Here is a 119033-nt window from a genome sequence, read left to right on the forward strand (position 1 = left end):
GTTAAAATAGCATTAATAATAGCAGAATGGGGTTGCAGCAGCCTTCCATTCCCAGGCTACCAAGAAACTCAAATATATAATTCATAGCAGTTTTGGGATCGTTTTAAAACACTTTAATTTGTGTTGAGCAATTTACAGAAAACTGGGTAAGACTCCAAGAAAGATAGGCTTTCCTGATTGTTCTTTGATTGCTTTTATGATTTTTTCTATGTTTGAACAGCAGCACACAGCAGCACACAGCAGCACACAGGCTGTTGGTGGTCCTGGGGACACCTGGCTGGAGCACAGTGAGGGGACACAGGACAGGGTGCCAGCATGGGCTGAAAAGCATTGCCCTGCATGGGCACCCTGCTCCTCCACCTGCTTTCCCTGCAGGTGGCTCTGCCTGGAGACAGCAAAGGCTGAGCACTGGATGAAGGGCAGAGCCCAGGCTCCTGTTTCACCAAACACAAATGCTTATCACTGCCAAACCTGCTAGATGTCCCTCTCCCTGGATAAGTGCCCATGAAGCTGGGACAAGCAGGAGAGGAGCTCTGGAGCTGGGCTTAGAAAAGCAAGCTTTGATCCTTGCCAAGGTCTCAGACATGTGGTACCATGTACATTCCTGTGAAAGACTGCATTTCTCAGTGCTTCCTTTGTCCCTCAGTGCCTCCTGTGGGGATGTTCATAGGGTTGTGAGTGCCTGCTCAGCCCCACTTTCAGCTGATGCCTCTCCCCCTACTTTGGCTGAGCTGAGCAGGTCCCTACTGAACTGCAGAGGAACTAATTATTGGCTTAGATGATTTTTAACTTACACACTCCATTGAAGTAGAACAGCTTCCACAGGAAGGCTTGTGCTTGTCTGTGCATGAGGATGACTGCTGGAGGCAAGGGTATTTTTGGAGGAAGGAGGTACATTGGCCAAAGCCCCCCAGCCCAGGAGGAGCTTTTCCCACCAAGGAGGAAGCCTTCCACTTGCTGGGCAAGGATTTAATTGCATGGTTTCAAGACATGCATAGCTGTGAGGATCATTCCAGCTCTGTGTCTGGCATTCCCTGTGAGAATCTCCCTGACCAAGTCCTTCAAACACATAGGTGGCAGAATCTCTTTTCTGTGTCCTATCCAGTTACTGGCTTCCCAAGCACACTGTTTCTTTCCAAAGCATGTGGCTTTCATGGGAAAACAGAGGGGGTTATTGGGAGCAATTGGAGAGGCAGCTTTTGATGGTTGGAGCTCTAGAGATTGCTCCTGTGGTTGTAAAGTTCCCTCAAGCTGGATGGCGACACATACCTAAGGGTGTCAGCCAGCCCCACTCCTGGCCCTTTAAGCCCTGGTCTGAAATGCAACACTTTAGAAATATGATGGTTTAGACAACTTTAGTCAGTGAGTCAATTCCGGATTATCAGCCCACAGAGGGAGGATACTGACTATCCCTCAGAAATTAGCAACCAGCAAGCTCTTTCCTTTGATGAATGTTATTTTAAAGAGTCAGTTCACTTCTTTTCTCCAAGAACACTTCCCATTAATCACTGCACAGGGACATTGTGACCTCCTCCTCCAATGGCTTTATGCCCAGGATGACTAATTCAGCACCATCAGAAAACAAGAAAGAGGGAGAGGAGCTGGAGAAGATGTGGTCCCACCAAAGATGTGGGGAAATAGGTGCCACTATGAGAAAGTGACTTCAAGGGATGGGATAGATGGGAAGCAATATGCAAGTGCTCACAACACTTTCAGACCTAAAAGTATTAGAAAACAGCTAAGCTTTTGCCTCCTTCAGAAAAAAAATTAAAAATAAAAAAAGAAAAAGAGGAAGAAGAAAAAAAAAAAAAAAAAAGAAGAAAAAAAAAGGAAGGAAAAAGAAGGGAAAAAAAAAAAAAAAAAAGAGTGGGAAAGGTCCTGTGCTCCTGTGCCAAGATATGAGCAGTTTAGAGCCTGGGCTGAGCAGGCTCCTGTTGCCTCATCTGACAGATCTCCCTGGCTGCCACAGACCCTCCCAATTTCCAGTGAGCTGTGCTTATTGCTATGACCACTGCTGTCTCACCAGTACCTAACCCCTGCAGTGCTGCAGCGAGTGCCTCAGTTCAGTGCCTCTGCTGCTCTCCAGCAGCTGTGATTTATCCAGAATGAGCAGCAGTTAAACAGATCATGACAGCAGATAAAGCTGCTGAGGAACAAGTTCCTTCGTATGCCTTGGACTTCACATCTCAGTCTCTAGAAACTGAGAGAATCTGTGATTATTCTTAACATAAAGTTAGCGATACCAGAGAAGAGCCTCGGGGTATGACTGAGTGGGGGGAAATGACCAGAAGCATCAATTCAGTGAATATTTAATTTGCAAGGCCCCATGAAAGGGTGGTAGCTACAAGCCTGATCAACTCAGAGCTGATTGCAACTTGCTCCAAGAGACTTTAAAATCATAGGGCTTAGAATCAAGTAGTAGAAGGTTGTAGGAACCCTCCCATTGAACTTCCAGACCTAGCAAAACCCCACCATTAGTTTTACAATTCTTTCTTTCCACTGTATCCATATTTCATACTCCAGACCTTTCTGTGGCTTACACTGTATTACCAAGCGCTCCCTGACGGATTAAGAGGAGACTCACTCACACTCTTACAGGTTGTCAGGCATTAGTGAAGGTATTAAAACCAAGCTTGAATGTCTTAAAACTACTAAAGCACCATTGTGGTACATCCAACACCTTTAACGTTGTCCAGGCTATGGGAGGAGGATGAAGCAGGCCCCAGCCAGGGTGCTCAGGCAGCCCCAGGGGAAGCAGCTTGCCAGGGGACAGCAGGAACATGGTCTGGTCAGTACCAGGCACAGGGAAGGGTATTTCTTCAGGAACTCATCAGCTTAATGAGGAAATCTTTAAACCAAGGTCAGTGGGGTTGGTGATGTGAGCCTGCAGGTGGGTTCAAGCCATGGAGCCCTGGGCAGCAGCCTGAGCACACACAGTTGGAATGGAAACAAGAAAGAAAACACTGGCTCATTTTTGTTCCTCTGCTTTGATGTCCCTGTCCCAGTGACAGAAATGCAGCAGCCAGCCCAGTGCCAGCAATAGCAGATTTCCATACAAAAACATGCAAACAGAAGGTTGTCTGCAATAGGGAAATATTGCAAAAGGACTACTTCTTCATTTGCTACCAGAAACTATTTTTCACCCAAGATTTTTCCAATTTCAGATTGATAGTGCTAGCTTGTATTTTAAGCTAAAACATTTTTATTTTCCAATGGCAAATGGCAAACCCTTTTGCTGGCTGGATCTCCTGTGAAACTGCCCTTTTCCATAAAACACTTTGTGTGTCTTGTGTGACTGACAGCTGTCATACTGGCATCACAGACTCTCTTCTTTTATCCCTGTAATCTTCTTCCTTGTGTCTGAATTATCTCAGGGACTTTGGGAAACTGCTTAAAAGCTTCCAGTAGAGGAGCAGGACCCCTGGAATCCCTTCCTTCACCCCAAGCAGTAGTTTTAGATCATGATCATCTCTAGCAGACAATGATAAAATAACAGTTACCTGAAGGGAACAGGTTCTCCTTTTCAACCAGTGCTTCTGGGGGCTTTTCTCTGTTGTGTGTTTGCTTGGGTTTCAGGCAGGTGAACAATTCATGAAAAAATTATAATTAGAATCTTTCTTTATCCAGAGGCAGAAGTTTATGTCTTTCACTTAATATTTCTAGAAATAGAAGGAACAGCTGCTAAAGAAAACTGTCATTTTCAGAAAAAGAGAGGAACTCTTAATTTCAAATTTGAAGTGATTTATGCTTTCTTTAAGTACACCTGCCAAGTTCTAGCTTTCCTTTCTTTTCAGCTTCATTTAAAAAGGTTGTCATACAAGGAACAAAAAACAGAGCTCTTTGAATTCCGAGTGCCAGATTTTTGAAGTCTCCAGCAGTTTAGGGTGAAAATTGCCAAGGAAAAGAGGGCAAAAATGTTTTAACAGACAGACAGACATTTATCATCACAGGAAAAAATGAGGTAAATTATCTAAAGTTCATCGAAAATACCCAGATCACCAAGAAAATTGAGCTGACATTTATACACACACACTAATTACTAGGGACATGAGCACATCAGAGGAGTTCCTTAGGCTGAAAATATCACAAACAGCATTTCCTGGGTACCTGGCTTTGGGTGCTGCTGCCCAATAGATCCACTAAAGAAAAGCTGTGTTTCAGCATAAGGGTGACTGAGAGCACAGCCAGGACTGAAACAGCAAAGGTGAAAACAGGCTGAAAATAATTCCAAAGAAATAGCAAATAATCTGGGGCAAGACTGAAGGGACATTCTGCTCAAAAGAAGCACGACAAATTGACAATTGAAACAAAATTATCAGGTTGCCTTCCAGCCCCAGCAGCAGGCCCTGGGATGGCAGCCAGCTCTCCTCAGCTGGGAGCAAAACACCAAAGCACATCCCTAATCCCAGGAAGAGGCCCACAGAACATAGCTAAGACTGGTTCTTGAGGACATGGGGAAAGGCAAATGGTCCTTGAATTTCACTTAGCCAGTTGTACCTGGACTCACACTTTGCAGTGTCTGTAGGAAGCAACACAGTCAATAAACAACCTTTAGTTCATGGCCATGGGTACTCAGGGCACGATGCTCCACAGGATTAGGTTAAAACTGACTCAGACTGAGTGACACCTGCTGGTCTGTCTGGGTCCTCAGATGCCTGATCCCACCAGGCTGACCTGTGTGAGGCTCTGGGGCATCTCCAGAAAACCTGTGCTTGGCTGTAGTACCACTGGGTTTGTGAACTCAGTTACACAGCCAAGGAAAGGTTTTATTGCTTCACTGAAAGCCATGGAAACAAGTAATGATTTATAGTGGTTTATTGGTGGTTTGATTCTGCTACCTCAGAAGACTCAGGAGAAGAGTGAACAAAAGACAGGATGCTGACTCATGAGCAGATATGGAGAAGAAAGATGACACTGTTCAAACCAGCCTTCAGTGCAGTGATGATATTCTGGGAGACATTAATGACTGGGAGAAGTATCTGTAGGATTCATCTGTTTAACTTTCCCAGGGCAAGTGTTTTCCAGCTGTGGGCTTTCATGTATTTTAGGTGCAATATTATTACTCACAAATCATTGTCTGGAAAGGAGAGACATTATGTCAGAGGATGAAAACTGACACCCCCAACATTTGGTTCAGCTTCACCGGAAATCTGTCACCTCTCTGGTCTTTTTTGGAAGAGTCTGAAGATTTAAGTTCAGTGTATCAGAGGTATTTGGCTACTCTGCCCTGGCTGACCACTGCAAGCCGTCAAGACCTATTTTTAGACACATGAATAACGAAGGATTTTGGAGTGGATCCTGAAATGTCCTGAGCCTCAACAGGAATGTGGCAGTGGCACTCAAAAGGGTTTGTTTGCAAGTGTTTGATTTGTTCATTTGCTCAGAACTCTCCATCCCAGCATGTGCTGTGAGTCACATCTCCTCTGCCCACAGCCTTCCCGTGGAAGTGGTTCCAACTGGGGGGGGGTATGTGCTTACTTGGGGCTCAGCCAGGGTCCAGGCAGTTCCACCTTCTACTGCTGTTTGTGTGGCTGTGAGTGCCACAGCCCTGGCACAGTCCCCCCGCAGCCCCCCAGCCCCCTGCCAGGCCAGCAGCTCGGGTCTGTCAGGGATGTGTTGGGGACAAAACTGCTGCCCTTCCTTGGCCGCTCTGTGCTGCCGCTCTCGGGAGCCCACGGCTCGGGGCAGTGACTGGAGCTTGAGCTCAGGCTGCCTTGTCTCGTTTGTTTGACTGTTCTGTCAACTGAGACACCAAACTCCTTGGCCATTGCTGTATCCAAGGCTCAAGGGGTCCCTGCAAAGGCACCAGCACAGCTCCAGAACTCCAGCATAGGCACGAGCAGTGTCACTGTGGCACATCCCAAAGGAGCAGGGTGCAGTGTCACTGTGGCACATCCCAGATGAGAAGGATGCAGTGTCACTGTGGCACATCCCAAAGGAGCAGGGTGCAGTGTCACTGTGGCACATCCCAAAGGAGCAGGGTGCAGTGTCACTGTGGCACATCCCAGATGAGAAGGATACAGTGTCACTGTGGCACATCCCAGATGAGAAGGATGCAGTGTCACTGTGGCACATCCCAGATGAGAAGGGTGCCTGGTTTATCGGCACCTGGGGTCTCTGGAATAGCAGTGAACCCCCGGGGACAGGCGGGCACATGTACATACTTTTTATCACAAGTCACATTCTTCTCTCCTGTAACAGATGAAGCTCAGATTGGTACCCAAGTCTGTACGGTGTTCCTCAAACCCTGAATTACATTTTGATACGATTTTTCGAACTCTTTGAGAAACCCCCGTTCACTCGGAGCACGCCAGCACTGCTCTGCAGTCAGTGAGGGCTGGGTGCGACAGCCTCACCCACTGCTACCGCCGGGGTGAGCGGCTGGGGACGAGCCCAGCGGCCCACCCCGGGTCCCGGGGACCCTCGCCGGGCCTCCCCGCCCCGGGCCCGGGGGCCCCCCCGGGGCCTCCCCGCCCCGGTCCCGGCAGTCCCGCAGCCTTTTCCCCCTCAGGGCCCTCAGGGCGCCGCGTCCAGGCAGTGCAGGAACCGCGGGCCGCCAGGGGGCGCTGCGGGGCCGTGCGTCCTCCCTCACGGCCGGGCGGTGCCACAGCGCCCCCTGGCGGCTTCCGCCGTTCCCGATCTCCCGGTGCCCTCTCTCGGTTCTCGCCGCCGTTCCCGTTTCCCCCGTGCCCTCTCCCGGCTCTCTCCTCCTTTCCCACTCCCCGGTGCCCTCTCCCGGGTCACTTTCTCCATTTAACTAGGCTGTTGTGGCGCTTCCCGGTGGCCCTCGGTCGGCACCGGTCATTAGACATGGGCAGCTCAGCTCTGGGCTCCCCGGGACCACTCGTGCCGGTGAGACCCGTGTGTATTTTCCTGCTTTTTGAACTCAAAGCTTCCTCGGCACAGGAGCAGCCGAGCGGGCTGGAATCGGCAGGGTGAAACCCGCAGGACACAGCCCGGTTACGGCGTGTTTGTGTGGGCAGGGGTGGGGGCACTTTCTCCTGTGAGAAGTCGGTTCCACACCTCACATTCTGGAACATAGCAAAGCAAACCTCCAGGAGTAATGAACCACTGGAGACATCAATCCCTGCATTTCACAGACAGGCAGAGGTGAAACAGCTGAGCCAGCACAGGTGTATAAAGTACCTGTATAAAGCCCTGTTGGCAATGCAGATCTTTTATAGAATCACAAGACCTTCAGCAATGACAGGACCTGAGTCTGATACATTCCAGCTGAAAAACACTCTGCTCTTCCAGGCCTTTGGATTTACAGTGGGTGAGAGATGGGATAGGACACAGCCTGTGTCATGTGCCACCCTCTGGGTCCTCAGCCTTCCCAAAATCCGCCAGCAGCTTGGTCCCCTCCAGGCTCCATCCTGCTCCTGCAGTGCCCCTGTGCTTGAAGCCTCTCTCCCATCTCCTCGTGGCAGTCATTCACCCCCATCCCCTTGCCCACACACATCCTGGGGGGGACACTTCACACCAGGTCTCTGTGTGGTGAATGTCAATACAAACCCCATTTACTCTTGTCTGCATAGTAACAGAGGAATATTAAAAATGAAAACAAAATCAGGGTTATTTAAGGGTCAGCACAGATATCACAGATGAAGATTTTCTGCTGAGAAAGCTGAGTTTTGTCCTTCTATGGAAAAAAGAGTGGCTTCTCATTTTGATGTGTAGGAAACCAGGCCCATTCTTCTTTACATGAGGTACTGGTCTCTGTGCAAACAATAGCACTGTGTGAGTTAACACTTCTCTTGTATGGAAAAATTATCAAGAAGAAGCAATTCCTGTACCTGAGTCAAGGATCAAAATTTTTAAAAATGGCCAAAGTCCACAGTAGAGTAATGTGTCAGACCAAGTAACTTGGTTTTACCAGCTTAATAGTTATTCAGTTAGCTAATAATTACTTCACTGGCAGGCTTAACTCCTGCCCAATGAGCACTGGACTCTTTAACAACAGCAACAATCCCAAACTGAGTATCACTTCAGGTGACCCCTCTAGTGTGTTCAACACTGTGTGTTGGGGAGCAGAGCACCCTATGAGCAAACCCTCAGGTGTCTTCTTACCACAGTTAAATCCAAAGCAAGAGGAGCCCTCCATGGAGGGATGTCTTTCCCATTCCTCTGACTCACACATTCCTATTCCTACATCTCCCCATTTTTCAAATTAAAGCCATTTGGTCTGGATTTGGAGGGTACTACAGTGCTTTGGGCAATGTTGAAGTGAGCCCAGTTAACAGCTTCCATTTTAATCACTCAGAAGTGACTCAAAAAAACTGTGAGCTCTCTGTGGAACTGCACTACGCTCATCAGGGCTGGTTAAATGATTCACAGCTGCAGGTTCATTATTCTGCTTGGAAAGTTTCTTCAAAAGGAGAGATAAGAAACAGCTCTTCAGAGAGGGCAATAAAATATTCTCTTTTGGTAAAGGCACCTGATTTTAACACTTTGAATGCTAAAGGGTAATTTTAATGTAGCTCTATATTTGGCATATTGCTAGTTTTCAGTAGATGTGTAGCTGGAAATTGATGTAACATCTTTGGTGAAGTTGCCTGTGCCCTTGCTGCCCTACTTGCAGCATTGCCCAATGAGCCTGGGTCTGGCACAGTCGTAGTGTACATGTTGTTACTGAACAGCCCCTCCCAAACAAATCTGACTTTGATGACCACTTTTCTCGTGTGGCAGAGCTGTAGCAAACTTGCTGTGCACAGTTCCTGCCCTGTTTGTTTGCAGTCAGGTGAGGGACAGCACAAGTTCCCCAGCAAGAGGAAGGGAGCTAGGGCATGGCTGCTCATCCCAGCAGGAGCACCAGGAGAAACGCACAAGGAATTGATCAGGCTGTGCTTTCCTTCATGGAAGCGTTTATTGGAGAATAACAATTAAATTCAAAGAGACCTCTAAGTATCCCATGCTCCTGCCTGGACCAAGGTGCCAGGCAAACAGTGCTGCTGGGACCAGCCATTGACTGCACAAGCTGCAGGGAAGCACATGACAATGAAACAGCATTTGCAGTCAGGGCACATCCATGGCTGACTCCCCACCTGGGTAACCACAGCACTTCTTTGTGCAAAGGGCTTTTCATGCTGAAAGAAGTCAAAGCACATGGAGACAAAAGCTTTGGTCATGAAGCAGTCTATGCTTTCTTGCTAATCCTCTTGTAAGAGGGAATATCATCTCCTTTTCATAACTCCAAAGTTACACAAAACCCAGAGGAGAGAGAGGGTACTGAACCAGTATTTTATTTGACTGTTAGCCCCCAAAGAACATTGGTGGATCAAATCTTACTAAATTACAACCACACGGATATTTTAACAGAGAGCATATTAAAGCAAGAGCATCCAGTGAGAGGTTGTGTGTAATCAGGAGGAAGTTTGCCAGACTTTTACAAAAACAATCACCTCAAAGAAACAATGTTTGTTAAGGCAGGTCAACATTGCCAGACTGCAGGCCCCTACTGAGGAAAGCGCTGCTGCACAAGGATCAGCATGGGATGTGCTATGAGGAAACAATGTCAGCTTTTCATCTGGGAGCAAACTGTCCCTTGGAGAGAGGTTGCCAGGTGAGGGATGTCTGCCTGCTGCCATGGTCAGACGGGCAGCCTGTGGGTTTGACCTTGGTCTGCACCATCCGTCCATTCACACGAGGCTGAAGGATGCTGAGCAAAAACAGACTGATTCATTTAGCCCAGAGTAAGGAGTTTGACAGTTCTCTGGGAGTGAGTTGGGAAATACATGCAAATGGTGTTATTTAATCTCATTGATTTTTTCAATGTAAAGAGAAGAGCATTTGAATGAGAATAAGTTTTATTAAGTTACAGTAACAATGTTTGTTTGCATTTGTGATTGGTTTGTTTTTTTAAGAAGAGACATCTTGTTTATAGAAACCTCCAGACAGTAATAGTAGGGAAATGCCATTTTCAGTGTCATGGATTCCCAGTTTTCCGGACAGTAAAACAGCCAGCTTAGGAGTAATGTCTGGTTTATGCTGTAATTTACTTGTAACACAGAATTAAAGGTTTTGGTACTGCCTCTGTGGTGCCAGCTCCAGGGAGGACTCCACTCCAGTGGAACCAAATTGAAGGCTCACCTGGTCAGAGTTGATACCTGAGCCTTGAGTATTTGCTCTCTGAAGAGATGTTTCTAATTCCATTTCCTCCCCATAGCATATCCTCTGCAGAGTATTTCCTGCAGATGTGAAGGAAAAGAGATCACTGTGCCTCAAATGGGAGCACAGACCTGAAGCCTTGGTACTGTCAATGCCACTGGGATTTGCAGTGTCCCAAGACATGCCAGGCCCCTGCCCCTGTCCATGCCCCAAATGCTGTTGTCCTCCTTCTTCCCACAATAACTTAGGAAAAAGCAAGATTAGTGTTGCTCTTACTCTTTCTTCCCCCTCACAGTTTCTTTTTGAAGTACAAGTACATTCTCAGGTCACATATTTTTGTACTCATCAAAGCATCTTGATTTCCAGATTTAAGCAGCCTTTCACACAGGTCTGCAGCTGTGACAGGCTGCCAGTCTGGGTGGAAATGCTCAGCTATAGAGGTGTAATTTAGAGTATTTTGCACAGGAAGACTGAAGCTAAGTTCCTTTTCACTGTCTTTTGAAGCTCAACCCTTTACCATCACAAAGGCTGAGCTGGTTCAGAATGGGCATAAAGAAACTGGTTATCCTTCTGAGAAAGAGGAAAACAAAACTTTGGTGGATTTTCATAGCCATAGGCTGAAGTTGGCCATGTGCTCGCACTGGGTATCTCTCACTGGTGACCCAAACCCAGCTCTGAAATGTGGTGGCTGCCTCTGCTGTGAGCCCCCAGAGCAGCAGCTGCTGGTGCCAGCTGCCAGGCACACACATCCCAGGAGTCCAGCTATCTCTTGAATTCCAGAGGCACCGTTTGGACCAGGAGCAGCGCTGCTGGTGCACCCTGCCACCAGAGATGTAGCTGGAACACAAGGATCTGTGCTTGAGGCAAACACTGTGGCACATTGTCAGGTGTTCAGTTTAACTGAGCAGGGAATACATGACTGTTTACATGTTACAGGTTAAACTTCTTCCATCTCCTGCCTTTTGGGTTGAAAACCTGCATGACTGGTTTGTTCCATTGTGATGGAACCAACACAATGCTGGTTCCATCTCAGACAAAGGCAGAACCCCCAGTTCCATAGTTGTTGAAAGGTTGCTGCTGCCCACAGGACAACTACAGGACAGGGAGACAGGCTGACCCAGTGGGGAAGGACTGCCAGGCTGGCAGGGAAGCCACAAAGAACACAGTTCTTGAGGACTGGTAAAAAATAATATTATCGAAAGTGACAATAATTTAGATTTTATGCCAAAGAAATCTCACTTCACAAAGTTAAAGCCCTAACAGCTTTACATCAAGCCACAGTGGGCAGCTGGTGTGTGTATAACCAGTGTAGCTTCCCCATGTGTGCTTAGAAGATGAAAGGCTTCATGTGCTGTTAAATAATTCTTTTCATTTTTGCTGACTGTTCCAATGAAAAAAATCACTTAAAACCCCTCATTCTGGAGCCCACAAGTGGGCAATTCATCCATAGAGAATTTTGATACCTGAGAGAACAAGGTCCTGAATGACCCAGTCAAAGGCAGAAGTTTTCATGCTGTGGGCAGAAGGTTGACTTGATGGTCTCCAGAGGCTTTTCCAAACCCGTTTTCCCCATGGTTTTGCAATCCCTATGTGATGCTTCCCATCTGTCAGATGAAGGCTTCAGCTTTCTGCCACAATTGGCTGCACGCTGGATATGTCTGTCCTTGCAGAGTTCCTCTGGGAGGGTGTCTGTGCCTTCTGGCATGTGCTGCTTCTTCTGCACGGGCAGTTCTCAGCCTTGGCATGCTGGAACAGTGGGGAGATGGGCTGCAGAGCGTGGCCCTGAGCCGTGCTCCTGCGCTGGCACACGCACAGCAGGGACCGGAGCTCCGCGCGGAAGCTCTCGTTCAGCCAGCAGTAGATGAAGGGGTTGTAGCAGGTGCTGCTCATGGCAAACCAGTGGAAAGCGAAGTACAGAGCGTTGCTGCTGTGGATGGCCCTGCAGGAGATCAGCACCACATAGCAGTTCAGGGGAAACCAGCAGACGGCAAACACAACCACCACCACCATCAGCATCTTCAGCGTCATCTTCTTCTTCCGCTGATGGGCATAGTATTGCTCCATGGTGAGGTCCCCAATGGCGTTCCTCAGCCAGAGCTTTTTGGCCACTATGGTGTATGTGATGGAGATCACAAGCAAGGGCAGAACATACAAGAGAACAAATGTAGTCAGGTCCAAATACTTCCAGAAAAGATCAGCAGGAGGAGGGAAGCTGGGGAGGCAGACCATTCGGATGGTTCTGTTTCTGAAGATCAAAGAGAAAGAGCTCTCAATTCCACTGCCAGCTGCACACAACTGAGGACAAACACCTCAGACATTCAGAAAAGTTTCAGTACAGGTACAGGTAGCAGAACTCATTTGGTGTCACGGGCAGGTGCCACTTTGAATGGAAAATCTTACTCTAGGTTTGACCTTTGGCTCCAATGAAGGTTTTCTCAAACACATCCCCAGGAAAATAAAGAAATCATCCATACTGACATCTGTGTCCTCTGCTGACGAAGAGTCCCTCTCCCCTCTGCCTGCCCCAAATGATATGGTTGAACCTCTGAGCCCAAAACAACTAATGAACCAGCCTGGAAGCAATTCCATTGATTGGCATTGTCCCTGTGTGACAGACACAGCACCTATGTGAATGGAACAAAAATTTCTCTGTTTCACCACCCTTTCTGCTCTAACAACATGGATGGAAGGGTGTGGCCTTGGCTTCTCTGGGGCTTTGCAAATGTCATACAACAAAAAATATGTAAATGTCTTACCCAATATAAAACCTTGTCAGAGTCTGATAAATGGCGTGAGGCAGCGAGAAGCAGCTGGCCATAACCCAGATGATGATGATGCAAATCCCTCCTTTCACCATGGACATGCGTGGCTTGAGAGGGTGCATGATCACCTGCAGAGAACAACGACTCCTGAGGACTTACAGTGTCTCGGTCACTCTTTGAGCCCCATGTTGCATGTGACATGCAGCATCAGCTCCACATGTCTTCAGTGTTAAAAGGCAAAGACTTGCTTTACAGGACTTCAGGGAGCACAAGGGCTGGGAAATGCACGGGTTTGTGCACATATTGGGTGTTTCTGCTGGCCTAGAGCCTGAGCAGAGAAACACACTCTGTGTGACACATCAGCAAGACTTCAGAGACCACAGTGGTGAGATCTCTGTTGAGCTATACACACTGTGGAGGATTACCCTAGGCAATTAAACAATAATTAAAAATAGACCTATTGTCTCATCCAGATGATCACTTGGCTGATGAAGTCTTTGGTATTTTATGCATGTTTTTTCTAGTCCCATTGTAAATATCTACTTAATCAAGTTAACTCCCCCGGAGTATCTGTCTGCCGTGGTACTTCTCAGTATTAGCAATATTTTTAGAAGCAAGTGCTGGTTTCTCTTTTGTCTGGGACAGACCTTCACTTGTCTTTGTCTCCTGGGGCCATACTAGTTCATTCCAGCTCTGAGGAACCCACTCTACTCAATTTAAAGGCATGCATTGTTTGGCCTTAATTAAACAAACACTTCTTGATATCTAGCCGTGCTTTGCAATCAACCCAGAATCTACTGATTAAAACGCATCACTGTCAAAGTGCTTTGATTTCAGGAGCTGTAATATTGCACATGAAGTGGGCAGACTGTAAAACCCTTTGTGGTAAAAAGAACAGAAGTGGCTGATCTATGCTCCGGCAGCCCCTGTGATTCTCTGACACCAGATGGAGCCAGTTCTTGTTCTCAATTTCATCCAGCCACATTTATCATGTGAAGTTGCTTTTCCGTAGCAACTGTTTCAGTGACTCCAGCACTGGAAGAAATTCAGTCTGCCTGAGAGCTCACTTTGCTGGATCTGGCCACTCAGCACTCATCAGCTAAAGAACAAATTATAAACTCTCTCAAAGAAACCCTTCAGTCTGTACTCATTGCTTGACCTGAAAGGTTTTCCTAGTTGGTAAGTATCAGGGCTGGAGGAGAAGGAGAGAATTTCTTACCTTGAACTGGAAGAGTTAACATAGTTCTTACTGTTTCCAGCCCTAGGCAAGGACGGGGGCAAATGTCAGAACAAACAGACTCTCATAAATTGTGGAGAGAATGTGTGGGCTGGCTGATGTTTGAATTCAGCACTAATCCTCACCCTACTGGCAGAGCTGTGCTCTGAGACAGGGCTGAGGAGGGCAGGGAGCCCACGAGCCCAATGGCCCAGGCAGACCAGGGTTGGACAGGCTGTCTGGCACTGATCTCCTGAGGATTTCAGTATCTCCAAGGACAGAGACTCCCACTAACCACATCCTCTCTGGACAGCCTGTTACAGTATTTCATCACCCTCACTAAAAAACATGTGTGTTTTGTCACTGCCATGAAAGCTGGAGTTCTCCCCTCTGTTCCCTGAGTCTCTAGACAGTGCAGGTTCCAGGTACTGGAATTTGAGGAGGAAAAAACTATGTATTTAGCACATTACTTTCTAGCAAACATAGGGGTGGTGTCTTCAACATACCTGGTGCCGGTCCAGTGCAATGGCAGCAAGGGTCAGCACAGACACGTGGACAGAGCAGTACTGAACAAACCGGCTGATGTGACACATCAGCTTTCCAAAAACCCAGGTGCTGCTCACAAACCTCACCTGAAGAACAAACAACATCAGATTAAGAGGAGCAGTACCTGAAGAGAAGCAAATTGGCAAAAGGTGCACAGTATGGAACAAATGCTTTAATACAGCTTTCTGAGGCTTTGGAGGTGCTTTATCCTCAGTTTTTCCTTGAGAAACAGTGACTGTGGAGGTCACTGTTTCTCAGACCAAGAGAGGTCACAAACTGAGGTGAGATTTACTGCACTGTGCAAACCAATGGCTTGAGCAGTGTTCTGTGTATGTTGTGTACATTTGTACATTTACCATGGCCCTTCTGGAATACATAAAGAAATCTTAGCTCTGCTCCTCAACGTGGCTCTGCAGGGGACACCAGGTGCCTCCCAGAAAACATTATTTCTTTGGACATGTGGATGCTGAAAGCTGCATTGTCTCCAAACTTTGGAATTCCACAGAATTCCAAAATTCTGTGGAATCCGTCACCTGTTCCCAGAGAGGTGTAACTGATGATGGGTTCTCTGCAGAGAAGAATGTGCCAAATTGCCTCATTCACTTATTATTCCTGACTGTGTAATATTAAGTACAAATTAATGTCACTCATTTTTCTGCAGATGAAGCTAATTTGAAGTAAAGTATATTTACTACAAAGCATCTGTCCACAGAAAATTAGTCAAGACTAGCTAATCTGTTTTCAATTAATCTAATTAATTTCCCTGTAGGGGCGACTCTTGCAGTGCTGACTTTCACTGAACTGGAGCAGTGTGTTGGATCTCTGGAGCTGGTGTAAAACTTGTTCCTGAGAGAGCAGATAGAAATTTAATTACACATGCCTTGTGTGTGGCTGTTGGTGTGTGAACACACAAGAGGGCACCAGGCTCTCCCTGAACAAATTATGGATGCAAATCCCACCAGAGCAAGGCAAGGAAATCCCACCAAAGAAACAGTGTCAGTTTAGGAAAGGGTGAATTCAAATAGCTAATTCAAGACCTGCTTTTGGAAGGCAGAAGAGCACTCTGGGCAGGGATGAAGCAGGAGGATTTGAACAGGAATGCTAGGTCAAATCCAGGAGCAGAGTCCTGATTATATGGCATTTATAGTCTGTGACAGTAGGGCAAGAGATTGATCTTTAATTTTTCCCACCTCATACAGTTAATGTTCTTTTGTATAACATATATATTTTAGTCACTGAAAATGAGAAAGGACTTTTAGTCCCAGGAAGCACCGTCTGTAGTGGCCGAGGGAGGGACATGCCACTGACACTGTTCAGTGCAGCCTGAGCACTTCCCTGAGATGTTGCACAGGGACTGACCTGGTTCATGTTGTTTCCATAGGAAACCAGCCCTTAGCTGTATTATCTCGTGTCAAACTTGTCCCCACTTCCTTCCCCATCTACAGGCAGAAAGGGGTCCCAGGTCTGCACCTTGCCCAGAGAGATGGAAAGCTGCAGCAGAGTGAACGCTGCAATGGGCTGCGAGGTGAGGGCATGAGCCCCCAGCTCCGCTTGCTCAGGGGGTGTTTGAGATAGGGGCCATGACTGCACCCTCTGCAGAAGGCAAAAGGGGAAGGGGGGAAAAAGTTAACTCTGGATACCAGCCTGACCCCAGCCCATTCCATCCTAGTGCACACAGCTGACAGCACACACAGACACCAGCAGGCACGGCAGGACACGGCTCACCAGTGTGAAGGGGGTGTTCAGGGTGGTGATCATCACGTCAGCAATGGCCAGATTTACAATGAAGAGGTTGGTGGCAGAGTGCATCCTCTTGTTCTTGATGACCACGTGGCACACCAGGATGTTGCCGAAGAGAGAGATGCAGATGATCACAGAGTAGGCGACAATCAGCAGCGCCTTCACTGTCCGGCTCTGGGACTCACCCTCATACTTGGCTCCGCTATCAAAGTCCCCCAGGTCCTCCAGGTTCAAGTCACTGTGGAAGAAGGACTGGTTAGGGAAGCCGTACAGTGCAGAGAAGAAGTTGGTCGCGTTGTGGTTCTCCGCTCTCCAGAAGGGCTTGGGCATGTACTGCAAGGGGAACCAGGTGTGCTGTCTCATGGCTGGGGCAGCGGAGCCCTGGTCCAGCCACAAGCTCATCAGCGCCTTCTGCCAGCTCAGTTGCTAAAGACAGTGGTTGCAGGAGGGAACACACACATTTGCATTTTAAAAATCTGCCCCATGGCTGCAAACTAGAGAAAAGAGTTGATAAATGGGTCCTTCTGCCTGTGCTGGGGACACGTCAGCTTCACCTCAGAGGATCCCTGTCGGCTGTCCTTGTTAAGTCCCATATGTCCCCCACAGAGAAGTTGATTCAGAGGCTGAAATATCAGAGATCCCCAAATACTTTCTCTCTGCACCAAGGAAGAAATCTTAGTGAATATTTCCTTTTTGGGCACTGTTCTTCTTTGATCTGCAACTTATCCTTGGAAATCTGCTTGACTGGTTCTCCACACAGTCCTTAGTCCATCAGGTTTCTGTTTCCCAAGAGTTTTCGGAGCTTGGCAGAAACAAAAAAGCAAGGGCTGCCTTTCTGCCTTTCACTTTGCTTTTCCCCCTCCAAGTATCTCTGGCTACTCAGTGAAGCAGCTTTGCTCAGCAGCAGAGTGGTCCCTGTGTTCCCTGTGATATACACAGCTGCCAGATGACACACTGCACAGGAAGGAGCCAATGGCAGATCTCTTCCCAGTTTTCCTGAGGTGTATCACAACCCACACGTCGGCAACAGCACAGCCTGACGTGCAGATCCAGAGAGCAGCAAAACACAGATGAAGGGTGATGTGCTATGATCTCTGTCTGCTCTGCTCTTCTCTGGACACCCAGCACAGCAGCTGCATGGGGGTGAAACATCCTCCCTGCTTTGTGGCATCTCTCATTCTCTTCATCCCAGAGTTTTAGCAGAGAACATCTGAGGGCCTTGTTCTTGGTCCCAGCCCCTTCCTGCTCACATGTGGTGCAGAGGATAGAGTGAAGAGTGAAATGCAATCTGACAATGAGAGCAGCAGCCCAGCATGCACAGGGGGCACCCAGGATAGCCGGCTGTACTCCACATCCTGGCTGGGCTGGGGTGTGCACTCAGCCCTGGGGTGTTCAGGCATCTGATGGCATCTCTGCAGCAGCCTGGCAAAGGCTGCAGGAACACACAGGGCTCCATCCCTGGGCTCCTTTGCCCTGTTCCCTGCCATTTCCCTGCAGTGCACCAGGAGGGTGAGGGGGCAGACCAGCACTGGCATGCAGGAAGCCAACAGCAGTGAGATGTCCTGGGCGCCAGAGGTGGGTGACTCTCATCCCATATTCCTGCAGAACAGATTTATTCTATTGCAGGTACAAACACTTCAGCAATCACATGCTGGTTTGCTGCAGTTATTCACTTGTAAACATTATGAGCTGCTCGAAGCAGGCTTTGGGATTCATAATGCGTTGGTGCTGGCTCCTCTCAGTCAGAAAGACAAAGCAAGGCAGAAATGTACTTTGCCAACTCATCCAGGTGAACTGTGCCACCCTTTGTTTCTGTACAAGATTTTTGGCTTTCACATGTTGACACTATTTGAGACACAAATTTTTTGGAAATTTTCTTTTTTGTGAGATTATTTAGCATTTTCCTTGTTAGTGCTCTTTTGAAAGGAAATGTCAGATTGCTGAAATGTCAGTTGAGATTCATATCCACTTTCTGAACAGATCTAATGTGATCTAACATAATCCCATCAACAGAACAATGCTGATGAGGGCCAGAGAAATCAGAGCTATACTATAAAAATTCAGATCCTTGGGAATGTTAAAACATCACATTTCAAGCATTTTCACAGGTCATTGCCATGGTTCATCACCTCTGCTCATGGAGGCCAAGGGGGCTGCTGGGAACAAGTCCCTGAGCTTGGTGGGTTCATGGAATCTTTTCCTTTACTTCAGGGACTTTTTCCTTCCTGACAGAGAGAAGTGAGAGAATTCAGCAGTCACGCTCATTGTACAGCATGTAAAAGCATTCAGGGTCGAGGCTGCTTGCACTTGCAACTGAATTTGAGCTAATATTAAGGAAATGAGCTCTAAAGACATGATTCATCTCCATTACTGGACAGAATTTAATGATGAGGCAGATCATAATAGCAATGGAGATTTTCTCCCCAGGCTGTTACTATAAGCTCAGTGGGTACATGCATTCAAATACTTGGCCCTGTCTGCTCCCACAAAGGTGTACAGAAAATACTGTCATGACTGGAGTATTGAGCTCAAAAACTGAATAAAATTGTCCCCACAGGTCCCTGCAGATTGTTATATTTCATATTTATGAGGTATGTAAAGACTTCACAAGAGGGCAGACAAGAAATCCTGCAAACTCGAGACCACTGTGTTAAAACTTTTCCTAATGCAGATATTCCCATCATGCTCCAACTGTGCATTTTTTGGCTTCTTGGTCTTCTCCATCCATCCTTCCCCAAGCTCCATTCCTGATGCTGAGTGCAGGCTTCCCACATAATCAGCAAAGGAGGTGAGAGCTACTGGAGACAAAGTGCTACTCTGCTTTGGGTCTGTACAGAGTTGATGTCCCGAGCACTCACCAAGAAAGCGTCCAGCCTCTGAGAGAATCCCCTCTCCTACCAGCTGGGAGCTGTGCCACACGAAGCAGGGAGCACATGGATCCTGGCAAAGCCTAAACCAAGGCCTGCTGGTGCAATAATGAGATTTCTGGACTGAAAAATAAAGTGTCTCTGCTCTGCCATTCAGACCTGAAAGCAGTTGGAAGCAGTCAGGAAGTTTGAGTGCCTGAGCCTCATCCAAAGGGAGAAAATTTGACAGCTGAAATTGTCAAGTCCAAACAAGGAAAATTGAATTCAATGTGTCTGTTGCACCATGCAGCTTCTTGCAAGATTTCTCCGCCCTAGAGAATTTCATAGTTTATCCTTTTCTATGTTAAATACAAGTTTGTTAAATAACAGAAACAAGAATAACTATATACCAGCCCCTGAGATTTTATTTCACTCAAAATGTATGTTAGAAGTGAGTCTGGACAATACTCATAAATCATGAATCTCAGCTCTGACTTCTTTCATATTTGCTTTAGTGCACTTAGGACACTGTACTCCTCTTCATTTGCAATGACTAGTCCTGCTTTTGTGACTCAGAAAACATGGGATGAACAGGCACAGGCATTTTGCAGGATATTTCATGGACTTGATCATTAGATTTAATAAATAAACCACATTCGGTAATAACAGAGTGAATACCCCAGTAATACATTAAATAAAGCAGTTCTGTAATTCAGACAGGTGCTAACCATTCAGAACCACACTATGCACGATGCCTTTCTGTGCAAGTGAGCCAAGGTCTGGCTCCTGGGGAGGGAAAAATCCTCTCAGCCCACAGCAACACAAGGGTCACCTCTGTGTTCCACCATCCCACTCACATCATTCACTGCATGCTCCCTCTTGATATATGAGAGCCACTGCAGCTATAATTCAGCTTTTACAAAGCTTTTTCACATTTTCACTTCCTGAGGGCAGAATTTTAGGCAAAATCATAACATTTACCACTCTCAATATGGTAAATTTACCAGTCTCAATGGCTTTTGTTTTTTCCCTGAGAAAAATCCCTCTTTGTGGGGAAAAATTTGGAAGGAAAGTGCTGGGCACAAATTGTCTCTGCCAGTTACTCAATTACATCCCCTTGAAAGAGTATTTGAGCTTTTATTCTTAGAGCTTTCTTGGAGGCAGTGTAATTGGATTCTCATGCTTCAGACAGACGGAAGGAACAAACAATGCAGGACATGTGTGGGATACCAGGGTGCTGATGCTTGACTTAGGAGCTGGAAATTACTACTTCAAATACGCTAGAGCAGCCTTTCTGCAGTGAAGCCTGACATCTAAATTCTTCACAGTGAACTGGAACATTGGGGAGGAGCTGCCTGGCCTTGGATCCAGCTGCTGTGTTGTAATGGACCACATCCTCTCCTAGAGAGCAGCCTGGGTGAGCTGATTGTCCCTCACCTGGTGAGGAAGAACTCCCCAGAGCCTGAGGAAGAGTCAGCTCCAGGCCATTGCCTTTATGAAGCTCGATACAATGTACCTGACAAGTTTACCGTGACTTCTCTACTGTACCTGCAATTATTTATAATCCCATGTGCCAGAGACACAGCAGGGACCAGCTGTGGCACACACAGCAAAGCACTTGAAGAGGGTAGAGGCATGTTGTTCTCAGCTGAAAGGACAAAGTTATGGTCTAAAATTTCAGGTTATTCCCTATGACTGCCAAATGGCTGTAAATTAAGGCCAAGGGAGTCTCTAATGGCTCAGGACATGGAATTTGACATGCACTAATCCAGAAGATTTGCTCTTGGCAAAGGAGGCTCAGCAGATACGGAGGAGACAGGACATACAGGGAGTTGGCATGGCAACTCACTCATGTCCCTCAGGAGATGGAATGAGCACTGCCAGGTTCCAGCAATATCGGGAGTTTTTCACTTTCTAGAGGTTTCAATACCAGGAGAAAAAGCCAGATGGGTTTTTCCAGAGCCAGGTGACATTGGCAAAGGGAGGCGAGTTGCTCTGGAAGCCTCTGTCAAGCCCTTTTTCCTTTGTTTGAAGGGTACGCCTCTGAAAGGATGGAGTAGACTAAAAATTACTTTGAAGTTTCACAAAATTACCAAAAAAATCCCCAGTCTGACTTTACTAGCAGCTACAAATGTTCAGACAGGAATCAAGAGCCAGGGTCCTTGAATAAGTGATGCAGAAGATAAAATATGATTTGAAAAGAAACATTTCTGAAGACAGGGATGCCATGAGCCCTGAACACACAGTTCCAAAACCCACCCATGAACAGCAGATTTCTTTTTCAGAGAATGACTGAAGAATGGGTGGTGTTCTGCAGGTTGTATTCTGAAAATGCTGTTTTTTCACTGAAAATCTGAACGAAAGTCAGGACATAAATGTCATCCCCAACAATCTGAAGTTTTAGCTACCATCCATTTTACCCCCTTCAATTAAAAAAAAAAATAAAAATACCATGTTATACTTCAGAAGCAAATACTTCCTTAAAATAACAAAATTTCCAACTTTAGTCTCTCAACCCAGAGTTCAGCTGCTGAGTTTGGGGTCTTGATACAGAGCTGAGGAAGCAAATGCCTTTAGGGGACGTGGCCCTGCACAGGGGTCCCTCAGGGAGGAGAGTGGTGGTAGAACAGTGGTGATGACAGTGAGAAGCAGAAAATGGCCTCATCTCAGGTGTGGGGAGGTCTGGAAGCATCTCAGCCAAGAGATCACTCCTCACCCCCACCTGCCAGCACTCATCTACCCCACAGTGCCCTTCACATCCTTGCCAGTCTGGGCATCTCCCACTGGGATTCTTTTGCCCTTAAAGCATTCACAGCCTTTTTCTGTGCCTCTTACTCATTCTTGGATTTTCTTTTTTCTTTTTAATTTCTTCAAATATTTCAGGGGCTAAGTTTTGGAAATACTGATGACGATTCCAGCTTGGGTTAGTTTGCATTCCTAGTATGAAAAACATTTCTTGCATTCATTCCCTTCTCTCTTTTCAACTACCCTTTATCTGACTGCTCCAGGGAAAGCAGTATTAGCCACTGCTTTGTTTTCTCTCCTTACAGCCCCAGCTGCACTCACTATAATTCCTGGCTTGCAAGAGGAAAAAGAAAAATTTACATTTGCTTTTTCCTTTAGATGCCACATTTCCAGATGATCTGTGAATGCCCACATCTCTTTTCAACATCCAAAATTTCAGGGACAGAGGCACCACACACCCCGAAGGCAAGCCTCTCTCTGGCACACCAACACATGGGCGCCCCTCCTGAGAGCCCTCCTGACTCTCTGGGCTCCAAAAGGCTCCTTGGCAAGCTGCAAGAGTGATGTCAGTGCTCAGAAGTGAGTTCCAAACAAGGGCTGTAGCTGGAGGAAAGCTTGGCAGGATGTGTGCAGCAGGGGCACAGCTGGTATTAAGGGGGTTTTGAACATTTTCCAGCTCTCAGCACTTCTTCACAGAGATGGAAACCAACTGCAGAACTTAAAGTAAAATGCACAGCTTCACTGCTGTCCTGATGGAAGGGTGATGGCCCTACCAGCTCATTCCTCTCACTGACCCATTTCTGAGCACAGACCAACTGCAGCTCCATCAGGAGCACAAAACCAGACATTATTATGCTACAATCAGCTGAAACCTCCCAAAATTGTGCTGTTACATAAAATTACACAGCTGCTACCCTCTCTCCATAGCATCCCAGCCTTTCTTCTCTTCAAACTGGGGAAAGCCAGGTGGGTGGTATCAGCAGTCAGTTCAGGGAAACAGAGAGCCTTTGGAAGAGCAAAAATCAGAGCCCAAACTGCTGCTCCTTGGGTTTGGCTTTGGGTAATGTAGCAGGAGGTGGTCTCAGAGCAGTTCTTCACAGCTGAGAGCAGAAGCTGGGGACAGTCCCAAGCTCCCTCTGTGGCACCAGGTGGTTCCATAGCCCCTACCAGGCAGCTCCATTCCGAAATGAGTAGGCTGCCCTGGGGCTGCTGCTCCAGCACAGTGCAGGTGGCAGCAGCTTGGTCTGGAGGGACTGCATGTGACACTTGGACTTGAAAGAAAGCTGGGTAGAAAGCTGAATGTGTGTCCAGGAAGAGATGGTTATTTGAGCTAAAGGTAAAGAGATATTAGAAAAACCACAAAATCCTTTGGAAATATCCTTTTACCTTTTCAGTCTCAGGCTTCTGGTCTCAGTGTGTCTCCTGCTGTAGAGGTCTGATGCTGGCCAGGATACAGGGCTGTGGCATTATCCCCTGCCCTGGCACAGGTCCCTCCATGGGGGAACTGCATTCTTTACAAAGTACCACCAGGAATTTGAAGGTATGGGGGATTACAGGGTGTGTTTATAAAAATTACTGTGTAGAAGTATTTTCAAGACAGAAGAGTGAACAATCAGGTCAAACCCTGCTCTCTTCCCACCACCTGCCCAGGGCAGCCAGGGGAGCTTGGGACACCACAGCCTGAACTCCCCACTCAGCACCTGGACATCTGGGAGCTGTGGCCACCAGGATACTTCCAAGGAATGGGGTGCACTGACCCCTCCTGCAGCCCAGCCTGAGCACATGGCCAGCACCTGTCCTCCCTGCTGCTGCCCCCAGCATCAACCCCAGCACTGCTCTGCTGACCTTCAGGTCAGCACCAGGCACCTCTGCAGTCCCAACACCAGCACCCCATCAGTCTCAAAATTTCCCCAGTAAATCACTTTCTTCTTCAAAACCTTTCCTGAAACTTTTTAAACTCAAAGTTACTGTATTTTAAAGTTCTTGTCCATACTGTAAATTGCCAATGATCAGCAGAGTAGAAATTATTTGGTCTTGTTTTCTCCCCAGCACACAACATTCTACATTCCAGAAACACAAACACATTCCAAAACAGTTACTTGGCAGTGCAAGTGTAATGAGACAGCCTTTGTTCTTCTTTATTTCTCTGCAACATGAATGACAAGAGTGAGTGTGGGGGAAAAAAAAGTCAACCTCACCCAGCTAAAATAAGCAAGGGACAAGAACATCTTCATGTGTTCCCTGTTAAGCAGAAGGAACACAGCTCAGCCAGACCCATTGGCAAGTGCTGAACCATTCACTGTCCTGGAAGTAACAAAAAAGGAAAAAAGTGTTCTGAACGTCAGATAAAGCCATTCCAAAGGACTGAATCACTGAGAATAATGGAAGCTCCTTGGTGCAGGAAAGTATGTGCTAGGGAAAGAAAAAGTGTCTGAGTCAAATTACCCTAAAGGCTTTGCTTGATGAAGCAGCCTGATGAGATCCCACCTGCTTCCAGAACACATTTTTTAAGGTAATGTCATTAATACTGGTGAATCTCAAGGAGGAACAATGCCACCAGGGCTGCAGTCATCATCATAACAGTTTTCCTTCGAAGACTACCATTGTATCTGGGCTCTCAGGTTGGAAGAAATGCCTGAAAGGAGGTAACTGAAAAAGAGAAAGAAATAAAGTTTGAGACTGTATTACCTCTTTTCTAACAGTCAGAATTTGAAAAGAAATACAGAAGTCAATGAAAAGTTTTTTGTGAGAGAGACTACACAGACTACAAATTCCTACATTTTTTTATTTTCTGCTGCTGTTTACTTAAATTAAGGACCTTCTCCTTAGGCTGGACAGGCTCAAGCATTAATCAAACACAGGCAGCTTCTCTGAGGGCTTACATCTCCTCTGGTCACCAATAGATCACGGCTGCAATTGCATCTGTCCTGAAATCAGTTGTGGGGGAAGAGGGGAAGATGCAATTTGGGAGCCAAATAATCTAATTTAGAAATGTTTCTCTCCAATCACTTCTTAGTGATTTGGTTTGGGTGATTACCCATCACCCTGGAATGGGTACACTGCGTACCAAGGGAGAAATAGAGGAGAAAAAAAAATAAGGGAGGGGAAAAAAACCCCTGACACCCTAGCAACTCCAAAGGTGCTAACCAAGGACTGCCCAAAAACACAGAGGAATGCACCTAATTTTATAAAAGTAGCTTAGAAGTTTACATGGCTATTCCTGTCTTTAGCTCTAATCCTGATCCCTTCAAAATGAATGGTATTCTTATTGTTTGTGTTTTCCTAAAATTTCCCAGAACTTAGCCCCGTGACAGTTCAAAAATAATAAGCTGTTTGGGAACAGGTTGTCTCCTTTCAACACCTCTAACACTGGCCAAAAAAGGTTTTATGTGCTTGTGTACCTGATTTGCACATAAATCTCACCTCCAGAAGGTATTATGAAATTTTAATTATAGTCCATCTGAAGCAAAGTGGTCCTGGATTATATCCAAACTTCTCCCATGCTGAGCAAAGGATTTCATGCCTGGCAGTTTTACAAACCTCTTCTGCTGCCAACTTAACAGGATAATACTCAAAAAACTTGAGAGCCCTGAGTGGAAGTGGCTATTAGTTATGAAGGTCCAATTATCAACAACAGCACCTGAATTGCTGAACCTCCGACCCAGCACAGCACATCTCCATAACCAAATATCGTCTCTTTCTGAATCACTGGAATATTTGCATGAGTCAAACTGAAGCAAAACAACCAGCCCTGCACACAAAGGATGGCTTTCTGTCCCCTGATCCATAGTGCTGCTTTGACCCATGCTGGGCAGGTCCTGGAACCAGTGCTGAGCAGCTGGAGCTGCTGGAGGATGAGGCAGTTGTAAGCATAAGCAGACAGCCAAATTTGCAAGGACACTGGAAATGTCCCCATCTGTGTGAAACAAAAATAAAAGAAACTACTTCTGCATAAGCATTTGGTTTAGGATTTTTTGTTTGTTGTAGCGTCCTTTTGCCTCAGAAAAGCAGGCAAAAGCAGCCCTGAATCTCTGGCCACCACCTTGCTCCATCTGTTACCGATCAGCATCTTGGACAATGACTTTTTTCCTGTTTTCTGTGAGGCCAGATTCCCAGAGCTTACACGCAGGACACAGAAGGTGTGCTAATGTCTGTGCTAAATGCCCTGACAGCAATGAAAACATCTCAGGCATTGGTGAGGAGCATCAGAACAAACATAGCTGTTTTGGGAGGGCATTGGCAAGGTCTGGGGGTGGTGACCCAGGACTGGAATCCACAGCGCTGGCCTGGAGCAACCGGCCACAAGCCCCGGATAAACAGAGCAGGTTGGTGCTGCCAGGGCAGCAGTCACACACACAAACTGCAACTCACATTTCTGACTGAGGCTCCTTCAGGACCCTCCTTCCTTGCAAAGCTCTGCAGACTTTCCCTCAATCAATCCTCACATTGCCTCTCTGCGCTCTCCTCCACAGAGCCGGCTGATCACATTTGCCACGGCCAATATCACTGTGACACACACCCAGGAGCCAGCAAGGGGCTCACTCAGCAGGAACAGAACAAATTACTTGTCTTCACAGAGGTTTGGTATCGAAATGTCAAATGGAACAGGTAAACAACCTGGTGAAAAAATACTTTTTTATCACACAAAAAACCCCCAGAACCTCAGAGAAGTCCAGCTGAGCTCTATCATGTGTGGGACTGTGCCCTGCAGTCAGGAATTTGTTGTGCTAGGTATGAATCCAGTTAAGGTTTGTTGCCCTTCCAGTCCACACTGTGACATTTATTTGCCATCACCTCGAGACAAGATATCCAGGGATTCACTCACACTCCTCCATTTGGTTTAGTAATTTATGTATCTTTAGCGTACAGAAAGCTGGGTCATGACTGTCAGCTGGCAGGCCAGGGACAGACCCAGAAAGGTGCAGGACATATTCAGAATGTGCTTTATGACTTCCTGCCCTGTTCCATCAAAATCATCATCTGCTCTCTGATTCCAGACTCTTGGTTACAGGACGTACCTGTACAGGTCCAGGTACAAACAGGCACAAGATCCGGATGTGGCATTGCCATGGCAACACACTTGTAAAACGAATTGGCTGCTTTTCTGAGATTCACCATTTAGAGAGAAGCAGCAGTAAAGCTGGATGTTGCAGACAAGTCAAAGAACTGTTCAGTGGAGTGTGTAGAGCAGGAGACCCTGGGAGAGGTGGTCAGTGGGACAAATCCTGGTGTGTAGGCAGGGATGGAGCCCATAAAGCAGCCGCTGTCATGAAGCACTGCTGGGGCAGTGAGGTTATAGAAGGGCAGATAAATAAAGAAGCACAAAGCAGTCTAAGGAAAAGGATTCACAGGAAAGCCCCAACAGAGTGTGACTGTGTAGCTAAAGAGCTGTCAGAGGTCACAGATCAAGTGTAGGAGCCACATGGCTCAGGACACAAGAATTTGATGATATTGATTGAATATCATCAGGGCAAAGTCTGAGGAGGTGTTTGGTTTGATTGGGCAATATTTGGGCAAACTGGAATGAGAATAATTTTAAATCTTGGTTCCACTTCACTTGACTATTCAAAATACCCCAGATTAGGATATAGTTTGTGTTTCAGCAATACTGATATCCTGGGTAAGAATGAAATTGCTGTCTGAAATATGGGGTGAAATACCAACATCACCTATTGCTATTTAAATTCTTAGAAAATTAAGAGCAGCAGCAATTTATTCCCAGAGCCTTGTATAACCTTTTGAGTTGCCAGCTGCTTCCTTACAGACCCTGAGGTCACAGCATGTAGGCATCAACCATTATCCTAAATTACGCCCCTGGGCATTTCAAGCACTGTGTTACTGTGGCTCAGCTTGATGATTCCAGAGCCTTCCCCACAGCCTCTCCACCTGTAAATCAGTCTTCAGGCTCTCAACATGACTGAAGATGATGACTTACCCTGACAGTGATTATCTGAGTTTCTCAAAGCATTAAAAGCTGTGGCCTAGTCTCTCATCCTGTATCACTGCAAAAAGTAATTTGATGCTCTGCTCTTCGGGCTCTCAACATGACTGAAAACGATGACTTATCTTGACAGTGATTATCTGAGTTTCTCAAAGCATTAAAATCTGTGGTCTAGTCTCCCATCCTGTGTCACTGCAGACAGTAATTTAATGCTCTGCTGAACGATCAGGCTTTTGGTAATTTGCTGGCTAATGAAACAGTGCTATCAGTTTTATCAAATCTTTGTAGAGCTTCACCCAAGGGAAATCACGTAACTCAGCCACAGCACCAGCAATCGATTTCCCAGAAGGGTCCTCATAAAGCAACTGTGAAACCTGGTAATTTTACACCTAAAATTTGCAGTTCTGCCATAAGGTTGAGGATTCCACTCACTGAGGACCAGAACAGAACCCATGAAGATCCATTTCCAAGCTGTGCATCTGGAACATTAACAAAGGCATAAAAGCCATAACACCCAGGGGTGGTTCCTCACCCACTAGGCTCCTCAGAGTGTCAATTAGCAATGCCAAGGAATCCTGACCAGTTCTTCCAGGCTAACTCATGAAACACCCTCAAGCTAAAAATCTCTAAAGGCTGTAGAGAGAAAACCATGAGCCACAATCCATTCTGACACAAGACTTGCAGCCAGAACTTCAGAGGGAGTAAGGATGGGCAGGGAGGTGGAGGAAGGAGCCCACAAGGAAAGGGCAGCTTGGACTGGTGGCAGCTTCACTTAAGGACAATCTTTGGTCCTTCCCAGGCAGCTGCCTTGGGTCTGTGCCAATGATGGGAGAAAGGGACAAACTCAAACTTCAGTTACTGTAGGCTCTAGTCCCAGCCTAAAATGTTGATATACATTTTTTTTCATAGTTTCAGTCATACCTTGTGAAAATCAAATCAATCATTCTGGTCACATCAAAACAGCTTTGTGAACTGAAAGGATAATTTCCATTTTCCATTGTGAAGACTTTTCGAAAGAAAGGGGGTAGTTTTGAAACAAATTTCCCTCAGATATTCAGAAAGTAGAGCTGGAATGCCTGTTTCAGCTTTATTGAAGCAAAATCTTTCAGTCATGAAATGTGCATTGTCTTTTTTTTGTGAAACAAGAGATTACAACTTTAAGGCATGACATGCCTTCAGCAGTGGCAAATGGTTTTAACTGCTCAGCTTTGCACAGAGCTACATGTTTAAGTGTGTGGCCAGACCTTGGTGCAGGACAGGAGCCAGGCACTGCTCCAGGGCTGGCAGTGGGCAACAGGGCCCCTCCCTTGTGGTTGCACAGCCCTTGGAATAAGGTATTATCCACTGGTCTGGTGCAAAAATGTGCTTGTATCCATGAACATCTGTACACAGGTTTATAGCAGGACTATCTTGAACATCTGGACCATGGAACAGATAAATCAAACAGCAGCTCTTCCCAAGAAAAGATATTTCTTTTGCACTGATAAAATGAAGCAGAAAGGAAGTTTCTGGGGTCACATGCCAGCTGTAACCTACTGAGCTGTATATTCACAGAATATTGATGAAAGGAGGCTGAAGATTGTTTCAGCTCAATGCAGCACTAACAAGTTCTTCTGGCCCTGCTGGAGCACTGCAGGGCTCACCAGCCCACCAGCCACCTCCTCACACCCATGCTGCTCTCACTCCGTGCGTTTTTTTGATGTTTAACAAACTGAGAGTCTGCAAATTGGACTGGTCACAATGCTCATGCTCAGCCTCGTACAAGATTTGACATCAGTTTTGATAAGCCCATCCAAATCTGGCTGTACATCCCTCGCCCCACTGACTCCAAAGTGCAATGACCTGGAAGTTTTCAAAAGGACTGGCAGGAAACACCAAACCTGGAGGGACTGGTGCCCACACCAGTGGCCTCTCCCATATTTTATGTTTTGCTTAAGACCTTCCTGCATTTGGCAGTGACATGGGGAATAGAACTGTCTCACTGCCGACCCCATTCCCTCACACAGCCACTGCCATCCCAGCACAGCCTCCAGCAGCAGGAGCCCACGGGCAGGCAGGGACACACTCTGCTCACTACCATCCTCAGCTTTGCTTTGTGCCTGTTTGCTTCTCACAAAGCAGGTCAGACTGACCCAAAGAAGATGTCTGCTCTTCACTTGCCTCTAAAGAGGAAAGCTTTCCTTGGAAGATAAAAACCCTAAATATGAAAAATAAGGATCCAGTAGGAAGGTCCTACAGGCAGGATTTTCTGTCAGTTCCTTACAGTGACAGATTGCAAAGCTTCCTATATTGACATACACAAAGTAAGACATAATTTCTTTGTTATACTTGATAACACTGAGTAAGAGAGTATTTCTCTCTCCTGTGCCTACCAGACATGCACAGCACACACTGAACTGTCTCTTACACAGCAAGTTCTTAGCCCACACCTTCTCCCAACAGGCTAAACTCCTTTACTGTTTCCTTGTGTCTCTTCAGGGACAGGTTATTGTTTCATCTTGCCCATCCTTCCCACAGTTAAAGAATGCAGAATGAAGCCTGTTTTCTCAAGACCACCAAAGGACATTTGGTTTATAAAGCACCTGGTGAGCAACAGATTTACTTTCCCCAAAATAAGAGCAAATTAACAAACAAATTGATTTCCCAGACAGGCTATCTTTGATTTTTAACACTATAAATGTTAATTTCAGCAACAGCTGTTTGATCAGTCACATGCCCAGTCCTGCTCTTCTCACATCCCAGAACAGTCTGTGACTGAATTCATTGATTGTTTCCAAGACAAGTGCTGCAGCAGGTCTGGTACCTCATGTGTATACACTGCCTTATTTGTACATCCCATATCCCAGATGCCATAGATTAATAAATCAGATTCAGCTTTCTCTTCTGCTCAGATCCATCCTCTGATTTTTACCTTGCAGATCCCCTTGTTCTGGCAGCTGTTGTGCCTGAATTCCTCTCCCCAGGCAGTCTATAAGCACGTAACTCCAGACTTGCTATCACTCCTATAGTTTGCCATGCCAACAAAATTGCAAACATCCTGCATGGCCAGTCTGCATCACCAAGCAATTTACTTCAAAATTAGAGGTTGCACAACTATTGAAAGCCCAGCAAACCCTTTCACTGACAATTAACAGTGTCAGTTGTTTTATGGAGTGCCACAGGTTAATGCCACACTAATTTTTGTGTTTAGAGAAAAAAGGACAAAGACAGTTTTTTTATTTCCACATGCACAACCAAAAAGCTTTTGCCTCACACATCTCCCATGCAGCTGGAGTGGGAGTCAGCAGGAGGATGAGCCACACGTCCATGGCTGAGGGCAGGGCTGCCTGCCCATCACTGAGCAGGGTGACAGCACAGGAATCCCACCCCAGCCCTGCTGCAAACAGCCAGCTGCTGCAGTGTAACAAGCAACCCTCTGTTGCTGTCACCTGAGATAGCCTGGAAGGCTTCAAAGAGGTGAGTGATCATCTGGGTCAACTTTTAAAAATGTCATCACAGCTAATGAGGGTCTAGGAAGGACAGTGTCCAAACTGCAGACAGAAAGCACTACCTAAAGTGACTACAACAAGCAGCAGTAACTGCTTCTTACATTTATCCCATACAAAAGCTGAAACACCCATTCTTCCACGGCAGTAAAGCTGTTCTGAACTCATACTGGCAGCGTGGGTTAAAGTGTGGTGGGTTTATGGTGGAGGTTTATTGGACTAGCTCAGCTGGTCAGAGCATGGTGCTAATAATGCCAGGGGTGAGGCTTCAATCCCTGTATGGGCCATTCACCCAAGAACCGGACTCTCTGAGCTTGTAGGTCACTTCCAACTTAGAATATTCTATGATTCTGTTATCTCTCCTCCTCACATTTACACTGGCTGGGAGAGCTGAGTCCTGCTTAGATGCAGTTGTGAATTTGCTGATAAACTGTGCTTTGTCAGTTTGCTACAATTTTTCTAGAAGGTTCTAGAAAAATTATCTGTTTCTGTTTTGTCCAAAGCTTTCCCTTGAGTTTTCCCAGTTTGAGAAGGAATTGGTGCTCACAGGACACAACCCTTGCACCACAGGCTTCTCCAGAGCCTGCCCCCAGTGCTCCTCACAACCCCTGCTGGAGAGGAGACCTCTGCCACTGATGCTCCACTTGGCCCAAAAAAAACCCTACATTGGAAGGATTTTGGCAGCCTGCTGTTTATGGAATGTGTGAAATTTAGCTCCTAGCCCTCTGCTGTCCTGCTTGGGGCCAGCACCTAAAGCCCAATCTGGAACCAGGCTGCAGAGCTACAGGAAGGGCAATTTCCCTGTTCTGCTTCCCTGAAACAAGGGAATATATTTAAACTCACTCTTTAGTCTAAATGCAGGCCCAAAACATTTTTGATCTATTTTTTAACAAGTCAAGGGGGAAAAAATAAATACTTCTTTCTTCATTCTTATTTCTCATACCATAGCCTCTAAAATTCCCTACAACTGATGGGTTTGGAAACCTCTGGTTTGCATTAGCAACTGAAGCAGGCTTGAATCTGAGCAAGGATCATCCATATTCAGAGTATTCAACAGCCCTCCTGCCCCTCGCCAGGCTTAATGAAGTATAATGAAAGAAAAATAATGAGCTTTGTCCTCGCTGCCAAAGGAAAAGGCAGCTAGAAATATGCAGGGGCTTGATATGAATTGAACATGATTAAGTATGTGATAACCACTGTTCTGAAGAAAATGGTGCTGTTATACCTAAGGAGCCCGTAGCAGTCTCTTGTAATTAGAGCCACTTAGCTCCTTTAATTGCCTCTGAAAGCCACCCAGAACAAATCGCTTTTATGCTTTTTCCATTTTTAAACCAGGCACAGAAATATGGAAGCACTAACCTGCATCCATTTGAGTAATGGGGATTCAGGGGAGGGAGCTGGACACAGGGAAGGGCTCGGTACTTGACCCACAGGGCAATGGGACTTGTGGGATGTGTGGGCACACACAGGATGATGGTGTGGTGCTGTGTGTGGGCACAGCCGATGATGGAAGACAGCTACCACAGCTACAGAACTCTGGTCCCACCACCCAGCCCCAGTTTTGCCCCCAGCAAAGAACAAAAGGATGTGTCACAGCAAGGCTGACAGTGAGGCACAGCTCATCATGGTCCTGGATGGGGTTCATACAGTGGTATCCAGTGCCCTGAATTTGTGTCTGCCCACTTACTCATTAAAAACAGCAATCCAACTCTAACTTAACAATCTTTTTTCTGTATTCTTCATTGATTCACAAAACTGAAAATTATATCTTCCTCTCCTTCAAATTAATTACTTTAATAGTTCACAGTTTCTTGGCAAACAAGTCCCAACTCACTTCTGGCAATGGAGCAAGACTGGAATCTGGCCTAAGCTATTCTGCTAGGAAAGACCAATTGGAGCTGTTCTGGAGATAAGAAAATGTCCCCTCTCTTCCTTGGGGAGGAAGAGTATTCCAGAAGGACCTTTTTTAATCATTACTTGTCTTCAGTCAGTTCAAAGGGTCCTTGGATCTCTCCTGGATTTTCTTTACAGAGGGCTCAGGAGAATATATGAAGAGGTCAGGGCTCCAGCTTTCCCTCCTCAGTGCACAATTGAAATGATGCCCCAAAATCTTTGCTGTGGAAAGGATCCAGCCCCTGCTCCAAGCACACAGCCCAATGTTTGTACATGGCTTTCAGAGACCAGAATTCTTTTGAGACATGAGTTTGAAGCTGTCATCCAGGATGGATCTCCGATTGCGTCGTAACCTCCTCTGCCTCTCGAGATGGATGACTGCTCCCAGGAGGACACCAGCAGCCAGGAGCAGCAGGACTCCTACAACAGCCAGAGAGATGACTGTGGCCTCTATCTGCTCTTGGGTCACCTTAGATCCAAAAAGCATCAGCCTCTGGGACTCATCCTCATCCTCAAGCGGCAACCCTGAGAGACAAACAGAGAGGTATCTTCAACAAGAGCCAACAATATCAGAATTGAAAGGTTGCAAGAAATGTGACGAAGTTGCATTAAGGAAAACCTGATGCAAAGTAGTAGAATCACCATCCCTGGAAACATTCAAAAGATGTGTAGATATGGAGCTTAGAGACAAATTTCAGTGGTAGACATGACAGTGCTGAGTTAATGTTGGACTCAATGACGTCAGAGGTCTTTTCCAATCTTAATGATTCAATGATTCAAAGGAGACCCCAGTGCCATCAAGTGTCAGACCCTCATCCCTGAGCCCACACAGATTTGAGATGGAAGGGTCCTTCCCTAACCTGCTCCACCCCAGAACCTGTCAGTGTCTCACAGGTGTCCATCCCAATCAGCCACTGCTGTCCCCAGCCCAGAGATGAGAACATGTCCAGGCTGGGGCTGCTGCGAGTTCCCCCAGTGCATGCTCCCTGTGCTCATGGCTGCTGTCCTGCACACCACTGAATGTACTCACTCAGCCATGCCCATGGTGAGCCACCAAGATCCTGAGCTTGCCTGTGTCTCCACAGAGGCAGCAGCCACCTCTTCAGAAAAGGGGCTGTCTGCTCAGGCAAGGTTTCAGTCTGCTTGGCCAAGGTATCTGCCTGGTGAGCACACACAAGCTGATATCTGTGGTTGCTATAAAACCAGATTATTTAATATTGCCACTACTGCTCTCACTTATTTCCTACTCCTCTTCTGGTTTGTCCATTTTGAGTGAGGAAAATGTTGGGGAGAAAATTACTAAAATAACAGTGGAGAAAGCCTGCTGAGTTGTAGGTAGGTGGCTGCATTTGTAGCTGGCCTGAACTGGCTCTAAAATCAGCTCAGCTGAATTTCCTCACGGCAGCTGAAAAATGGAGTTGTGAAGAGAGATGAAAAACCAGAAAAATAAACCACCAGTACACTACTCACTACCACAAAAAATTTCAAAGGGATCATACTCCCCTCCTCCCTGTGCTGGTCACAACCAAATGGCTTCTCACATCTGTTCTTTACAACGCCCAAAAAACTCCAGGCACGTGCTTGGGCTCTTTTCTCGGGGGAATATCAGAGCAGAAGGCAGATGTGCTTGTTTACATGCTGACTCCATCCCTTCAGCTTGTAGAGATGATTGTGAAACTTCCCTAAACACAAGGTCATTGACAGTCCAAAGAGGGAGGACAACCCATCCCAGGCACCCTGCTCCAAATCTCTGCCAGTACCTAAGCCCATACTCTGAATCTGAATCCATACATAGCAGGCACAACAGGGTGTGAGGTCACTAACCTTTTCCACCTCAGCCAAACAAGCCTAACCAGCCCAACTTCCTTATTCCTATCCCCAGAGGACAGACTGGTGCCCTCCCAGTTATCTCCTGAAGCAGGGCCTCGCACCGAGGCACTGCCAGGCTGGCAGAGTGGAAGCTGTGGGTGCTGTGTGTGTTCCTCCCTCCAAACCTCTGTGCTGCTCAGGGATCTGCCCTCCGCCCTTCCCACAGACAGGGTTTGGCAGTGCTGTACACACCCTACCTGGGGTGGCAGTCAAGTCTTCCAGCTCTGACTCTGAAAGGAAACAAAAAGGAGGGTGAGAAGGTGTTGGGCTGAGCAGGCAAAGACCAGAACAGGGCACATCTGGCAAGGATCAGATCCAAAGGCAGCATGGTTTTCAGGACTAGCAGGCTGTCCTTTGTCCTGTCCATGTTTTCCCTCTCTACATGAGACAAGAGAATTTTTTAATCACCTACTTCAGAGGCAGTCCCAGTTCCAGTGCACAACCCTTTCCAGCCTTCAAAAGGAAAGTGCTGAGGGAGAAACAGAGATGGCCCTGACAGTGGGCAGGTGCTGGTCACTCACAGCTGAAACACTGGGCATTCACTATTTTGGAAATACATCTAAAACCACATCACCATGTGGCCTCCACTGCAGGCAAACCCAGTACTGAGAGTCACTCACCCCTGAGCACTGCCCAGCTCTCAGTAAGAGCAATTACTGGCTGAGAGTTGAACACGGCAATTCAGACACAAGGTAAAAATCAAGCTCAGAATAACATAGGCAATGTAAACTCCAGAAAACAATTTGTTTTTAACTCCAGCTCCTGGTATTACCATATTTAAAGGGAGCATAATAATTTAATAACACTTAAGTATATTATCTGCTCCATTAACTGTTTTTTTATAGTATGTAAGAGAGTTGAGATACAAACACTCAATTTCACAGCAATGGCAGGAAGTGCTGCTGGATGTTTTACAGTGACAGCTCCCTACCTCCTCTAGGCAGGACAGTGAAGAGGATCTCCATCCCAGCATGGATATGGTCAGACACGTGGCAGTGAAGCAGCCATGTCCCAGGGTTCCCAACCAGCATCTCCACCATTTCAAAGGTCCCAGGGAACAGATCCACAACATCTGCTCTGTAGCTTTTGCCATTCTGTCAGAAAAGGGAGGCCATTAGCTCCAGTGCCCAGTGCATCTTCTCAGAAAAAAAATTCTGCCAGTGCTGCTGGGGACCACTTCAGCTTTTTAATGATCAAAAAACCCCAAAGCTTTCAAAAAGCAGCTCCAGGACTGCAGCTTGTAAAGAAAACAATCTGACAATGCCTAACCCTAACAAGGATTAAGCTGGACATCTCAGCACAACGGAGGCTCAGAGAGTCAGACTGGGATGTGTAAAACCACATCCTTTTCCTAGCTGGGAGAAGCTTCAGAATCATTAAAAGACATTCAAATACAGAGTCAAGTAAAAGTGCTGATATCAGTGGTCAGTATCTGCTTTACCATCAGCAGATGTTCTTACCTTGTATATGAAAGTCTCAGCATGAAAATGGACTGTGTGGACATCAACCTCGTGACCCATTCCCAGCAGGTACCAGTCCACCCTCTCTCCCTGGTACATGGTCAGCCCAGGCAAGGTGGCATAGAGCCTGCCATTGATTGCTGTGCAGGAATAACACAGAGGGGAAAAGGCTGTTAGTGAAATCAAATTGGTGCTGCACTTCCTCAGAGGAAGGCAGAAAATTGAAGGCTACAAAGCTCATACAAAACCCAGTGTATCAGGAGTTAGTGTCCCCCACAGGATGGTCCCCCCAGCTCAGCTATTTATCCATTCTTGCACTCAAGGCCATGCTGTAGCTCAGCTCAAATAAATCTCAAAAACTACCTTTGCTGAAAGCCTGCAGTCAGCCATCAGAAGTGGTTGCTTCTAGAAGTCAAAATGCATAAAAATGGCATTTTCAGCCCAGGGATGGAGAAACGTATATACCTACATACATATAAATGTCTGAGCAATTTCCTTGATGGACATTGAAAAGGGCTAATTCCTGCCAGTGGGCAGCCCTCTGGTGCTGTGCCTCAGGCTGGCCACACACATCTCATTCCAACCACCTTTAAAATCCCTGCATGGCAGGACTTTACCTCTCAAGTAGCACAGCTGGAAGAAATCCCGCTGTGACTGCACATGCAGATGACAACAGAGGGAATAAGTTGGAAAGAGGCAGGATCTGAGGGCAGAGCACCAGGTTTTACTCCCAGGTATGCCCTGGGTACTTTGTGTACCCTAACACAAGTATCCAACTTCAGCATGCTGGTTCTGCTAGCTGCAATATTGGGTTAACAATCACATCTTCATGGAGGTGTATTTGGAGAGGGTTTACCTCTCCCATACAAAACCAGTAGTAATGAGAGTACACAAAATGCAGCACCTCAGTATTCTTATCCCCACAACTGCCAAGGGACCTGTTTTGCTGAGGGTATCTTAGATATAATATGGAGAGAGACTAACATAAATAACACACTAATTTAAACAAATGTGTTCATCCTTCTATGGTGGAAATAACCTAAAACAGCTAAAACTGAGCCACATCTTGCAGCCACATAGCTCTAAAAATTAATTTGATGTCTAATATATTCTGATGGTCCCTGAGACAAACAGAATTAAATTTGTCTGACAAGTTAATTTCATGCTTAATTTCATTTCCTTTTCTGAGTCACTCAGACACATTAGAGATTAACCTCTCTGGCCAGGATGTTGCTATTCCTCCTTACAGGAACAGCCACAATGATCAGCCTTCACTGCAGATCAAAGATTTGTGCTGTAGGTGTGCTGTAATATTGAGGACAGTTTAATTCTGTTTGTGCCACTGATAATGGTAAAGGATGAGGACATTCACCACAAGTCAGACCTCCCTACCTAGAGAGGTTGCAGAATCAACACCAACATTACCGTGCATTTTGTTGCTTTCCACAAATGTCTCATCCAGCAGGTTGATCTCCTTGTGATTTCCCTTACTGAAACGTTCCACATTCTCCTCCAAGTACCAGGACTGATTTTCATCAAAAACCAGGAAGAGCAGAGCAAACTCCCTCTTTACATCCTTCCTGGTCCCACTGGACTGCAGGGCCCCTCTGCGGCACACCTTCAGGGGCCCGATCAGCCCACTGTACATATCCTAATCGGAAGGAAGGAGAGCTCTGAGGCAAGGACCTTCTCACCCTCTCATGCACAGTTCTTTGCCTTTCAGCAATCATTTTCTATTCCAACATCACCCCACTTAAAACATCCAGTGCTGCCACACAAGTATTCTTGTTGGAGAGCATCAGCCACTGAAGCACAGGAACAGGAACTGTACGTGCTCTTATAAATGCAAATCCAAAAGTCATAAATATGGATGGTATCAAAGTATTTTCCACTCAGTGACTGCAAAAACATCTGCAACTTGAGATAAAAAGGCCATTATTTCTGGGTTGAATGCAATGGTTTATTGCAGGATCCTCCAGGTTGCTGCCCTGTGAAATCGGTGCTATGACACTTCTAGCAATGGTCAAATCTGCCTGCTTTATTCATGAGGTTTATTTTGGAAAATTTCTGCCCTTACTGGCTCTCACCAGTAGAAATCATGACCATCATGGGAGATGTTCTCATAGCCTAGAAATAAGTGGAGGAAGGTTAGTAGCAAGGAGAGACAGTGGAATTGTTTCATGAAGGCTTGTTAGGCAAGAACAAGGACAGACATCAGGACAAATTCAGATGATTTCCTTGCCAAGGAGAAGACTGGACATGTTACAAGGTGATTCTTCCACCTCTTGGCTGGGCCAATCTCTAAATTGTACCCAACACACATTGTTTTCTAAAGAGAGTAAAAAAATTGGTCTAATTAAGTTTTTCTGGTTATTTTACCTTTACTGGGTCCACAGCAGAGTAGTAGACCCAAGGAACACAGGCTGAATCATTTGGCCCTGGACCAGATCTCTCGGGAACTTCCCATCGGTATGTCACAATGTCACCTGAGGGACAGAACAGCACCATACACCAGCTGACACACCCACTCACTAGGCAGCAAAACCAAATGGAAAAAGAAAATCATGTCTCCAAAGCCCAAATTCAATTCTGCATTTGCCAGATACTGCATCTGCCTTCCCCAAACACAAAGCAGGATGGAAGCTCCCCTCTCAGAGCAAGAGAGGGGTCACAGGATGTAAACACTGTCTGGTACCAGAACAATGCAGGTTTATCTGCAGCTTTTGAGACTGGACCTGACAATGGAAATGACGATGGAAGCTCATTCACATGAAGCTTAGGATAATCTTTCTTCTCTTTGAAGTGAATTTGTGATGCTGATTCAAACCAGGGTTTAAAATTACCCTTTTTTATTTTAGCAGCCCATTTCACAAAGACAGAAACTGGTTAACAGCCTGACTGTGGCTTTCACAGTCTGGGCGAGCTGGAGGGGACCAAAAATTAAATACACTGGCATCTGAATCATGAGACAAAGTGGCCATTTCAGTCAGATCCCAGCAAGCAATTGTGTGTTTCTCCTATTTCACACTATTGTGCTCATGCATCCCAAAGAAGAGGCTCCCCCATCTCAGGACCAGCTGAGCTGTCACCTGACATCACCCTCCCCTTCCCACAGAGGGACCACACTCAGGGATAAGGCTGCACACAGAAGAATGTCCTACACATATCCTAGATGGCTGCCATCCCCACACAAATGGTATACACTAAAACTCTGCTGGACCTGAAAGACCAGTTACTGCTCAGTTCCAGCACTCTACTGTAACGAAAACAGGACATCTGAGGCTGCTTAAGGAAACCAGTCTGGCTCTGGGATGAAATCAGCTGCATGAGCTCACACAGGAATGCTGCTAGAGACAGGGACCTACCAGGGTTTGCCACTTCAGGATGTCCAGTCTGCTGCTCCAGCACCCCATGTGCATGGATAGAGTAGGGTCGTGAGGCGTTGTTCTTGAACACGATGTTGAGAATATCACCCACTTCCGCCCACAGAAGAGGGCCTTGAGACAGGAAGAGTGTACTCTGAGACCAGAAAAATCCACCAGCACATCTCCTGGGATATTCCCACCCCTCTCTCAACATCTTCTCCCCAGAAATATTACTCTATAATATTTATGATTTTCCCCTTCCTCGTCACTACCTCCCAAAAAAAGAACTGGATGTCAGTCCCAATCCAAGTCTTAGGAAACTGGTCTGATTTTCACAATGAGGACAATGAAGGTGGTTACACATCTTAACTGGGCCCAGCACAGCTAAGGCTTGATTTCTGAGTACTGTTGTGCTAAATGTCACATGTTGATCACCCCTTGCTATTGGTTTCAAAAAATGTGGTAATATTCAACTGAGCCTGACAGTGCCACAAATCAGAGCTGCAGCCTATTTTGAGTGGCAGATGCTGCCTCAGCATGGCTGCCCTGACACCACTTACAGTCTTGGGATCATAACACAGAGTTCTGTCTCCACAGACCTCCACTAGTCAGTGCAAAATGCTCCTCCACTTCCCAAGTCTGCCTGCATTTGCCCCAGCAGCATTTCTCACAGCTACAGATTCTCCCCTCTATTTCTCAGACCCCTCTCTAGAAGTCAGTGACTGTTTCTGTCCCACAGCCAGAGAAATGCAGCTGTGAAACATGCTTTGCCCAAGCCATGACAGAACACAGGTGCAAATGCAAGTGAAAAAGCCCAGACTTTCCTACAAGCTGTGTACAGGACTCTTCTAACTGCTGTCTCTAAGGTGGCAGATGTGAGTAGGAGACAGTCCAAGTTTCTCTGCGCTTACATACACAGCAGATGCCTAAATATCCAGTGAGCCTTCAGCTTACAACTATGAGCCACTGCAGCTTCAGAGCCCCAGTCCCACTGCTGTGTGAGAGGAAGGTGAACCCTCTGCTCACATTCTTACCCAGTATCCCTAGGTGTTCATCACCACTTATCCTGGTCTTTGGGGTTTGGAAAGTGCCGTCCGTGTATTCTCTGTAAACTGCTTTCTTGTACCTGGAGCCAAGCAGTCCATTCTCGTTGCTCAGAAACACATCAGCATAGCTGAGAAATGCAGAACGAGTGCTGAGTTAACCAAAACCTCATGGGGAACAAACAACTGGGGTTCACAAGTTGAAGGGGCTTCCCAGAGCCAGCTTGGGCTGCAATGATGTGGAGCGCTGCACCCCTATCAGCAGCACCACCAGTATATGCACCAGGTCACAGGGTGGCCAAGACACCAAACAGGCTCCACCAGGGTCTGCTGGGACACTGCCAAAGGCTTCCCCAGAAGGTGGGCTGTACCTCTGTGCAGAGTGGTTGTGTCGTTCCCGCTCCCAGCTGCGGTCAGGTGCGTAGTCCCACACCACCTCCTCCGCCGCGATGTAGAACGTCCGCACTCCCGTGTAGCGATGGGCAGAGGCAGTGCCCGGCTTTCCACACTTGGAAACAACGTACTGTTGCCTCATCCCAGACTGGTAGTGATTGCTTGTCTGGCAGTAGATCTCAAAAGTCCCTGAGGGAGGCAGGATGAACAAGGAGATGAGCTGCTTTTGAAGATTCCAGGAAACAGCTCCTTCCCCAACCGACCGGGTGTCAGTGTGTGCTTGGTGTATCTCTGTGGTGCTTAGGGAGCTTGGTTAGCACAGGCCATGGTTAAAAGGAGTCAGTGGAGAAATCAAGCAGGAATGGTACAACAAAGTCCTACACATAAATCATCTCAGGAAGCTTTCTTACACAATAAGCACCTGTAGCACAGCTCACCCTGTAAGAGTTCCTACCATGCTAGAGAATCTGCCACAGGAGCAAATCCCACAAAGGGGCACTCTTCCATCTGCCCTGTCAGCTGTGCAGGCACTCACCACTGTTATCAGGCTGCATGAAAGCAGTGGCAAACGTGTGGGGGAACAGATTGGCTGAGTCTCTCCGCATTCCGTTCATCTGCATGGTGTTTCCCTGAAACACAGCTCCGTGGACATCCGCTTCGCTGCCCAAGCCCAGGAGGTGCCAGGACACTTTGTCTCCTTCACACACGTCCAGCCCAGGCAAGTTACCAAACATAAGTCCATTGATGGCTGGAAAGGAGAAAGCAATTAACTCTGTTCAGGTAGGTGTCAGCCAGAAGATTTTGAGTATACAGCTTGTAGGACAGGCCTGCCAGTCAGAAAAAGGGTAACTTGTTTGTAATTCACCCCTGAATACACTGAGAGCATGCTTCTCCAGACAGCTGTGCTGCTTGTCCATGTCTCACCTGGTGCCTCCAGCCTGGCTTGATTCCAGGCCAACACCACACAGCCCTTCCAGCCCCCAGCTCAGCCTTTTAGGTGAACATCAGCCCATGCTTTGCAGGTTCATCCCTGCTGTCATAGAGCAGCAGCCAACCATACCATGCATCCTGTTGGATTCCTCAAAGCCATCATCCTTTTTCACAGATGTCTCTTCCATCCTCAAGTAGTATTTTATGTTGGCATTTAAATACCAGCTGAGGTTCTCGTCAAACACGTTGAACAGAAGATAAAATTCTTTGTCGATCCCTTTCTATAATTACAATGATGGCTGTTAACTTTTAAAATGTGACAATTAACTATTCTTAGAGTTAAAACTGTTTTGCTTGGCGCTTGTACTTCCTTTTATTTTAAAACATGGCTTATTGAAGGACAAGACTCTGTCCCTTTACTCATGCTGAACATTCCTCTTATTTCACAAAAGGCACCACTTGTGCATTTTCCATGATATTTCACATGAATAAAATTAACAAAACTCAGACAAGGCCAAGAAGTCAGTGCCCCCTTCCTCCCTCACACCTAAGGTGTCTGTCCAAACAAGACCCAAGACCAGAGCCCAGACACAAGGCAGGATGATGACCACACCATGCCCTCCTGCCTCCTATCACAGGCCTGGATTGGGGATTTTTTAATTACCCTAAATCCTTGACAGTGTTAATTCTCCTAAGAAATGCAGTCCAAAGCATGGTGTTTTCCCACTGAAAGAACATTGTGATGGTGTCCATACACTCCCACTGGTGCCACTTTCCCCAACAGCACACAGGCAGCCAGCCTGCTGAGAAGGTGACCAATTCCCAGGCTGCAGCACATGGAGCAGAGTGGCCATGCACCTTCCACAATTTAGCATTCATTAAAGGTTTGCCTGAGATTGTGGAGCCAGAATTGCCACCCCAGGTGATTCTTCCCTGTCTTACAATTACAAAGGTCTGTCTCTGTTGCTTATACCCTTCCAATACCTGCCCATGTTTATCATTATCACAATTCCTTCACCTTGAGGGCTGCATGTATTCACAATCCTCTCTGCTCAGCAGATCCACATTTTCACCCTTGGTAGCATGTTCATTTCTTCTGCACTCCTAGTTTAGTCTCACGGTGCCCCCACTGGATGTGAGCTCCCCCAGGAAGGCTCTGGGGTCTGGTACCTCCCCAGGGATATCAATTTACTGTCTTCCCTAGATTTACTGCAAGGAATAGACTACTCCTGTGTGAAATTCCAAGAGGAAGTTCTGTCTGCCCTTCAGGTTTCACCTCTCCATCAAAAGCCTAAGACTGACATGGATTTTCACATGCCTTTTTGTAGCCAGCTCTGCTTGGAAATTAACTTGTCTGGCAGAATAAATGAGGCTCACCCAAACCTCAAAGCATAGTATCACCCAAGCAGAACACCTGTAAGTAAAAATGTCTTTTCAGTGTTTCTGGGGCTGCAAGGACTATTCCACATGCCTCTGTGAAAGCAGCCTGCTACACAAGCCTCAGGACAAGTTACCTATAAGGTAACTGTTCCAAGGTACAGTTGTTCAGCCAAGTTTGTTTGCGAATTAAAACCAGAGCTCAGGAACTCTTTTGAGGGCAGCTCTTGAGAGCCCAGAACACTACTGGCCCTTCCCAGGAAAGACCTGGACACCAGCTGTACCAGCATTAACTTGGCCAATAACAAGGCTTTGATTTGATTCTCCTGGACTGACATTACTGCACATTTGTTTTTAATATGCTCCCTAATGTTTTGCTGATGCTTCCTTTCTCTATATGAAAGCAAAAACCTGGTAGGAACGAGGCAGGAAAACCCTTTTACCTGCTTGTTGTTGTCATCCAAAGTGCCCGACTTGCAGATGAGCAGAGGCCCCACTAAGCCTGAGCTGGAGTCTTTGACAGGATTGGCAGCCGAGCTGTACATCCAGGTGAGGCAGGGAGGGTCGCTGGACGTGGGCCCCACGTGCCTTGGCACAGTCCAGCGGTACGTGAAGTTGTGCAGTGGCACCACAGAAACCCCACTCTGGGACAGGCCTTTAAAACAGGGATTACAGGGTTACTCCTGAGTCCCTGCACAAACTTGGTTACACCTTCTCACCAGCTACTTTCAGAGCAGGCTTTGCTTCATTGTTGTCAACCAAACACCCAGCACCTCTGAAGGGTGACAGGGCTGTACTCAAGAAAAAGGATCCACCAACCATCATGGTACCACATCCCTTCCGATGCCTTCCCATAGGACACTCCATGTGGATGGATGCTGAAGGGCCAGGAGGCTTTGTTAAAAAATGTCACCAGGATGGTGTCTCCAACTTCAGCTTTGATCACTGGACCTAGAATACAGCAAAGAGAGTACGTCAACAACAGAGCACTTCCCCAGGCCATCAAGCAAACCAAAGCAGACAGGGCACATTCCTCCAAGCTGTAGGGCCAAAGATGAGAGGCAGCAGATAGCCTGGCCTTGTTGCTGCTGAAGGGAGCTCAAGGGGAGCAGGAGCTGGCAAGGATGTCTGAAAACAGTTTGGGTCCACAGGAAAACTCAGAACTCAGAGAGGCATCATGCCTTCACACACACAGGGAAGTGACACAACAGCCAGATGTGCTGGAATGCCCTCAGGATAGGCCCATGTCTCTCCTCCACCTATGTAATGTCCCCTCAGCTACCCAGAACATGTGCCTCAGAGGTGTGAGATGCTCCAAGCCCACAAGCCAGCAAGCCAGAGAGGAGCTATGAGCCTTTACCATGCTGTCCCCAAGCATTCACTCAGGAGAGAAAGCTCTCTGTGAGAACAGAGGTTTGCAGCATGCCTTGAATCAGTTCAGTCAAAACCACATAACCAGGAGCTATTGCTGTGACCTGTTTAGCTCTAGTCACACATACTACACTGTGTCCCTTACTGCTGGAACACCTTCAGAATGACCCCTGAAGTGATTCTATCCATTCAACCACCCATTCACCTTGGCCTGTTCCCTTTGCTCTCAGATGTGACTGGTGTGAAGCACCTCTTATGCCCCTCTCTGCCCTTCAAAATGATCAGGGAGGTACAGCCACCTGGCACTCCCAGCATCAGCATCCTTCTCACAGACACTGACAGAGGATTTGTGTTCCTGGATGATTCTTACCAAGTATTCCAAGGTGTTTATCTTCTTCTGATTGCTGCTTTTCCTCACGGAAGCTCTCATCAGTATATTCCACATACTTTGCCTTCCAATAGACACCCCCAATTCGGTAGAGGCTACGTTTGAAATACTCCTCAGCAGGACTAAATGCAAAAAGCAAATGTCAGGTCATGTGATAGAAAAATCATCCCTGTTCTCCTCCTCCAGCTGGCAAGGCCATCAGCATTTCCAAATCAAGCAGTATTTCAGACAAGAAGAGCACCTCTAGTTTGGAACAAGCACAGCTTTGACTCTGCAAAGCTTTTTTTCCCTTACAGACTCACACCTGTGTGTTCAGGGAGCACTTGTAGCACACAGCCCTCTCCCAGGTGAACCTGCCAGGTGTGATCAGCATCACTACACAAGATGTGTGAAGGAATGAACAAAACTGCAGTGCAGTCAGTGAGAAAGCAGTGCTAGAACTCTGACCTCTGCAGAAGCTGGAGACAGCCCCAGTCACAACTAAAATAAACAGCTGTAAAGGTATTTATTTCCTCCACTACCACCCTCACCAAATATAAGTAACAAGCCTTGCAGGAGAGGCAGTGCAGTTACAAGGGCAGCTGACAGGTCTAAGGTCTGCAAGGCTTGCTGAATGGCATTGGGTAAATAATTAACCACTCTATATTTTCTCTTCTCCATCTGAATAAGGTGTATCCTCTCCAACAGGTTACCAGGGAAGGGAAGTGATCTCTGTGGAAGGAGAAGAATCTCTCTTTCAGTTAGCCAAAGACTGAATGGAAAGTCTCTCAACTGCTATCCCAGTCACCTGACCATGGGATGGAGGGCTGCCATCCAAGTCCTTGTATCTGATTTCCTAGAAATTGCTTCCTGCAGCAACACCAGCCTGAGGCCCATCTGCAGGCCAGCTCTGCCACCCTGTGTCTGCTGCACCAGGGGCTTTTTGAATCATTTTTCAAATAGATCAATCTGTTCCTAGGTTAGGCACAGCAAGCAGAAATGAAGCCCAGAGACAAATGTGGCAGCTCACATTGTACATCTGCTGGGACTTTCTGCTGCATGTGGGTACAGCTGTGCCACACAGCACTCACCTGGGAAAGCCCCAAGGTACCTGTACTGCTCTTGGTGCAGTCCAGTTACAGCAGCCTCCCTTTCTAGATGGGGTGATTTGCCTTCCCAGGAAATGTACCCCACCTGTGCAGCAGGCATGGATTTTGAAAAAAAAAGAAATTCCACATTTTCCTGAGCAGCCTTGCTGACACAGGCCAGACTCCCCAAACACTGCCCAAGCCCAGCAACCTCTCACTTACCTGCCTGTGTCACTGAGCTGCTTCCCACTGATCCGGTCGAACCCCGCGGGTCCGTAGTCCCACTGCACCTCCTTGGCAGCTATGTAGTACTTCCGAACTCTCCCACCCAGGCTGGGCGCCGCAGCTTGCCGAGAACAGGGCCGGACTTCATAGAGTGCCCCCATCCCAGCTGTCCAAGACATGAAGGTGGAGATTCACTTAGCCCCTCCAGCCAGAAGAATGGGCAGTCTCACCTTCTCTCTGCTGTCCCAAATGGATATCCTCCCACAGATGGGAGAATGCAAGTGACCAAAGCAAGGAGTTTTGTGAGCAGAACTTCCAGCCTTAGATATTGGATGCTATGGAATTATGGACAGAGAGTGACTAGAGTGTTCTGCTGTCCTCAGGTCTATCATGCAGGTGCCTCTTAAGGCACTGCCTCATCTCAGCTTTCAGCTATACCAAGCATCACACCATGGTACAAGTAAGCCCCACCAAAGCTGCCCTGCACATTAGTTACCAGCCCACTCCAATTTTTACATGACAAGGCATCACCCACTCATCTGAGGACATTTTTCATGTCCAAGGCACTGTTCCCAACCACACTGTACATCACGTACATCAAAAACAGAGGACACAGAGTCCAGTACATATTCCACCCTCTGCCTTACCTTGTATGTGATCATTGACCTGGCAGCTCAACAGCCATCTCCCAGGGTTCCTGGGGATCATATCTGCTGTAACAAAAGTGGCTGGGAAGAGGCTGGCCACATCTGTCCTGTGGCCCCGGATTTTGAGTGTCTCTCCATGGAAGTAGGCTGTGTGAACATCAATTTCATTGCCCATCCCGAAGAGGTACCATGAAACAGAATCCCCAGCGCACATCTTCAGCTCAGGGAGGTTGCCAAACACATAACCATTAATAGCTGCAAAACCAAGCAAGCCAAAATTAGAGAGCAGGAAAGGGGCCTTCAGAGCTCCTGTCAGCAGGTGACAGCACAGACACGATAGGAGGATGGAACTAACAGAACTCCTCTTCCTCCTCTTCTGCTTTGGAGAGCCCAGCTCCACAGCTCGTTCCTAAAACAAAGGTTATAAAAGCTCACCCAAGCCAAAGATAAAACCTAAACAATGTTTCCATTTTCTGGAGTCATTGCCCTGTCTGAGATATTATTTGCTAAGCACATGATCTCAGAGCAGATCCTGGAGCACTGACACTCCTGAGTGTCTTGGCAGACACAGTGGTCTCACAGAGGTGACACTGACCATGCATTTTGTTGCTCTCCTGAAATTCCTCATCTTCTTTGTCTACAGAGCCAGGATCTGTGCAGAATGATGCAATGTTCTCATCCAAGTACCAGCTTAGGTTCTCATCTACCACACTGAACATCAGAAAGAAATCAACATCAACATCCCCGCGTCTCTGAGAGCTGCCAGTCAGAATTCCTGAGGTGAGAGGAATGAATGAAAAAAATCACTCATGCAGAAAATCATACATCAGGCAAGAGATCAGAACCACACTAGCAGAGTAAGTCTTGTCACATGAGCTGTAGACAGATGCTTTCCCACCATCCTCACAGCTCACCACAGAGTGGCGAGCTCACACTTTTCCAATATATCCCTGCCAATACAGATCTCTCTCCCAAGCATCTCTGCCACTGCAGGCCTCAACTACAACACCTTCAGTCTTCTCACCCCTGCTGAAACCAGCCAGTCACCATGTTTTTCATACACAAACTACATCTTGGACAAGAATCTTACTTTTAACAGGGATTCAAGCAGCTCTCTTGGATCAAGAGGCCTAAGAGCTCACTTGTCCAACCACTAAGGGATAATGGCAATGCAATGACCAGAATCCAGCTAGAACCCAGGTACTGTCCTCTATAACCAAGCTGTGTTTCCCCCTGAAGCTGGGAGCTGCACACCAGAGTATCTTCACATCCTATCCTTGTTCATGTCACCACAAGACCTTTACATTATGGAGCTGCAGGCCTCAGCTGCTTTCTCTTGGTGTTTTTACCTGTTTTGCACGTAAGTAAAGGCCCAATTAATCCAGATGCAATGTCCCTTGGTGCATCAATATGAGAGTGGTAGATCCAGGTCAAGCAGTTTGGGTCATCATCAGTTGGACTGTGATCTTCAGGGACAGTCCAAGTATAGGTGTAATTCCTTCCTGGGAAAACAGCATCATCCTTCTTCTGATCCTGGGGGGACATATCAGGATACAGGGATCCTAGAACAATTGAGCAATCATAACATCCATTCAAGAAGAGCCAAGATGCCCACACATGTAACCTTAAACTGAACTGAGACTCACCATCCCAAGGCTGTAATAGTGTTTAATCATCACTTCCTCAAAGAGGCACTGAGGCACAGAGCCACTGTAAGGCAACTTGCCCAGTAAACAGGACAGCACAGAGTCAGCAGGATTACTTCCATTCTGCCTAGTGCTGCTTTGCCTTCCATTCTGCACTGTGCCCCCACAAACAGTCTTTCTACAATCTCTAGAACTGATCAGTGTTTTGGAGGTTCTAAAATCAAGAAACCTGGACCCAAGTCAGGACTCCAGCCCCACGACCCATGCCCCAACACCTAGTGTCTTCACCAAACACACAAAGGCAGTTGCTTTCCAGCTGGGGCTTTATGGACAGTTCTCCTCCATGCATACTCCTAAATTACCAGTGAGAAAAATCTGTCTCCGTGGCAGTAGCTCATTTACCTTCAGAGTCCTTTTTGTAGAAAACACCATGAGGATGGATTGTATACGGTCGAGTAGCAAAATTTTTTAGGTGCACTTGAATGGTATCCCCCACTTCTGCTCGGATGACAGGCCCGAGGAAGCCCAGCCAGACAGGTTTGGGGATCTCAGTGGTGTACGTGGAGTCCGTGTATTGCTTATAGACAGATTTCTTGTACGTACTTCCCACCCTGTCTTTCCCAGACTGCAGGAATGCTGAGGCCTGGCTGTTGAGTTCAAAAGGAAAGGCACTATGAGTCATCATTATACACAACAGCTGGTCAATACTGCAGCAGAGTGATGGTGACACTCCACTTTCCAGGGTGCAGCCAAAAACTTTGGCACTAGATGGGATGCTCTAAGCCAGCCACACATGGCCACGACCTCAACCCCAGCTCTTCACCAACAGACAAAAAGTAAACCTTGGCCTGTGCCCTGCAAACAAGAAATGGGAAGAACAATGCTTCCCAGACAATCCCATGTGGGTGTCACTGGGAGAACCCCTCTCATGCTTCCTTCAGCCTTCACTGGGCTCTTCAAAACTCACTTCAGTTCCTTTGTAGCATTTCTAGCTAAATTACAAGACAGGTAAAGTGGAGTCCTGAGCTCTCTGGCCAAAATTTGAAGTCTGAAAGACGATCTTCTACTTAACAGTTTCCAAATTCCTTCCAGAGTGGCAGACGAGTCAGGCAGGAACATAGTCAGCATATAACCAGCTTCCAGAGTTAAAACCTCATACAGGTACTAAAGTTTAACTCATGAGCATATTTGCTCTTTATGGGTAATTCTTAATAGATAAGAGATGAATCACAGTCCAGGTATTAGTGGAACCAGCCTAAATGAGAGCCAAGGTCACTCCCCTCACTTCTCCCATTGGATTGATCACCCACAGCAACAGAGCAGCCCTGGAAGGGAGGGAAACTACTGCACATCTCAGAGAATGAACAGTGGAGACACAAATATTAAGCACTGTCCTCATCATTCAAAAACAGGCAGGGCTTGGCTCTGGCTATCCAATCCAGAGTTCAGCCCTTTGCCAAGGCATCCCTGCAGCCATTATCAGCAAAGCTTTCAAGATAATTCACACTTTGTTTTACAGATGTGCCTCTTTTCCCCCACACAGTCCACTTCTTCCCAACAAAAAAAAAAATCCTTGAAATTATTTGCCATCTCTATCAATCATATCAACATGTCATCCCTTCCTAATTGCCAGCAGTTTCATTTCTGTAATCATTGCACAAATAGGTCCCATTAACTAACTGTTTGCAGTGACAACAGTTTTTAAATTGCTTTTAAGTTCCATTGTCCTGAATTTCATTCCCTTCTCTTCATGTATTATAAGAGAAACCAAACAAAATCCACTACATTCATTATCACTTTAGGAGTCTCTATTAACCCTGAATTTTGGGTGTTTCCTGTGAACTTATTTACATCTACACAGCATCTTCACAGAACAGACTGCAACTGACTTCTTTCCAGAGAAAAAACTGACAGACCTTGATGTTTCTGCACTCCCTTCCTGCTCCCGCTGTGCTGCTTCTGAAGGAGCTATCTGAACCTGAGTGTTAGCTATTATGGAGAGCAGATTAAAAAATACCAGCTATTTGCCACAGAAAATGAGGGCAAGGAAAAAAAGCACAAATGCCTTTAAAATGCTATGGAAACCTTTTAAAAAACAAAACAAACCACACACACAAAAAAACACTGACCAAAGGCTTGAGGTTTTGAAAGCTAAACCCAAAACACTGTTTGTGTAGTAACTCAAACCAATTATTGCAGTTTCCAGATTTACTGTTGCAAGAAAAACAAAACTGTTTTTCAAACAGCCCCTAAAATCCCATGCAGGAAGTCCCATTAAGTCTAAGGCTTGAAATTCCACTGAAACAAAAACAAGCTGGCTCTGTGAAGTCATTTATATAAAGATGAAAAGTCAACATGCTTCAGGATAAACAGGCTGATCACCAGCTGGAACTAAGCAAAATGAAACTCCAGGGTAGAGTATTGCAAAATCTGGGCAATTTTAGAACTATCTGTTCTGTATCTGCTCTATTTTCTGTTCCATGTTTGTTCTCTGTACACTTCTCTCTAGTGTATGGGCTCTGGACTCTCCAGACTAACCATCCCTTTTCCCACTGACACGGGTTTTACCACAGGAGCATAAAACAAGTTAAACATTAAGCTCATAAAGATCACAATCTACAGGAGTGTGTCTCTTGCTTGCTCAGATGCCCAAAAATACTTTCATTAAATTACACATCAAATGACAGCTTAAAGCCAGCCCCAGACTAAATTCTGCTAGAAGCCAACGTACCGGTTTTGTGCGATACTCTGGTTAGCGAGCACGTTCCTCCCCGTTGGAGCATAGTTCCAGTTCACCTCATGGATCCCCAGGTAATAGACTCGGGTGACACCGCCAGCAAACGTGGGTGACAGCACAGGGATGCAGAGCAGCAACCACCAGACTGATCCCATCGCAGCCTACAGGGAAGGCGTTTTTGGAAGCTACACCTATTTGGGAAACACAAAAAGAATGAAACAGAATATGACCATTTAGTTTGAAGGTGCTGGACATTTTGAGAGAGTATGAAGAAATCAGGTGTAAGTACTATGGGGATCATTACTCAAATATTAAAGAAGGAAATCACTCTGTAACCAAATTGACACATGAGGTGTATGGAGAGCATGCTTTGGTAAATGAGTCCCCAGTACCAAATGTGCAGCTCTCATAATAGTTTAATTAACTCGTTTTTCACTACTGCTCACATTCCAAATCATCTTACAGGGCCACATACAAAGCTCAAGGAAATAGTTCTGAGCAAGTATCTGTATATTGTAGACTGTCACCAAGATCCCTCTATTCTAAGTCACCTGAGAAAGTACAGTTTAGTCGCTATGAAGTAATTTTAAATTTTAACTTTTCTAAAGATGGCTCTTAGGAAGCAGCTATCTGTAATCCAGGAGTACATCTCAAATAGGCTACACAAGGTTTTTCCTTTCCTTCCTTTCCTTTTTCTTTTCCTTTCCTTTCCAGAGAAAAAAATCATTTTTTCCCCATGATTTTGATCAATAAGTAGCTTACTCATAAAACTTCCAGTTGACACCAAGCTTGTTAGCAATAAGCATTAGAAATAATCTCTTATGAGAGTTGGAAAAAAGTTGGGGAAACTGTCTAAAATCAAATACAGTTGTGTGAATACAGGCTCAAAGAACTGCCTGTGTGAAGGAGAAGCTGATGCAATATGGGGCAGTAGAATTACACCAAAAGATAAGGAAGGATTAAACTGCATTTAAAAATCACATGAAAATGACTACAAAAGTTCTCACACAATAAGACCCTTAACAAAGCTGGATGTAGCCAACAAACAAACCTCACCTAACCAAGATGCTGAGATACAGCTCTTGAGACATGTAACAGCAACTCAGAATAGCAGAGAGAAACAGAAAGCAAGAGAATGAGAAATGTGACCTAGCAAGAAAACTCAGAAGAATCAGTTCTCCTTTTCATACAGAAAAGGATGGTGACACAGCACTGGGGCAAAGTTTTTCATAGACTGTCATTATTTATTCTTACTATCTTTGTAACAGCAACATGAATGTATAAGGTTTGCCCACAGCAAAACTGGATATTCTGTAAGCTTTCAGTCAGCACAGCGTCACACAGAGCTGCTTTGAAACCTCTTCTAACATCTGATACCCAACAGACATGATTCAACCCCAGCATATGGCAATGGACTAAACATCTTCCAAAGCTTCTCTTCTTGATTTCCAAACATGCTGTGCTATTCTCAGAAGCTAATGATAACCAAGTATTGCTGTTTCCAATTAGTCATTAAATTGGACAAAGTTTCGAGACACCTTCTTTCCCTCCTTTCTCAGAAAGAAGCTGTGGGGATCTCTAAATCTGAGATCAACACAGTATAGCTCTGCTCCAGTGGCTCCAGCAGCCAGTCCCCTTCAGAAGCTCCTGGTCACACAGCTGATAAAAACTCAGATACAGAACAGCCCCTACAAAGCAGCTTCAGCAGTGTGGGAACAACAGCAGCACGCTGGCTCATGCCCACCCCTACACACCGCTCAGTTGCAGACTTATTCCCTGCTGCTGTTCACAGGGAGGTAAAATACCCTTCTTGATTCCCTCTGTGCCAACGCCGACTCAAAGGAAGGAGTTTGGAAAGCCATGCCTGCGCCGTTTTACACAGCAGACCAGCAAAAGGCAGTGCTGACAGCAACGTGGAAAGAAACAGCAGCACCCGTCCTCAGCCTGAAAGCTGCCACCCTGCCAACACACACCCCGAGGGAAGGGCAGCGGGATGCTCCTGACTCAGCCCAAGCTGCGGCCTTCGTGTCAGCTCAGGGCAAAGTTCGCAGGAGCTTCCTGAGCACAGGGCGGCCTCCTCAAGGCCCGGGAGCGCCGGCAGCCGGGGCAGGCTGGTCTTTGTGTGCTCTCATCTCCGTGATGTGCAGGCAGTACCACAGCACAGGAGAACAGCGGCTCTCAAGGCTGGGAGTGAAAACTGCCCTTGGAGACAATCCCGCCGTGGCAGAGCCGCTGCTCACCGCTCCGAGCCCCCGCACGGCGCCCGGCAGGGCAGGGCAGTCACACACAGCCACTCCGTGCTGGGCTCTGCCACTGAAGAGTCAAGGACAAGTCCTTGGGACAGCCTTCCCAAGGCTTTCCAAGAGTCCCACCTGGACTCTGCTTGGAGTTGACCACAACATCGCACACACCTCTGGGGTAATTCTAGGGAACAGCAAGAAATATCCCTGAAGGGAGATGTAGCAGATGACACAAAGTCTCTGTGCTCACACCCTTGACAGCAACTAATCACCATTTAGTTACTCGATTAGTGCAAGGTGAAAGTAGCTAAATTCCTATCAAAGGTTTTTTTTACATTTTTTCTTTCATATTAATATTTGCCTTGATTAAGGAAAAGTAAAAAAAGAAAAAAGAAAGAAAACCACAACCAACCCAAGTTTTATATTACATCCATCCCTGAACCTTGTACTTTACAACAGAATCCTCCCCCTCGACTGTCCTTTACCGGGTCCCCGACAGCACAGGAATCACGAATGAACGAAAATCAGATTTCAGGCGGGTTGGTGGGATCCAACTCCCATTTGATCCAGGCGGACGATGCATGGATATTCCCCGACACCCAACTACAGGGAAACCACAGCCCGAGAGCGAGGGGAAAGCACAGAAGGACGGCAGAAGGACGGACGGCTCATCCCTTACGTGCGGAGCGGGAGGCGGCACGGCGGGGCTGCAGAGCGGGACGCGGGAGCGCCGGCGGGGACCGGCCCGGGAGGGACAAAGGGACGCTTCCTCCGCGGGCTGACCGAGCCCGAGCCCAGCCCGGCCCCGCAGCGCCGACCGCGCCCGCTCCCGCCCACAGGGCGGGCCAGGCTGCTCCGCCCCGCACCTGCGGGAGCGCCTCGGCCCCGCCGCGCCTCAGCCGAGCCGCGCCTCGGAGCCCGATCCATGCCGTGCACCTGCCCGCCCCGCCCCGCCCCGGGCTCGGTGCGGGGAGCCTCAGGAAGGCGGGCGGGGGCAGAGCTGCGGTAGGGAGCCAGCGGCACCCACCTGTTGGGCGGGACCGGCGGCGGCACCGGGAGAGCGCTCCCCAAGGACCGACCGGGGCGGCGGCCGCGGTCCCTTTAAATGCGTGCGGTGACGTCACGCGGCCGCGCGCTCCCCCGGGAGCACAACAAGAGTCACGCTCGCGGCCGCCGGGGCGAGGGGCGGGGTCTGGCGGCTCCCGCCAATCAGCGGCCGCCCCGCGCGCCGGCCCCGCCCCTCGCTGCGTCGCGCGGCCCCGCGCGGCCCGTCCCCGCTCGCGCGGCGCGTCGCGGTCCGAGGATGCGGGAGGCGCCCGCGCTGCCCCGCGGCCCCGCCGCCCCCGCCGCGCCCGCGCCCGCCTCCGCGCCCGTTCCCGGCTTCCTCGCCAAGCTCTGGGCCTTGCTGGAGGATCCGGACAGCGACGACGTCATCTGCTGGAGCAGGGTGAGGTGGCCGCCCGGGCCCGGCCCGGGGAGGCCCGCGCGAAGGACTCGAGGGTGGTGGGGACGCCGGGCCGGGGCTGCGGAGCTCTGCGGGCGGGCGGTGGCGGAGGGTCCCCGGCTGCCCGGAGCGTGCCGAGCCCGCCTCCTCGCCCCGCTTGCGGGGGTGCTGGCGGACCGGCGTGCGCGGGGCCGTGCCCGGGCCCTCCCCCGTTGCCCGGGCCCTCCCCGCGTGCGGCCCGCGGCGGCGGTGCTGGCGCAGCGGGACATCCCTGGGGGACAGTCCCGAATCCCCGGGCTGCAGCTCAGAGCGGTGAAAGGACGCTGTCAGGAGCCATTAACTGTCCATTTTCCTTCCGGAGCGGAGACAGATGTGCCCCGCGGGCACAGAGCACGGACACACCGACCAGACACCCCAGACACGCACGGTGTTTGTTTTTGTTCCCTGTAATTTTTAAATCCGTAGGATTTTTCTCCACTTTTTTCCAGCCGTTTGCCCTTTACAAAGAGAAAGATTAAAAGAAACACAATGTTTTTGTTTTCTTCATGAACAACATAAAAGTGATGCAAAAAGCTCTTCCTGTTTCCAGGAAGTTTGATCCTGAGCATGTGATAAATCCAGCACTACTGGTGTCACCCTGGTCACCACTGGGTTGTGTTGTCTGAACTTTCGGTAACTCAGCAACATTCCGTGGTTATTTTTAGTTATGACATAGCATGTACAATGGAAGAATCTTGTCAGGAGCTGGGCAGGCTGATGAAGGGAGATGAAATCTCTCTAGTGGCATGAATTCCATTGGGCTTGTGCAATGCTAATGCTTCCTGGGGACAAATGGAACAGGTTTTTTAGAACAGTTTTGCTTTGGATTAAGGTGGGTGTGTCAGGGCCTTAAGAAAATTGCCTGTTCAATAGAAGTGTTTTGTGTAATTGTGTCCTTGAATTCAAACGTTTTAGTCCAGTCCCAAGTACTCAGAAGTGTTCCCACAGACAGTTGACTTAGCAAAGTCTTTTGCCTTTCTCTGCTGTCAGAACAGTCTCTGCTGATTTATGATCTTCACTTAAGAGCAACACCTTAGAAAAGCTGTACTTGTTCACTAACTGTTACTTCTGCTTATTTCCTAGAATGGCGAGAATTTCTGCATTCTGGATGAGCAGAGGTTTGCCAAGGAGCTGCTCCCCAAGTACTTCAAACACAACAATATCTCCAGCTTCATACGGCAGCTCAACATGTGTAAGCATCAGTAGTTCCTACACACTCTGTCTGCCAAGTTCATAGCTACTTGGCTTTGTTTGGATTTCTTTAAACAAGCAAACGGGACTTGGCAAGTTTTTCATCTCTAGAAACCTGAGCCCTGGCCTTAAGTTTGCTTTGCAAAAGAAAAGACTGATGGTAGAGCCTGGTTTAGTGTTTGGTTATTGTGTTTTAGCTACAGGTTCTTTTGAGTAACAGCTGTAGGAATATGTGCTGGTGACTAAAGGTAGTGTGAGGTTCCCTGAGGTTGGTCTTGCAGCAAACGTGTGTACCCAGGGGAGTAGAGGCTGTGTGTACACCCTTACACCTAGAATGTGAAAAAAAATTTGCCTGGATTTTGGAGCCACCACTGCTCTTGCCTGCTTTGCAGGCAGTCTGGTGTTGGAACCAGATCAGTCCTGCTGATGGGCCAAGCTGGACTACATTTCTCATTTTCTTTATATTTTATTATGTTTTCTCTTCTCAACCAGTGAGCATCACTTGGCAGTGTTAGGTAGCACATGTACAGCATGGCCAGACAGAGGGGTGCAGTGAGGGTGGCTCAGGGGAACAGTGCAGCATGCAGGGCTGCAGGAACCATCAGGAATAACTGCGGAAGCTTCTGGGGCCAGTGAAGAGACAACAACCCAGGAGGTGCTGCCTTAGTTAGAATTTCAGACTGTTGGCAAAGAGCTCTCTGTCCTTGCACAGTAGGTTTGCCTGATCTCTCCAGCTGATGCCTATATAGGTTTTGTAACCTACAGCACATCTGTTTAGTCTCTGGACAGAAGGTGGATGCTCCTATTTGTGTCATGTGCTTGTGTTTGTAAGATCCATCACTTGAATGACAGCGGATAATCCAAAAAAACAAATGTCTCTTTCCTTGTAGCCAGGATAAATGAAAAAAAAGCAAATGCTCCTATGTAGATATACAATGTAGTGGCAGTCTCCTTTTCCTGCTGGATATATCCTGGCTTTCTAATAATAGTTGGAGTGCATTAATTGTGTTAAAACCTTGACTGAGGAGAGACGTGGATTGGCCTGTCAGTTGAATCATGCATCTAGCCTGTGGTGTTTGAGCAGTGATGGAAATAGAACTGGCAATATCTTACTTTGTGCAGGCAGTCTAGTATGAAGAAGGTGCTCTGCTGCAGGTGTTTGCATAGGCAGGCAAGGAACTAACTTCTCTGCCTTGCTTTATTTTATAGACCATGGTGGTACATGAAAGCATTTGTTTTGATGTGTAGTTGTCTTGACATGTTGATAAAAGGGAAAGTGTACCATTCCTCTGCATCCACTGGGACATGATTCTATTCAAGATGTCATAATAAATCTCATTTCTAACTAACTGTTGGGAAGATTTGTATGTGGCTGTGATGGTTTGGCCATGGCTGTCTTGCCCACAGACACACACTGGCCTCTGGTGTGCAGCCTGCCAAGGGCAGCCAGTGGTACTGTGGACATATTCTCTAGCTGTGAAGATCAGAGCAATGAAATCACTGAGCACCAACAAAAGCTACCTTGGCTGTTTTTCATAGTTTCTGCTCCCAGTAACTGGAGTGCAGTGGATATTTTGGACTTCTCTTAAGCTGTATGTATTCCAAGTCAGCTTTCAACTGGAAGAAATGCCTTTGTTGATTTCCTCTCCACAGATGGTTTCAGGAAGGTGATTGCTCTGGAGAATGGTATCATTACAGCAGAGAAAAGCTCAGTCATTGAGTTCCAGCACCCTTTCTTCAAGCAAGGCAAGGCACATTTACTGGAGAACATCAAGCGCAAGGTATAGTCTAAGCACATACTTAATTCACTTAGTTACAAAAAGTGGCTTATCAGGAGCACATATGGGTGTTTCAAACACAGCCAGCAAATACCGTGGGAACCAAGGAAACTCCCTCATGATGACAGGCCAGTGCCTGGCTGGGCCTCCTTGTGCCAGTGCTTAGGCAAAACCTGCTCAGCTCTTGGTTGTGAACTGGGGTAGGACCATGTTCTACATCATCATCAAACCACAGCCCTTCTCCACAGAGTTATATCCCTGATTGCAGCTTAGCATGGTCTGCAGTTCTGTCAGCATCTCCAACTGCAAGAAAGGCACAAAGTGAAAAAGCAAAAGAAAATACATTCCTGTTTGGCACTCATTAAAAATTAGCAAACTCATCAGTAACCTGTTCATTTGGATGAGTTTGCGTAAATTATATTGCTCCTCCAAAAATGTGTTGCCACTAAGCTACATCCTTATGAGCACTTTCTGCTTTTCTTGTGTAAGTTCAGGCCTTGTCTGACCTGTTTCTGCACAGATATTTATTCTCTCTTGGCACATTACAGCCCATAATATCCTGAGGAAGAGAGTATCATGATACATCACGTTGACATTTGAACAGCAGAATCTTTTCTTTAGGCTGTCGTCAGGTGTGGCTGCATTGCCCAGGGTAATAAAAGCCCAGGGTAGGCTGGAGAGCCACAATTATGTTTGGATTGATTCTTCACTGAGCTGCCCCTGCTTGGAGCCAGAATCAATTGAGTGGCTGTGGCTCAGGCCTGTGCTCCCCCCGCTGCTGTGACCAGCACGTCCCAGCGCGCACGCCTGGCAGGGCAGGTGCACGGTGACGTCAGGTGTGGCACCATGTGTCCCAGGGGTGGTGCACTGGGTGGAGTGTTCTAGATGGAAAGACTAAAGCTCTGCTCAGTGCCAAGGACATTGGTATGAAGTGTTGAATAGGTTGGTGAAAGACATTCTTTGTTGTACAGGAAATGCTAGTGATTTTTTTTTTTTTGTAAAAAAGTCATTAACTTTCTTGCTCTTTTACTGCCTGGAATGGGGCCATATTCCAGTATTGGCTGTAAACTGTATTTCAAGCCTCTGTCAGCACTGCAGATTTGAATGCAGGACTTGCTTTACTTACTCCATTTCACTTTCAGCTCTGCTGGTGTGCAGATAGCCTGTGTGTCTTCACAGAACACCAGAATGGTTTGAGTTGGGAGGCACCTTAGAGCTCATCTCATTCCACCCACTGCCATGGGCAGGGACACCTCCCACTAGACCAGCCTGCTCCAAGCCCCATCCAACCAGGGATGGGACAGCCAAGTTTCCATGGGCAGCCTGTCCCAGTGCCTCAGCACCCAAGGACTGGACACCATGATTAGCCAGTTGGGGACTCTGAAGCTCAGTTCCTTGTACTTGGGCAGAATTTATGTGGACCCTTGTTTTTTTGGAGGCTAGCTGGCTGCATTTGGAATTTCCACCCACTTCCTGCAGCTTTTGGTTGTCTTCCCACAGAGAGGTGATTTGCTGAAGAGAAATCAGACAGCTTTGAATTCCATTTGGGATGTACCCTGTGTACATTAGCATAAGTTATTAACTGCAGCAAAAGCAAAGCATCTAGACTGCAGACAGGGAGGAGAGCTGTCAGACCCTTCAATCCATCCTTTGTACCATGGGATTGTGTCAAGAAAGTAGTTAGTCATGTCTGGGAAGTGATTGCACAACAGCTGTGTCTGTTCCAGCGCAAAGGGATGGGATGTTGGTTTATAACACCATAGACTCATTTCTGACCATTCCACTCCCCTTTGGAAGACAAGATGCGTGAACCAACCTGCACAGAAGTTATCTCATGCCTCAGCAGGCCAATCCCACGTTGGTGTTTTCACCTCCCCATTGGAATCCACATGGGATGCTTTCACAGCCTACTTGGAATTTAGCAGAGTAACAATAAAACTCCCAGCAGGCTGTAGGTTGGTAGGGGCACTTTGTTCAACTCCGTGTGGCTCAGTTCTAGTCAGTATTTGGCAATATGATGTTCAAAATTATGCCCACGAAACCTGGGTGTGTTATTCAGACACGTGCATGTGATGCACCATAAACCTGTCTTTTTCAAAATCCTGAATTGTGTTGCAGCCAACAATGCTTCTGCTGCAGAGAGTTGCTGAAGGAACTGGAAAATGTTTAGTATAGAAGTGCAGGAAGTAGATGGTGAACTCTTTGCTCTCTGATGGTTCTTCCACCATCGTTTGAAGTAGCAGCATTCACGGATTGTGCTGTGAGCAGAAGAGCAGTTTGGACTCTTCTTCCTGCAGACAAGTCTCCATAACTTTGGAATGTCACTGAGCTGAGAGGTAGTAGAGGAAACACCAGTAGGGGAATCTGCAATTCAACTGGTACAGGATAGATTTTCAGATTGAGTAGAATGCATCTAAGTAGATGCCTTCATCTCCCAGTAACTTCATGGAAATTAAGTTACTCCTTTGCTGGCAGATTTTCCCAGACCTAGAAGGAATATGATCATCTTGTCCTTCCACTATCAGCTGTGGGGTTTTTTTGGCTGGTGTACACTCTGTGACACTAGAGGGCAAACTGTCACCAAGCCTGGCAGAGAACCCCCAGAGAAAGCCCTTTGCAGTCAGTGGTCTTTGTGAATTACAGTCATGAATGTACTGTCTCCAAGCAAGAAGTGACAATCTCATGTTTTCATTGGCATCTTGTTTTTCATATACAGTGCAGCCTGTCCTAAGGATTGTCACCTGTAGCAGTTGTGGTGTTTTGTGCCATGTAAGACTTGGAGTCTTACCTGGTCTTTCAATGGGGCTTGGTGCTGCCCTGCAGGCTGACTGCACTCTCCCTGCAGCAAGGAGCATGCACTGTTTGTAGTAAAGTGTGTGTACCTGTTCCAGGTGTCTGCAGTGAGAACTGAGGATCTCAAGGTCTGCACAGAGGATTTGCACAAAGTCCTGTCTGAGGTGCAGGAGATGAGAGAGCAGCAGAACAACATGGATGTCAGGCTGGCTAACATGAAGAGGTAGACTCGGCCGTTTCGGGGCACTTCTGCATTGAATGTTGCTTATATCTGATGGAGATTGGCTAAATATGGGTTTCATTTGAACTGGAAACAGGTGAAGCTATATTTTTTCCTAAGAATGCCCATTCCACCCCACACAACATTCTGAATCTTGTTTGGTTTTGTAATTCAGTCATGACTGATGATTTAGACTGGGAGTTTGTTGACTGCCTTGAGATTTCACTCTGGTTGCCAGCACCTGTAGTAGTTTTTTACCTCAATAAAAACATTTAATTTTTTGAATACAAACAGGATTAGATGCAGTGAGGGACAACTGGTGTTTTGTTTTCTTTCTAACTGGAAGTGGACTTCGCACATCCTCATCTCTGTTCTCTCAGATCCCCTTCATATAGGCACTGGTAATTCATTCAGGTCATTGGTATGCCAGCAGATATCAACCAGAGTTCAGCAGATACCTTTCTCTCTCTGTTCCTTAAAGAAAAACAGCCAAACCACCTTTAGATCTGTCCAAAGGCTGTCAGTGTTTGGAAACAGGCTGAGTGTAACACTAAGTCCTTATTCAACAGCTTTGAGGCTTTGAAGGAATACTTCAGATAAAGATTATTGGTGGAGCAGCAGAGGATGAGGGTGTCCTTATTAAGTGAGTGTTTGATGCTGTTGATGGAAAATGGAGTTAAGTTAACCCAGAGTTTATGCTAGTGGATCAAATTAACTGAGGGTTAGTTATCCACAGAGGGAATGTTGCCATTGGTTCTGCGAGGTACTCTAAAAGTTTGAAAGCTGTAAAACTAGAGCATATAAAGTAAACTCTGTTCATCCTCTGTCTTCTGATTTATTCTGCATTGCAGAGAAAATAAGGCCCTGTGGAAAGAAGTGGCAGTTCTAAGGCAGAAGCACAGTCAACAACAGAAGCTGCTGTCTAAGGTACCATTGCAGCATCTTCAGTGCTACCATCCTTATTCCTGCCTCTGTGATACTTCATGGCATTCTTTGCTTATGTAGAATGACAAATGACACAGAGCTGAACAGGCTGTATTAATACAGCATAAAGAAAATGTTCACAGTTCCTGAGTGTCCCAGAAGTAGCACAGTAAAGAGCCACGAGCAAAGCCCTAAGGAAAAGTCAAAGTAGGATATCAGTGTGTGGAGACAGTGCATGGTAACAGGAGCTCAGAACTTGAGAGTTTGCAGGCACATGGAATGGAGTCTGTGAAAGATCTTGGACCAGGATACACTTACACCACTTGAGAAGTGAGCTTGGAACACAGAAACTGTAGGAGCTTGCACGCTGGAAAAAAAATTCTCTGGTTTATTCCTCAGCTGTTTCTGGTCTGGAATCCTATAGTGACTTGTGCTGTTATATTGCATTTCAAAAAAAGCCAACTGTGCAAGTGGGCTAATTTTTCTATGCAGTTTGTAACTCTTGCTTTCTTCTTTAAGATACATTGCAAATGGATTTTTAAAATACCTGTTAATTTCTGTCATGTAACTATATCATTTTATATTAAAATCTGAATTAAGAATTTAATGTTAGGATTGCTATGCTGACCACTTTGTTTTGGTTTTCTTTTGTTTCTCCTTTTTAGATTCTTCAATTTATACTAAGTTTGATGCGAGGAAATTATATTGTTGGGGTCAAAAGAAAAAGGTAATTATTTGATAGGTCCCAGATCAGTGTCAGATTTGTAGGGATAAATCAGTTTCTGTTGTGTGACAGGTATTTTTATCACTTGTATATTCAGACTTGAGAAAGCTGATGGAAGTTCAATCAAGCACAAAATAAGTATTTCCTCCTTATCACTAAAGTGGGTGGGAAGAGAATATTCTATACATTTTCAGTTCCAAAGGGCACAGTTATCAGAAGTGGTAAATCTCAAAATGTGCACATGTGACTGATTTCTTCCAAACCACAGCATGTGTGTGTGTGTGTAGCACAGGCTGCCTACAGTACCCTCCCTGACACAAAAGCCAGGCTTCTCAGGAGGGCAGGAATGATTACCATTACTGCCTGTCTTTGGCACTGCTGCAGCTCTTCCCTCTGGCAGTCAGGATGTACTAAAGCTGTGCTTTGTCTCAGGTCTCTCACGGATGCTGCAGGTGCTTCACCCTCCAAGTACAGTCGTCAGTATGTCCGCATCCCTGTGGAGAGTGGCCAAGCTGTAAGTCTCCCCAGGGACAGAGGCAGTGGGTTGGACAGGATGATAAACTGTGATATCAGTCTTCCTCATAGCTACAAATACCCTAACCTGGTAATCAAATGATCTCCCTTTTGTAATGGGCAGCTTTAGAGCAACATTCTGGCTGTAAAATCATACAAATCAGTGCAACTGGTCACAGATGAAATGTGAACAGGAAAAAGAAGCTGCAAGGAGAATGGGGCTTCAGTACAAAAAAAGAAAAGGTCAGAGCCTGTGGTTTACTCATTCTGTGCTGTATCTGCAGATGGCTTTTTCTGAACATAGTGCAGATGAAGAGGATGGAAATGGTACAGGTCTGATAATCCGAGATATCACTGACACCCTGGAAAATGCCACCAATGGCCTCCTTGCTGTGGCACACACAAGTGGCAGAGCCAGGTATGTCTAGAGTATATGAAGTATTTATGCCTGGGTTGTTAACTGGGTAGTTATGTTAATGTTTGCAATCCATCTGGATTGTGGGAAACAGAATGTGTCTCTGAATGTCCATTTGTGCATGATAGGCCTGTTGCAGGCTCTCCTTCTGCAGCATGTAGCATTGTCATTGTCAGAGCTCATGTCTCTTCAGGAGTCCCTGGAGGCCTGTCAGGCTGATGGGCATCACAGGTTTAATTTGCTGAGGCTTTTCTGTCTGTCCAACAAATGAACACATGCTTGACTTTTCAACTGAGCAGGGACCTGAATGCATATCTAGGTTTCTAATAATCCAAAATGTATAGAGATTGCTAACAAATTGAGATATATAGTTTTATCTCCAGTTGCAATACTGCTCTCACTAAGCATGTCCTAGGGAAGGCATTCTCTGTGTGGCAACAGATTTTACTGAAGACCCACTTAGTTGTTAATACCCAGAGTGAAATATGGACTGATTTGGAATCTTTCCAGAGTCTGTTAGGAACTCTCTCCTGCCTAATTCCCATACTATATTGCTGCTTTTTGCCTGGGAAAAAGAAGTGTTTTGCTCTGATGCGTGGTCTCTGTGTAAGCTGTAGTAAGAGATTCTTCATCTGCCACTTCACTGCTTTTTCTAAAGACCAGTTTGTTACTTTAATCCTTGACTGGCCTAATCTTATTAAGATTTGGGATACTAAACCTGAAATTAATAGTAATGCAATTGATAAATTCTCTTGTGTGTTGTTTCTGTTTGGGTCACATTTTAGAGAGCCACAGGCAGCTCTGGATCCTGGCTTACCTCTTTGTCAAGTATCACAGCCAAGTGAGTTAAATTGTGCAGAACCTGTCCCATCAGTTCCTATAAACGATATCAGCAAATCCGGCGAAATAGGCACGGCTGCTGTGGAGCTCCACGCTGCACAGCCAAATGCTCCAGAGGACCCAGTGTCAGTAATTGACTCCATTTTGAATGAGAACAACTCTGGAAACCAGAATGATCCTTTGCTGGACAGGTATTAACTTGTTTCTGAGAAGTGTTACCCTGTTGTCCCCTTGGGATCCTGTCAGAGTTTTGGAGGGTGCCTTGTTTGGCAGAACGTAGGGAATTAGCTTTTGAATTGTCATTGATGAAGTGAATTCTCGGCACCTTTGTTACCAGGGCTTGAAAAAGCCAAGTGTTGGCATCACACACTGAAAAAGGGCACGTGTCCCTCTCACCTTTATGGTAACACGTGTGCCTGACTGCTGGTGCATCCGTCAGTGTGTCCCATCAGCCCACTGCTGCCACTGCCAGGTGCTGCCAAGCAGCAGGTAAAGGGCACTGATCTTGGGCTGGCATTGTGGGCACTTTGTTCCTGGGACCTGGATTTGGATTGTCCTGGTGGTCACCTCACTATTCCTTTCCTTCTCTGCCCCTCATTTGTACAGAGCTGTTTCCCTTCATTTCCCAAAGCTGTGCCCTGTCGGATTACACAGCCCTGGATCAGGGGTGCAGGCTGTGGGTTCCCACCCCACTGTGGCTGCAAGAGAGCTGTATCCAGGACAAAGCTTTAACCCTTGCTCCTACAGCTCTTCTGCTGTTTTCAGCAGCAAGTAGGAGGGCCTGGGGTGCTCTCAGCACTTTTATGGTCTGAAGGCCCTGCTGTATCTTCCCTCCTGCAGGATGTGGGGCAGTGCCTTGGAACTGCCCATTCCTCAGTGCTGGGAATTCAGTACAGGAGCACCTCATGGCATAGCGAGACATGCAGTGTGGGCACTGTGCCTGCAGCTGCCTTCTCAGGTTCTTCACTGTCCCTCATGTCCTGCCCACTGTCCCTGGAAACATGTCTAATTTGGCAACAAGCCGATGTTTTAAAGTAGGTAGAGTTCCTTCAGGGCCAGATTATTTCCAGCCCTTTGCTGATCATTTATTGTCCCTGGGCAAAGCCATCAGACCTTTGTTCGAACAGATATTGATGTACAGGCTGGGATCTGAGAACATTCACCAGATACTAAAATGAGGGAGGAAGGAGGAGCTGCTTTTTGACCTCATAGCTGTAGTTGTGCTTGCTGTTCAGGTAGTCTTCCTTGTTCCTGTACGTCAAAGAGCTGGAGTGAGAGGTGATACAGGAATGCAGTTTCATCCATTTGGCTATTCTGGATTGTAGGCAACCTGCCCTGTAGGGCAAGAGAAGGCTCTGCCTGCCCCCTGTGCCTTACAGTGCTGTGTAATTTTGTCTTTCTAGAGAGGAAATTCAGGATTTTCTGAACTGCATCGATGCCAGCCTTGAAGAGCTCCAAGCAATGCTGTCAGGGAAGCAGTACAACTTTGGTGCCGAAGCGTTCAGTGATGTGAGTGTCTTCTCACTGTTTCTGATTTCTGAGAAATACTGTTGTGTCATGAAATGCTTATTCCATCTTGTAATGGGTAAGAGTCAGGAACATCTTGAAAAGCAAATAGCTGCGAATAGAATGATTCTTAGGTGTTGACAGTGTACAAGGTAATACTGGGAGCCTTTCCCAGGTTGTACAGGATTCCCATTCTACAGAACTGAAGGGGGAAAAAAAAGGAAAATATTTGCCTCACTTTTCCTTCTCAAGGCTAATCACATACCATCACATCCTGACTGTCTGTTTGATTCAACTGGATGATATGGAGTGAAACTTAGCTGTATCCCTGGAATCACTGGGAAATAGGGTAACCTTTTCTCCTCCTGTGACATTAGTTTATTGGCACAGCTTGAAGGTCCCAGCTGAAGGTCCATGGAGGTGCCACTGTCCCCAAGCTTCAGTGGAAGGAGCAGCACACTGGGTCCTGCAGTCCCTTCAGGAGCTCTCTGCAGTTAATTTCAAAAACTTTATTAGTTCACATATGGTCTGGTTTTATTTTCAGACATTTAATCCGGAGCTGCCAGCCCTGGATATGAGCTTGATGGAAACTCCCCCTGGTATTGAAAATGTAAGAGTAAGATTTACTTCTGTGGTGGGGAGGGTGAATGTGATGCTGGGAGTTGAATCTTGCTTGATGCAGCTCAAGGGTGGGAACGGGGTTCATGGCACAGGGTGACACTGCTGGTTCATCTCATGCAGCTGACTCCAGTTTCAATTATCACTGTTGGCATGTTGGAATTTAAGAGGGTTCTCAAGATAATTTCCAGTTCTGCATTCCTAGTGCAGTCATATACTTGGAATGCCTGTCTGAAAACTGAAGGAAAAATACTAAAGGAACATTGTAATGCAATACACTATAGCTGTTTTGAACATGGCTCCATGGAATTTCCTCAGAAGATACACAGAAGTTTAGTACAAACTTACTTCTCTTGGTCCAGTTCCTATAATTGATTCATACTATTAAAAAAATACTCTTGCAAGTGTTATTTTTGTTGAAGTTCTGAAATAATATTTAAACTAGGATTTCCCAGTAAGAAGAGCTTTGACAACTGATGTAAAATGCAGCTGTGTTTTAAGCAGTGCCTGCAAAATTCAGTTACATGATGAAGTCACATTTAACTGTTACCCCAACAATACTGATTATAATAAAGCTTCTAGTTTGGAAGGTAAAACAAATATTTGCTAGACAGAAGCTTGTTTTGTTTAGAAAGTTAAGTTTTTCTGTATTTCACTGTGCCTCTTTTGAGAGCCTCTGTGTGAAAGCCTTCATGTGCAGGCTCACTGCTCCATCTCTTTTCCTCCTCCTTTCACATCTAATTCTGTTAACCAGACAGTAAAGACTTCTATTTTTTTGTTGTTGTTAAACAGTGTATCTTAACTCTCTTTGTTTCAGATGGCAAACTTGGCAGAGAGCACTGAAGGTCTGGGAGCAAGTGAGAGGGAAACAGCAGGAAGCAAAGGTGGGCAGGAAGGAGCACTGAGCACTGTGGCAGCTCCACACTCTTTGAAAACCATATTGAAATGGGATTGTTGTAGCTTGTAATATCTCCTTCTTTGGTCTGGGCTTAAGATTTTTGTGAAGACTGTGATGTTTCACTGATCTTGAAGCTGAGCCACAGTTTTAAAAGGCCCATCCTGTGCCCTGTGGTTTCTCACACAGAAAACATGGGTCCCATTCTGAGTCCCCTTGCACATAGAAATGTGACACAAGAGCCACAGTGGGGAGCTGAATGCAAATGCCCTTGTGGCAGTATCTCCTACACAGGCTGTGGTGCCCCCAAAGGCAGAGCTGCTCAGGTTCCCACAGGGCTGCCACTGCATGCTCTGAGTGCTTGGAGTGGGCTCCAGCCATTGATGTTTCCAGGCACAGGGGCACTGGCTCCACTCTGACAGCCATGGGTATAGGGTTTGTCCCAGCCCAGCCTGGGCTTTCCTGTAGTGCACCAAGTTTGAAGCAACCTCTCCAGGTTTCTTTGGCTTGAATAAGAGCCTTCAGTCGGTGAAACTGTTTGAACTGTTTGTTTTCTCCTTAGATATGCAGCTGATCCAGTACAGGGCCAACCCTCTGCTTTCCTTATTTGAAGAGCTGCCTTCAGGTGAAGCTGCAGGGAAGGTGGATGATCCGAAAGACTTTCTGCTGCCTCCCCTGGAGGAGAAACCTGTTCTCCAGCCTCCATCAGCCAGTGGAACCGTTGTGCCACTTGCAGCTCCAGCAAGCCAGGCCGAGCCTCTGGACACTCTGGGAATGGGTGATCCGCCTCTCCTCCCAGAAGATGGGAATGGAGAGTATAAACTGTTTCCACTCCTGCTTCTCAGTCCTGTTGCTAACTTCATAGATGAGGCCTCTGAGATAGAAATTTCTTGAACTCATAGAATATCTGTAACCGGCTTAGTGCTATGGAATAACCACCAAAGGAGTGGAGCAGCAAAAAGTGTGAGCTCGGTCCTCACCTGCTTCCTGGGGACCCCGCTCTGCGCAGACAAATGGAAGTTCTCTTGCTGCGAGCAGGGAGCACATCTGGGAGAACTGAACACAAGCTCAACAACAACAAGAGCTGGTGGAGTGAAGGCACCAGACAGAGAGGAAGAACAACAACCCTGTAAACATACCACAGTGTATTCCATAACTTTTTATCCAATATTCTTATTGCAAGAGGAAATCTGTTTGTATCCTGTTTGTAAAGTTCGGCTGGGTTGTTTTGTTGGGGGGGTGGTGTTTGTTTTTATTAGCTGGATAGTAATGTGGTGTGTAATATTTTAAACCTGGGTTTTTTGGAGAGCCTGCTTCAATAGGTGGCTTGCCTATTGTTTGGAATTAAGTTGTTTTTAAATTTTGTTTTTAATTTGAGATTTCTTTTTTGATAGTTACTGGCTACAATTGTTTGCATCTGCTTAAATTACTTTCGTACTCCTAGATTTGCTCCTAGGTATAGGGAACATTTTTCCTATGGAAAATGACATTTAACTGTGGAGTATTATTTTTTAACATGCTAGCACACATCCATTGCCCTGGATTGTAGGAGTTGTGGTAGGAAGTGCTTGCCCCCCTGTGTAGTGCTGATTTCTCATGCACATTGCATGGCAGTTCCGGGGTAACCTGCCCCCAGTTCACAGGTCATGTGTCCTTGGAGATAGTCAGTAGGACTGATTCATGTTTAGCAAAGGCCAGCAACTGTCCCTAAAATGACAGGGGGAGCCCTGGGGTGCCTTGCACTGACACAGGGTGTCACATTAGGGTATCTCCGTGCTGGTAGCAGCTATTGCTCCCTGCCCCTGTGTGGACACCAGGTTTCACACTGCAGTTTCCACTGCCTGTGGAATCTTAAAGCCAAATTAGCCTGATGCATCTGAGTCTTTTGACAATGAATTATATAAACTTGGTGTCTACATCATCAAAAAGTTTTTCCTCAGAGTTTCTTTTGGCACTGTTTCCCAAGCTCTCTGAGCAGCTGTGGAACCCAGCCCCGGTGTCAGTGGAGCAGTAAGTTGTGTGCTGGTACCAAGCATGTCACAGCGTGACCAGCCCACACAAACCTGCTGTGTGCTGAAGTGACAGCAAACTGCTGGGGCTGCAAGAGGCCTGGATGCAGGTAGAAACCCCCTTGGATAATATCACCTGATACGTCCTACCAGCACAGTTACTTTCATTTTTTTCCAGTTTTAGGAATTCAGGCTACCCGCAGGCTTTGTTCTCTCTAACCTTCCTGAACTAGTAAGTGCTGAGCTCTTTTACATTCAAGAATCCAAGGTAGATATTCTGAAGCCTGATAGATAATGCATGTTACCTGTGCTGGCCCAACTTTATTGGATTTGTGCTTCACTGTCAAATCTCTGAGTTGCAGAGGAAGGTCCTGCTCCTGAGTGTGTAATACCTTCAGTGTCATTTTATTACCTGTTCTTACCTCATGACTCTTCTCGTTTCCATCTTTTGAATTGCCTTTTGTCAAGTTTGTCTTATTCAAGCCTTCACAGTCTTTCTTTTGCTGACTTGTTGAGGCCAAGGGCTGAATAGTCTCAAGTTTTCATGAGCTGAAGGGAGTGGGGGAAGTGAGCATGTTGCATCTGTCCCAGGTCAGGTTTGGTTTGTTAATTCCTTCCCAAAGGTCACAGTTTTGCCAAGAGTGAATCAGTGAAAACCAGGCTTTTCTGATGTGCTGTTTGACAGCACCATGCAGACAACAGAGTTCTTTGGGAGGTTGATCTGCACCTCTGACCTCCCTGCACTGGTTGGATTGTAATTTCCGTCATGGATTAGTGTCATGTTCATCTGTCTCAGAGTCCTCTCCTCTCAGCGCAGCCCACTGTCAGATATTGGGTCTGAGTGCATCATGGGTTTTTAGTACACTTTCTCTCTCAAGAAGTTAAGAAACCAAGGCTTAAGAAAATTAAAAAAAAAAAAAAAAAAAAAAAAGTTTGTGCATCTGTGTGTCTGGTTTATGTACAGGTCCGGGAAAAGTATTTGTGCAACTTTCCTAAGAAAGATTGCAATGGAAAGGGGAAGACTGAATAACAAGAACCCACATGCTGAAGTAATTAAACTCAAGAATTGCAAAAAGATTACTGTTTCTTGTACGTTCTTTGTGTGTGTTCCTGTCTGTGCCAATATTTCTCAAACCTGTTCACTGATTTTTCCAGAATTGAAAGCTTTCATGCTCCTGGGGTGTGGTCTCATGATGCAGCTGCTGCTGGTTCAGGAATAACTAGGGTGATGAGTAGAGCCTAGTGTCTGTCTCCAGAGCCTGGGAGAACAGCACCTGGGACTGCTTTTTCAAAAGGGTTCATGTGAAAGCTCAAAATACTATGTGTGGTGAAAAACACACAGATGTAGTGCACATGTTCTCTATGGACTCAGTAGGAAAGGCCCTCAGCTCCATCAGGTATGGATTAAAATATCGAGATAACAGAAGGAAATGGAACAGCCCACATCATCAGACAGATCCCAGATCTGGCACCCCTGTGCAGACTGCCCAGGGTAACTGGCACCACAGGCATTACAGTTTTTGTGGGATTTTCCTAGAAGTAAGGTTTATTCATGATTTCCACTGCCAAGAAAAAGGATCTTAATACAGAACTTGCTGCTCTTCAGGATAAAGGCAAGGACACAGCAGTGGAGTTGGCACATGGAGCTATGGACAGACTCCACTGCTATGACAAGCTGGCTGAATCTGCAGCCCAGTGCACCTCCAGCACAGTGCCCAGCCTGTGCCCGAGGGCCAGTGGCCAGGCACTGGGTCACCACCCCTATGTGCCAGCCTGGGTGGGGGCACTGCCCCCCTGCAGCCTGGGGCGGCACCACAGACAACCACAGGGGCCTCACTGCAGCAGCAGCTTCCTTCCTTCCTTCCTTCTCCAGCATCAGTGCACGTGGCTGCTGCCTGGCTCCTCAGCTTTACCACTCTGTGTCCAGTGAGGAAAGATTGCTCTCATGTGCTGGGAATCCACTGAACACTCCCAGGCATGGCAAGTGCAGACAGAAAGTGCCAAGTGCCCCTGGCATGCTCCTTTCAGATCTCCTTTTGCCCTGTTCCAACCCTGCCCTCCCCACACTGACCATGGGAGCCTTGCCATCAGTTCCTATCTCCTGTGTGCTTGCTAGCAGAGCTTTCCAGAATACAAGAAAAACTAATTTTGCTCTGTCTTTCCTGGGATGTGTGATACCACCTCATCCAACCATGCTCAGGACGTTTTGCTGTCTCCTAAAACAAGATTCTTGTTTTGGAAAGCAGCATCATGGTATCACAGACGCCCAAAGCAGGAGCAAGGGCTTGCTGCCACAGTCACCTTAGGTACAGGTGCTGCACTGTATAAAGGACAAGACCTTTCCTGCCACTATTCCCCCAACCATCAGGGTAAATGTAAATATGTGAATAATACCTACACATCTTTTTTAGTCACACAGAGTTTCAGCTTCCTAGTTGGTCCAGATCCCACTAGTGATACATTCCTGTTGTGTTTTCACAGCAATCAAGCCCCACGCAGCCACTTGCCCACTCTCCTACCAGTGGGATTGTGGAGAAAATTGGAAAGGTAAAAGCTGGAAAACTCTTGGGTTGAGATAAAGACAGATTAATAGTGAAAGGAAAAGCTGGCACACAAGCAAAGAAAAAGAAAGGATTCATTCACTGCTTCCCAGGGGCAGACAGGTCTTCAGCCACCTCCAGGAGAGCAGAGTCACATATAATGGTGATTTGGGAAGACAAACACCATCACCCCATATGTCCCCCCTCTTTCTTCCCCCCAGCTTTGTGTGCTGAGCATGATGCCATGCAGTGTGGTCAGTTGGGGTCACCTGTCCTGTGTCCCCTCTCCATCTCCCATGTGCCCCCAGCCCCCTCACCAGCATGTGACAGCAAAAGGCAGAAAAGGCCTTGGCTCTATGTAAACACTGATCAGCAATAACAAAAACATCTCTATATCATCAGCCTTGTGTTCAGCACAAATGCAAAACATAACCCCATATTAGCCATTGTGGAGACAATAAATTCTACCCCAGCCAAACCATTGTCTTTGACTTGGTTCAAGACAACTTCTTGAGGCTTCTACCCTCCTCCAGCAAGCTCTGTTCCCTGAAAAGGAGTTCCAATGATTTCACCTTATTGTGGTTTTTTCCTTCCTTGAGCCAAAAAGTACATGAACCTGCAACCCATAGCAGCTTTTCCAGCTTCTCCCTATCCCAGTGGCTGCAGGCTGGAGTGGCATCTCATGGGAAATTTCTGATGAAGGAAGACAGAGCCACAAAGGTGGATCCCAATGTACTACTGCAGGCCCAAACCATGTCTCACTACCACTACAGGAGGGCTTTTTCCAGACGAGGGACTGGGATTTGGTTGGCTGCATTGAATTAGTCTGATTACTTGTATTTGAGGATGGGATGTTGAATTTGGGTGTAACAACAGCAAAGGCTCACTTCAGTTGAATACAATGAAGCAGAAGAGATTATTTTACAGAAGCAGAAGAAAAATTGAGAGCTGTAGAAATCAGCAAAGGCAGTAAAATCCCTTGAGAGGGATATTTCAGTAGAAAACAGGTACTTCTCTTAGAGCTAGTGCTCAATTACTGAATTACAGAGATCAACTATAACATTTAATGAATAGTAATGTATCATTACAGTTAAGAAACCGTGATTTCACGGTCTTAAAGATTTTCTACTTTGACAACTTCCTCTTTTTCTCTCTGGGCATCTTCATGTTCACCTGTTTCCCAAGTAGTCTGCAGGCATTGGAGGGAAGTATGGCCCCTGTCACGGCTTATAACTGAAAACAATTAATCACTTAAAACAAGCAGCTAAATTGCTCTGTGAGAAGGGAGCATCCATCTGTGAGGTGCAGTGGGATTGGTGGCCCAGATGTCTGCAGCTCTTGGGGAAATTTTTTGCTTTAGATTTCTATTCCTGAATTCTTCCTCTCTTAAATGTGGTAGAGTGATATAGAATATTTCAGTTGGAAGAGGCTACAGCAATTATCAGTCTTGCATTGGTAATGTAAAGATTTAAGGGGTTTCATGAACCTTAACTTAAAGCATAGTGGTGATTGTCACAGAAGATGGTGAGAAAGTGAATTGTGAGGACCTAGATGGTTCAGCTCCTTATGACCTCTCTCTCAGACCTGTGCGTGTGTAATTGTGTGTTAAAGCTTATTTGTCAGCAAGCAACACAAGGAAAAGAGGAAGAAATGGTTGCCTAGGAATCAGAAAAAATAAAGGAAAAAAATTAAAAACAGAAGGGGGGAAAAACATACTCAGCAGAAAATATGAAATAGTGTGGAAGTAATTTTTAAGCTTTCCTCTCTGCACCCTTTCCTTAGGGTTTCCGCTGTGCCCACGCCTCTGACAGTGGTCACTGAGACACTTGTTTTCTGATAAAGAGGAAGGAAAAACCACCAGCAGTTATCCTGGATGCTCAGTGACAGGGTGAGCCCAGGCAGGGAGGTGTTCCTGATTTGCAGCAGCTTGGGGAACGCGGGTCGGTGAGGCTGGAGAGGGAGCAGCCGTGCCCCGGGAAGGATGGGAATGGTGCTGCGAGTGGCCGTGCTCCTGAGCTCCCTTCTCCGCTGCAGCGGTGAGTCTGGGCTGGCCACGGGCCCCTGCCCTGCGGTGTCTGCGTGTTTGGCAGGGGAGGCTCTGTTTTGGGAAGAGCTTAGATTCAGTCCTTAGAGTGAGAGAAATGTACTGGGACAAAGGCAGTGGTCGTAATGTTTACATGAAAAAGAGTTTTAGGTTTCTTCACCCAGCGGTTTAAGTTTCTCATGTTTGGCTTAGGCTGCGAGAGCGGTGTGTTTCAGCAAAACAAATAGACAGTGGAGGAGGGAAGTCTTTGCTGTTCGTCAAAAGCCCCAAGGGTGATGTCTGGAACAGACACTGGCTGAGACCAGGGAACCTTCAACTTGGACTTTAGACCAACTCCTTCCCTCAGACCTAAGTTATTGGATAACTCTGCCCCTGTGCTCTACTCAGTGCTGGTGGTGGCAGGAAAGCACCAGGCAGAGCAGGGGAGGCAGGCTGCACGCTTGGCAGGAGTTGGTGGCCCTGGTGCCCCTGGCCATCAGCCACCTCCCACCTGTCTGCCTCATGCCACACTGATTTTTGGTTAACCCACCCCTGAGCAGCCCAGCCCTCACGGTCTCCACTGACTGCTTGTGTTTCTCATCTGGTGGGTTCTCTTTGCCAACACCCTTGCCATGGCTTCACCACCTGGGAGCTGCCTTCACCCTGGCTGCTTTGTGGCTTAGTTGCCATCCTTCTTTCTTCCTGCAGCTTTTCTGGACCTGAGTGGCCCCAGTGAGATCAAAGGTGTCTGGAAGGACTCTACCACTCTGCCTTGTACCTATGTGCCTCTGGAGGACCTTGTGCAGCAAACCCTCACCTGGACTGTGGTACATGAAAAAGGTTCAGGCACCATCTTTCGGAGGGACATCTCCGGTGACCATGTGTTCCTGTCTGAGTACAGGAATAGAGTCAGCATCCCAAAGGATGACCCAGGAAATGTGTCTCTCCTCATCCTGAACCTGGAGATCTCTGACAGAGGAACCTACACTTGCCAGGTCACCTGGAGAGACAGCAACAACAGCCTGATAGCAAAGGAGATCACCACCAAATTGGAGGTTGTTAAAGGTAAATCCGGGAAGGAGGCTGTTCAGGAGGAAAAGGCTGGGCTCAGGAAGGCTTTTGGAAATTAGAGCGGGTAGGCAGTGACTGCGTGTTTCAATGCAGAAGCATTTTGCTGATCATTGTCAGCCTCAAGCAAGAAGCAGCAAATACATCAGAGCGAAGTTCTGCCCAGGACACAGCACCCTGCAGCTGGGGGCGGACCTGTGGCTCCTCAAGCATCAGCTCATCGCTGGCTCTATTGCAGCCAATGGCTCAATGTTTCCCAGGGGCGTGCGGCAGTGGAGAAGTCCCAGGCACAGTGTATGGCTGTTCTTTGGCTGAAATTCAGCAGCCTGTGCTTGCCCTCCCTCTGCCCAGTGTAGGGGGTTTACAGAGGCACAGAGAGCAGGACACCAAGTGCGGCACAGCTGAGCTCATCCCGCACAGGGAGGTGATGTGAGAGCCGAGCTGTTTCCTCCTGGGAAGGCGGCGACAGCGAGAACTGCTGTGCCAGGGGCACCGTCCCCACCACAGCCAGGGCTCCGTGACCCGGGCCCCTCTGCTTTGTCTTCCAGTGGCAGCCACCAAGCCCATCATCAGAGCTGGACAGCTGGGGCTGACGCTCCCGGCCGGAGGCAGCACCAGCCTCACCTGCGAGGCCAGCGGCTCCCCTCCCATCAGCTACCGCTGGTTCCGGGCCACCCCGGCGGGCAAAGCCGTGTTCCTGAGCAGCGGGGCCGAGCTGGCCTGGCCCAGCCTGCGGCCCTCGGACAGCGGGACGTATTTCTGCGAGGCAGAGAACAGGGCCGGCGCCGGGGCCGTGCAGCGCAGCGATGCCGTGCAGCTGACGGTGACAGGTGAGTGCCCACAGCCACAGCTGGCGGGGAACACCCGGCTGCAGTGCGGAGGAACAGCATCCTACTTCCCTGCCCGGAAAGAAGGAAATGCCCAACGCACTCTGACACATCCCTCCCCGCTGGCTCCGCTCTGTGCCCTTCTTTATTGCCTCTATTCCGTTTCCTCCTCGTTGAGGAACTGCTCTTCGCTGATGCAAAAGACGATTTCGACTTCAAACATTTATTTATTCCTCTGTGGGTTTTTTCAAGCTCTCCCTGGTTCTGTAATGCTGCCCACTGCAGTTCAGCAAGTTCCGACAAGGAGTCGGGGCTTTATTTTGAGAACAAGGAACAAGTCAGTGGTAATTCAGTGGCAGAACAAACCAAGCTGGCCTTTGCTCCCCACCACAGCCGCGTGTCTCAGGGACACACACTGCACTTCACACACACCGGGCTCTGACTCCTCCAGCCTCTGCACGACGGTGCGGGACAGCTTGGACTCAGCGGCCTCAGGGGCCTTTCCAATCTCAGCCATTCCCTCTTGGCTGCCTGCTGGAAAACTTGCAGCTCTCCTTGCCTGGTTACTCCATCAGCAGAGCCGTGAAGCCCCTGCTGGCACAGCCAAGCACAGGTAGCACAGCGTGGCCTCTGAAAGAGGCAGAGCCTGCTGAGCTCCCTCCCAGGCACGAAGCTTTGGCTGAAGCCCTGTGCTGCTTTTCCCAGCAGTCACACATTGGAGGGAGCAGCACGGGAACGGGGCTCAGAGCTGCAGGTGCTGGCTGTCGCTGCTGCCACAGCATCCCCCTCCTGTCAGCTGGGAGGGGGCTGCTTCCTCCTGCTCCTATCCCACCTCTGGGGAATTCTGTATCACAGCAGCATCACCAACGTGGTCAAACCCCTGTGTAAGCCTCTCCCTCCCTCCCCCTCACCTTGCAGATCTGCCCACAACAACAGTGGCCTTGTGGAGGAATGTGGGAACCACGGGCGGACACCACCCAGCCGCAGGTCAGGGTGGGAGCAGTGACAGCTCATAGCGAGGATGGGGTGTTGGGGCAATGTGACACCAGTGCTTGCCAGTGGTTTTATTGTGGGGAACAGAATCTTGACAGTATTGAACTTCAGTCCATATGCCTCAGTTTTTAACTCAGATATTTCTGAAAGTAGATCTTCCTTCCCTCAGTTTCCAGCCCACAGGGGGTAATAGGTTTGCTTTGGAGGAGAGACTGCACTGAAAATGCCATTTCCTAATTTGTGGCTCATATGGGAGGAGATGTTCTGGGTTTCGTTCTCGACTAAAGGGTTTTTTTGTTATCTGATCCTGAAGGGAAGCTGCTGAGGGGAGGCAGATCTGGTGTCTCCAGTGGCAGACACAAGCGATGCAAAAGCTTCCTCAGACCTACATGTACTTGACCAGGGACAGCAGTTCTGAGGGAGGGCTTGTGATTTCCCGTTTGTTTTTGTGGGAATTTAGGCCTGGACTGGAGCAAGTCTGGTTGTGGAAACTTTCTGTTGTTGGATTATGTCTCATTTGGATTTATGGTGCCCCAGCAATCACGTGGGGATTGTGGAAGCTGGTGTCGGTCACCAGAAGCTGAGGGAAGATGCTGACAGGCCTTGATTGTTCTTGCAGAAAAAACTCAAACAGAGCTGGTGTCTGGAGGTACCTCAGGAATCTCCTGGACTCTCTGGGGCCCCACCACTACTGCAGGTGTGTGTGTACAGGTCTACAAATACACACAGGTATCTGGTGGGTGTATCTGTAGTTTGTGTACACTTATATAGCATAAATAGACTACATATAGTATCCATCCAATGACTACATGGTACTACCTGTATGCTCTCTATAGTACAGTCTATACATAGTGCTCATTTCTGTACTTTGCCTGCTTCCACTGCCTTGTAAAGGGGATGGAGGCATTCTCTTTGGATCCTACAGCTCTAATCCAAGGTCTCCTGGTGCTAAGATGTGGGCTGGAAATGCACTGTCAGACTTAAATTCATGTTTCTTTTCCAGACCTGCCCATAGCAGCAACGACTTCTGAGAGTGGTGTGGGATATCCAGGGAAGAATGAAACAATTCCTGGTAAGCAAGAGTAAAACCAAGCTGAGAAGAAGATTAAGGACTCAAACCCGATGCTCTGTAGTCAGGAACTTCAGCCTCAAAATTAGTATTCTGCTTTTTTAGCTGCAAATTGCATCAACTGCTGTTCTCAAAGGACCCAGATAATTCATGGTGACTCTTTAAAAGACTCTGGATGTTTTTATGGAAGAATGAAAACAAAAAAGAAAATGTTGATATATGGGGCACACAGTTACCATGTTCCTCAGCAGCTGGTCCATTTTTATCTTGGCAAACCTAAACCACTACAACTGTCAAAGCTGAAACAGCAGAAAAGCTTCAGTGTGTGCCTTGAGCAGATCTGCACATCCTCCAGCTTTGCAGCATTGTGACAGGTTTTTTTTGGAAAGGTTCCCTTTCCAAACAGAACTGAGCAGCACCCTTGAACAGAAAGCTTTATTTCATGATATGCAGTGCAATTATCCTGCCCAGCTCACATCCCTAATCACCTCATCACGAGATGGACATTGTCTGTACAACTGTGGCCTGTTGGTGAGCTGTACACAGTGCTGGGTCACGCAAAACTCACTCAGGGCCACAGGACCAAGGGTCTGTGGGGACACAGCCCCATGTGCTCAGGCAGGGCTGGCTGCTGCTGTCCTCAGGGATATGGTAAATGTCAGGTACCTGCTGCTGCTGTCACCCAGGAGGGCTCTCCTGTCTGAAAGTCCTCTGTTGTGTTGCTTTAGATTTCCAGAGGACTGGCTTGTCCCTCTACCTGGTCATCCTGATTGCTGTGGTGTCTGGTGCTGTGGTTTTCCTTGTCATCTCTCTGATCATTTGCATTAGGAAGCCCAAAGGCGGTGAGTAGAATGTTCTGGTAAACCGGAATGTTTTATGCATGCCCAGCACAGCTTTATCTTTGATGGGTTTGGGGCCTGGAGCAGTGCTTGCAGCCAGCAGCTGCAGCTCTGGCACCTGCAGGCAGTAGATGACATGCCTGGATTGACACTTGGTCAGTCCCACATTGGTGGGAGATCCAAAGAGGCAGAGATGTCCTTGCAGTCAGGAGAGTCTTCCAGCCGTGGGGTTGGGGCAGCAGTGGCCCTGTGCTCCTGAGTTGCATCCTCCCATGCCTGCACTGGCTCAGCTCAGTCCCTGCCCTGCAGCCCAGGTGTGTGATTGGCACTGCCACAGAGTCTTGGGATGGTTGTTTCTCACTGCTCCTCACTGACATCCCAAGGCTCACACTCGCCTGCTTGGCCGGGCTCATCATTCCAAATCTTTAAAGTCTCTGGCAGAGGGTTCATCCTGCCCTGCTGCTGGGAAGTGCCTTGGCACCAGTTGCTGCTCAGTAGTTCCCACAGTTGGCAACCAAAGGGAAGAGGTCATTGTCAATTCTCCCAGTTCCACATGAATTTGTTTCCTCTCTGGTCTTTAGTCACAGGATCCATTCACTGAATGCCTCTCTCTCCTGCACTGCCACCAGAAATCCCCTTGACCAAGTGTTCCTTGGAGCCCCCTCCTCACCAGCTGTGCTCGAGAGCACACAGGTGTGCTTTGGGGTTTGAGATACCACAGAATTCATTTTCTCCTTTGTTTCTCCAATGAACTTCCTATGATTCTATGCTACCGGTTAATAATATAATTGTCAGGTATTTCTTTTGCCACTTTTCTTACTTTTTTTCTTTTATTTAAAAAAGGAATCCAGAATAGCCACTTTCAAAATTATTCTTTATTGAACTTCTAATGAATAGGGAAACTGTGGACTTCTGGTTTCTAACCTCAACTTTATCTTTGACATTGGAACAGTTATTTTGACCCAGTTGTGTGATAGCTGGGTTGTTTTTGTTTTCTTCAACTGAATCCTGGGAAACTGAGTCACCACCCACCTGACATGATATCCAAGACTGTGGTTTTTTTAGTTCTGTCTTCAGAAGTCATTTTCTTAAACCAAGAAGATAAACAAAGAAACTCCTTTTTTAAAGAATGTAAATGCAAATTATTGACACAAATTCTGATTTTTCTTTTCCAGCTCAAGCCTATGACGTAAAATTGTGAGTATAACCCTTCGTTTGGCACGCTGATGTGTCCTGGGGGACTGTATCAGAGGAGAAATAAAAAGCACTGCCATTAGCTGTCATAATGAAAACCCCCTTAAGCAGTCCGGGTCAAGAGGTTCACAGCTCTACAGCAAGTTGTAGGATGGCTCATGGCTTTCCACAGCAACACAGAATGTGTGAAGAAAGATCTTTCTCGTGGCAATATCAGAATTGTAGAAGGGAGCAAGAGCTTCTTATTGACTCCTAAGCCCAGGGAGGGCTACTGAAGATGACTGCCAAGGCTAAATTCCCAGTGTTTTCTCAAATGCAAAGGAAAGGAACTCCCATTCTAGAGACCACTGGTTATACTCTGATTTATCCTCAAAACATCCCTGGCTGAATTTGCTTCTTCTAACCATAGCTGTGGCAGGCTCTTTCTAAACTCAGGTTTCACATCCTGATCTACTTGTAACCTGTGGAAGTTTACTGAAAAGCCTGATAATCTGGTCAAAACATACAAGGAGAACACTTCTCTAGGTATAAAGTATCTGACTTGAGTATCACAGTGGGATGTGCCAGCATCCCAGTGCTGGGCTTCCCCAGCAGTGTGCAAGGCAGCACTTCAAGCAATAGTTGAACCCTGAGCAATGGAACAAATGCTGTGATGACATTTCTCCTTAGAGGATCTATCTTCATTTTAAAAATATTAGATACCATAAGCCAGACAGTGGATGTAGGCTGCTTTCAGTTCTCTATTTGCCTTTCCTCCAGCATTTTTTATAAATATTTATTTTTATAAATATTCCTTTCTCTTCAGCAATTATCTGATTGTGCCAGTGCAGGAAACAGGGGTAATCCTTTCATTGCTTGCACACCCTTTGCTGCCTCTCCCTGGAAACTTTCTCAGAATTGGAAGCAGTGCTGCTACAATGCCCAAGGTTTTTCTGCCACCAGAAAGCAAAGGACAAAATTCTCTCCTTCAGTATATTGCCACAGTTCAGTGGCCCAGGTTTATATGGGTTTGAGTCAGACCACGATACTGGTCAAAATCCTGATGGTTGGGAGAGGCTTGGTTTACCCTGGTTGCTACTCTTCTTGCTTTTTGATTTCAGCCATAACTCGAGAGCAGCAGCTTCTTCAAGCACAGGTCACTATGAGGAACCCATCTCTTTCACTGAAAACAACTACGTGATGGAGTTCAGGGAAAACAAAATCTCTGAAGAAGTAAATAAGAACGAGTCTGACTGTGTTGCAAACCCCCAGGAATCGGAGTATGAAGTAGGGGACACTTCCTGAGAACCAACAATGTTCTGCAGATACCAGTCCTGAGGAGCACCTTCACCCAGACAAAATGCGTATTTTTTTTTCACTTTTGCTCCTGACAAATAGGTAGGACAAGCAGTGGCTGCTCTCTCTTCAGAGAAAGTGCAAATGCATACCTCTTCAGGAACCTGAGTTACAGACTGCTGTGTAGAACTCCTGGTTCTGTTCTCCTTGGCTCCCTCTCACCACCTCTATCCAAGAAAGCACTTTGAATGCTGCAGCATGCAGGTCCCAGGTTAGGAGCACTGTACTGAACTTACTGCTTTCTATGGCCAAAAGGACCAGTGTTTCCAGCCTTTGTGTGGTAGGGGGAGAGCCAGCACTGAGGGCTGCTCAGCATCCCCACCTGTGTGGGTGAGCAGGGCAGGATGCAGCTGGCTTGAGAATCAATGCTTCTTCTCCTGCCCACCTGAAGCTGGACAGATTTAACAGAAGAGAGATCTTGTAGGAACAAGAAACTCAGGATCCTGGCACACTAGGAGAAGCAGTGCAGGAAGCAGGAATGGCCTGTGCAGTCCTTGTGCTGCCCTTGATCCCCCTCCACAGCACTGCAGCGAGGTCACTGGCCACAGCTCTGGGTGCTTCTGATACTGCAACCAGGCACATTCTTTCTCAGCTCACCTTCTCTGTTCTCTCTCTAAAATGCATTATGGATGTCATGAATAGAATCTGTCAAGAAATCCACCCCAGTTAAAATACTGTAAGTGTTTGGTTGTGTACAGTTAATGTTCTTGTCCCATTTGTAAACCTTGTTTGTTGTACCCCTTGTTTACCCCCATAGTTGTTAGTAATGTTAATTACTTACCGGTTGTTTTAAGAGTTCTCTTATGAGATGTACCTCTACCCCCTTTCCCTTACCTCCCCTGTTCCTGTGTAACAGTGCTGCTCCCAGGGGGCTGTGCACCCTGAGTCATACACAAACTAAGGCACGCCAGACATAAAAACAATGAGCCAGCAAGGAAATAAAAGGTCAAAGAGACATATCCCAGCAAGCTATGATGGAAAACCGTCTTCTTGCATCACCTGAGCCTGCTTAAGAGTGGTCACCATGGTCTAAAGAGGACTGGAAAGGAGTGACTCCCCTGGACAATGAGGCTGGCTGCTCCTGGGAGGATGGAAGCCCCAGCTCTGCAGGCTGTGCTGCAAAGCTGAATTGTGCCTCCTCCTTGGAGCTGCTGGTGTGGGAGCAGTGGCGGTGCGAGCGACCCCTCGGGCCCCCACCCCAAGGCTGAGTCCTAATAAAGGCATAAAACAGGAGTCTGCCTCCTGACCAATTTATTTCAATGGATATTTGAAAGAAGTTAGATACTTTTCTGTAAGTTTGGGGTAGGATTGCTTACACATGCCTCACATATTTTGCTGTGTGCATTTCTGAACAACTGGCTCATTTTGGAATGCCAGCAAGCCACTCACAGCCCCTCACTAGATACTCAAGAAGTACTTTCCTCCCAGCTTAAAAGGTCTGAAGGGTAAATCATGAATAATTTCTACTGCCCTGAGTAAACTTATCATGCAGAGTTATGGAAGAAAGAACCTTTTTATATCAAACAGGGCAACCCTGTGTCCCATTATAAAAACCACACAGACATGTAAAACAGAGGGAAGGACCCAAGCAATGAATTGGTAACACCGACACAGGATAAATAGGCCCCCAGCTGTGCTGCTCACACTCAGGACAGCTCTGCATCTGCAGCTCTCTGAGCATCACTTCAAAACCCACCAGAATGCAAAGGGAGTGTGAGGTGCTAATGGAAGGGTATTCCAGTCAAAGAACAGGATTGTGGTACCGTAAAGCCCATGGAATATTGCTACCTTATGTATTCATGTTGGCCTCATCTTGGGTTTAGAAGAGCAAGAAAAGTTACTAAGAAAGATTGTAAAGGATAATTATTGGAACAAAACCACATCTGTGCAAAGAGTCTCTTAGAAAAAAAGAGAAGAAGAAACAATTGAGCAACATGTGCCTATGGGTGTCAGGGCTGAGAAGACGAAGGGGCTATTTGCTTACAGCTCCTCTGAAATGGATGCAGAAATTAGTGATAATTGTCTGGTAGCACTTTCAAAGGGCAAAGAAAAGTACTTTTTTGTATGCAACACAGAATTAATGATGAAAAGATTCCTCAGAAAGCACAAACTACCAGGCACTCTTTCCAGGCACTTATCAGTGACCTTATACTTTCTCCTGTGCTGTAAGTTTTATTTTGCTTTGTTAAGAATGTACTTAAAATCAAGGGCTGGGACATCTTGATTTCTGAATGAAAAGGGAATACATGGCAGCTGCTGGTGCTGTCATGGAGAAAACTGCCAACATGTGCATGCAGCTTCTTGCAGATGTGGAGAAAATTGGTGTGTATGTGTTTCTGCATGTGTGAAGTCAGAGGAGGTGGGAAGGAAATGTGGCAGGTTCTGGAGCACAGCCCATCCATCTGAACTCAGCCTGACTGCTGTGGCCACTGAAGGGGGAATATGGCTCTGGCCACCTGAAATTCCCTGCTGTTCTCTTCATCTGAGGGGTCATGAGCTCCAGCTGGAGGAGAAGGGAGCACTGAGGGAAGGCAGAGGTGCAGAGATGAAGGGCATCCCACTGAGGGACAGGGTGATCAGTCACACTGTGGTCTGAGCTCTCCTTGCTGAAATCCCATGGGTAATGGTTGCCCCAAAATCACTCAATTCCAGCTGCACTGCAAAGCTACAGGCAATACAGCCCTACCAACGTGGTTAAACAGCAGTGTATCCTGGCTGGACAGCCAGCACCAGGACTGGATGATATTAAATACAGCTGTTGTAAGGCAAGCTCATGAAACTGAAAATCAATCCATGAATTATGGTCTCCGTGTGTTTTGTGTCTGTGTGCACTGTGGGACAGCTGGACAAGGTCCTGGATTGCTCAGGGGTGTACCTGGGCAGAAGGGCAGCTGCTGTGCACCCTGTGCAGTGGCAGGCCAGAGGATGAGCTGAAGTCACAGCAGCTCACCCCAGAGCAGCAGTTTTGTTTACCAAACCCAGAGCTCAGCCAGCCTCTGCAAAGCACTGGGAGGAGGAACTGGGCAGCCTGAAAAAAGCCAGCATCAGATAGTGCTGAGAGTCCAGAGAGCAGCAGCAGCAGCTGGTGTGTGTGCTCACTGCAGGTAAGGGGACATCTGATGGCTGGGGGCGTGCAGCCCACCTGCAGCACCAGGAAAGAAACAGGAACTCAGGAGACGTCACAGATATGGGTCACTTTCTTGGAATCAGGAGCTGTTTGCAAGGATTTGCCCAAGCTAATAGCAGCCCTGAACTAATGTCATTGACCTGGGAAGTCCTGGGAAGGGAAGAGAATTTTTTCAGAAAGAGCACTTGTACATCAAGTACAAGTCATACAAGCTTTAAGGGGAAATGCTAATTTACACTAATTTCTGTTTCTTTAAGTGGAACAAGGTTTGTTCTGATGACTGACAATATGATTATCTGATGTGACAGAACTGTGCTGTGAATGGCTGGGGGAGATCACACAATTAGCTTCTGTGGGACATCCAAAAAGTGCTTAGTAAAATACGTTCTGTTGAGTCAGATCAGTGAGTTAGCTATGGCTGGACCTGATGCCTTGAGAAGGCTGACCTAGAACAGAGACTAGACAGAATTAAGAATAAAGAAGGTATGTATTGAAAGGCCTTAAAGGACACACCTTGGGCAGTACAAGAGCTTGGCCAGGGCTGCACCCAAAAACAGTCACAAAATGGATGACTGGTCACGAGGTCTCACATTTTTATAAGTTTTGGTCCATCTACATATTTGGGTTAATTGTCCAATTACAGCTTCAGATTATGAAGTCTCATCTTTCTTGTTTTCGCTCTTCAGTCCACCCTTGTTTCTGCTTTTGGGCCTGAAACTTGTAACGATTGTCCTTGGTGTCAAGCTAGAAAAAGAATTGCTTTGTCTACGTACTCTGTGAAGAGAGTTCACTAACACTTGATATGAAGCTCAAAACTACACACCTAGGCAGCACAGAATCTGAAAATTATGAAAGCTAAAACTTAAGGCATCAGACCAAACAGCACTTTGAGACCTTTCTTCTTCGGTTATCTACTTTTTGGTGATTTGCTCATAGCTGGGTACTGAATTTCATCTCCTTGAACGCTAAAGGGTCTTATTTATCACCAGAAAAATGGTAGCAAACTTCTCTGGCCACTGGCAAACTTTGTCAGAACATGAATGTAAGATGCAGGCTCAGCAGAGCTGGTGCCTATGAACAAAGTCTGAGTGCTGTGCTCTCGTTTGGGGGCATGGGGACTTTACTGAGTAGTCACCTGTAGTTAGCCCAAGATGAGTAGCAGAAATGGCACAAGAAAGAGTGCCTGAGCTGTGGTACTTGAAGAAATGACACTTGAAAGAGTATCCTGTCCTGTGTGTGGGAGCAATGTCCCTGGGGTACATCTGCAGAGTGCCTCACCCACAGCACTGCATGGGAGAGAGCAGCAAGTTCAACCCAGAGCAGAGACACTGGAATAAAATACTGCATTTTAATAAACCAGGTAGCTGGCCAACATATCTGAGACACTGAAGGATTTCTCTTCTTGTGTTCAGACTCAAAACTCTGAGGAGTCCTTTAAGTAAGGAAGGAATGGGCTGACTGTGTGACTCAGGGAGCTATGTCTGTATCCAGTAAGAGAAAGATGTCATGTACATCACATTTGGGGAACTAGAGTTATTCATGTCTGCTTTAGTTAAATAGGCTTTTTTTTTTTTAAATCCTGTATAATTAGAGCCTCAGGAAGTCTTACATGTCCGGTTAAAAAAATAATCCTATCAGCAGTTTTAGCTTGGGTTTTCAACTTCTTCCAGGGCATGTTCCCCAAAAACCAGCTTCTCTTAAACTGTTTTGTGTAGGAGACTGTTTGTCTGGGACAAGGCTCTACTGCCAATCATGGATCAGGGTCTGGAAAAGTTTGGGTTTCAATAATCTCTATGAAACTTGCCACATTTCCCTCTTTCAGTGACACAGCTAGCAACTTTAACAAGTGCTTTTTTATTTGTTTGCTTGCTTTTAGGCAGGACTCAAACGTTGCTAAAATATTCTCAAGGGCAGATAGATACAGGCCATGTGCACTGGTACCCCACTGGCAGCTGCAGCAAAGATGTCAGGAAGAAAAATCTTCAAAAATCAAGTTTCAATGTCTTACATAGACATCCTTTGCAAGACTGGGTGCAGCTGCCCCCATCATCTTGCTCAGCAGGATGGCAGCTAATGGTGGCTCTCAGCCTGGAGCCCTGGAAGAATTTGTTACACCAGGTCTTGCAGCACAACATTTAGCTTTTTGCTCCAGACAAGTTCACCACAGCAATCAGCAGGGTGGAACCTGGAATCACAGTCAGCAAGGGCCTCACGGGTGGGCATGCCTCTACCTGAGACTGAAATGAAATCCATGCAGCTCTCATTAGCTTACTGGCTCTGGGAAAATGAAGATAATCTCCAGCTCTCATTGCCCCAGAAGAGAGGGAATAAGCTGCCACTGACATGGAACAGCACTTCCAGAGATGGTTTCAGCTGCAAGGTGAATGGTTCAGCCCAAGCAGACAGGTATTTGCTGTGATGGGATGAGGCTGTGGCAAAACCATCCCATTTACCCTTCTCTCCCTGCTCCAGTAGAAAACAGCCTCTGTCCCTCAGACACATCTGCCTCTGCTCAAAGATACTGTTTTCCTGGTGCAGCTGTTAGAACCGTATGCTAAGGCATGGCTATTGAATAAATCTGAAAAAGCTGCTCTACGGACTATTAAACACCTGTAACAGAATTCACAATGTCAGTAGATTTGCTTTTATACACGTTTCTTATTTTCCGTAAGTCCTTCTCCTTCTGGTAATAATTAGCAAGCACAGATCAATCCTGTGTATCACACCTAGATAAATTTTGGAAGTACTTTTAAAGATTCCTACAGAGCACATGCAGAATGTCCCTTGGCTGCCAGTCAGAAGTCACCTCCTTGGCAAACACAGTGTGTGCTTTCATGACTTTTACCCATGAACTGGACTGTTGCAGCAGAAATGTGAGCTGAGAGAGTCTGTGATGCTCAACATGACCTGGCAATGGGCACTTCCAGCTCAGAAAAGCAGCTGGGTCCTGGGCTGCATCAAGAGAGGTGGACGGGGACAGGGAATGGGACTGGAAAGATCCATACAGCCTTTTTCCTTCCTTCACCCTTCACCCTTCACCCAACTCAGCAGTGAAATGAGCTCGTGATGTTTCAGAAAGAGGATCCTAGATGACAAAGGACAGAATAAAGGGAAGTGTTCTTCACTTGCAGTCTGGTCCCAGGAGGGTGGGGGTCTCTTGGGGAAAGGAGGACAACCTGTACTTCTGGGAGAATGGGAGAAGTTGGGAAGATAGCAGTGTTTGTGATGACTTTCATCAACTGCAATGGTGAGTAAATGCTTCAATGTATAAGAAAAATCAGAGTACTAAGAGGGTAGGGAAAATCTTTTGAATTATAGCATCTTTTTTTTTAATTGGTAAGTCAATTAGAAAGTCTTTAGCTTATTGCATTAACCACTGAGCTTGAGAATTCATGAGTCTCCTTTGGCTCTCAGATACAATGAGGTGCTTTCGAGAGCGTAGCAAGTATTGGGCAAGTCAGCTTCCCTGCCTCAAGGCAAGAGCCCAATACTGTTTTTTGGGATCTTTGGCAGGGACACACCGTGGTGTCCAGCTCCCAAAACAGTCTTGGTGGAGCTGGAATATGCATTCTAAATTTAGTATCTTATCCTTGTTCTGTATCATGGTCCTGAGAAGAAGAGCTGTGAGACCAGGAGATGGCACATTTCATTCCCTTTGGTCTCTCCTACCCACTGACTCTCTGACTGCATCAGGAAAGCTGGGACTGGAACCTTGGCTTCAGTTCCCATGTGCCTGACTGAATATACCCTTTCTCAGGGCATGTATGACACTGGCAGAAGCAGAGGATTGTTTTGGGAAATAGGAGAATAGTGCTCTTAAAAGTCATATACAAAAGCACAGGATTGCTCCTGACATTTAGAAAATTGGGTTGAAATATATTCCCCATTTTGTCATAAAAAATCCCAGCTTTGCAGATTACTGGGATCTGCCTCTCAAGCAACTTATTGTGAGTTAAAGCTGCTGAATATAACTGAATATAAACTGAGTTAAAGCTGCTGAATATAACTGAATATAACCAGTGTCTTTCTGGGGAGGGGAAAAGAGAGAAGAATAAAGGGTATGGGGAGAGATGAGCCAAGTCAAATGAAATTCAGGTGATTTGCAACTTACAAGAGGCACTTCCCAGGGGAGATGTGGGATCCATGGACAGGCAGCCGGAGAAATTGGGAGAATGTCTGGAGAAAATCTGCCCACTCTTCTCCTGTGCCCCTGAATGCTTGGCAGGGTGCTGATATGGGTCAGGTCTGAAGTTTTCCAAGGCTAAAGCAAAAGGATAGGTTTTGGTCCACCATTCCTACTCCAGGTCCAGTACTGTAGGGAATATCCCTAAACATCCCTGCCCACAAGGAACCTCTCTGTACCGAGAAAGAATTAAGAATGGGCAAGTGCCCAGAGAGGAACACAACAAAAATAGACATGGTCAAGGCAGCTGTTCATTTCCCCATGCTTGATGACTTGGGCTGGCTTAGTGCTGTGGTCTGCAGCACATCTGAGACCTGGTCGCATGCTGGCATCTACTGCCCGGTGAGTCCCGTCTGTCTGGAGGACATTTCCCTCCTCTGCTGCATTCTGATTTCTTCCCTTCCACTGCTGTTCCCTGCAGCCCTCCTGGATCTATCTGGTGTCCACCAGGTCACAGGCACATGGATGGGATCCACCACTGTACCGTGTACCTACGTGCCTTCAGAAGGTGTCACACAGCAAACGCTTAGCTGGAGCGTGGAGCGGGACTCCAGCATCTCTACCATCTTCCGGAGGGATGATTCTGGGGACCACATCTTGCTGTCTAAATTCCGAGGCCGAGTCAGCGTCCCAAAGCACAGCCCAGGGGATGCCTCACTCCTCATTGAGAACCTTGAAATGCCTGACAGTGGACACTACACCTGTCAAATCATCTGGAGGTCTACAGATAACAGCTTGATAACAAGAGAGGTGACCACTACAGTTAAAGTTGTCAAAGGTAAATCCAGCAGGTAATCCCTACTCTTGTGCAGCCAGGTTAAACCAAAAGAAGATAGGGGGACAAGTGTTGCTGTGAATACTCTGTCACACACACTGTCTGACCCATCTAGGCTGGGGATTGAAGCATCTGCCTCCCTTGCTGTGTTGGTTAACCTTCTCAACACGTGGAGGTGTAGGAATAAACTGGGGAAGGGAGCCAGTTTGTGTACAGCCCAGCCTGGATCTATTGATGGGCCAGTTGAACCCATGATGTTTGAGATAATACCCAGACATGGTTCTATGCAGGTAGTCAATATCTCTGTGGTTCTTGTAGCAAGCGGGTGTTGTGTGAGCCAAATCTGCCTTCTCCCCTTCCCAAGCACCCTCAATGTGTGCTAGCAAAAAGCCTTTCTGCAAGGAGGCCACCAAACCCAGAGAGCAGGACTTTGTGAAAGGGTGGCAGCAATGGTGGCACAGCTGCTGTAACCTGGATTAACACACCGGTGACCTTAACTCAACCTCTGCAGAGAGGTGATGTGAGAGCCGAGCTGTTTCCTCCTGGGAAGGCGGCGACAGCGAGAACTGCTGTGCCAGGGGCACCGTCCCCACCACAGCCAGGGCTCCGTGACCCGGGCCCCTCTGCTTTGTCTTCCAGTGGCAGCCACCAAGCCCATCATCAGAGCTGGACAGCTGGGGCTGACGCTCCCGGCCGGAGGCAGCACCAGCCTCACCTGCGAGGCCAGCGGCTCCCCTCCCATCAGCTACCGCTGGTTCCGGGCCACCCCGGCGGGCAAAGCCGTGTTCCTGAGCAGCGGGGCCGAGCTGGCCTGGCCCAGCCTGCGGCCCTCGGACAGCGGGACGTATTTCTGCGAGGCAGAGAACAGGGCCGGCGCCGGGGCCGTGCAGCGCAGCGATGCCGTGCAGCTGACGGTGACAGGTGAGTGCCCACAGCCACAGCTGGCGGGGAACACCCGGCTGCAGTGCGGAGGAACAGCATCCTACTTCCCTGCCCGGAAAGAAGGAAATGCCCAACGCACTCTGACACATCCCTCCCCGCTGGCTCCGCTCTGTGCCCTTCTTTATTGCCTCTATTCCGTTTCCTCCTCGTTGAGGAACTGCTCTTCGCTGATGCAAAAGACGATTTCGACTTCAAACATTTATTTATTCCTCTGTGGGTTTTTTCAAGCTCTCCCTGGTTCTGTAATGCTGCCCACTGCAGTTCAGCAAGTTCCGACAGGGAGTCGGGGCTTTATTTTGAGAACAAGGAACAAGTCAGTGGTAATTCAGTGGCAGAACAAACCAAGCTGGCCTTTGCTCCCCACCACAGCCGCGTGTCTCAGGGACACACACTGCACTTCACACACACCGGGCTCTGACTCCTCCAGCCTCTGCACGACGGTGCGGGACAGCTTGGACTCAGCGGCCTCAGGGGCCTTTCCAATCTCAGCCATTCCCTCTTGGCTGCCTGCTGGAAAACTTGCAGCTCTCCTTGCCTGGTTACTCCATCAGCAGAGCCGTGAAGCCCCTGCTGGCACAGCCAAGCACAGGTAGCACAGCGTGGCCTCTGAAAGAGGCAGAGCCTGCTGAGCTCCCTCCCAGGCACGAAGCTTTGGCTGAAGCCCTGTGCTGCTTTTCCCAGCAGTCACACATTGGAGGGAGCAGCACGGGAACGGGGCTCAGAGCTGCAGGTGCTGGCTGTCGCTGCTGCCACAGCATCCCCCTCCTGTCAGCTGGGAGGGGGCTGCTTCCTCCTGCTCCTATCCCACCTCTGGGGAATTCTGTATCACAGCAGCATCACCAACGTGGTCAAACCCCTGTGTAAGCCTCTCCCTCCCCCTCACCTTGCAGATCTGCCCACAACAACAGTGGCCTTGTGGAGGAATGTGGGAACCACAGGCGGACACCACCCAGCCGCAGGTCAGGGTGGGAGCAGTGACATGGAGCACACAATGACAGGTGAGTGCCTAGGCCCGGGTTATTCATCTCTGTGGCAGGAGAAGACCAAGGCAGGGAGTTTGCTCTTCCATAGATAGATCAGACACCTAAGCTGAATATTGATTGTGTCCTGATTGTTACCCAGAGAGGCAATATCAGAGGCTGGCACCCTTCACGCTTGAGAATGTGCCTGATGATGGGAGGGGACACGAAAATGTCGTCTGTGTCCCTCTGGAACCAGAACTGTTGAGGCTGCAGAGCTCCAGAAGGAAGTTGCCTGACACAAGAGACCTGGCACAGGCCTCCACACCTCAGGGAGTTTATGGTGCAGCTGATGCCAAAGCACCCCAGGCCAGGCAGGGAGTCACCATAGGAGAGAGGGAGTGCAGGTGTCCTCTGGAAATCTAGGAAAGTGCCAGCAGGACAAAGCCAAAGCATTCCCAGGCCATGCTGTAGTCAGACATGATGCATCCAGGGCTGCCAGGAACCTGAAGGGCGATGGTCAGGGGGACATGAGTGCCCAATGCTGCCCCAGGCTTGATGGCAAGACACACACAGGATAATCAGTGAGTCTAGGCTGGCAGAGCAGACCCCATCTTCTGGATGCCCAGGGCAGCTCCCAGTGGGGCTGCAATGCATCCACCATTCTCCACTGACAGATCCGGTGCCAACAACACGCATCTCCAGGATGGATACTGCTCCAGTCGGGCCTTTCACAGACACAGGTGTGTGGAGTGTCATGCTGAAAAACACCAGATTTGCACTGGCAAGGGCACGGTGGCAAACATCATCCCAGACCAGCTCCACATCTGACTGCTGTGCTTGTGGCAGATACGGCTGCAGGGAACAAATCCCCTGGCATGCCAAATACCAGGCGTTATCCAGGCAGGAGCTGCGCTCCTGACACCCGCCCACACGCTTGTTTTTGGGGGTGTTTGCAGCCTGAAGTTTGCTGTTTGTCTCCACGCAGAGACGCCCCATCCCTGTAAGTGTTCAAGGCCAGGTTGGACGGGGCTTGGAGCAAGCTGGTTGGTGGAAGGTGTCCCTGCTCATGGCAGGGCGTGGGACGAGATGGGCTTTAAGATCCCTTCCAAACTAAACCATCTCGGCATTCTGTGACTGTCGGGGAGTGGCAGAAGCCCCAGGTGGCCCCGGCGCCTTCTCGGGTGCCTGCTGTGCGGGGGCCGGCCCGTGTGTCAGCGCTGTCCCCCCGCAGGTTCCCCGCTGCTGTACGGGCCGGCGGCCGCGCTGGGCGGCGCCGCGCTGGGCGCGCTGCTGGCGGCGGCGCTGGGCTGCTGGCGGCGGCGGAGGAAGGACGGTGAGTAGCGACAAACCCAGCCGGGGACGGGCGTGGGGACAGCCCCGGGAGGAGGGGACAGCCCCGGGAAGAGGGGACGGGGCGGGCCGGCGGGCGGGACAGTCCCATCCCCGTCACTCTCATCCCCGTCACTCCCATCCCCTGTTGATCCCTTCCAGGGATAAGCCTGTGGGAGGGTTTTCCCCTAAACGTTGGAACACTTGGAAGCTGCGTTTTGTTCTGTGACACATAAAACAAGTCGATACATATCTTAGATTTTTTTTTTTTTTTTTTTTCAGAACGTCTCTATGAAGTTGCTTTGTGAGTGCAATTTTCTACTTGGGACGTTAAGACTGAGGGCAGGGTGCTGGTATCTGCTCCTAAAAAGCCTCCTTGCTTAGTGAAAAGCAAAGGTTTATTTGCCTTACAGGGGGAGGATCTGAAAACCTTGGCAGTTTAGTTAGCAACATGAGGGCTTAACACAGGGTCACAGGAGATAGACAGACAACAGTAGATAATATCTTTAATAGTAAACAGAAAGATACTATGGGTGCTTGCTCTGAGTGCCTGTCACATGCCATGGGAAACTTGTTCTCTGTGGGAAATTCTCACCAATATTTAGCAAAGCAAAGGACAAAAATTCTCAGCTCTTCCTTTAAGTTCCCTCTACACTTGCCTTTCTCTATAAGAAACATGTCTGAGCATTTGGCCAAGTATTACTTTGCAGAGTTCCTATTAGTGTATGATTATACAAACACATCTGCCCTGTCCTCATTTCAATCTTCAACGCCTTTGTACTGCTTTCCTACTCAGAGACACACCGTAGCCATCTGTAGCAATTTTTCCCAGTTATTCCTGATAATTACTTTTCAAAGGCTAGAGTGTCTGCTGGTAACTTTAGAGTATAACATGATAATGCCATGAGAGTTTATAGTGCCAGTATTAACCAGTGCTTCTTTTTCTGTAATTCTTTTAAGTGTCTTTCTAATATCTTCCAGAGCCTCCCAGGCCTTCACTAGAATAATATGAATTTTGCTGTTTCACAGATTACGTGCTAGATCTTGTCTCTAAGATGTAAGTGAAGTGCCATCTGCTTTAGTTGTCTCTCTCACTCATGTCTCTCTTGTCCCAGCCGCAGCACTGCAGATGTCGCCCCACTGCATGCTGAGGTGGAAGTCCCTATTATATGCCTACATGAGGAAATGAGCTCTAACACTGAAAAGACTACCGTGAAAGACAGGAAAAGTCCTGAGTATGAGAACCTTGTGACTGCAATGGAATCACAATATGAAACAGAAGGAAATTAGTAAAGTACCAGCTTTTCCACATAAGCAGCCATGCAGGGCTGCAGGTACTGAATAGTGAACTTAACAGAAGGAAACTTTTCCTCCTGTTGTCCCTCTGTTCTGCTATCACTGCTTGCTTTAACCCAGAGGAGCTGCATAACCTTTTGGTCTTTGGCAGACCAGGCCCTGCCTGTGGGAGCAGAAACCCCCAGCCAACTGTCTACCCACTTCTATACAGCAAGTTGTTTCTGAGCAACCTGAAGGACCAAGGCAGGAAGAGAGGATCTGAAGGCGTGAGAACATGAAATTCTTTAGCCTGTAAATCCATGGGCAGTTGATAAAATGCTGCCAGTCAGTAACACTAGCAAGGGGTACTCTCCAATGTGTATTCCTGTTAAGACATTCCAGGCTGCAAGGAACCAGAATTGTGCTGAAAATGGAAATCCTCTGGCTTTTGCAGCTCAGCAAATACTGGTTGTACATCCTGGCTGTCCTTGAGTATTTCTTTCTTTGTTACAGCATGGTAAAGGGACAACAGAGGAGAGGCTGATGTCCCAGGAAAGTAATTTTTGCTATCAGACAGGAGCTCAGTGCTCAGAGAGAGAGGGAATGAGTCTCTGAACTCTCACCCACTGGTTTTCTCCTTGAAAACCAGAACTGATGTCGAAGAAAATGCTGGGATTTAATTTTTACAGTATGGGGGCCAGAGGCATGATAAAATAGAGAGAAATTTGGATAGAGAGGCATTTGGATAATGACTGAGTAAGGCACCTGTCTGAATACAACAGACTGACACCAAATTACTCTGTGGGAAGTAAGTCAGCCTGTGATTACTAATGCTGACCTGTCATGTAACATGGATGCAGTTCAGCTGCGGTGCATTCCCTACACTACACTGTCACTCAGCAGCCTGATCTGCCTCATCATTGTTAATTGTTTGCATCTTGCCTGTACTGCAGTGCTGCTGTCAGCTTGTCCTCCCTACCTGTGCCTCCAGCCAGCATCCCTTTGTCCTCCAGGCTTGGCAGGGAGGAGGAATGCCTCCTGGCTTTAGCAAACCAAATTTGTGAGAGTTACTGGCTCTTTTTTATATCTGTGGGTGCAGCAAGGAAAGCATGGGGAAGCAGCTGAGCTCAAGTCACATATACCCTCCTGCTTGGCCCTGACTCACAAGGCTCATCCCTGCTGCCTTGGATCGTCCCTTCTCAGGTCAGCAGCCTAACAGCAGGGCCACATTGCTGTTTGTGGCCTGAGTACTGTGTAGAGCCACACTTTTACCTTTACATCTCTGCACTGCAATGATGCTTCTTCTGCAGGACATGAGGTGGGCAAGATCAGAGGTAAAAATCTGCCCATATTGTGAGGGCTTCACAAACACAGTGACAGCCATGCAGGGAGGGCTGTGCTGGGTGTCAGGCTGTACTCCAGGGAGGCAGACAGGATCCAGTCAGTTCCTGTGGGACCTATGGCTGCCAACCCTGAAGACCCCATGCTGCAGAAGCTGCTGCATCAGCAGTTCCAGGGATAGTGCAGAACAAAGGAATTGAGGGAAATGGGGCGCTGCAGCACACACACAAGGGCAGTAGGATATGGTGCAAGATCAGTGCTGGATGGGAAGGGAACTGAAAATTTCTCAGCTTCCCCATCCTTACCTCAGCAGATCTAGGCCCAAAACTCATGACATGGCACTCTCCTTTTCCCCCCCAAATATCATCCTCATTAATTTTCTATTAGCTTGGTGTTTTGTGCAAGTTTTCCAGCTGTTAAAGGCTCTGAGCTCCAGGTTCACTCATTGACTATACAACACCATGGTTTTTCCATCTTGTGATTCCTCCCAGCACTGATCTGCTCTGGGCAGAGGTCTGGACACCTTTCTCAGAAGACATGAAGCCTGGGAGAAGCTACAGAGGAAGGAGTTAAGAAAGGGAGAGCAGATGCCCCAGATGGACCACCCCCACTTACTCCATGTTGTCATTCCCTCTAGTTAGGGCAGCAAAAGGACTTTGGGTACAAGTAGCAGAACAGTGGAAAAACAAGAAGCCTATCTCCAATACTGACGTGTTTTTACCTGAGCAACAAGTGTGTGATTATTTCTTTATTTTACTTTTGGTATGTTTTCCATGTGTCTAGTAAAACCTGTTGGCAACAGAACATTTTTCTTCTGAAAGCCACAGAGGGTTCTGCTGTGTTGCATCACCAGCAAACCAAAGAACTTCTCTTTTTGTTGCACTGGTCATTCACCCAAAGCTCATCTGCTGAGCTCTGCTCCAAAACAGAAGGAAAAGCTCAGCTTCTGCCCTGAAAGGACACTGCCTCCCAAAAACACACTATCTTGAGTGGCCGGCGCAGTGTAATGGGACTCACAGTTCCCCTTGCAGTGCCTGTCCCCTGGAGGGGACTTGTTGGCTTTTACACCTGCTGGGTTTGTCCCATACAGAGCAGGGAGGTGGGAGATGAAGTCCCAGAGAAATTTGTCCCACTGTAATTTGGTGCTTGTTCTGGTAAGAGAGGAAGGAGTTTACATTCTTCCCCTTCACCCCAGTCATCTAGATGGATCTGTGAGCTGAAGGAGGGAGTTATTTAAAAAGCAGAGAACAAACTGCTGAAAGCAAAAATTGGAAATGCATGAGAAAACAAGAATGAAGGGGAAAAACAAACACTTGGCCAGCAAAGGAGGTTGGGTCTGTTGAAACCTCGAGGTTTGAGTGACAGCAGGGCTTGGGGCTGACATGGCTGTGTGCTTTATAATCCACTGGGGACAAACAAAGCCTGAAATCACAGACCTTGCTCTCTTTTGAAGCTAACCTCAGTGATAAAGGTCAGAGTGATGTTTGTGAGTCATGAGGAGGTGCTTGAGAGAGACCATGGGAGTGTGAGTCATAAGGAGTAGGGCCACTTGTGGACCATGTTTGTCCAGAAGTGCACAAGCTATTCAGAAAGCAGAACACAATTTGCTTGGGCAATGATATACATTCACGGGTCCCAGCTTTGTACAAACTCCAACTTCTTCAAAATATTTACTAAGAAATAGTTGCAACAAAAAGACCAAAAGCTTAGTATTCAAGTTTATTAATACTCTCAAATATTGCAAAATTTGCTGGTGGTATTGTCCTAAAACTAGTCAGTAGGGTCTTGGAATTTTTTTTTATTTTTGAGTTTTCCATGTCAAATGCTTTCAAAGAGTCTGATTTGTCAAATTGGGCTGGATACTGCCCGTCATTCCCCTACCCTGACATATCTGAAATGCTACAAGTTAGTTACTGAAAACACTTATCAATCATTACATCTTCAAGTGGGACAATTTAGAGGGAATTACTTTAATTAAACAGCAGAATAGGCAACCTTGCTGCAAGTGCTGACTAGGAATAACCATCCAAAGACAAAGTCTTCTCCAAACAGCAAAGCTCCCAGGAGGGGCAATGGACTCCACGGCCTAATTTAAAACAGATTGAGCAAACATGCATTTTTCACAGGCTAATGGGCCAGAGGGAAGTTAACAAGCAGCCTCATTAGTTTGTACTCCATATAAAAAAAGATTACTACTATGTGCAAAGGAAAGATTATTACAGATAATGCTGCCTTCACCCATGATGTTGTGATTGTACTTGCCAGGATCCTTGTTAACTGAGTTTCATTTACAGCTGGCTAGTTAATGCTTGTAAGAGAATAGCATTGTATTTGGATGCAGAGAACAAGGACCCAGGGCACAATTCCGTCTTCACAGTGCAGAGAAGTTGCACCAGAACCACTTCTGCTCTGATTTACTGTTGGGAGGGATACCCCGACAGACACTTCCAAAACCAGGGTGGAAGGGAAACTTGGCAGCACAGGATCAGTCAGTTCTGGAACAATGGGATGGGCTGCTGAGTACCTCGGTGGGTTTTTGGAGAGGTACTCCAAGCCTGGAGAGGAAGACTCCTGCCAGAGCAGGAGGAAAGGGCTGGACCCTCGGCGTCACGTTGCTCAGCAGTGCCTCACTTGGGGTATTTGACAAACTGACACTCTGCACACTGAGTGTCGGACTCAGCTTGTCAAATACACGCAGTGCCACACTGCAGCTCCCAGGGTCACAGTGTCCTCGCTGGATGCCAACCTGGGCACACAGAGGGAAAAGAAGCACAGCAGCTGTTGTTAACTTCAGAGGCTTTTTCCAGTTAGCGAAAAGCATCATTAGTCCCCCCATATTTCCCCCTCCTGCACTCTGTTTTGGGTGAGAACCACACCAGCAAACACTGCTTTCTGCTAAGGAAAAGAATCCACTATATTAATTCAAAAGTCAGAAAAATAAGTACAACTCTGCCCCTGGGCATGCACATAGGGGTTCATCACTGCCTCTGTTGGAGGCTCCTCCATTTGGCAGAATACTGTAAAGGTTGTGATGCTGAAAGAAAACCAAGCTCCACACAGGGAAACAATGAAATTCTTCAGAAGAGAACTGAAACTTTCTCTTCCGTTGACTAACTAACCCTCTTCTGCTTCACTTCTAGCAAACAGAAAAAGCCTCTCCTGCAATAAGTGGAGCTTTCCACCTCCAAATGCTGGCATAATCCAGCCTTTAAGGGTGAACAGCATACTCACACACATATACACGCTTCTTGCACAAATACAAACAATACTCTTATTCCCTTGTTCTTTTAACAGAAGCGTGCAGGAAATGCAGAAATGCACCTGAAGAAAACTAAATAACAAAACATACACAAGAGAAGATATTTCACAGTATTACTCTGTTCTGTGTCCTGCTCAGATGCTTACTGTTTAGAAATTCAGCCTAAAAACAGATTTGAAATTCTGATATTGTACAACTTTCCCAGAAAAATCCATACTGGCTCCTAAGTCATACACCCATTCTGAACAACACTGTTTTTGTCATTCAAACTCTTTGTGGACATATCCAGATATAGCTGAGTTTTTAGCGTGGTGTTTTAGCTTCCTTACCAGCCCACGGATTTTAATTTCACATGACCAGCATCACCATGCTATTTTTAGTATCAAAATAAAAACGGAAATGTTTTTAATTATATTTTTAAGGTAGACCATTAAAGACACTAAAGTAGAATTAGATTAAGTTTATTAACAGTATCATACAGTGGGCAATTCATCAACCATTTCTACCTCTAACTTCTGTGACTATTTTACACAGATGATCATAGGATTCCATCTAATATCACATACAGAAACATACCTAGAAAGGAAAAGCTTTTTTCAGGTGAAAGCATAGCAAATACATACTTTCCAAAACCAGAAGAGCGTGGAGTAAGACTTAAGAGCAATGGAACAGCTACAGCTTTAAAGGTAAAATCTGTTTCTAGACTGAGTCACTGCTCAGGCTTTGCAATTCTGGCATTCCCCTGTCTCCACCTTTGCCTTGGGTGCAATGTAGATAGTGAACCAGTTCTGGCTCCTCGTTCCAAATGCAGTTCAGCCATGGCAGATAAAACTATGTGGCAATGGATAAAAGCAGCATGTGCATTTCATGAAGATAAGAAAAGTGTTAAAAAGCTGATTTAATGTCAGTCTACCAGAGTACATGTGAACCTGTGATCCCCCAAAGGACTCTAAGCCATACCAAAATGTGGGGAAGCCACTAGAGAAAGACTATGCAGGCTCTTCCACAGTATCAGTGACCAGACTGCCTTCAGCTTCAGTGCTGATGTCTAACAGGGGCAGATCTGGCCTTGGAGGGGGAAGAAGAAAACAAGGCAGCACTGCTTCTGCAATCGAAGCTTAAAATAGTCCCCCATTGTGGCTTTCTGAGGGGAAAAACAGCCACTTTTGGTGTGAGGGACAGATAAGGGGTGGGGACACAATGGAGATAATTCTGTCAGCAGATGGGAATGGAACTTGCAACTCTACCCGTAGAGATCGTATCTGATGTGAATGGATTTGTCATTGTCAGAACTTCTGGTTTCAAGCTAAAGTGGGTATTTCCAAGTAAAAACTTAGTGTTATAAAACTGAGCAATCTACTGCATACTCTGAAGGCAAAACAGAAAGAATTTCTCTTCCTGCATTCTGGAGTCAGTCCCTTACCAAATTCAGGAAAAGTCCCCTCCACAGTGCACATCATCGCTCAGGTATTTTTACAGGGCTGTGAGACTGTTCTGCAAATTGTAATGAAAAAAAATGAAAAGTAAGATTATTGGATACATTCAACTCTAAACCTAATAACATAACAGCATGCAGGGAAGTGTGGCTGTGTGGTTTTCACATGGTAAGTAGCAGAGCCCTAGGATGCAGGCTGCAGCCATTTCAAGGCATGCATTTATTATGCAGGATTTGAACTGGAATCAAGGTCATCTCTGTTTTCCACTTGGTGAAACAAATCACAACCTGAATTGAAAGCAAGAGTCCCCACAGATGTATGACAGCAGGGTCTGCTGAAACCCTGGCCAGCTGAAACTTTGGGTTGTGCTTCTTCTAGAAGCTGGAAGCCTTTGTCATAACAGAGACAAACAAGGCTTTGCTCATGGCAGGCTTCCACTGGATGCTGTCCTGTTCCATATATGACCTTCCTGTGCCCCCAGCCCTGCAGTGGACACTGCAAGGAGCTTTGCCAGACAAACGATGGCTCACTTCAAAGCCCTCAGGATGGGCCTAATAATCCCCCCATTACCTTCAGGTCAACATCTTCACATGCTCCCACAGCCCCTGCACTCCCCTAAGCCCCGCAGCTCCCATCTCTGCACACTGGACTCTGTCCCCATGGCTGCTCATGCCCCAGACACCCAAAGAGGGGAAGAGGGTGTGGTAAACTTTCATCTGCTCTACTAAAACCATCACAACAGTGAGAAATGGAGCTGAAGAGCACACTTGCACACAACTGGGACAGGATTTCTCCCTGGTTACACTGTCCTCCATCCCACACCCTGTTCATTGTGAGCTGCCTCATCTATGGCTAATTTAGATCAAAATCTCCCACTGCCAGCAGCTCACAAGCAGCATGTGTGTGTCTGTGAGCTGAGGGAGCACGCACACACATATCCTGCTGCTGTGCAGGGCTACATATCACTGCTAATCGTAATTCATCGAGGAGCTGTGGTCCAAAGCGCAGTGTTCCCTGGCTGAGACCCGTAGCATTCCATCCCTGAGCCTGCCCTCCCCAAGCACACACACAGCCAAATGCTACCTCATCCCTGAAAGGAGGCACCAAAAAGCCCCCCTGGCTTACGCAGACACAGTCCCAGCACCGAAGTGAGGCAGCCCAATCCCAAACAGGATTAAGATCCCCCCAAAACTCGAGGTGTAACGTGGGATAGGAGAACAACTTTCTTCACTGCCAGGAACACGGACACCCGGCACCTTTCAGTGTCCCAACACCCACGGGCCTTTGGGACCTCCTGAGGGAGAAACAGGAGATGAACCCCAAAGGACACATTCTCCCCCGTCCCCAGCCACCCCTTCCGCGGGCAGGAGGGGGACCTGGCACCTACCATAGCTGGGCCATCCTGACCCGGGGCAGGCAGGGCCGGCAGCGCGGGGCCGCAGCGGGGGCCGTGCAGGAGCGCGGTGGGGGCACAGCCCGGCCACACAGCTCGGTTTTGAAGGGGCTGCTCCTCCTTCAAGAGGAAGCTGCGAATGGGGAAGATAAGGCTGAGGTTAGATAACAGGAAATGTCTGGATGTGAGTGACAACACATCCAGGTTGTGAAAGCAGCTCTCCCCATCCTGCCGCGGGGTACGCGGCTCACGAGCGGGCTGAGGGCGAGCGCCTCGGCCTTTGGCCAGAGCAGCCAGGACGCCTCAGAGGGCCGGGCACACAGAGCCTGCGGCCGGGCCAGCCGCTGGCAGCACGGGGAACGGCACCAGGGCAGCTGGGAGCAGCCACAGCGACTGTCCCGAGTCCGGCCACCGCAGGCCATCTATCTCGCAGTGCTCAGGCTCCGCTGCCCTGGCTGCTGAGGAGCCATGGAGACGGCTGTGAAGGCACAAAAAACAGCCAGAAGGGCTCTGGGTTCAGGAGACAGGCTCATGCCCGGGCTGTGCACAGAGGGCTGGATCTCTTACCCGGAGAGGAGTCCGAGTGAGGCACAGAGAAAGAGCCAGGGAACACTGTGCTTTGAACCACAGCTCCTTGATGAATTACCATTAGCAGTGATATGTATGTTCTCAAGAGTGGGCTGACACTTCAGCCACTGCAGGAGGTTTCGTTCCAAAAGCTGTCCCGCAAGTTCACCTCACTTTTGAATTCACAGCCATGCCTCAGTTCTTCTGTTCCCTCACACTCACATGAGCAGACAGGTTTTGCTTTCCCAGTTGCGGCACTCGAACAAGGAGCTGTCCCTCCTTCTGTGCCCCTGCTGGTCCCTCCACACGCTCTGGTGTCCACTGAGGTCCCTGTCACTGTCTCTGGAGCATCCACAATGCCTGCACAAAAAAGTAAACACCAGTGCTTAGTTCAGAGCTGTAACCAAAGCAAGTCCCACAGTTTCTCCTCTCCTGTCCCCTCCCTGTACCACCCTCAGTATGAGGCACTCTCAGGTGGCACCCAGCATCAGTGCTGTTTCTGTCCAGCCTGGCCAGAACCCCAACTGGCCAGCACAGCTGTGGGAACAAAGACCAGCAAGCTGTATTTGCCGAGGCCAGCAGCATAGCTGGCCAGGCAATAGCAAAATTAATTCAAGCAAACCCAGGAATTTTAGAGATTCCTCATCTTTCTAGGCCAGTGTGATACACAGTATATTTTATAAAGCCAGGATTCATTAAAAAATTCTTGCTCTGTCTGCACCATCCCAAGCATGTTTGCCATCATCGAGCTCTGACAGTGTGATGGACACTTGACAGACATCCCTCTTGTAGAATTTGTTTTCCCACTTCTAGAATTCAGCTGCAGCTTTTCCTTTCCAGTTTTGCCTTCCCACTGCTGTCTGGCTCTTCAACCAAACCACACAGACACCCTCCAGTGCTGGTGGCTGGGGCCTGCCCTAGTCCAGCAGCTTTCAGTTACGTTATCAGCATGCCAGGACTGTAACCACAGACTTTATGTTTCTGCAGCTCTGACCAAACCCTTAATCTGGACAGCACTTACTTATGCCTCCAAGTAACTGAGCCCTTTGGGAGCACCTACAAGGTACTCCTGAGGCTGTGTGCACACATAATAAGACCAGCCATCCTGCAAACAGTCAAACCCATTCCCTGTGCCCAAGGAAGAGCTAGATAATGAGGAATACAGTTACTGTCCAGTTCCTCTTTCATTTGCCTGTGTTTTAAAATACACATTAAAAGAGGAATGTACAGGTCTGGGTGGTTTTGTTCTGTTTTTACTTTGGTTTCAACTGGGGGAAAGAAGTAGGTCTGTTCATGTAGTCTATGTAGTTTTTTATGCAAGCAGCATGAGCTTCAGTCCATGAAGGCTTTCTAGCCAACATGCCACCAGAAACCTGAGACTCATCAGCTGGAGCAGTGGGAGATGAAGCATCCTCCCCCAGCCAGGACACTCTGCTTTGCCTGCACCTGACCCCAGCCCAGTCCTGTGGGCACTCAGTAATGTCCAAGGTGAAAGGCTCTCAGAGAAGCTGATTTCCCCTATACTTTGCAGATGTCACCACACTGCCCTACTCTGTGCAACAGCCTTGAAATCACACTCAGCATTTCCCAATGAAGGGAGTGTTTGCAGTGCACTTGCAGTGCACACAGCTCTGTAGCTTGCTCTGGGAAGAGGAAGAAAGGAGGTAGAGAAGCTGTGGCCACCACAGACGGTCATCAAATAATGTTTCAGAGGCTTCTGCACATTGCTCCCCAAATTTTCTTGGAAAATCACTTGAAAAAAAGGCCATCCATTTGATTAGCATGCAGCAAATTCTCTCACACTGCAGTCTCAAATTCTTGTACTTTTTACCTGCCATAAAGTAGGACATGAAGGATTAGCAGGTTTGTACTGGACATGGAAAAACTGGGACTCATTTAATATTGATGCTGCTCTGTGCAGATCAATCCATGCAGACATGAAACAAAAAGGACACAGAACTCTTGGAGCAAGTCCAGAGCAGATCCACAAAGGATAGAATAAGAGGATGGGACCACCTTCCCAACAAAGATATGGAAAAGAGTTGAGGCTGTTCAGCCCGGAGAAGAGTGTGTGGAGACCTTATAGCAACTTCAGTATTTGAAGGGCCTACAGATACTGGAAGCTGGAGAGGGACTCTTCATCAGGAACTGTAGTGACACGACAAGGAGTAATGGGTGCAAATTGAAAGAGAAGAAATTTAGGCTGGCTATTAGGAAGCAATTATTTACTGTAAAGGTGGTGAGATACTGGAACAAATTTCCCAGGGAAGTTGTGAAAGCCCCAACACTGTCAGAGTTCAAGGCCAGGCTGGAAAAGGCCTTGAGCAAGCTGGTCTTGTGGAAGGTGTCCCTGCTCATGGCAGGGGGAGTTGGGACTAGATGATCTTTGAGGTTCCTTCCAGCCCTTAACTTCCTATGTTTCTGTGATCCAAACTGACTTAGCCAAGGCCAGATGATTGCAGAATCTAGCCCTTGATCAGCATGCCTTTGCAGCACACCAGAAGATTTTATACTGGGACAGCTTCTCACACAAATATCTTCAAAGTCAATATACTCCTTTTGATGAAGAAATTAAAGCTGTGTGTTACCAAGTCAGACCCAACTCCAATCGTCAATGACTGTCTTCCATTTCAGTTTGCTCAGTCAATCCAGTTCTGCCATCCTGCAGCATCTGGAATTAAGTCCATCAGTTTTGAAGCCACCACATGAAAGGATGGAAAGACAAATTATTCATACATCAAATTCAAAAATACCAAACCATTCTTTTGGAGTTCCTTCTCCCAGGTGAAGAATACTATTATTTTCTCCTGCACTGGCTACCTGTTCAAATTGTTTTCCTTCATCCTTAGTTCTTGCAGAGCTTTCAGACTAAATCTCAGAGAGACAGTTACTACCAGACTTTCTCCTGAGCTATCTGTGAGAACAGCAGGCACTGCCTTGCCCTGCAGCGAGGTGTTAATGACCCACGCTCTAACAAAGCCAGCAGTGACCCCTCCAGCAGTCAGCTATAACACCGCCCTTCTTTTTTTTTAGTTTGTCCAGGTGTGGGTGAGCTGTGACACTTCTCAGCACACTTACAGGTGCTGCTTGGGAGAAGCCAGTGAGAGCCCAGCATGCCCACGGGGGAAAGAGTGAAAATAAAGGTGTTTATGTGAGCGACCACAGCGAGCGTGTGAGAGAGGAGAGGAGGAAAGGGGAGACCAGGAGCAGCCCTGAGCTTCACTGCAGCACTTCCCTGTGCCTCTGAAAGCACTCGTGGTGCTGGATTCTCCAGGGAGCAAGATGGGGTGAGTGTTTTCACAGTTCCCTCCAGAAGATGGCTGATTATGACAACATAGCTCTAGCCACTAAAACAACCTGCAACGATGCGGGAAGATATCACAGTTATTCCTTGAAGGCCAAGCTGTGCATCATGGAGGAACTCACTTGGGAGATCTTTAATCCCTGCATCTGGGCAGGGATCTCTTCAGCCAGCAAGGTTAGAGACATTTCATCCTCACCACCAGCCTGCCTCTAGGCACAAAATTTCTCAACTGCCACTTCTTGTCAGCAAAACTCACTCAGCTGAACCCTGCCTCACTGGCCAACCTCAGCTTTGAGTCGTATAAACACCTTGTTCCCCTTTCCATTCTCCACCTTGTTCAGAAAAAGAAAAACAAATCAACACACCACGTGGACCTCCAAGTTTTGCTGTTAGTGCCATCCTCCCTTCCTGTCCTCTTTTCTGGCAGGTGCACAGCAACAAGAGTCAGAGGCTGGGCTCCAGCAGAGGATATTTCTGTTCATGGCTGATTATGTGGTTGGCGCATTTATTTTAGACCTCTGGTTAAGGGAGGGAAAAATGAGAGACAGAGAGAGAGGAAAAAAAAAAGGCAGACACCAACCAGGAGGTTCAAAGCTGTTTTTCAGATGGACAGTGAGAGATAAGAAAACCCCACTAACTGTCACAGCTACTGAATGACCCAGAAGACATCCTGTACTTCATACACTGTTAAGAATAGTATTCAGGGAACAGTAGTAGTGTTGACTTAATACTAAAGAAGTAGTAAAATAGCATCAAAAATCCTTAATCCTAAAGAAGTAGCAAAATAGCATCAAAATAGCATCAGCCAGGGGTCAGGCAAGTTCACGTAGCTCCAATTTGTTCTTATTTAATTTTAATGAGTACATTTGGATTTTTATATGAGTGGAAGAAAACCAAACTTCCTTTTTTTCCCTAGGTCTGACATACCTGTTCAGTTGAGACCAGTTCTCTGTTCATTGGTGCTACGTAACCTTGTCTAGAGATTTTGCTTCAAAATAAAGTTTGTATTGCAGCCACCTATTTCCTTAATTCCAGCACATAATTGAAAAATAAAGCTATATTTTCCCATATACGCTCCCTCAAAGGACTATCTTTTTTTCTTGCAGTAATCTTATTACATGGCTAGACAAACAGTAAAGTCTTACTCTAGGTGTGAAAGATTTATATATTTTATCTCTTAAAGGAATCATGAGCTATGGAGCTGCTTTATTCACTGCTGGTATCAATACTGTTACTTCTGAACAGTATTCTGAACAACCCTGGAATTCAAAAAAGACAACTGTGGATTCTGATATATATTTTTCAAATTTTTTTTTTCCTAAAAAAATTAACAAGCATTTAAGTTGTCAAAGGATTGTGCCAATTCTTTTTCACAGACAATGAAGGCAGAGAGCAACTGTGTTTCTGACACTCATTACTGTGTTTTACTGAACATGCAGTAACTATTTTTTTTTTTTTTCTCTGCATATTACTTTCAGAAACCACACATTAGGCAAGTTTCTCTGCTGCCACTTTCTGGAGATCCTACCAAATGAATATCCTGGGTACAAAGCACTGGTGATGGTTACAAGGCATAGCAGGCCGAGGTCTGTGGTGAACCTGCACACTCCTGCTCTGCGACTGCAGCCTCTGTGCCTTGCCAGGCCCTCTCCCACACGGGAATACAGCAGGAAGAGCAGCTTTGCAGTGGTGCTCTCAGACTGCCCTCACATTGCTCAAGCAGCCAGTGCTGGCAAAAGCAATTGGCAGTCAGGAAAGAAAACCACATCAGGCCTTCCATGTTTGGAGAAACCGCTTCTAAAAGCTCCTAAGTCACAGATAACTGGTAACTGGGACTGCAGCTAGAGAGATATTAGTTACCCAGTTCTGCCATTCTTCCTTTAGCATCTGCTGCCAGTGAGCTCCAAGTGATAGAGTGCTGGGTCAGCCTGCCCCTACTCTGATCCTGGGCAGATGTTCTGCTCTTCAGTTAAGCCTCAGAAATGACTGCAGGAACAGCATGGGACCAACATACCAGGAACACCTAAACACCAAGTTGATGTGTTTATCAGTCCTGCACTCCACAGGCAACTGCTGCAGTGTAACAGAGATGTCCCTTGAGCATTGACCACTCTCAGACCCTTCACTTTGAGCTGCTGTGAGGAGGCAGATGTGCAAGTATCACTCACCCCCCTTTTAGAACACAGAGGGCATTTCGACACCACTGCCCTGCTTGCAGAGTCACTGTCAAAGGGAAGTATGTGGCCGCAGGGCTCTGGCTCGCAGCTTGCCTGCTGTGTTGCTTAACAGTGACAGTTGGGTTTACATCAGCCACCCTTCTCTGTGGCAATGAAGTGCTTCCCCAAGACCATCATAACAGAACAAAAGGAGGTTTCTGTACAACACACCTCTGTCTGGCAGTACATGAGATTTCATGCTGCTAGGCCACGTCGTAATGATTACATCAAACCTCCCTGTTGGGGACACAGAAGAAGTTCACAGACATTGTGAAAAAACATCTGTCACAGCTGGATCACCTGCTTCATCAGACCTCTTCAGAGTGGCACAAGGAACGCCAGAACAGAATTGTGTGGGTTGGTACAACTGCCAATGAGTTTGCAAAAGTGAGAGCCCTGGTTTTCATCAGCATTGCCTTGGCTGCTGCAAGGCTTCTCACTCATCCCAAGAGGAAAAGTGTACTATGAGAGAAGGCCACAGCCCTCATAACTTGGGCAGCCTTTTCTTTTATTTTAGACTCTTAAGAGATAATTCATTTAGTCATATACCTTCACACTGTAGCTGAACTGGGACAGGCACACCAAACAGACCAGAATCTCTCCAACACCCATTATCTATTTCCATCACATCTTCCCTCTTGTATTGAAGCTTTTGAGACATTCCAGGGTGTTTTCCAGTCCAGTGAAATTCTATCAGCACACCTCTTCCCTCTGCAGTGCCTCATGTGACAGCCTAGAGCAGCGATGCAGGCTGAAAGGCCAGCCTGCAGCAATTGGGGATTTCTCCCCCTTCCCAAAGCAGCTGAGTTGCTTCACATCCTTTACTCAGTCAGGTATGAATCAGAGATCCCTTCAGGCAAAAGCACGGAAATACATGGAAGGAAAGAGGTTTTATTGACCTTGATAGCTTAATCTTATCCCAGGATGTGAATGAGCTTTAAAAACACTCAGACTGAAAAGTTCAAATGTAGACACAAATGTCTTTTTCCAAAGCAGTTTATGGAACATTGCACAAATCCAACAAGGCACATAAAGTCTATTTTAAGCAGCACCCCAGCCTTATCCAGACAGTGAACTTACACTTGGCACCAAGAAAGACAAGAAATTGCCCATCAGAGCACATGGCCCGAGTGAGGTGTTAGTGTCAGAGCACTGATTATCCACTGAAATGCCCACAGGCAAGGAGTCAGGCCATCCATCTGCCTTGAAGGGCTGGTTGGAAGGGCTGGCAAGGACACAGCCGTTCTCGTGGCTTTCTGTCAAAGGCTGAGCAAATGTGAATGTTGAATCTTAAAGCTGGAGCAGATAGGGTAACTCGAGGCAGGGTCACTTCTTCAAGCAGGTAAATACCGAGCCCCTGGGCAGGCTGGGCAGGGACACGGCTGTTCCAGTAGTGTCGTGTTGGGATGAGCTCAGCCTGGAATTCGGCAGGCCACAAAGACAAGTGTCATTTAAAAACTGTTCTGCTGTGTATTCTGCAGTATGTGTTATATTAAGGATTTGAAACTTATTAGTAGATACAAAGAGAAATCCAGCGTAACTGGTGCAAGGAAGGCATAACAGATGAAGAGGAGATGCTGCGCTCCCGAAGCCACCGGCACACCGGGGAGAGCGGCGCAGTCTCCGGAGCCTGCGGGGGAAAATGAGCTGTCCCGGCCTCTCAGAGCCGCCTCTCGGGACAGCACCGAGCCGGGCTTCCCCGAGCACACAGCAGCCACTGCCCAGGGCAGGGCCCGGAGATGCGGAGGGGCCCTGCAGGGCCGGCGCTGGGCGGAGCGGAGCGGCCTCCCGCGGCCGTCAGGTGCCGCTGCCGCGCCGCCCCCCGGCCCCGGCCCGGCCCGGCCCCGGCCCCGGCCCCGGCCCCGGCCCCGGCCCCGGCCCCGGCCCCGGCCCCGGCCCCGGCCCCGGCCCCGGCCCCTCCTCGGCTCCAACCCTGCACCCGGTCCGGCCTTAGCCCTGGGCCCTCCCCGGCTCCAGCCCCGGCCCCGGCCCCGGTCCGGCCGGCGGGAGCGCCTGAGGGACCCGCGCCCCGGCGGGGCTGGCGGCCGGCAGAGCCCCGGGTTCCGCGGCGGGTGGTGCCGTGGAAGCTGCGTGGGAACATTCTTGGCGGTCCTGGGCTTGCAGCCTCTCCAGGGAGAGGACTGCTGGTCAGAAAGGGACAAGGACGACTTTCGGGGGGGGGGGGGGGGGGGGGATGTTTATTTTTAAAATCTGTGTAAAAATACTGCAAATAAATCCCGAGCCAGCTGACGGGCCCGGAGGCTCGTTCGCAGTCAGCGCCGGGCAGTCCCGCTCAGTAACTGCAGGAAGCTGCAGCACCAAAGAATTCCTTGTCCTGGGAATTGCCTTCCTGGCAGCCCTGCTGTGGCCCTCGATATCGCCGCAGCTTTCTGCGGGGACCCGGCTGAAAAAGTAAACTGCAGAGTCTGCCACTGACAGTAATGGCAAGAACTTGGTTCTTGTCAGCCCCAAGCCGTCATCAAACTCACACTGCTCTGCCGGCCATCTCCATCCCTGTCTCACCACTGCTGCCAAGCTCAGCGTGTGCTCAGGGACTGTCCCTAAGCATTTCTGGGCACAGAGCTGATGTCAAACACCTGCCATGGACCTGATTCCTGGGCACAGGGCACCTCATGCCTCTGCACAGCATCACAATGACCATCATTCCCCCACTGGACTAACTTTGCATCCTTCAGCCTGAGCCAGGCAAAGTTCTTCCCTGCTATCTGGCAAGTTACAGTCCCTCAGGTTCTGCTGGTGTTTCCAGTTAGGACGAGTGCTGTAATGAGTTTCATGCTACTAATGCCTTGAGACAGGGGAAACTTGAGGAACAAAAGGGATGGGTGAGTGACAGACCAGTCACACAGCCAGCACTGTGTGTGTGGATGTGGCACTGGTCAGGGTGCAAGTGAGTACTCACCACTGGAATGTCCTGCAGGAAAGGGGGCTGTGCCAGGCCTGAGAGGATGCGAAATGAGATGAGGAACTGAGCTGACCCACAGGCAGCTCACATCCTGAGGAAGGGGAACCAGCCTCAGGAAGAGTAGGGACAGCAAGTTTGGCTGGGCTGGGAAGAGTGATGGCAGTTGCAAACTACAGTGGAGCAGGGGCAAAAAGGAGACATTATTGCTCTTCAATCATCAGGAAGTACTCCTGAATCATCAGGAGTACCTGCACTTCACAATGGAAATTGGAATTCCTATGAGCGCGTGGTGGGGAGAGCCAAGGTTGATGCAGACAAAATGGCAGTGCTGCTCTCTATCTGTGTCTCCCTGCCAGTGTCCCTCACTCCTGCAGCAGACCCAGAGCTCCCTGTGCATCTCTGCAAGGCTCTGGCTCCCACCCCTGGGCTCCCAGAAGCTTTCCTGCTCACAGCTACAGAGGTCTTTCATCCCCTTTGAGCAGCTCCCAAGTCACACTGTTACTGGTGCAATTTGTCAATGAAAACATGGTTTGCAATGTAATTTTCTTAGAGAATGAAACATTATGTTTTTCTACTCAGGGACACAATTTTTCCCTTTAATCAATCTTTGGGAGATAAATAAAAGTATATATGCGTACTGAGTGGGGCATGGTCCTTCTCACATTTCCTTTCATTTATTTGATGAAGTGAGAGGGCTCTCCAGTTTCTTTACATATGTAACATTTTTCTCTTGCAAAAACATGGTAAGAATAAAATAAATGCATATTTCAGATACTTTTTTCTTTCAGCCCTTGGTTTTTAGCCTTTTGCATCATGTGCCCAGGGGAAGGATAGAAAGGATTTCTTATTTCATGTGACCTGAGAATCTGGGGTTCTTTGCCTATTTTTTTCTCAGTTTACACAGATATACACACTTCCCCACTAATACAGTGTGACAATAGCTTGAAAGCAAGTTTGTGTTCCCCAATTTTTTTTAGCTGACATCAAAAAGATTGGGAGCATTTCACTTCTCACAAGATGGCTTTAGCTTCTCTTGGGCTTGCCACATGCTGACAGCATTTGGCCCGTTGGACCATGCCTTTCCCAGACCTTGCCAGCAGTGACACCAGGCAAGCTGCCTGTCTGGTGAGAAGTCCTGGTGGGTCCACTGCAGTGAAAACTCTTACTCTCAGGAAGAACATGAAAGACACAGACCCCTTAAACCTTCTGCATTTCAGCTGTATTTAAATGCTTTCACAACAAAGTTTGGCAAGGTCCAGTAAAACCTAAACTGGCACTGTGGGACTGCTTCCCATTTTCTTTCATTCCTGTCTTTAAAGGAGGGCTTTTCTTCCAACAGAAAAGCTTTTTCCCTCCTAACCTACAGCGCACAGCATGGCACTGCTCATGCAGCCCGACACTGCCCTTCCCAGGCCAGCAGCTCCCTCTGGGATGTAACCCAGGTCCTGTGGGGAGCACCCAGCTCTGCCCACACCTCTGAGCAGATCAGGCCATTCCCGAGCCCCAGGAAGAAACAGCATGAGTTTGGTTGTGTCCACATTACAAAGCCCTCGAATCCACTTGTGGAGCCTTTGTGCTCCTAAAGCATAAGCTTAATTTTTCATGTGGGTTTTTTTTTTTTTTTCAGTTCAAAGCACATGAAAGAAAACACATCCTGTGCTGCAGTTCATCTGAGCAGTGTTTGCATAGCATGAAACTGTACACTTGCCCATGCTGCCTATTGGAAATTGTTCCAAATTTATGATACTGTCCAAACAGTGTTCAGGCATCATTTAGGAGAGTATTATTAGCAAAGGCTAAAATTATGCCAGAATGTGAGCTAATAATTAAGTTGCATAGACAATCACTGGTCCAGTGCTGAAGCTCTTAAGTTGAGAATGTTTTGTTCACAGCATAGCCACAGCCTGGGAATCAATGGAAGCTGGATGGATGTGATTTGGGAAGTATGTAGTTTATACACTGCTCTGCCAACTGGCATATCCCATAGCATCAGGAAACCTTGGTCCTTCCAACACTGCCCCGTTTCTTCTTTTTCAGTGACCATCAGCTGCCATACCGTAATTCAAGCACTGTAGTATTTATATTCTTATATAAATAATCACAAAATCTGTTCAACTATGAAGGTTGTTTTGGTCCAAAAGAGGAACATAAATGAAGTGTTGCACACTGTGTAGGGATTCAGGCAGCAATGGGATGCAATGGATGTGGTGGGTCTGTAGCAAGCAGAGGATTGCCAGCTGGAGAGCAGGAGGAGGCTTTTCTCCAAGGAGAGTGACAGCATCACAGGTAGCGTTGTGGTACCAATCTTAGAGATTGTGGATACTAAAGCAACTGGGATCAGGGCTGCATGCACTGATAATATGTTTTTGAAGGGCTGCCTTGGTTGTTCTTCAAATACCCAGCAAGCTTTTTTGCTCCTGCTATTTGTATGGAATACAAATAATATGGGAGCAGTATTGGGATCAGGAAGTTATCAATGTGGATTATTCCTAAAAATTGGGGTGGTCCACATTTCCATGGAAAAGTAGTCAAAAACGTCTCAAGGTCATTAAGTTAAAAGAAAAGCATTTAAGAATAAAGACTTTTAATGTGTTTTGTGTCTCTTAAACAGTTCATTTTCTTCTCTCGCACACAGCAGAAATTGCTTATAGTCAGAAATTGATCCAATTCTGCGAGTTTTCCATTCTTACACTCCTCCCCATCATTTTCTTTATTTACTTATTTTTTAAAACGATTTGTGTGTCCAGTCTGAGATCACATCCTCTGCCACAAGCAGCTCCCAGCTCATTTCTGCAAGGCTCTGGCTCCCACCCCTGGGTTCCCACCAGCTTTCCTGCTCACAGCTCCACACAGGTCGTAGCTCGGGTGCACTGATCAGCGCCTGACCTTCCTAGTGAATACACCTGGCTCAGCTCAGGTGAGACTGTTCCAATGAGAAGGCCACTGCCAGGGGACTGCCTTTTCTGCAGCCCTTCCCTAAATTATTATTTGTTCTCAGCAAGCTTTACATTATTTCATCATTTCTTAGATGTTTCTACCTGTCAGTTATTCCAGGGACTTTTGATGAAAAGTGAGGGCAGGAGAAAATCAGACTGGAAGATTACAAAGAGCTGCCTGCACTCCATGGAACCTCTTCTAAAGCCTCACATCTGGAGTGGGAATATTCGTATGCATGGAAAGGTACCGTGGCCTAGCAGAAGTTGGTTCCCTGCAGCACATTCCTGAGCTGCAGACTGAGCCCAGACAAACATGATTTAAGTGGCAAGGCTTCCAGCCCCTCATGCTGGGAAATGCTGCCAAGGTTTTACAAATCTTGCTGTTAGGGCATTTTTCTTACTAGGTTTCAATCTTAAGTATCCTTTTGCACAGTTGCATCCCACTAGTTTCAGATACAAGCTAAAATGAAGAAGAATGACATGAAATGAAGCCAAGGGAAGTGTATTACGTGATTTTTACAGAGTACATTGATAGAAGGGGACAAAAAGTCCTTGGGATAACAAAGAATTGTTAATAACACGTTTCATGATGCAGACATCAAAGAAGTTTTATAACTGCTGTGAAGTCCCCATGTGTTAACTTCATAGTGCAGACCTGCAAAGTGATCAGGGTAGTTCAGGGTAGGGGATTGCAGGGTTTCCATTTGGATCTTGTGGGTTATCAAGCAGCCCTGTGCCTGCCCCCACACAGCTGGGTAATCTCCAGTGCTGGGCATCCCCACAGGAATCATCTGAACCTGCTGGCTTGGGGGAATGCACAGGGTAGCTTCTAGGAGCAAGGCTCAAACTAAAGAAAAATGCATTAATCTGACTCTAAGTACCTGGCAAACTTTGATTGTATGAGAGCTAAAAAGCATGGAGGGAATTTTAGTCATGCCTGCACTTCAAATGGATTGCTAGCATAAACCCTGAGCAGAAGATCCAAGCCCAGCAACCTCTGACAGTAGCTGTGATTGGTCCACATACATTTGGCAAACAAAAGAGAGTTTTAAACTGATTTAATCCTTCTGGCTTTCTCAATCAAGTCAAGATGAAAGCCATGCTGTGGACAGAAGGAGTCAGCAGACCCCCAGTATCTGTCAGGTGAGAGAATTAAGATGGATTAAGAGGAGAGATTTGATAAGGCTGACAGGAAAGAGGACAAAAAAAGTCAGTACTGAAACTCAATAAAGACAAATTGAACAAAGTGAGGATTTCTCAGTGAGTGGAGCACCAAAACAATGTCTGAACATGCTGGGATATTGGACCAGTCCTGAAACCTAAACCACCCAAATCAGTGCCAGCAGTTTTCTTTTGACAACTTCAGCTACCAGGAGAAAATAAGTGGGCAGCAATCACAGAGGAGGAGATCCAGAGAACCTCACAAGCAGGTACAGGACAGATGGCTGTGAGCTCTGTATCTTTTAGGTGATTTATTGGAGTTCTAATGGCAGCAACATGTATAACAAATGAGGTCACCAGACTAATGTTATTACAACAAGTTCCACATGAATTAATCATGTTTGAGCCATGATAACGAGGGTTGGTTAGTGAATTATCTCTGAGGCTCCCATCTCTCTGGCACTTGCTCTTAAACCGATTGCCTTGGGATGGGGCCTGAACTGTTTCCTTTCAAAAGAAAGCTAGCATTTCTTTCAAAAGGAGACTAATTTAGTCTGAGTTTTATTCTTAGATAGGTCAAGCTTTGGTAGTGGAAGCAATTCCAAAATTGTGTATGATATTTTTTGTAAGATTTTATGTTGGGTTTTTTTCCTTCCTTTGTGTGCAAGTTCCCCCATCTTTCCCTGGGAAAGTTTCCCCCATCAGCCTTCTGGTTTTGAGATAAATGTAATCTCTTTATAAAAACACACACTCACATAGCTTACAGCAGCCTTGTGCTGGATGTGGTGTTCATCATAAATCACACCACCTCACTGCCAAACCAAGTCTAAAACAAATTGAAAGAATCTTCTTAGTGAATGTCCAGTTTTATTTCTGTCCTCAACAGCAGGAAATTCATGTGAAAGGTTTTTCCTAGTCCTTGCACCAAAAAAAAAAGTTTGAGAGGTCTCCAGATAAAGGTTTTCCTGAATTACTACACACATAGGTTAGAATACATCAATAAATAGAAACTCTTATGACCACGAGAGGGAAAACCCACGCAGGTGTGGAGCTGCTTGGGTGCCTGTGTGTGACATCGATAGGTCTGGTCATGACACTGGCTTCCAGTGTGACCTTCCTCCCTGATGCTGGGTGGCTGCCAGGCTGCTACCAAAGGAATGAGAAAATAAAGAGAATGAGAACTTCGACCAAATTCCTGGCAATCAGAGCATTGTTAGTTGACTTGCACATCACAACAGAAGTTGAAGTCAGGTTAATAGCGTTGGGTTATCCATGGGCTATTTTTCTCTGTCTGGTCATCCCAGAATCACTGCTATGCTTTACTTTGCAATACAAAAGATGTCTCTGTGGCTCACATGTAGCAAGCAGGAAACCAGCAGGAAAGAGTGAAGATTCCACAAAAATTCCTCCTTTTCCTGTATTACTGACTGTGCTGATGCTTTCTCTGTTCAGTTCTTGTTTGGCTCCTGGGCACTCACCCAGACTCACCCTCCGGCAGAGACAAAAAGTGCCATTCATGGACTGAAAATTGGAGCTTCAGTTCTGGGTAACCATTTGGCTGACAGATGTTTCTGCTTGCCTGTCTCCATCATCGTTTTTTCTCCCAGCTAATTCCTATCCTAGGAAGTGTGTGGCACTAGTGCAAAGAAGGAAGGGGGGAACCCACAAAAAATTAAAAGCATTTTAAAAGCCTTGGGGTGTGAATTTCCAACTTGTTGGCCGGTGATGTTGGGAGGGTGTGCCTGCACCTTCAGGTATGGGTGGGAGCCTGACTGCAGTGGATATTTCATGTCAGTCAAAGGCACACGTTACACAATGTCTCCCAACTCGTGTTTCACAGGTCAGGAAGTGCCAGCAGTCCAACGGTTCAGAGAAATCCTGTCTGACAAAATGTGCAGAGTTGAGCCCCGGTCCGACTAGGATGAGGGACACCTCTGTCCATGCAGAGCTGTCACCTGTGTCCAGGCCTTCAAGCTAAGACCAGAATCTTAATGAGGGCTGTGGTAAAGCAGGAGGTTGGTAAAGTACTGGGTAAAGCTCAGGAGGAATTCCGCTTTCTCCGTTCCTGGAGCAGATCAGATCCCATCTTATTTTTGCCCCCTTCAATGAGTCCCTGATGGATTAAACTGGCCCATAGAAAGGAGCACAAAGCTCAGTATTTTGTCTTTCGGAGCCACCTTCAAACATCAAGCACCTCACAAAGCCTCCTTACACCCTGACAGCTCCTTCCTGCTGGAGGAGGGCCTGGATATGGCTCTCACAGTCCTTGTAGACATTGTTGAGAGCAAGGCCAGAAGGCAGAGAGCGGGGTCCAGCAGCAGTGTGCAGTTCTCAGATCCACTCCCCAACACCATCCTGCTCACACCTGCTCTCCACCACCCCCTGTTGCTGTCGTTGTCCCATCAGTGTTTTCTTCCAGTGTTCCCAGCAGCTCCTCAGGCAGTACCAGCCCTTCCCAGCCTTGCAGGCAGCCTTGGCTGCCAGGGTGAACCAGTGGGTGAGCTTTAAACAGCAGAAAAGAATAAAAATTAGAATAAAGAATAAAAATTGCTTCTCCTCAGCAGTTTCCCCTTTCCCCAGTGCCTCCACAGCTCCACGCTTGCTGCCATCAGATGTTTTTCTTCCGACACCCATCAACTCATGGACTGAGAGTTTCAGAGAGACTCCCACATCACCTTGTCCCTTGGAGTAACCTTGCTCCTGACAGAGCTCCTGGGCTCTGCTGTCCCCTCCTTGCCACTTGTTCCCAAGAATTCTGTGTGAGCTCTCTTTGCCAAGGTGATGAGCATCTCCAGTCAAAGTCCTAAAGGCCAAATGGAAGCCAAAATCTCTGGAGTTTATTTCTCTTTTCTCCTCTGTTTTCCTCCTTTATCAATCAGCAAGCAGCAGTTTCCTGGTGAAGACGGGCAGAAAGAATCAGCAATGTTGAGCAAACTAGGAACATTTGTTCAGACCAAATGCCCCAAATATTTCCAGCAACCAAAGCCCCCTGTACCCAGTTTATTTGTCCAGAAAACCTGAAAAAATGTGAGAAGTCAAAAGACAGTAGGTTTATATGTTTTAATAGTTTAATTTCAAGTTACTCAAGGTTAATTTGAAAAAAAAATGAATAGAAAAAGAAACATACAATATGTTTCATTTGTTTGTTTTTAACTGTTTGGTTTCATTTTGTTTCATTTCTGAAATGTTTTGGCCTTCATGCAGAAAAGTAAGAAAACAGATAGAAATGTGTTATTTTCTTTGTTCATTTGTCGTGAGAGTCCCAAAAATCCATTTCTGAGATTGTTTTATTCCTAACTTATGTCCATTAACTGTACAGTTTCTCAGAATGATCCCAGAAAATCCTTGGGAACATGGACAGCAGAAGAGTGCTCATTCTGCCCGAACACCAGTGTGATGAGGGAGGGTGACACATGACTGTCACATCACCAGCTCTGTGACATGGCTCATGAGCCTCATTCTCTGACCCATCTCATGCACACAGCTTGTGCCTCACAGTGTCCCAGGACTCACACAATGATGGGCTTTTATTTCCCGTCAGTGAGGCTGATGTGCCTCTCTGTTCAAGGAGGGATGATGGCAAACTTTTGTATGTGGGCATTGCTGCATCTTAGTAGGAATATTTTCAGAATTTCTGACTTCCTGGAGAGCTCTCTAAGCTGCTCCACCTTTGGAAGCACAGGACAATGGCGTTAGAGAGCAAGATGAATATCTTGGAACTTTGACATGCACTTTTACAGGAGGAGTGAGATCACAGGCAAATTACTAAGTTGTTGGAAGGAGACTGGGACTGTTTCTAAACATTTGTCATTTTCCTACAAGGGATTTTTACCACCTCAATAAGTAGCTGTCCAAGGCAGGAGGCAGTTGAGGGAAACACTTTGATGACACTTTGGCTGATCTGGTCCTGGTAAATGCTTCTAAGGGCGAGACAGTTTTGCAAAGCTCCTCCACCCAGTTCAGAACACTGTGACTAACTCCTGCATACAGCACATTTCCTCAGAACAGCAGTCACAGGCTGCAGACAGCAGCCTGGTCCTGCCCCAGAGATGTCCTAAGAACAGCCAG

The 119033-nt window shown here is 47.2% G+C and overlaps 5 protein-coding genes and 1 long non-coding RNA gene across 13 annotated transcripts; 3 read left to right on the forward strand and 3 right to left on the reverse strand.

The window, feature by feature from the left end:
- Positions 1-11727: 11727 nt before the first annotated feature.
- LOC102102200 (G protein-coupled receptor 83-like) lies at positions 11728-16734 on the reverse strand. The gene is made up of 4 exons (XM_005526151.2): positions 16357-16734; positions 14592-14717; positions 12864-12997; positions 11728-12352 (listed from the first exon to the last, which is right to left on the reverse strand). Exons 1-4 carry the CDS (start codon positions 16732-16734, stop codon positions 11728-11730), a joined length of 1263 nt encoding a protein of 420 aa, XP_005526208.1.
- A 12237-nt stretch (positions 16735-28971) lies between these two features.
- On the reverse strand, positions 28972-55131 carry HEPH (hephaestin). 4 transcript variants are annotated; one of them, XM_014255276.2, is made up of 21 exons: positions 55067-55131; positions 51794-51990; positions 49465-49709; positions 48766-48978; positions 48012-48191; positions 47417-47671; positions 46767-46935; positions 45460-45599; positions 44538-44669; positions 44162-44373; positions 42472-42622; positions 41947-42159; positions 41390-41600; positions 41010-41149; positions 39976-40107; positions 38990-39096; positions 38036-38261; positions 36611-36750; positions 36082-36244; positions 35348-35380; positions 28972-33806 (listed from the first exon to the last, which is right to left on the reverse strand). In XM_014255276.2, the coding sequence occupies exons 2-21, from the start codon at positions 51952-51954 to the stop codon at positions 33562-33564; spliced, it is 3468 nt and encodes a 1155-aa protein (XP_014110751.1). In that variant the 5' UTR covers positions 51955-51990; positions 55067-55131; the 3' UTR covers positions 28972-33561. The 4 variants fall into 4 exon arrangements, with proteins under 4 accessions (XP_014110751.1, XP_005526210.1, XP_014110752.1 ...); XM_005526153.3 differs by lacking the exon at positions 55067-55131 and adding an exon at positions 54719-54854; XM_014255277.2 differs by lacking the exon at positions 55067-55131 and adding an exon at positions 54525-54629.
- On the forward strand, positions 55130-71025 carry LOC102102382 (heat shock factor protein 3-like). Its single transcript, XM_005526152.3, has 13 exons — positions 55130-55486; positions 56606-56714; positions 58367-58494; positions 61383-61507; positions 62356-62431; positions 63094-63155; positions 63585-63666; positions 63950-64083; positions 64866-65111; positions 66324-66429; positions 66971-67036; positions 67862-67928; positions 68502-71025. The coding sequence occupies exons 1-13, from the start codon at positions 55145-55147 to the stop codon at positions 68831-68833; spliced, it is 1875 nt and encodes a 624-aa protein (XP_005526209.2). The 5' UTR covers positions 55130-55144; the 3' UTR covers positions 68834-71025.
- A 3361-nt stretch (positions 71026-74386) lies between these two features.
- Positions 74387-83069, forward strand: LOC102103742 (V-set and immunoglobulin domain-containing protein 4-like). Of its 3 annotated transcripts, XM_005526246.3 has the most exons (9): positions 74387-74524; positions 75220-75576; positions 76128-76409; positions 77325-77393; positions 78019-78096; positions 78403-78471; positions 79197-79310; positions 80483-80504; positions 81602-83069. In XM_005526246.3, the coding sequence occupies exons 1-9, from the start codon at positions 74470-74472 to the stop codon at positions 81783-81785; spliced, it is 1230 nt and encodes a 409-aa protein (XP_005526303.2). In that variant the 5' UTR covers positions 74387-74469; the 3' UTR covers positions 81786-83069. The 3 variants fall into 3 exon arrangements, with proteins under 3 accessions (XP_005526303.2, XP_014110839.1, XP_014110840.1); XM_014255364.2 differs by lacking the exon at positions 77325-77393; XM_014255365.2 differs by lacking the exons at positions 77325-77393; positions 78019-78096.
- Positions 83070-88084: 5015 nt separating this feature from the next.
- VSIG4 (V-set and immunoglobulin domain containing 4) lies at positions 88085-96537 on the forward strand. 3 transcript variants are annotated; one of them, XM_088062846.1, is made up of 8 exons: positions 88085-88210; positions 89568-89924; positions 90561-90842; positions 91754-91861; positions 92500-92565; positions 93057-93158; positions 93437-93458; positions 96262-96537. In XM_088062846.1, exons 1-8 carry the CDS (start codon positions 88156-88158, stop codon positions 96341-96343), a joined length of 1074 nt encoding a protein of 357 aa, XP_087918972.1. In that variant the 5' UTR covers positions 88085-88155; the 3' UTR covers positions 96344-96537. The 3 variants fall into 3 exon arrangements, with proteins under 3 accessions (XP_087918972.1, XP_087918973.1, XP_087918971.1); XM_088062845.1 differs by lacking the exon at positions 96262-96537 and adding an exon at positions 94270-94912 and having other exon boundaries at positions 88086-88210; XM_088062847.1 differs by lacking the exons at positions 93057-93158; positions 93437-93458; positions 96262-96537 and adding an exon at positions 92672-92844.
- A 942-nt stretch (positions 96538-97479) lies between these two features.
- Positions 97480-101939, reverse strand: LOC106628339 (uncharacterized). Its single transcript, XR_001331678.2, has 3 exons — positions 101853-101939; positions 100453-100523; positions 97480-98516 (listed from the first exon to the last, which is right to left on the reverse strand). It is a non-coding gene; the product is annotated as an uncharacterized LOC106628339 (long non-coding RNA).
- Between the last annotated feature and the right edge of the window lie 17094 nt (positions 101940-119033).

The sequence above is a fragment of the Pseudopodoces humilis genome, chromosome 15 (genome assembly GCF_049639895.1).
Source record: "Pseudopodoces humilis isolate 2021_Gansu_Grassland_sample_001 chromosome 15, ASM4963989v1, whole genome shotgun sequence".
Classification (NCBI taxonomy): domain Eukaryota; kingdom Metazoa; phylum Chordata; class Aves; order Passeriformes; family Paridae; genus Pseudopodoces; species Pseudopodoces humilis.

Excerpts from the sequence above, each read along its gene's own strand:
- LOC102102200 (XM_005526151.2), bottom strand. The coding sequence starts at position 16,734 with ATGAGACAGCACACCTGGTTCCCCTTGCAGTACATGCCCAAGCCCTTC. Across the intron at positions 14,718-16,356 it reads TGAACACCCCCTTCACACTG|GTGAGGTTTGTGAGCAGCAC; the intron begins GTGAGCCGTGTC and ends TTTGTTCTTCAG. Across the intron at positions 12,353-12,863 it reads CTGACAAGGTTTTATATTGG|AAACAGAACCATCCGAATGG; the intron begins GTAAGACATTTA and ends TTTGATCTTCAG.
- HEPH (XM_014255276.2), bottom strand. The coding sequence starts at position 51,954 with ATGGGATCAGTCTGGTGGTTGCTGCTCTGCATCCCTGTGCTGTCACCC. Across the intron at positions 48,192-48,765 it reads TTTACTTACGTGCAAAACAG|GAATTCTGACTGGCAGCTCT; the intron begins GTAAAAACACCA and ends CTCTCACCTCAG. Across the intron at positions 42,160-42,471 it reads GGAATCCAACAGGATGCATG|CCATCAATGGACTTATGTTT; the intron begins GTATGGTTGGCT and ends TCTCCTTTCCAG.
- LOC102102382 (XM_005526152.3), top strand. The coding sequence starts at position 55,145 with ATGCGTGCGGTGACGTCACGCGGCCGCGCGCTCCCCCGGGAGCACAAC. Across the intron at positions 55,487-56,605 it reads ACGTCATCTGCTGGAGCAGG|AATGGCGAGAATTTCTGCAT; the intron begins GTGAGGTGGCCG and ends CTTATTTCCTAG. Across the intron at positions 61,508-62,355 it reads AGGCTGGCTAACATGAAGAG|AGAAAATAAGGCCCTGTGGA; the intron begins GTAGACTCGGCC and ends TCTGCATTGCAG.
- LOC102103742 (XM_005526246.3), top strand. The coding sequence starts at position 74,470 with ATGGGAATGGTGCTGCGAGTGGCCGTGCTCCTGAGCTCCCTTCTCCGC. Across the intron at positions 75,577-76,127 it reads CAAATTGGAGGTTGTTAAAG|TGGCAGCCACCAAGCCCATC; the intron begins GTAAATCCGGGA and ends TTTGTCTTCCAG. Across the intron at positions 78,097-78,402 it reads GGGCCCCACCACTACTGCAG|ACCTGCCCATAGCAGCAACG; the intron begins GTGTGTGTGTAC and ends TTTCTTTTCCAG.
- VSIG4 (XM_088062845.1), top strand. The coding sequence starts at position 88,156 with ATGGGAGAAGTTGGGAAGATAGCAGTGTTTGTGATGACTTTCATCAAC. Across the intron at positions 90,843-91,753 it reads CGTGCAGCTGACGGTGACAG|ATCTGCCCACAACAACAGTG; the intron begins GTGAGTGCCCAC and ends CTCACCTTGCAG. Across the intron at positions 93,159-93,436 it reads GCGGCGGCGGAGGAAGGACG|AACGTCTCTATGAAGTTGCT; the intron begins GTGAGTAGCGAC and ends TTTTTTTTTCAG.